General features: G+C 42.3%; 1 protein-coding gene across 1 annotated transcript; it reads left to right on the forward strand.

Annotated features, from left to right (window-relative positions):
• Positions 1-23,500: 23,500 nt before the first annotated feature.
• On the forward strand, positions 23,501-99,914 carry PALMD (palmdelphin). The gene is made up of 8 exons (XM_075540269.1): positions 23,501-23,737; positions 46,107-46,187; positions 62,727-62,851; positions 91,194-91,308; positions 91,980-92,013; positions 92,160-92,273; positions 94,895-95,992; positions 99,652-99,914. Exons 1-8 carry the CDS (start codon positions 23,693-23,695, stop codon positions 99,693-99,695), a joined length of 1,656 nt encoding a protein of 551 aa, XP_075396384.1. The 5' UTR covers positions 23,501-23,692; the 3' UTR covers positions 99,696-99,914.
• The last annotated feature ends 8,006 nt before the right edge of the window (positions 99,915-107,920 follow it).

The following is a 107,920-nucleotide window of genomic DNA, read 5'->3' on the forward strand; positions in this document are numbered from 1 at the left end:
ACAATTTATGGGAGTCGAGAGCCCACTCTTTCTCCCTCGGAGCAGCTGGTGATTTTGACCTGCTGACCTTTCAGTTAGCAGCCCCATGCGAAACCACTATGCAACCTGGGCTCAAGTGGGAAAAAAATTGTAATTAAATATAAACAAAATATTTTAGCTGCTAGGATTTTTAAAGTGGGAAGAGAATAAAGAAAAATGGGAGGATAGACCACTGGTGTGGATTAGTACCACTGGTTGGACCGTGCTCTCGACCTTGGGATCTCACAGGAAATGAGGGCTGATTAACCTCCATTTCTGAGGGAGTTTCTACAGGCTTGTTTGTGACAACGATGAGCATATTACTTGGAACTTGTTGTTCCCCTACATTCTCACTCCACCCACCACTGCATGTCTGCATAATATAATTCTTTCCGTCTCTGCCTTGGGCACATACGCATTAAACAGTCTAGCTCCTCCGACGCTTAGAATCACACCAAAAAGAGGGGAAAGCTGGGGTGAAGGGCTAGGGAAGGAGAGAGGACACGGAAAGTGAACAGTGAAGGGTAAGATTACGAAAGAATGTCTGCTTGCAAGACAGATCTAAGGACCGAACAATGGCGTTCCCACGCTTGACTTGAATAGGGTGAAACTTCTGATCAGAAAGTTTGAGCGATTTATAGAATCACTTTTACAGGCTTAACCAAGACATTTAGTCAACACTGGCCTTTAGGCATTGGCCCTTATTTTTAAAAAGCATGTGCCTCTCCAAAAAGAGACCCATTAAATATTTTGGAATTAAACTTTCAGATGGCATCTTTCAAAACACTTACTTCCAAAAATTTCAGGCTAGAAATACAATTGTCTGGAGCACAATCTGTCAGTCAGTAAAATATCCCTCTTAAAGTTGAAGTGGACTGAAGGGCAGACAAACTGACAGCTGGCTCTCTTCTTGCTTCGCCATATAAATCCGTTCTGACATAACCGGCGCCCACCCTGGCTTACAGACGGAGGGCACTGCTTAGAAAGTGCTCTAATTAGATAAGTCTATAGAATGTTTCCATAATGACAAAATCAGGCTAAGCCTTGCAGACGGGGAAGGTTACCACTTTATTAATTGGCTCCTTGCCTGAATCAGTCAGTTCTTCTATGCCACAGTTTCACTACACTGTAAATGAATGTGCATCTGATCTCTTCCAGGTTCATCAGAGAGGATGACACTAGCCATTCTCTGGAAAAGGCACGGTTATAGGAGAAGAAAAGCGGATTCAACACATGGGAAAGCCTTGAAATAAATACTAATTCGGTATACATTCCTAAGAACTTGACTTATAAATAAACAAATCATGCTTTTTGTTGTTAGGTGCCAATGGAGACCTAGTTGCCCTGACTGGGCTGTCCTCACAGTCCTGTCATGTCTGCACCCGTTTCTGTAGCCATTGTGTCCCCTATCTCTTGGAGGGTCCTCCTCTTTTTTTAATCATTTTACTGGGGGCTCTTACAGCTCTTATCACAGTCCATACATCAATTGCATCAAGCACGTTTATACACATGTTGCCTCCTCATTTGACCCTCCTCTTTTTTAATGCACCCTCTTATTCAACAACCACAATATTAATCGCCAGGAACTGGTCCTTCCTGGTAGCATGCCCAAAGCACATGAGACAAAGCCTTGCCGTCATCGCTTCTAAAAAACATCGCAGCTATTCCTCTTCCAGACAGATTCGTTCCTTCTTGAAATCCTGATATATTCAGTCTTCTTCCCTCAACACTATATTTGAAGCATAACCATTCTGCTTTGGTCTTCCTCATGGTCAGCTCTCGCATGCATGGGAAGTGATTAAACAGACTGTAGCTTGGTCATCTTCGCTTTCTAGTACTTTCAAGTGCTTGGCAGCAGATTTGCCCAAGGTTGACTGCCGCTGGCCATAGGCTTTGATGGTCAATCAAGTGAAATTAGGTCCTTGACAACTTCAAGTTTTCTTCCATGTGTCATGGCATTGGTATTGGTCCAGATGGGAGTGCTGTTGTTTTCTTAATGTTGAGGCATAATCAAGTGGGATAGACTCAAGGTCATACTTTGGTGCGTATGGATTGGTTTTCATTTTCTTGTTTAAAGTTGAACTTGTATATGAGGATACGTTCCACCTCTTTCCACAGACACAATTCATTTCATTCCTGTGTATTCTATCCAGTGATGTCCATATCATCACCACTTGTGTTGGAAAAGGGGGTTTGCAATGAATAAGTTGTCTTGTAAAATAATAAGCAGAACCCACCCATCCACCGCCATCAAATTGGTTATGAGGCATAGCAGCCCCGTATGGGGTTCTGAGGCTGTAAATCTTTACAAGAACATGTAGACATATTTTTCCAGTAGGTTTGAACTGCTGATCTTGCTGTAACGATCTAACACTTAACTGCCAGCACCATCTGGTCTCCTTAATAATATTAGTTACCAATTATTAAACGTATTTTATGTTCCACAGCCACTACTACATGAGGATTTCATTTAATCTTAATAAAAAATTTTATTGCCATGAGTGTTTTTATATGAAGAAATTAACTCCTGAAGATATTGTTTTTCTTCAATTTACCCATGTAGTAAGTGGAAGAACTAGGAATGAGACTCATCTCTCTGGTTTAAAAACACCTACCTTTACCAACTTTCTAACGGAGGAGAAATAAATATTTTACTTTTGTGAATTTGTTAAGATTCATGAATAAATATATAGAGGGAAATATGCTTAGTGTGTGTATATGTCAAAGAGCACTGGTATTTCAGTAGTTAAACATGCATTTGCTAATTGAAAGGCCAATGGTTCAAACCCACCAGCTGCTTCATAGGAAAGAAATGTGGCAGTCTGCTTCTGTAAAGACTCACAGTCTTGTCAACTCTGTGGGTGAGTTACACTCTGTCCTATAGGCCCATTATTTGTTCATATCAACAGCACAGCAGCAGATCTGGTTTGGGTTTATATATGTGCCCCTATGTGTTTGTGGGTGTGTGTATGTGTGTATGGTAGACACACAGAGTGTTTGAACATTTCATATCTTACATAATAAACTGGAGAGTTATAATCGCATATGCGTAGAATACAAAAAAGGATAGATACTAGGTCCACAGACTGCATGACTAATGTTTTCTGCTCCTGGCTTATAGTAACCTACCAACATCCTTAATGGATCCCTGTAACTGTAAGTCGTGTACGTGACTTCTGTGGTCGCTACAATGGAATATCAAGCCCAGCGGATAAGTAGAGTGCCATGGGAGGACTAGTTGGTGTCAAAGTAAGGTAAAGAAAGACAGAAGGGGGAAGCATGTCTGATGCCGGTGGGCCTTGGGCTGGTGTGGAGATGAATTCTCCTCCCTTGTGCACCCAGAGGAGGTCAGAGATAGCCCCTGTACAATTTACTCTTACCACATCCCCTACAGCCCTAATCTTGCCCCTTCACTCTTCTTTGTGTTCCTAAAACTCAAAGACCTTTTCAAAGGAACAAGACTTGAGTCCCCCTGGGATACCCAAGTTGCCATTTTTCCATGGTTTAAGTATAGGAGTAAAGCATTTATAAAGGCTTAGCGAGCTGGAAACATCATTGTATAAACCTAGGTGGAGATCTGAGTCCACTTAAAAGAGTCTCAAAGGAAAAAGAAGTCTGGTTGTCTACTTTCATAAGCAGATAAAGGATATGTTGAGAAACACTAGCTTTATGCTGTGATAATTTTGCTAAATAGAGGTCCTATGATTTTATACAGAATTATTTTTTTACTTATCCTTGTACATGAACCGTTTGGCAATTGTATCCTTTCATCATCTGCAAAGGAATCTACATCCGAACCGATTATTAAGTTTGCTTCTGCATTCCATGATGCTCATCTTCCAGACACGATCACTGAAGACAAATATGCACATAAGCAAATATGGGGAAGAATGCTGATGGTGCCCGACTATCAAAAGATATAGAATCTGGGATCTTAAAGGTTTGAAGATAAACAAATGGCCATCTAGCTCAGAAGGAACAAAGCCCACATGGAAGAAGCTCACCAGCCTGAGGGATCACGAGGTATCAAAGGAATCAGGTATCCGGCATCAAAGAACAAAAAAATCATAATCACTGTGAATGAGGAGGAGTGAAGATTGGGGACCCAAAGCCCATTTTAAGGGAATTTGACACCCCCTTACAGAAGGGTTGTGGGGAAGAGACAAGCCAGTCAGGGTGTAATGTAATGCAGCAATGATGAAACATGCAACTTTTCTCTAGTTCTTCAATGCTTCCTTCCCCCCACTAGCATGATCCCAATTCTACCTTACAAATCTGGCTAGACATGAGGATATACACTGGTACAGATAGGAAATGGAAATGCAGGGAAACCAGGACAGATTATCCCTTCAGGGACAGTGGTGAGAGAGGCGATAATGGGAGGGTGGAGGGAAAGTGGGGTTAGAAAAGGGGAACTGATCACAAGGATCTACATACAACCTCATCCCTGGGGGATGGACAACAGAAAAGTGGGTGAAGGGAGACATTGGACAGTGTAAGACATGACAAAATAATAATAATTTATAAATTATCAAGGGTTCATGAAGGAGGGGGGAGCAGGGAGGGAGGGGGAAAATGAGGACCTGATACCAAGGGCTCAAGTAGAAACCAAATGTTTTCAGACTGATGAGGGCAACAAATGTATAAATATGCTTGACACAATGGATGAATGTATGGATTGTGATGAGTTGTATGAGCCCTCCAAAAAATGATTTTTAAAAAAGTTTCCTCTGAAGAGCTAGAAAATCTGGAATTGCTTCCCCATCCCGATCTCCAGCAGTCACTTGCTGTTGAATCTGCGTCCACTCCCGGGAACCCATGCATATCAGAGTAGAACCGTGCTCCTTGGGGTTCTCGATGGCTGATTTCATGAAGGTAGACCCCCAGGTCTGTCTTTTGAAACTCATGTAAGTGGATTCAAACCTCCAATCTTTAAGTCAGCAGATTAACTCTAACTACTTGCAACACGCAGGGAGTCCCTCCTACCCCCAGTTTCTCTTGGTTAATTAGCTCCTTTTTGTCTTCATCAAAAGTGATCAAACATTCAGACCTGCTATCCTATCTGTTAGTAATTACTTGGCTTTCCTCTGGCCTTCCCTTTGCTTCAGTCTGACTTTGTGACCCAACACTTCACAGAGTGTTTGTTTGCCTTCTGTTTACTTTCTGTCTTCTCCACTGAATCGAGTTCATTGTCTTATTTACCCCTGTCTCTATTACACAGCAGGATGATTAGTAGATGTTTAACCACTGTATGATGTGTGGAAAAATAAATGGATGTTATCAAAATTCTGTTTGCGGTGGGTAGGGGGCTTACATTTAGTAAAGACATCTCTTTACAATATAATCAATTCCAAAACTGCATTCCTGAATGATGAAACTGGTCTTGAAATCATCAGTGGTAACATAGATATTTGAGATCTGAACATTAGGAATTAGAATCTCCAAGTTTAAGTTTGGACTCTAAAATCCCTATAGAATCAATGACTTCCATCCGAGGAACATAAAGTTCAGTACGGTCAACTTTAAATTCTCCAGTGGAATTTCTGGGCCCAATACAGGTGTGACAGTTTAATGTTTCTGTACCAACAAAAACCAAGGCGCCCATGTAAGAAGCAATTGAAAAGGGAATGCAGCTATTGTTTCTATATATAAAAAGCCTCACTTGATATATCTCTTTGGAAATCTGAGATAAAACTTCCAACTACTCAAAGCCAAATTTGTAATCATTTACTCATTTAAGTAGAATCACAAACTATAGGAGAAAAAGAGAAATAACTTTGCAAAGCAAATGGCAAAAGAAGCCCAAATTTTTCAAATTCAAACAGCAGCTGAGTACACACAGAAGGTATCTGGATTATTTAAACACTCAGTTCAGTGTGTGCTATGCACATATGGTAGAGGTTATTCAAAATACCTTGAATTTCGAAAACATGTATTTGGCCAAAGTATTTAAACTTTTCTGTTGAATTGACTGACTGAAAAATGAAAGTATCGGGTGAAGGCGTTAGACTGGGACAGGGTTTTGGAAAACACTGAGAAACAATGCTGAGGAAGGGTGGGTTCCTTACACTGTTGACAAAGGAAGGAAAATGAGTAAGGTAAAATGGCCCTCGCCAAATGCTTTTACTCAAATATATTTGAAGTTTAACCTGGCTCATCCTTCTCATGCTCCTTTATGGTGTATCCTAAGATTTGAATGTATTAAAAGTAAATTGATGGAGGAAATTAATTATACTGAGTCACCTATTACAGTACTTGTTCTTTGTGAAAAATGATCATCAGAAATTGTTGGTCGCTTGGTTTTTCCTGGTGTAGAGCTATACTAACACTTTTACTGGCGCTATTATCTTCATGCCCAAATACAAAGTGAAGCTAAGGAACTTAACATGTAAGGTCCAAATAGTTGCACAGTAATCTCTTCTGCTTTGTAGCCATTAAGAGGAAAATAAATTCTAGGATGTTTTCAACTTGTTTTATGGGTGGTTTTTAGAGGGTGGCATGTTCTGTCTGGATTTGGTTCTTTTTCGGGGGTGGGCAGGGTATTAGATATCTTAGGCTGCATTCAAAAAACAGCTGCTTCCTTTATCTTCAAAAAAATCAAGCAATTGGTTTGGTTAAATCTCCTTTCCACTAATGGAGCAGTTGCTTGACCTTCAGGAAACTCAGTTTGGGAAAGAATAAAAGGATGCTAAAAGAGTAATTAGTATTCTATTATATGGGTTATATGTTTTGTTTTTGGATCGGTAAAAATGAGGAGCTGATACCAAGGGCTCAAGTAGAAAGAAAATGTTTTGAGAATGATGATGGCAACAAATGTACAAATGTGCTTGACACAATGGATGGGTGTATGGGTTGTGATAAGATTTGTACAAGCCCCAATAAAATGATTTTATAATAAAAATATATAGTTATTGACTGTGTCTACTCTTATAATTCAATTCCACAAATATTCAAAATTATCAAATTTTGCTTTCCATGCACACTGTATTGTATGTAATGACATACTTTGTTGTCTAAGGAAAACTGAAGGAAAATAAAATAGTGAAGTGAGATAGAGCTTTGGACTGGATAGTCCTAGATTTAAACCCTGACCTCACTACCTATTGAATGTATAGTATTTGATATTTTTGTGTATCAGTTTTCCAACTAATTAAGTAGGTCTATTAAGCACCTGATGCATATTGGACAATCAGACAAAGTAACATAATAATCATCATTCAACAATTATTTCTTGAGTGTCCAGACTATAGTCTAATCGCCTGGAATAAAATGGAAAACAATCAAAACTCTTTGCAGTCATAATGATGTCTCTAATGTAGACCAGAGGCATATGTAAATCATAGATATATGAATCGATTTTGAGCTCAGTTAACCATAGTTAAAATATTTTTAATTGCTCTTGTGACATGGCCCTACTCAGTATGCACCCTCAGGAGGAGAACACTGAAAATATGGGTGCTGTAGTAAAGTCTGGTAAAGAAATCACTTAGTGCTGGGTAATCAGAAAGAATAAGGTCTGGGGTCTTAAAGGCATATCTCAAACCAAGCAGAATCTAAAAGAGGAGTCAGTTAAATCCACATTAAAGAAGTACACCAGCTGTGTGCTCCAAGGAGAAAAATGGTTTGCAGAACATGATGGATGGTAGTGGAAGCCAATGTCCACCTGCAGGTCCCTATGTGGATTGGATGGAGCCCTCTGGCATGGGAGTTAAGCGTTGGGCTGCTAACCACAAGACCAGCAGTTCAAAACCAGCAGCCCTTCATGGGAGAAAGATGAGGCTTTCTACTCCTGTAAAGAACCACCTGGAAGCTCACAAGGGCAATTTTGCACTGTCCTGTAATGCTTCAGAGTCTGAATCAATGTGATGGCAGTGTGTTTGGGTTTGGGTTTAAGGGAATTGAGTCTCCAGTGAATTCCCACTACTCATAGTCTAGGAATATGAATACACATAATAGCAAACAAAGAGCAGTTAGGTTAAAAGATAACACTTTGTAATAGATCTCCCTTTGCCTTATTTTGAACTTATTCTGGTTTTGTAATATTTTCTGCTTTCTTTTTGGTTTTTCTGTTTTATTTGGTCAATGTTGTTGACACCTTTTTTGTTTTCATATGTTTTTCTGTATAAGGAAGTCAGGATTGGTGCATCGATGGAGACCACAACCAGATTAATAATTAGCTGGAGCGTGGAAGGAGAAGTGTGGAAGATGGGGAGCCAACAACAACGGGCACAGGAAGGATGAAATACTCCAAAGCTGATTGCGGCAATGACTGCACAGCCCTTCTTGATGTGAATGAACTCCCAGATTGGAGAGTAGGTCGACTAGATCTCAATAACAGTGTTTTAAAATGTCTTGCATTCTAGTGAAAGAAGACAGACAATAAACAGGGGGGGGGGAAATTAAGTGATATAAAATGTGATTTAATACTGTGACAAAAATAGAGCAGAGTGAGGGGATTAATAGAAGTACAGAGAGGGTTTTGTGGTTTTGTATGGGGCAATTTAGGTGGGCCATATTGAAAAGGTGACATGTGGGTAAAGACCTGAAAAAGTGGAGTAAGATGCACACAAGTACACACACACACACACACACACAAGCATGAAGTGCATTCCAGTCAGAGGGAATAGTCTAAAACCTCTAGGACAGAAGAAAAATCTAGTCGTCTTGGTGCACAAATGGCATTAGGAGACTAAACGAGATCCTTCAGCAATAAGTAGAAGCACAGAATAAAAGAACACCAGCACCCCCAGAAGAATTCACTTCAGAGGACAGCATTGAAGCTACAGTTCATGGAGAGGGACATGTCTGATCAGAGCACATGGGAGCAAGTGAAGGGGGAGAAAGAGCAAATGGAACACCCTGGCTCACCAATCCTTGAGGACAGTATCCCTGCTCAGAGCAGCCAATGCACAGATAGGACCATATGGCCAGCCCCACCGCGAGACACAACATCCCTAACTGACCCATAGCCCTATAGGAGACAACACTGGAGACACAGTGTGGAAATTGGGCCTGATCTGACCCCACCACACCGATGCAAAACACTGAGGGCGTGCAACAGAACAGCAAGGGGAACAGAGCAACAAAGTCCCGAGGGAATACCAAAAATAGACTTTGGGGCCAGGGTACCCCATCAGACTCAACTGGAAAATATTTCTAAAGGTCAACAAAGAGACCTTGAATTATTTAAAGGCTTTTCTATTTTTTGGTCTTTTTTGTTGTTGTTTTGTTTTGTTGCTTTGTTTTGCTCTGCCTTGTTTTTTGTGCATATTATTATCTCTGGTGGTCTATCTAGATAAGCTAGGCGAGAATAACAATCTGGAGGAGAAAACAATGGGACCAAAGATTCCAGGGTGGGGGACATAGGAGAGAAGAAGGTGGAGTAAAGGAAGTGGTGCTAACAAATCCAGGGACAAGGAAGTAACAAATGATCCAAAATCAATGGCAAGGAGGTTGGAGGAGGTCTGGTAGGGCTTGATCAAGGGCAATGTAACCAAGAGGAATACTGAAACCCAAATGAAGGCTGCGCATGATAGTAGGACAAGAGGAAAGTAAAAGGAAATAGAGGGAAGAACTAGGAGGCAAAGGGCTTTATAGAGGTCTAAATACAGGCATGTACATATGTAAATATATTTATATATGAGGATGGGGAAATAGATCTATGTGCATATATTTACAGGCTTAGTATTAAGGTAGCAGATGGACATTGGGCCTCTACTCAAGTACTCCCTCAATGCAAGAATACTTTGTTCTATTAATCTGGCATTCCATGATGCTCACCTTCCCGACACAACCACTGAAGACAAAGCGGGTACATAAGCAAATATAGTGAAGAAAGGTGAAGGTGTCCAGCTATCAAAGATATAGCATCTGGGGTCTTAAATACTTGAAGGTAAATAAGCGGCCATCTGGCTCAGAAGCAACGAAGCCCACATGGAAGAAGCACACCAGCTTGTGTGATCATGAGTTGTCAAAGGGATCAGGTATCAGGCATCAAAGAACAAAAAATCATATCATTGTGAATGAGGGGGAGTGTGGAATGGAGACCCAAAGTTCATTTGTAGGCAACTGGACATCCCTTTATAGAAGGGTGGTGGGGAGGAGACAAGCCAGTCAGAGTGCAGTTTAGCAACGATGAAACATAAAACTATCCTCTAGTTCCTAAATGCTTCCTCCCCCCCCCACTATCATGATTCCAATTCTACCTTACAAATCTGACTAGACCAGTAGATGTACATTGGTACAGATAGGAACTGGAAACACAGGGAATCCCGGATAGATAAACCCCTCTGGAACAATAATGAGAGTAGCGATACCAGGAAGATAAGGGGAAAGTAGGGAGAGAAAGGGGGAACCGATCACAAGGATCTACATACAACCTCCTCCCTGGGGGACGGACAAAAGAAAAGTGGGTGAAGGGAGATGTCAGACAGCGCAAGACATGACAAAATAATAATAATTTATAAATTATCAAGGGTTTGTTGGGGAGGGGGCAGGGAGGGAGGGAGAAAATGAGGAGCTGATACCAAGGGCTCAAATAGAAAGCAAATATTTTGAGAATGATGAGGACAACAAATGTACAAATGTGGTTGACACAATGGATGTATGCATGGATTGTGATGAGTTGTACGAGCCCCCAATAAAATGTTTTTTTTTTAAATGAAGCACACCAACCACTAAGCCCTAGTGCATGCCAGTTTTAAGAGACTCACAAGAAGAGGCGCCAACAACAGCTACAATGGAGAGACCACTGAGATAGCAGCAAGTGGAGCATTTCAAAAAGTAGCATATGATCAAGAACTGAAGGTTATTGAAGAAGGAAGTCCAAAGAAGACATCATGCTTGGTAAAATAGAAAGAGATTCTAAAGGAGGACAATGGTCCAGGAAATTGTACTGACATCGCAGCTCTGACAGTGGCTCAAAAATAAGGTGACCAGATTTTAACACTGGTAAAGCGGGACACCATTAACCGGGGGTTGGGTGGCAGGGGAGGGCTCTTGATTAAAAAAATTGGTCTATATGTAGCAACAAAAATTTTCATAGAACACAAAATAGTATTGCAATATTTTTTAATTTCAAAATAAGTACAATTTATAAATATAATACATTAAACATGATGTATAGTATTATTTTATTCTTTGGCTTATTTCTCATTTGAGTGAATTTTTTTTTTTTGTAGAGTGCTGCCGTTGTTCAAAAGGTCATGAAATTTTTCACAAGAATTTGTTACATTATATTTCACACATAAAATGGCTTTCAAAGTCTCAACACTTAATTGTGATTTTTCTGATGTTCACACTTTATTTACTGTAGGAAAAAACGCGTTCAGTCGCAGCCTTAGTTCCTGGTAAGGACAGCGCGTATTCCACAATTTTTAGTGCATTATTGTATGGACCATGGTTTGTTTCAAAATGATTAAATATTTCTAACCATTTGTTCTCTATTGTGATTTTTGCTGATGCCCAAGATTTAACCTTTTCCTTATCAATATATTTTTAAATAATGATACCTCATTAAAAGATCATTTTTGGAAATATTACTATATGAGAATTTTTGAGTAATATGATCGAATTATTTTTGCACATCATTCCAATTAAGTTCTTGTTTTAATGTAACCCATTGAAAATGTGCAATATCGTTGTGATGTACTGTCCACTCTTGTAAATGATCTATGCAGTTACTATGGAACTTTTTAACGTGATTCATGGCATCTGCACGATTTATTGCACCTTATTCTTCTAGCTGGCTTGTACTATTACGGATAGTTAACAGAAGACAATTATTTTCTGATTGCTCTTGACACTGAAATTTTAAATTATTAACTTCATTTGCTACTTTGATTACCAAAATTTTGTCACCTTCAGTAAGTTTTACAGCATTTTGAAAAAGAGCTGCTTGATTGTGTACACACGCTAGGCAAATGTTTGAAGATTCTTCTTCAAAAACTCTTCTAAAATTCTAGGACATTTATCCTGTGATAGAAAGTAGGATTTCAAAGGATCGTATATTTTCAAAATTCTTTCAACAGCTGGCAAAAGAGGTAACCAGCGCGTTTTACTGTATCCAAGTATTTTCTGATATTCGACTTCCACAGTTTCACAAAATTCTTTAAGCATTTCAACACGTACAGTGTATATATAGAAATAAGAATATATTTTAATAACAATATTTTCCACATCTACGGGCAACAAATCAGCAGCTGTTTGAGTGGCGTTATGTATTATGTATATTCCCTTCCCGTTCTCCCGCCGTTCGTGCATTCTTGTCGTGCATTCTTTCCAAAAATCGGGACTTTTTTAAAACGCCGCGGGACACGGGAAAAATTGCTAAAAATCGGGACTGTCCCGGCAAAAGCGGGACCTTTGGTCACCTTACAACAGAACAAGTGAGAGGACAGTGCAGGGCAGGCGGTGCTCCTGTCTGCATGCGGTCGCTAACAGTCAGAACTGACTGCCACCTCCTAGCAACACAGCACTCTGCTGAGGAAGAAAAGGACATGGCCCGGTGAGGGGAGGCAGGGAGAGTCAAGGGGCTGAACATTAGAGACTGGTTAGCACCCGAAAATCTGGAAGTCAACAGCTTTTTAGTACCTTTTTCAGTAATATAATGTCATAGTATTTGTTGCCTTCATAAATCTGAGAAGCCATTAAAAAAGAAAACATTAAAACAAAGAAAACATCAGCATCAAAGGGAGCGTAGTTTTTAAATGGGATGTAGAGTTCCTAGAAAAATCTTTTCATGTAGTCGTTATTATTAGTTGTCAGCAAGTCGCTGTTGCTTCATGACACGGGATTCAGAGAACTGGCCTTCCACAGGTTTCTGCAGAAACCCTTCCACAGGAATTTCTTCAGCCATCTGATCAGAAACGCCCCACAGGCCGTTTCTTTCACAGGGTAACTCAGTGCGTTTGAACCCCTCATCTCAAGCTTAATTACTCACTTATTCACTGCTGCAACCCTGCCACCCATTTAGCTATCTCTAGAAATATTAACTTCCTGCCTTTGGCTTTCTTCAATTTTCTTGCCATTATTTCATTTTGATCTTTAGCTCCCTCATCTACCCTTCTTGTCCTTCATTTGGGACTTATCAAATTTTTATCATTCTTTCTGATTATCTACTTCTCACAAAACCTAGGAGTGCTTGTGCCTCAATCTTCTCCCCTATTAGTCTCTCCCTTGCCACTACCTTCTGGTTTGGAAAAGTTTGCAGTGGTTCTTGAAATCCTCTTGGGCCACGTATTGTATGCAGCATGGGCTCCCACTTCTCGGCTTCTGAGTTCAACCCTTCTGAAAGTTAGATCGTAGCCTGAGGGCTTTAGCTACGGAACATCAGCAATATTTTTATGCTCCTCCTACAGTCTTGTACATTATAGCTCCTGTCATTCTCCAAGAATTTCCTACCTCATCATTTTCCCTTCCAATTCATCCTGAACGGTTTTATCTTCCTGAAATATGCATTTGCCTACTTCTACTACCCTCATCTGCTTTGCCTGCATGTCAAGCTCTACGGGTACTTCTATCAGTCTAGCTAACTTCTTCACCCCTTGTCTGTCATTTTGCCATACTGTGTGGCTGTGTGTTGCTCTGATGCTGGAAGCTATGTCACTAGTATTTCAAAGGCAGCAGGGTCACCCAAGGTGAACACGTTTCAGCAGAGCTTCTAGACTAACACAGACAATGGAGAGGGAAGTGGCTCCCCACTTTGGAGGAAGGAGCCTCTGAAAATTATGAATAGCTCCTAAACACTGTCAGACCCTGGAGGCCTAATAAATGAAAGAAGAGCATTGTCAGAGGATGGGCCCCTGGGGTCTGAGGGCCCTTGAAATGTGACTGAGGAGGGAGGGGCTGATTTCCTGGTGTTAACCTTAGGGATGTGAGTGAGTTCCATAAAGTCTGTGGGAGTGGAGCCTTCAGGTTCATCTTTTGCTGATGGGAGACGACTCAAGGTAAGGAACAATGGCTGTAACGTATACTAACGATCAGACTTGGAATGTGAAAAGTATGAATCTATAAAAATTTGAAGTCATCAAACATAAAGTGGAACACAAAAAGACTGATACCCTAGGCATTAATAAGCTGAAGTAGACTAGTATTGGCCATTTTGAATCTAAAAATTATATGATATACCATGCAGGTGTGGTGCTTACATAATCTGTCAACTTGAGAAGGGGGAGAGTCTAGCCTGTCAATCAGTCATAGCCAAAGAGGCCTCTGTGTAGGTGGCCTTCTCCTGAGGATTCTGGGAACTCCTGTTTTCCTCTCTGGAGGAGGGATAGAGTCTCTCTGCTTGACTCCCTGCAACACATTCCTATTGACAAGCCACATGGAGACAAGCTGATAGAGCTAGAGCCCTGGAGCTGAGGAGCCACATGGAAGGAGACCCATGCCAGTGCTGAGATGTTTCCACTGACACGGGATCAACGAGACTTTCCACCCACTGGCCTGTGATCTTCCTGCATTCAGCCTCATTGCATGTGTTGTATGAGTCTGAAGAGAAATAAATGTATAGACTGATATTGGATATATGGGCTAATAATGGACTTATGGACTTGATCTGGACTGGGCTGGATATTTCTCAGTACACAATTGCTCTTTTTTATAAAGCTCTCTCTTATACACATAGGAGTGTCCATGAATTTGTTTCTCTAGTCTACCTGGACTAACACAGCGGGGAATAACACAATCAAGGGGAATGGCATGGCATTTATTGTCAAAAAGTATACTGCCAAATCAATAAAGTAAAATGCTGTCTATAATAGGATTATATCTATCTGCATTCAATGAAACCCAATCAATGCAACTATTATTCAGATTTGTGCACCAGCCACAAATGCTAGTGATAATTAAATTGAAAAAGTCTAGCAAAGATTTCAGTTAGAAATTGATCAAACATGCAATCAAGATGCATTGGAAATTATTGTTTATTGGAATGCAAATTTTAGAAATGAAGAAGAAGGAAGAGTAGTTGGAAAACATGGTCCATGGTGGTAGAAATGAAGCTGGAGACTGCATGATAGAATTTGGTGAACCCAATGACTTGTTCATAGCAAATACTATGTTTGAACAACAACAAAAATGACTATCTCTAGATGAAACAGACAAAAATCAAAGTGATTCTATCTGTGGGAAGAGACACTCCATATCAGTAGCTAAAACCAGGCCAGGGGCTGCCTGTAGAACAGATCATCATTTGCTCATATGTAAGTTATATAATTTCATGTCAACTTGAAGATATGTAAATGTGTAGGGGTGGCATTCAACCTGACAATCAGATCACAGCCTGATGGTGCCTCTTTGTGGGTGTGGCCTTCTCATAAAGAGCATTCTGTAAACTTCCCCTTCTTTCTCTCTCTGCCTTCTTCTTCCTGCTGGCTGACCCTGATGGCAGCCAGAACCCTGAAGATGTGTCCATCTCCACTGGATCCACAAGACTTTGTACCCACTGATCTGTGATTTTACTGCCTTCTGCATCATTGCTTGTGACTACAGGCATCTGCAGAGGGACTTATGAACTAATATTGGACTTAAGAACTTGAGCTGGTCTGGGGTGGGATGTTTTCCTGGTATATAAGTTTCTTGAGACAAAGCTCTTTCATATACATATATGAGTGTCACTGGCTTGGTTTCTCCAGTCAACCTGGCCTAATACAGTAAGTTCAAGATAATGCTGAAGAAAACTAGACGCAGTTCACAAGAGTGAAATACGACCTGGGTCTATACCACTGAATTTCAAGCGCATCTCAAAAACAGATTTCAGGCATTGAACACAAATGACAGAGACCTGATGAGCTGTGGAAGGACATCATGATCATCAATCATGAAGAGAGCAAAAGTTTATTAAAAATATAGGAAAAAATTAAATTTTAAAATGGATGTGAGGAGAGACCGCGAAATTTGCTCTAATGGTAGACTAGCTAAAGCAAGTGGAAGAAGGGATGAAGTCAAAGACCTGATTAGAACATTTCAAAGATCAGCTTGAGAATACAGTGTCAAATATTATAATGAAATGTGCAAAGACCTAGAATTAGACAAACAAAAGGGAAGAACACACTCAACATAGTTTAAACTGAAAGAACTCAAGAAAAAAAGATCAAGCCTTGAGCTACTATGTTAAAGGTTATATGGGCAAAATATTGAATGGTGCAGGAAACATTCAAAGAAGATGAAAAAATACACAGAATCACTGTGCCAAAAAGAACAGTCAACATTGTGATAAGAGCTCTAAGAGCCCCTAACAAAATGATTTTTTTTTTAAAAGAACTAGCCAACATTGCACCATTTCAGGAGCTAGCAAATGAACAAGAACCAATGGTGCTAGAACAAAAAGTTCACGCTGCACTGAAAGCATTAACCAAAAGTAAAGCTCCAGAAGTTGATGGAACACCCACAGAAATGTTTCAAGAAAATGATGAAGCACTGGAAGCGCTCACTCATCAATGCCAGGACATACGGAAGAGAGCCACTTGGCCAACTGACTGGAAGAGATCCCTATGTGTGTCTATTCCAAAGAAAGATGACCCAACATAATGCTCAAACTATAGAACAATATCATTGATATAGCATGCAAGCAAGACATTGCTGAAGATCATCCAAAAATGGTTGCAGCAGTACATTGACAGGGAGCTGCCAGAGTTCAGGCTGCATTCAGAAGAGGATGTGGAACAAGGGATATCATTGCTGATGTCAGATGGATCTTGGCTTTAAGCAGAGAATACCAGAGAGATATTTATTTGTGTTTAATTGACTATGCAAAGTTCATTTAGCACTTCTACATGGATAAAGAGGATTGAATGGAACAAAGAAATATGACATGGTTTAAAATCAGGAAAAGTGTGCAGCAGAGCTGTGTTCTCTCACCATACCTATTCGAACTGTATGCTGAGCAAATCACCATAGAAGCTGATTTATATGAAGAGGGATGTGGCACCAGGATTGGAGGAAGACTTATTAACAGCCTTTGATGTGCACATGGCACAACGTTGCTTGCTGAAAGTGAGGAGAACTTGCTGATGAAGATCAAGCATGGTAGTCTTCAACATGGATTATGGCTCAATGTCAAGAAGACCAAAATCATCACAACTGGACCAATAGGGAATATTCTGACAAATGGAGGAAACCTTGCAATTGCCCAGGATTTGTCTTGTTTGAATCCACAATCAATGCTCATGGAAGCAGCAGTTGAGAGATTAAAGAAGAGTTGCATTAGGTCAATCCACAGCACAAGATTTCCTTACAGTACTGAAAAGCAAGGAGATTACTTTGAGGCATAAGGGCACCTGAGCTAAACCATGGTATTTTCAATTGTCTCATATGAATGTGAAAGTTGAATAAGGAATTTTGAAGAAGAATAGATGCAATGGAATTGTGGTGTTGGAGAAGACTATTGAAACTACCATGCAATGCTAGAAAGACAAGCCCATCTGTCTTGGAAGAAGTAAGACCAGGTGACCCTTCAAGGCATTGATGGTAAGTCTTTATCTAACATACTTTGGACATGTCATCAGGAGAGACAAGTCCTGGGAGAAGGGCATCATGTTGAGTAAAGCAGAGGGGCAGCAAAAAAGGGGAGGCCCACAAGGAGATGGACTGACACAATGGCTGTACCAATGGGCTCAAGCACAAGAACAGTTGTGAGGATGTTCTGTTATACATAAGATTGTTGTGTCTCAGAGCCAACTCAATGGCCTCTAACAACAACAATCTGATTTCTCTCCACCTGAAGCAAGTCTGTCCCTCTCACACTTGAATATGTTTTGAGGTTTTTTTATGATTTTAAGTTTCTTTTTCCTTTTACTAGCTTTCCTGGAGACTAAAGAAATCCCTTCAACTCATTTTGAACTTCCTGCTTGTGCTACCACAATTGTTCACTATACTCTACCACTGCGGTGGTTAATGTGTGTGATTCTTTGGTTTGGCAGAGAAGCACCCCCCCATGATTGACAGCTGACATAATGCAATCATCCTCATGACGAGATTTGCTCTGAGTAGCCAATCAATGGAAAGGGAGTTTACTTAGGGAGCATGGTCTGCATCGAATATATATTGACATTCTGGCAAAACTCCGGAGCTTTTTGCTTCTCTGTATTTGGCTCTTATCATCTGACTTCTGGTAAATTGGACTCAAGCTATTGGCCTGCCAATTTTGGGGTATCTATTAGCTTCATCATCCTGTGCCAGAAATATGCAGTCTTACTATAGATCTTTGGATTTCTCAGTCTTTATAGCCCATAAACCGGAACTTGTGTGTTGCGTTAGTTAGTTTATTGTGCTAGCCTGGCCAATAAGCACATGTGGGATTCATTGAAGGGTGGAGAGATAAATGGCTCGGTGAGCCTTGCCTTTCTTGTCTCTCTCTCTCTTTGATCATCAGACCAGTGTGTGACTGCTTTGTTTGTTCTGTGCCTCAATTTGCAAGCTACACTATCAATGGGACACCTAACCCGTGGACTGTGTCACTGTAATTTGACGTTCCTTCAAGACCTGCTTCACCACACAATTGGAATTTACATCTCTTGAGCTGGGGACTGACTATTGGTAATCTGACTGTTGGTGACCTGGCTTGCTGTTTGCTGCCTGTGCCCAGAGAGCCTGATTCTCTCTAGAGAGGACTACCTGGCAGCCCTCAAGACTTGAAGGACTGCCAGTGTCTCACAACTCTCTCACGGGAGTGAGTAGCACTGAGCCATTTGTACTGTTTTATAAATTAACTGTTCATTTCTTGTATTATATATATCTATTTGTATATAATTTAACTGTTCATTTCTTGTGTTATATATCTATCTATCTGTATATGTGTATATATATATATACCCCAATGGTGGTTCATAGGATTTTCTTAACAGAAATCTTGCCAGAAACACATAAATAGGCCTTTAATGTAATAGCGTCCAACCTGGCATCTGACCCATGAGTTTAGGATTTGTCAGTCTCTAGAATAGTGTGAGCCACTTTCTGAGAAAAATTTCCCTACATAACTATATACAAGTATATAAGCTTCACTGGTTTTGCTTCTCTGAAGAACCTACCCTAAGACACCCATCCTAGTCTCAAGTATTTTAGTGGTTAGCACTTTACTTATTCAGAATATAATGATGGCTTGTCTACTGTTCTTGACCACCAATTGTTTCTAGAATATGTCTAATGTCTACAAACAGACAGTGGATTCATTGTAAGCTGAACACTCTTCGGGAACCTCTTACATCCCTTAACACCTAATATAAGGTCAGAGAATTGACTGTAACTTTTAAGTCTTACTCAACATTTATACTGGCTGGGAAACCACAAAATATTTAGTAAAACTAGTTTAGCAGGGTAATTAAAAGCAAATAATGCTCTATTGTTTCTCTATGTTACAAGAGCTGAATCTGGTAATATATGCTTAACATTTGCTGAACTCTGCTAGTTCACTAGCCTCTATTGCTTTTTGGAGACTAATTCTAAATATTTTGCAATGCTATTTCATTCTAGAGTGATAATAAAATTTACAAATAATACTTCTTTCCTGAACACCAAACTTATATGACCAATTATCTCCTCAACATCTTCACTTGGTGTACTTATTGGTTCATTGAAAATTGGGCTTGTAATAGCCATTGTTACACCTCAAACACACATACACAAATTATCCCACCAACTTTTCCTTTCTCAATTGATGGGCAACTTTCCGTTGCTCAAGCTAAAACGCTTATGGTCATCCTTAAATCATCTCTTTCGCTCAAACCTAATATTCAATCTCAGGAAATTCTACTGGTCCTACCCTCAGAATATGGAGTTTAACTCATCCCCACTCCCCTCCTGGCTACCACTTCAGACCAAACCATCTCTATCTCTCCCCTGGATTAATGCAACAGCAAGCTCCCAAGCTCCCTAATTCCATTCTTGAAAAACATAGCAGTAGGTCTCTTTATTACTCTACTCAAAATTTCTCAATGGCTTCCCACCCTTTCAGGGTAAAATCCAAAATACTTATCATTCCTGTAAGACCATATATGAACTTGGACTAGTAACATGTTCAACCACAGCTCCTGCTACCCTTCCCTTCAGTCGCCCCTCGCTGTCCACACGATTCTTGTTTCTGAAGAATAATGCTCTACAAGGGGGTTTCTTGGGAAGCTCTCCTCCCCATTATCCGAAGGCTATCGCTCACCTCTCCCTCAACGCCTTGTTCAAGTGTTCCTTTACCATTGAGAATTCTAAATTTTAATCTCTTATTACTTAGAAATCCTTGTCCTTCTCTAATGATTCAGTTTCCTTTCATAGCAGTTATCGTGAAAATTCGCCTTAAATTCACCCAACTACAAGAGCATGATTGGCCAAGGGACCCAGCTGCTGTACTCTGAATTCCATCCCTGTGTTTCCGGAAGCTTCTCACAGCCAGGGATGGAATGTGGTCAGAATGTTAAAACAAGCTCATTTCTGGAAGTACAGTTCTCTGGTATCCGACTCTGACACGAGGACCCTCCCTAACGGCCTCTCCATTACTTCGGCAGTACTTCAAACTAGCCCATTTCAACTCAACTTTCACTACATCTCTCCTGCACTTGATTCAGACTTGCACTGGAGTCTGACAACTCTTTCAGACTTTCCCAGCTCCTGTTTCTCTGATGCCCTCCTCATTTTGTCTCATCTAGGCATTTCCCCTAATAAAGTGCTGTACAATTAAATCATAAGGCACCTATTTCTAGAATACCTGATCTAACACAATTGCCTTATACCCACTGTATTTCCCTTATTTATGTTTATCTTTAGCTGTTCACTAAAATATAAGGTTTTTTAATTTAAAGATCATTTTATTGGTGGCTTTTACAGCTTTTATAACTATCCATACTGTCAAGCATATTTGTACATATGTTGCCATCATTATTGTCTAGACACTTACTTTCTAATGAGCCCTTGGTATCAGCTCCTCTTTTTTCCCCTCCCTCCACACCCCTACCCTTGTGACCCTTTGATAAATTATTATTATTTTTATTTCTTACACCAATCACTGTTTTCATTCCCCATTGGTTTCTGTTGTTTTTCCCCTGGAGGGGGAGTATGTGATTATGTGTCGGTCATCATGATTGGCTCCCCCTTCCTCTCCTATTACCCCCACCTTTCCCCTACCCTCCTGGTATCATTACTCCCATTCCTGTTCCTAGAATCCGTGTGTTGTGAGTTCTTACATCTTAGCTGTACCTGTCCACATCTCCAGGCGAGCCTGCAGTGAAAGACACTGCTGGGGTCATAATATAGGGAAATATGTTTTTGGTCATCCATGTATCACAGACATTTAGTACAGTGCCTGACACATCATAGATGTTAAAAAAAATATGTAAAATGAATGAATAAATACTAAATTATTAAAATTGTTAGCAAAGAGACATGTGGAACTTCTGAGACCATAGCCCTTAGTCATCCAGTAGGCCTAGAAACTCAACCCACCCCTATAGTAAATTAATCAACCATTTAACATTCATGCCAGTGTGCAGAGGGTTGGAAAGAAGGAAATGAGACAAGAAATACGGGGAGAAAGTGGAATCAATGATGGTTCGTTGCAATGGATGAATTGAAACTAGATGTGTATGAACTGCTGAGTGTATACTGATGATCTACTCCACAGGCCTTCACCTAATTCACCAAAAAAGTTCTTTCAAATGTTAGCAAATATTACTGCTATCATCTCAACAACTGAATAAATAAATACAAGATGATACCAAATCAACTGACACAATTCTGCTGTCTTATAAATCCCCTAATCATCTTATTTCATCTAATCCTCCCTTACACTAGAAAAACTTGGATTTTCCTACAGCAGAAATGAGCTTTGAGATGCAAATTGTTTTTAGGAAAAGATCCAGACTAATAACTGGATGACTGCCCGTCTGTTCTGGGCAGCAAATATGCAATTCTGACTGAGATATTTATCATTTACTGCTCTCTCGTCTTTCATTTCAGCCAAGATTTGCAAATACACAAAATTAAAGTATTGAAGGTTTGAATTTTTTTAAGATTAAGTGTTTATTCCATTGTAATCAAACTGAGCCAATTCTTCAATTTTCTAGTCTGCCTAAAATTCTACAGTGAGGACAGATGAGCAAAAAGAAATTACTGTCAAGTATGATTTCAGACTTGCACTTCCGATGGCTTTCACTTCAGGCTAATGTGGGGGTGGGGTTATTTGGTTGGCTAACACTGGAAGACAATATATCTGTAAGCTATTTTTGGCCAGGACCACTCAGCTCCTCCAGAGGAGATTTTCACAGGTTTCTGCCTAAGGTCCTAAAACCTGGGTGGAGAAGACAATAGGTCTCACAATAGGTCTCCCCATGCCCGGAGTACTTGGGTAGGCCTTGATAAGTAGCCATTGCTTCCCTAGCCTCAGTTTCCTTACTTTTAAAAGAGGCCCAATAACATCTACCTCTCAGCATCTTTTAAGGTAAATAGGATGTAAAAAAACATCTGCTGATAGAGAGGCCTGAACCAAAAGTTAGCTATTATTATTAGTGATAGTAGAAACACAAAGGCAATTAAACCATATGCTCAATGTGTGTGTTGCCTCTCTAACCTCTTCAACTGAAGGCTGATAGGAAGATGCCTCCTAGCATCCAGACACATAACGATCAGATAGATAGTAGCTAGGGCTTACTAGACCTAAATTTAAATAAAGAAATGATTGAGGGAAGAAAATAAAATACATTGCAAAGTGTCTCCGCCTCTAACTTGACCTAAGAGGTTCTTGCCTTTTTCTGAAGTGAGACAATGCCCACCGTAAGCCCGGGGGCTGCTGTACTTTCAGAGGCCCTCCCCTCTCTTGCATAACCAGTGAGGTCAAAGTGGCCACCTTCCTGAAAGCGGAGAGTGTCATTTCTTGAACAAGGTCCAACACAGAACTCCATTCCATAGAAATCCGTGTAATGGTACTGGGCACTTAGTCCAGTGGCACCAAAACCTGGTAGTGGTCCAAATTCTTAACTTGGTCACGTTAGTCCCTTCGAGTTCCCCATGACCGGAAGATTCCAGAATTTGAAACAAAACTGCTATGGCGTGGGAGAGCAGCCTGGGGTAAATCTATCACTATGTGAAGCTCTAAATTAGCTACAGGATTTTTCATTGTGCTTGAAAGCCAATCAGAGAAAGAAAGGGAAATAAATGACTTGACACTGTGTGAGCACTGGAGCGAGGGTGCAGGTAAGCTAGCTCTGTAGGAACACACACACACACACACACACACACACATACAGGCAGAGCAGCGGGTTGCTACCTAAGAGGCTGATTAAGCACCCAGCCTGCTGACTCCCTGTGCCATGCCACTCCCAGAAAATAATGAATTGGGTAAGGAACGGTTAATAAGAAATGTGCCTTGCTAACTGTGCACATTACAACAAAGAGCTGGCAGCTCCTGAAGGAAAAGGGCTTGTGCTGCTGCTGTTCAAACTTGTCAGTCAACTCGTGCCAACCGCCTAGCGTCTCCTCCCCAGCACACCCTCATTACACGGGTCTGTCTGACCTCATCTGGGCATCTGCTCGCAGACGCTCCTGACAAGCCGGGAGCTGCTCCTTTTTCTCCCCGGTGAAAAGAAGAGCGGATCCCGGCCGCTTCTGCTCGGGTCGCCCCCCTCCGCTCCCCAAGGAGGCTCCTGGCTTGTGGTAGTTTGGGACTTCCTTCCCAGGCTGACTGACCCTGATTTCCAGAATGGAAGAAGCTGAGCTGGTGAAAGAAAGACTGCAGGCCATCACAGTAAGTCTGCCTACACTTACAGCTCCTGAGGGTGCTTGCTGAGAGGCACCACAGGCACGTTGTGAGTTTGTCCCTGTCGCCGAGCCCCTGTAAGTGGGAGAACAGAACTGTCAGCCTTCACCAAGGGACACTTCTCCCCTTCTCCTTTAACCCTTTGTGGCCCACTGGGCTTCAGAAAGGGAAGGCTTTGATGCTGGCAGTCTGAGCCTGTGGTGCGACAGCCATCAAAGCTCTGAATGCAGTTTGAGGAGCTCGTTCACCACTGAAGCACCTTAGAAATACAGGTTTCTCCTTAAATGTACGTGTTGGGACTGTCGTGTCAAGGTCCCCAACTTTAAACCAATGAATGTATTTTAAAAGTTGGGTTCAGTTTGTTTGTTTGTTTGCTTGCTTGTTCTTAAGAGTAGGAGAAGGAGATTTCCCTTAATATATTAAGTTTTTAATATAAGCAAAACACCACCTGAAACTTTTTATGACACAGTGTAGTACCAGGAGTTTCTGGTAGTGCGTCCCAGAAATCCTGAGAGCTAAAATGAGCGCTGGTCCACCAAGGCTTGGCACTGAACAAGGGCGAAGTAGGTAAGCGCACGAATCAGCTTAACTCTATCCCTTTCTATCAGAGTCCCAAACCCAGTCCGATCCTGCTAAAGGAATGCCGTGCCTGGGCCGGATTTGGATTTGGGAAGCAGTTTGTTCATATCAGGAAGGAAAGTAGTTGTTTGGGGGGTTTTGATGTTTGTTCTGAGAAAGGATCAAAGCAAGAGATGAATTATTTTCCTTAAATGATCCAACTTCTTTAACGTTTTATAAAACCGTAACCTGGAAATTTATGGTACCATCAGTTATCCTTAGCAACAACGTATGATGTAACTTTCTTAAGAAAGAGCCTATGGAAATTGACATCCCCATTTCTCTGAGTGTTCTGCCACTGCCAGGCCTGGGAAAGTTCATACTTTAAAAATCATTATTGCTAACTCAGGATGGGTAGTGGTTTTTTCTTTTCTTTTCCTTTTTTGTTTTTTGCCTCTCTTCTCTTCAAATCTACACCAGACAAAAACAATAAGGCATATCCCAATTTAGGATTCTTAATAAATGGATACAATGTTTCAGTTCTACTCAGAAAGCAGTGAAGGATTTGAAATGGTTTCCTAGCCAATGAGGAGGAACCAGGAGCCCACTGCTAAGATTGGTATCTTTCCATAAGACAATAGTTTTTAACTGATTTTTGTTGTTTAACTTCTAATGAATACATTTTCCTTTCTTCAGAAAGCCCGGGTTTGTCGTTGATTCTGTTTGTTCTGTTTAGTTGACAAAGGCCGCCACAGTTTCAGCTATCCTCTTTGAAGGGACAGGAACTCAGCTCTGCTCTGTTGTTTTTGGCACCGGCCTTGGACATTACAACTGTTGTGTAAAGGTTACTTTATCAGTCTATGTGAGCTGCGTGGGTACAAGCTCCGAGTCTTCTAAAGCTTCTACTCTTAACTCACTAAATGAAATCACATGCCTAATGAGATACAAAAGTAGCCCTTATGTGGTCCAGGTTTTCATTTTCTTGTTTAAGCCTTATTGCTTCTAAAATACCTTATAATGCTTACTGAGGTAGGATGCATGGCTAGAGCGATCGCCGTACTCAGTTCTTCAGAAAGACAAAGAATTGCCACTCACACTTACACATACAGAAAGGGCTGGTACAAGATCCATAATGCCTTCAACGCAGACAGGAGTTTAATAAGTAAGTTCCTGAAGCCACAGGTGTGTGATGTTTTGATCATAGAACTAATTATGTTTGGTTCTACTAGAAACAGATGTATACCACCAGAAAGAAGGGGTGAGATCACAAGATAATTCTGTCTTGGAAGTATTACAATAGTATAATAGTTGTAAGGGTGGGAAATTTTGAAAAAGGTGAAAAGGACAAATTGTCAACTAACCTAACCTCTTCCCAGTCACGTTTGTCACCACCTGGAGGGAAACCTGAACAATAATCAAGTGCATGGAAACAACACACCCACTCACCTCCTGGGCACTCTGGAAAATGCCACCATCCTCCACCCTTGCTTACCAGGAAGGCACCTCAGCTCCCCACAGCCTGCCTGGGAAAAGGCGAACGCACAGAATCCTGAGAGTGGGCAGAGGAGAGTTCCGTTTTGGATGCCTTCAAACCCTTCAGGAACTCGGACCTAGACCAGAATCAAGTGGAAGCTGGGAGTCCAAGAGGGAGAAGGAAATCAGGGAGTGGAGCGGGTGGAGAGTCAAGAGCAGGGGGTGGTGGATGTGCCCTTCAAACTGGTGAATGCAAAGTGGATGATCTGAAATGTAAAGCCCCACCCAATTTATATATTTTAATTATAATAAGTAAAACTCAGACACAATTCTCTCATTTTAACTGGCTTATTCTTACTCCTCTGCATGAAGATCATTTTTAATCTACTTGGAGAACCACACAGAAACTAGTAGATTTTGTTTTGGAAGACAAAAGATAGCCTGTTATAATCCAAGGCCTATTTAAAATTTGTTTTTGTTTTTTTTCCGGATTCCTGGCTGTGAAATGAGATAACCTTCACTGTTTGCATTTATTCCACCTGACTGTGAGTGTCTAAAATGTCATTATTTCCGCTGCAAGGAAGTTAGTAAACAAGTGCATATGTCTATAATTTCACAGAATTAGCTTCCAATCTTCCTATTTCTCTTTCAAAAAAATTCAATACAGTAAGTAGACGGCTGTAGCACTTAGACGCCCTACTTGAAAACTAAATTGCAATGATGGTGCCATTCATTTCTCCTCTCGGTCAATTGAATTTCAACTTGTCAGACGCCTTCCCAAGGACACAAAGAGAGTAAAGACAAAATTATGAAAGAGTATAAGAACTACTGTTTAAAAGAAGCACTTCAGTGTGGGGTACCAAATATGTATTCCATTTGACAAAGGTACTTCATCTCATGCCCCTCCTTTATTACCTATCTCTGCACCAACTCACCCCTGACTACGCTGATAATCGAGGAACCCTGGAACCAGAAGTCAGATTTTAACTACAACTCAAACCCAGGGGCTGTACAAACTTCTCGAACACTATCTTTCCTCTTTTAAAAGTCTCTTGAGGGTCTTTTCACGGTAATAGATGCACGTTTGTTTGTTTGTTTGTGTTTAATAGGTGGTTTTGACAAATAGTTTATTTCTATGCAAAAGGAAAGCTGCTGAAATAAGTTATACACAATTGAATTTTTCCCCACAATTGACATAATATTCAGCCCGGTGATACAATACTCACCTATGCAGGTGGCCCCGTTTAAGTCCCAGCTAGTAAAACTCATGCATCGCTTCCACCTGTCTCCAGTGGGCTGTGTGTTGCTATAAAGCTCAGCGGGTTTCAATAAGGCTTCCTGACTGCAGATTCAGAAGAAAGCCACGGAGAACTACTTGGAAAAGAATCAGTCAGTATAGACCCCGTAGTCACAATGGCTTGGTCTCAGGAGTCACCATGAGTCGAGGGCCAACTTAGCAGCTAACAACAGAGGCACTTGCCAGGCCCATCAGTGTCTTCAGCATGCCCTGACACAATTACGCCTACGGAGTCCCTTTCTTGGCAAAAGCATGGCCTACGCTGAAGAACAAGTACAAACACCCAGGAGAAATCCCCTCAGGGTTAGTGACACCCATACACTCTTGAAATCCTCCTCCACAAAGAACGCATTGTTTGATTATCTCCGGAGGAGTTAGAAAATACTGTGGCTAACTAATAGGGTGATACACCGACTGGGAAATCCTAGATCTTCAATAGACTCTCACCTCCCCCCACTCTACACCCCCAAAAAAGTGCTGAGATGTGTCCATTTAAACTCATAGCCCTCTAAGACAAAGTAGAATTTAGAGACCCTGTAAGACCCTATAAGACAAGGTAAAACTGGGTTCTTCCTTTGGGTTTCCAAGACTAAATCTTCAAGGGAGCAGAAAACCTCATCTTTCTCCAGGAGAGTCACTGGTGGAGTCAGACTGCTGACCTTGCAGTTAGCAGTCCCAGAGTAACCCAAAAGGTCATATCATAAAACCCCAAAGACCAACTACCCTCAAGTTAATTCTTAATCATAATGACCCTATACAAAGATTCTGAGACAGTAACTATTTTTAGGGAGCAGAGAACACCATCTTTCTTCTGAGGCAGCTAGTGGATTCGAACCACATACTTTGCGATTAACAGCCCAATACTTACATTACCACCAGAGATCATGTATTCACAAAAAATGTACTGGTTGAGACGTGAGCACAGAAGAACTCTGAGAAGCAGAATCAATTTGCTGAGGACTGACCTTGCGGAGGTGAAAGAAAAGAGAAGAAAGCTGACGTTTTGCTTAGCTTTAATCTCCACCATGTGTGTTGGCAACTGATTTCCTCATTCACTTATTTCATGAGTGTCTCTTAAGCCCCACCTCTGTGCCAAGTCTATGGGTTGAAATGAAAAGAAAGAAAAGCAGAGTGGGCTTGGGAGTGGGTTGAAACTTTAAGTAGCGTGGACAGGGTGGGCCTCAGTGGGACAGTGACATTGGAACATCTATTTGAAGGAGAAGAAGCCTCTCTCGAAGTTAGGCCGTAGTAAATATCACAAGTACGAGCACCTGCCTGGGGCTGAGTCCATTCTGGAAAAGAGCCGTCTAGAGTCCTGACCCTGGAATTTGAGCAACTGAGCCACATTTGCCGGCCAAAGCTGCTCAAAACTAAGGGCCTCTCACTTTCCTCAGGTCCACTCTCTAGTTCTTTCCCCTCGCAAGGAGTTTCTTCTTGACTTGTAAAGGTGGGAACTGAGGATGTGAAAATCTCTTTGCTTGATGCAGAACCCCACCCAATACGGAGTTACATATTGAAACACACACCCGGGCTCTAGTTATTTCTTTGGGATTTGTTCCCTGCTCCTGGATAACTCCACCACACTCATTCCCATTTTGTCAAGATCTGAGGTGCTCTAGCAACTAATAAGACATTTTATGACCCTAAAAAAAGGCTGCAAAATTAGTGGGGCCCAGTGTTAACTGGGAATACAGGGCCTCTTGTACAGGAGGGAGTGCAGTGAGTCACGTTGGCTTGCTAACCCCCAGATAGGCGGTTCAAACCCATAGTCACTATACAAGAGAAAAAGGAGGCTGTCTTCTCCCATGAACTTTCACAGTCATAGAAATCCTGCGGAGAAGTTCTACTCCGTTGTATAGGATCGCTGAATCATAACCAACCTGACAATGGATATATTATTCAAAGTTTATTCAAATGTCTAGAGAGTAACAGCAGAATATTAAGCCAAGCGCAGGGACTTCTGGACAGAGTGGCCGTTTGTCTGCACAGACCACACGGCGCTAACAAAGCCAGCCTCGACACGTGTATCCTTTTCCTCTTCATTCGACCTGGGCAAGGGAGACTGACCAAGCTTAGACCTTAAACGTGTCTTTGGGTCCTTGGTTATTTAGAGTTCTAATGTGTCTCAAAGTAAGAATGGCTAAGAACGTGATTGCCTTTCCATTGTTAACCAACATACACAGTAACAGGAGCAAGTTCCAATTCATCGTGAGCACCCAGAAATATTCACGTAAAGGTGGTATGTGAAGATGGAGGAACCTTCTAAATTAGAAGGCCCGTGCCAGATTATTCAAACAATAAGGCCTCCACACAATTTTCCACAGTGCTGTGCTGAGATGACACATTTCTTCCAGAGAGGGAGCGGTCTCTTCAAACAAATGTGCTAGGCCACATGTCTTTGCCAAACATAATAGCCCACCCCAAAAGGAGCCCACGTGATGAGGTATAATAATTTTGTTAGCTCATTAAGGAAACTGATTTTTGATAACAGGGGAAGGTTTTTCCAGTGTGTTACAGAATGATAATGCTATTTTGCAAGGGAGTCTCTACAGACAAGGACCCCCAAGAACTGGGTGGTCGGGGAAGAGCCGGTTCTGGAGAGAACTGTACCTGAAATGAGTGAGAGTTTAAATATCTGAGACGTGGACGACTGCATCTCAGTTCAGTGCTAAGAGCAGCTCTTCCACTTCCTAATCTCTAGTTGCACACTACCCAACCTTGCGTAACATCCAATAGAACTATTGTCATTTATGTTAATGACTGTGGTATTCATAGGGGGAAAGATCCCCTGAAAATCGATTGCCCAGGAAATCCCTCTCCAGGGTAACCTGTGGGATGTCCTTTTCCTTAAAATACCTTAGGAGCAGTAGTTAGAGTGAAATCTCTACTTTAGGGTTTTCACATAAAACTCTAGTGACAGGGAGGATTCAGTCACGTCCCTTACGACCTTGAACTTGGTTCTCCTCTGAAGCTCTGGATGGAAATCAGGACAGGCTCCTGGATAGCTGGATGAGTGATTCAAATAGGGTGAGGTAACCCATTAAAATGAGATATGACCACTATACCAAGTCAATGAATGCTCGTCGTTTCTATTGTTGTTGTTGCTAGATGCTGTGCAGGTGGTTCATCCTCACAATTGTTCTTAAGTCTGAGCCCCTTGTTGCAGCCACTGCGTCCGTCCATCTTGTCAAAGGCCTTCCTCTCTGTCACTGTCCTCTCCTTTACCAAGAATGGAATCCCTCACCAGGGACTGGTCTCTCCTGGTAACGTCTCCAAAGTGCATGAAACAAAGCATCGCCAACTTTGCCTCTCAGGTGCATTCTGGCTGTACTGCTTCCAAAACCGATTGGCCTGTTCTTTCAGCAGTCCACTGTCCATTCAAACTGTCTTCTCAGCTACAGTGCTCTTGTACAGCATGCAGGGTATTATGCTGACAGCCCACCTAAGTGAACCTCCCTAGCCAGGAGGAGGTTAGCAAAAAGTGGGCCTCCACCGTGCCCCTCAGCCACGATGCCAGATGCAGGGCAGGCTTGTAAGAATCTGTGCCCACGTGGATAGCTTCAGAAGCCTGAAAGGTCAGCGTGTCATGCAACTTTTCCATTTAATCCCCTCCCCGTCACACAAAGCGGGGTGTGTGTCGTCTTCCTCTCTGCCAGGACAGCTTGCAACCCAGAGGGAACTGCTCAGCCCTTGTGTACTGTCCGCTTCTCATTGTAAATGATAAAAGCTGCTTTCTTTGGGCTAAGAGTTGTTCCAGTTCTGATCAGAAAGGCAATAGAATTGATTTGATCTTCTTAGCTATCGGTGCTCTGTTCCCAATAGTCTCCTGGTTGTCTGGACGGCCAGACTTGCCATGTGGTTCCTCAGAATTGATGAACAAAGCAGACTCCAACATTGGCTATTAGCACTTATGCTTTCGCAAGAATTTTAAACTTGTATATCCAGCATCTTATTTGTGAAAAGTATGCTCCAGGTATTATTTTTAATCATTTGATCAGGGGTTTGTATAGCTCTTATTACAATCCAACCATCCATCCATTGTGTCAAGCACATTTGTACATATGTTGCCATCATCATTTTCAAAACATTTTCTTTCTACTTGAGCCCTTGGCATCAGCTAATTTTCCCCTCCCTCATGAATTTTCCCTCCTTCATAATTTATCACTTTTTCCATGTCTTACACTGCTCTAGGTACTTTTCTGAGCAGGTCTTTCCATCCCGTTTTGTAGCTAGAAAACCTGATGCAAGGAAAAATTAAGGAATTAATTAAATGACAGGCTTGAATCTATATTTCTGTTCATCAGAGTCCCTGATCATAACATCACAATAAATTGCAAACACGTCACATTTATAAGCCTCACTCTTATTCAGAACTTGCTCAGATTTCTGCTGGTCACGTCTTATGAACAGAGTTTGAAGTAGAGCAAGGAAAAGAACCTATACAGGTTCTGCTTCATTGCACTACTTTCCACCCTACATCCATCCTTCAGCCTCCACAGTCTCTTTGCATGTTCTCCAATCTGCCAGGAGCCGAAACGGGAAAGGAAACGGATGGGGCTGTGTTAGAGGGGTTCTCGGTGCTTTTAAATGGGTGAAACACAGAGTAGCTTTTCAGAACACTCAATATTCTGACCTTCAGGACTTCGTCCTTCTCACTCCACAGCCTCCTCTCCTAAGAGCGAAGCATCATCTTCACTTCGGCAGTTGCGTACTTTAAACTTCTTGGATGAATAGAGACACCATCAAGCTAAAATATAGTGGATGCTAATGATGGTCGAGCTGGCTAATAGATTTTTTTGTTGTTGTTCTATTAAGGATCATGTTGATCCTCTAGTTATTTAATGCTTCCTCCCCCCACTATCATGACCCCAATTCTACCTTAAGAATCCAACTAGACCAGAGTATGGACACTGGTACAGATAAGAGCTCACAACACAGGGAATCCAGGACAGATAAACCCCTCAGGACCAATAGTGAGAATAGAGATACCAGGAGGGGGAATCAATCATAGTGATCAACATATAACACCCCCACCCCACCCCCGCAGGGGAATGAACAACAGAAAAGTAGATGAAGAGAGACAGAGGTCAGTGTAAGACATGAAAAAAAAACATTGTAAATTATCAAGGGTTCATGAGGGAAGGAGGGTGGGGGTGAGAGGGAAAAAATGAGAAGCTGATGCCAAGGGCTCGAGTAAAAAGAAAATGTTTTGAAAATGATGATGGCAACATATGTACAAATGTGCTTGACACAATGGATGGATGGATGCATGGATGGATGGATGGATGGATGGATGGATGGATGGATGGATGGATGGATGGATGGATGGATTGTGATAAGAGCTATATGAGCCCCCAATAAAATGGTTAAAAAATAAATAAAAGGATCATGTTGAGTTCACTTGATTGACACTCTGTCCTGTGTCGATGTTACCATGGGTTGCATTGTGTCGCCCCTGAAAATAAGTTAAAGTCCTGACCCCTGGTAACTATAGCTGGCAAAAAGACTTTGGCGATAAAAGGTTGGCTGGTATAAGCAGTTGAATTAACAAGAGGTCATGCTGGACTGAGATAAACCCTCATCCAATACGACTGATATCCTTATAAAAAGAGCCACGGAAAGGAGAAGACCATGTAAAGGTGGCAGCTGAACCTGGGGTTCTGCTGGCACAAGGAAGGAACACTGGGGGCTACCAGAGGCTTCCTGTGGTGAGGAGGGGTCAGCATTTAGAGCTCGAAGGGTACACGTGGCCCTGAAAACTATGCCAGAATGGCTTTCTGTTGTGAAAGCCACGCATTTGTGGTGCTTTTTGTTAGAGCACCCCTAGAAAATCTGTCTGGAAAGAAATCCAGCCAGAAGGCTCCTTAGAAGTGAGGATAGAAAGACTTCATCTCGGGTACTTTGGACACATTGTCAGGAAGAATCAGTCTCGGGAGGACTTATGAAAGCAAAGAGTAAGGGGGTGGGGGGGTGGGGGAGAGACAGGAAGACGCTCGGTGAGTGGATTCAGACAGTGGCGACAGCACCGGGTGCCAGATGGAGGAGGGCCCGAGAGCTCCAGGTGTTCGTTCTGCGACACGCGGCGTTCTGATGGCTGGGGATGAAGTTGATGGCACCCAACACCACGCCTTTCTCCTTTTTCTTTTGTCTCTAATCATTAAAACAAGCAAACAAGCACAGACAAAGTACTAAAAGAGCAACACACACACGAAACAAAACATAAAGAGCAACCCACAAACTTTGCTCTTTAGATACGATAGCCTTTGTTATAAATAAGGTGGGAAAGAAGAACAGGACAGGAAATAAAATGATGTTTGGAACAATATCAGTCGCAGTAAAACCCCGTCCAGTTTTCATGGGTAATGTAAAGAGTAAGGCTCTTTCAAAGATAGTTGTAAAATTGGTCAAAAATAGGTGTAGAAAGACTTAAAAGACTGAGGAGAAATAGAGATGTCTTGGCATGCCCCTACCAAGGCAAAAATCCTCCTTATACCACACGCAGATGTTCTCCAAGTTTCCCCTGGAACAACTTCAACAGCGGGTAGAACAGCTTCCCCGTTCCATGTTTTAAACTACTGATTATAATGGGCCAGATCCTGGTTCCCTGTAACATCCACCCGACTGTCCTAGAAACGAACCCAATCAACCTAGAAATAAGTAGCATGGTGCTCCGGAAACTTCTTTTTCTGGAATTGAATCTGGATTTGAACCATTCTGGAAATCGGGGGTTCAGCTGACCCTCTGCCACATGTCAGTGTTGCTCTCCACCATTGGTGGCAGGACTTGAACCGGACACTCTGGCCAGGACAGACCCCTTTGCTTGGAGATTGGTATTTCTGTTGACAGATTTGGGAAGCAGTGGAAAAGACGTCAAATAAAATTGCCTTTTAGTTGTAGATCAGTTTCTTAAGGGCCAACTTAGTAAATTCTGTCACCATAGCCTTAGTTTCATGATCTCTAAAAATAAGAGTAAAAAGAATTAATTTGAGACTTCAGTGGCCAGATAAAAAATGAATAAGCAGAAATCAAGAGCTTTCCATATAAAAGTAATAGTAAGGAAATAGGATATTAAACTATCTTATTTCCAACAACTACAAAAATTTTAAACATCTATCAAAGTCTAGAAACAATACTTGTAATTTGCTTGATAATTCCACCTTATAAAGTGAACAAGGGTCAACAGGAAAATAGGTACACACACAAACAGGAAATTCATAAAATGATTAACACAAGTAGACAAAAATTTCTGGTGGTGAAGTGGTTAAGCGGCTGAGAACCACAGAGTGGGCAATTCAAATTCACCAGCAGTTCCACACGAGAAGGACTTACTTCTGTAAACAGTTACAGTCTCAGAAACCACAGGGAGTCAGTACTGACTTGATGGCAGTGAGTGTTTGAGAACCAAGAATAATGTTTGACCTCACAAACAACTTAAGAAATGCTCATGAACATCAATGAGATGCTCTTTTCTCCAGATAAATGACTGAAGGATTGATTCCTTGTAATATTTATAATGAGGGTGAAGTGATGCTCACTGCTTTGTGGAAATATGCTTTAAAACTATTTCCATTAAAGTGTTTTACCCATCTGCATCAGAATTTTTAAAGCGTTCGTATTCCTTTACTTGATACCAACTTCTATAAATCTATACCAAGGAAATAATCAGATGAATGTGGTCAACTATTGACATTCAATGAATTTTGCCACAAAATTACTTATCGTAGCAAAGATTCAAAATAACCTGAAATTCAGAAGTAAAGAAAAAGGAGTGGGTGGAATGATCAAGCGAATTATGATATCCCAAAGAGCCAAAAAGTTTAATTAAATGGAAAGTACTCATGATGCTACGTGAACATGGGGAGCACACACTCTGTGTTCTAATGGGCCTCCTGGCCTGATGCACATGTGTGGATTTGTCTAGGCAGGTGCTAGTGTTTCTGTGCTTTGAATGTGCTGTAAAACGATGGGAATAAAATGCCCTAAAGTGTTGATGGCTATTTCTAAAGTAGTAGGAACCCAGGTCATTTTTATATTTTCTAAATCTCAAATGTGAACTCACTGCCATCTAGTCTTCTCTGACTCACAGTGAAGGACTCCGGGCCGGGTGGCACAGCTGCGAGGTTACGGGTCTAGCCCACCAGCTGCTCGCAGGGAAAAGCATGAGGCTGTCTACTCCCCTAAAGTGCTAAAGTCTCACACACCCAAGGGATGGTTCTGCTCTGGCCTGTGGGTCACTGTAAGACTTGTCTATAAGGTTGTCCGGATTTTCCAAATTTGATACAATGAACATAGCCTGTAAAATGCCTGGGGAGAAAGATGAGCCTATCTGCTCCCATAGAGATTTGTAGTCTTGGAAACTCGGTGTCAGATTACTTTACATCAGAATCATCTCCATACCGGTAGGTTTGGACTTTGTTTTACTTTATTTTCTTTTGGGGAGAGAACATGTTGTTGTTGTTGTTGTTATCAAATGTCCTCAAGGTGGTTCAGACTCTCAATGATCCTATGTGCAAGAGAACAAAGCACTGCCCAGGCCAGCACTGCCCTCACAATGATAGCTAAATTTAAGCTCTTTGTTGTCACTATGCCAATCCAGTATCATAACCTCAATTTTGTAACAATAAAATTAATCATGATTTGGAGTCTATCATTCCTATCAGCCCAGGTGTTTTGAAATCTTTGTTTGGTCCTTTTTTTGGGCAGGGGGGGAGGGGCCTAGTGGAGCTATGGGTGAGGCATTGGGCTGCTAAACACAAGGTAGGCAGTTCAAGTCTGCCAGCTGCTCCACAGGATGAAGGTGAGGTTGTCAGCTCCCATGGCAATGTGCAATCTTGAAAACCCTGTATCGATTACTATGAGTCAGAATCAGCGCGGTGGCAATGGGCTGACGCATTCCAGTGCTTGGAATCGGTCCTGATAAGTACAATGTTCTCAATGGCGTTTGTTAATGTAACAATCATCATAATGATCCCATGTAAATCTTGCTAAGAAACAGGTTTAAATGGTTTGTTTTTCACAATCCAATGGTACTGTAGATCAGCCTTGTCTAAATACAGCACTATTTTTTTTACTATTTAATAATTTACTCTGCAATTTTGCCATGCAGGAATTTACCAGTAAACTCATCAACCTTTGAATATCCACCATTCTGTCTCTTCAAAAAATGGAAACACCTGCCAGTTTCCATCTTCTGAAATCCCTTCACTTTACCCAACAGTCCAAGGGGATTATTTGACAATATTTCTCTGGCTGGTGTATAAATTTTTCTGCTTCCTGAAATGAAGCCCATCAGATTCTGAAGACTGGCGCTGTCTTCTGCGCTCTGTACTCTGTCTTCTGCACGCTGCTTCCTCTTGGGCTTTCATTTTCCTTGGAGCCTATTGTTCTGCCCTTTCCCAGATTGGGATTATTCTCCTTAATCAAAAATAAGGAAGCGAAAAAGAGAGGATTCATTCTACTTAATGTCTCCCATGTTAATGTTGCACTGTGTGTCTCAGAAATGATCTCATCATTCCCTTACCTTTCTATTCTTGACCTAATTTAGAAATATCTATACACAAATATCATCTGTGTGTGTTTGCTCTCGGTGTGTTTCCCATACTTCACTCTTGACATCATCCTGGATTTTACCTTGTTTACATGAATTCAGGTAGACACCACCCTCTTTTCTTCATTCTTGGTTGTTTAAGCTCATTGGGTAGCTTCCTGTGATATTAAATTGTTTGGGTTTATTCTATTTATAGTGATCTTCTTTCCTTCTTACCTATGATCATTTTTAACTGTGTATCCAGTTTTCCTTTTGTAAATTGCCTGTGCCCCTGATTTATCTTTTGACTTTAAAATCAGTTGCTCTTGAGTCGATTCAGATTCACGATAACTCAGCCACACGAATAGACCCACACTTCATATTTAGTTTTCATAAGCTCACCAGACCTTTTTTGTGGGGCATCTCTGGTGAACCTGAACTGGTCATCTTTCTGTCAGCAGCCAAACATATTAGCCATTATCCCTGCCTGGGGATGCAAGAATTAAAATATTATTCTTATTTTATAATTTTGTAATGATATTTATTTTTCTCCACTATTTTTAATCTGCTTTGATTGAATTCTCTTACTGTGCCCAGCATTTCTTTTCTAAGAATATTGTAGCATCTCCCTTTTTTTTAAGTTAATCTTACTTACACCAGATTTGTCTTATTTGTACAAAGGGCTTCAAAACACTCATGGGAAAATTACATTATCATTTAATTCCATTTTCTCACCAACTTTGTGAAGCCAGCCCCATGGTATTATTTAAATCCAGATGGGCAGCTTCTAATAAAGTTCCTTTGAAGTCTGGAGCAAGAAGAAACATTGGCAGTCTGTTGTGATCAGGATCACAGAAGTTCCTGAACAGAGAGGGTGAAAAAATGCAGAATAAAATTCAAAGTCATAAAAAAGATTTAACTTACTGGACTGATAGACAACCTAAGACTGTGACCCTTAGGAGTGAACATCTCTCTCTCTCTCTCTCTCTCTCTCTCTCTCTCTCTCTCACACACACACACACACACACACACACACACACACCTTACACACCCCCAGAGACCAGAGATCAATTTACATCCAAACAATAGATAGGCTTATAAAGAGAATAACAAACAACCCCAGGGAGGAACATACTCTTCAGTACAATGAACCATAGGAAAGGACGCATGAACCCAGAGAGACCGGAGGAAGAGGTCAGTTGCTTTGAGGGCGTGGCACACAAAGTGCCAATATCAACTAGGTATAAATTGTCGAATGGAAAACTAATTCATTCTATAAAGTTTCACCAGCTACAATTAAAGAAAAGAAGAAAATCCCAACAAAACTAGCTGTAAACATGTGGGATACTTTACATTTAGCAGAATGAACCTGAAAGCAATCATTTGACGGATTGAATTTTCTCGGCTATAATTCACCTCCACTAATGTTGTCAACTGATTTTGGACGGCATTATCTCTAGTCTGGCTCTGGCCAGGTGATCCTGAGTATAGTCGTATAAGATCGCTTCTGGGTTTCCGAGCTTTTACCCCTGCCTGCAGGGGCACTACCGCAAAGTTCCGTTTTATTTGCAGAAATCAGACTTCTGAACTAGCTGTCCAGCCTTTAGCGAGTCCCACAAGCTCCCAGAGCAATTTCACACCATGACATATAAATGTCAAGGGCTCAAAACATTGCATGTAAAACGAAACACTTGAGACTCTATGATTATTAAACTCCTTACAACTCAGAGATTGTGTGACGCAGTGACTTCACAGCATCTGGCCTTTCGCTCCTTACGAACAATGTGTTTATATGAAATCACATGTGCCCTTCATTACTTCTTTCCATTGTGTACCCAAATTCACCAGGCTCTGTCACCTGGTAATAGCTGATGGACCCAAAGTAATGCTTCCATGCAGCTGCCGTTCTTTCTCACCTCTTATGAGTAGGTGCTTCCTGAAGCATCTATCTTAGCCCTGCTTTTCCTTTCCCTAACACGTCTCCTATGGTGCTTTCCAATAGCCTTTTGGCCTCAGCTATCCTTTTCCCGAATTTCTAAAACTTTGCCTGTAACTCTGACCTTTTCTGATCTCTGTCCATCTGATAGGCCAGCCACCTGCCAAAGACATCTCAAAGCTTTTATGACTCCACCATCATCTCTCCCAAACTATTTCTTTCCTTCTCCTGAATTTCTTGTTCCTGGTAGTGACTCTATTCTCCTTTCACTTCCCTAGTCTAGTTGGTCTTTTTCTCTCTTGACAGCCATCTGCCATTGTCTGTTCAGTCCCGCCAATCGGCTCTTCAGGAGGTCTCAGGCGCCCATGTCTCAGGTGCGGAGGCCCAGCTTCTCATGGGTCCTGAACAGCTCACACGTGTGAGTTGTTGCAATCACCTACCTGAATTTCCCCTACAATTTCTTCCCCTTTACCATCTACTATAAAATAAGATGACGTTATTAAAATGCTTAAAGATGCTTTTGACTATATCGTTCCCAGCTCTCCCACAACACATCATTGCTCCCTATTTCAATGCAGAAACACTTCCCAAAGCTCTTGTCCTGGCAGTCAATACTTACTAGGACATGTCTTTATCCTGTTTGCTTTATTTCTCTTCCTGCCACTGCTGCATGACAACATCATGTCCTGACTTTGCTTTCAGAGATACCGTGGGTTCAGTCCCGGACCACCATAATAAAGTGGCCGTCGCAATAAAGCGAGTCACACAAATGCTTGGTTTCCCAGGGTGTGTGAGTAATGTTTACATTACCCTGTTGTTCGTTGAGTGTGTGACAGCATAATGCAAGCATGTGCAATATTGTGGGAACGATCAAAATGCGACACAGAGACACAAAGTGAACACCTGCTGTTGGACAAGCTGGCACCGACTTTGCTCAGTGCACGGTTGTCATGAACCTTCCATTTGTAAAACACACGGCATCTTTGAAGTGCAATAAAGCACATCACAATTAGATGAGGTATGCCTGTAATGTGCCAATTTTCTACTTCCATTGAGCCCTTGACTTGAATGACGTTTTTCCCCCAATAGTTACCCAATTACTCCGCCACCTACTACCCAACATGCACTACTCCATGATACATCAAAGCCTTTCTGAATCATATCTGCTAGCAGCAGCCTCTCCCTTCCTCTCCCCAACACCCACAGAATGTTTCCTGTGCCTCCAACATGGTGTTTATCTCTGTGTTTCTTGGACTACAGTGACTTGCATGTGCGAATGTAAGCTCTTTATAGGAAGCATCTATTTCAAAATAATGTTTTTAACATCTCCTAAAATCATCTTGAATTTAATGATTGTATGTACATGACTAACTATTGGATAAATTAATAATCCCTCCTGCCTTTTCACGGAATTCCATACACTAGAATATTAACTAATTGTTCATCAGTAATATCTCTCAAGGACTCACACTCCTAAGCACCGTGCTTACTTTTACGAAGTGCATGGTTGTGGTGATATCTTTGGTCGTGGGTGATCTAAAAACTTCACAATTGTACTCACTGCCATCCACTCGATACTGACACCCATAGCGACCCTATCAAGCAGGATAGACCTGGCCCTGCAAGTTCCCTAGATTGTCACTCTTTATGGGAGTAGAAATCCTATCGTCCTCCCACCGAGTGGCTGGTGGTTTCGAACCACTGACCTTATGATTAGCAACCCCGCTCATAACCACTGTGCCTCCAGAGCTCCCCATAGTTGCACAGGAAGAATAAAAAGATTTGAGAAAAATAAAGACACCCCCCGGGGGCCAACACCAGAAACATGGGTGAAGGGAGACAGCAAATGGTGTAAGATATGAAAATAATAACAATTTATCAGGAGTTCACGAGGGTGGAGGGTGAGAAAGGAACATAAAAAAAGAGGAGCTGAAAAAAAATTTTTTAAAGAGGAGCTGATACCAAGGGCTCAAGCAGGAAGAAAATGTTTTGAAAATGCTGATGGCAAGATATGTATAAATGTGTTTGACACAATGGATGTATGGATTGTTATAAGAGCTGTAAGAGCCCCAGATAAAATGATTTATTAAAAATATATAATAATAAAGAGACAGTCTGCCGACCTGGAACTTGTGACAGTGCCAGCCGCTAAAATAGGCTGAGTCATGGAGCTGAAGCTCAGTTTCTGTGTCTCTGAAGATGCCGACAGCAGTATGGGTGATTCCTCACGGTTAACATCAATGAATGCCCAATGTACCATGCTGTCTCCGCCATCTGTAGGAGTGCTCAAGCTCCTGGGGAAATTTTGGAAAACAGATAGCATTTCTCATCTATTTGTCCCATAAAATTTTGGGGGAAAATTAGGTGATTATGGTAACCTTGGTTACCCTGAAAATGGAACTGGATATGTGACCTAGGTAGACTTGGGTTTACTATGTTATACTAAACCTTAAAGTATTAACATATTACTTTTTTGTAAATCATTTTATTGGGGGCTCGTACAACTCTTATCAAAATCCATACATACATCCATTGTGTCAAGCACATTTGGACATTCCTTGCCACTCTTTTGGATCCCCATGAAATTTGGCACACCAGTAATAATTTGCCGTTGATGACTCTCTGATGAAGGAAAAGAGCTCCTGTCATAAAATGAGGTCACATCCATCACAGCATAAACTTGCCATCTTTCCTACCTCCACTGGTGTGAGGCAGGCATGGCATGACCGCCACTGAGTGACAACCCACTGGGATTCCTCAGCAGCCCTCGTAGAGGACTGGGGTTGCCAAGACACTTCGAGTGCCCTGCCCCCCCCACCCCCATCTTTCATTACCTAATTACTAACCCCAAGATGAAATCAGCGCAAACTGGCCATCAGCGGGTTAGGGAGGCTAACACTGTCACACATACATGAAGTGCCCTTTACTGTGGGCCACCCAATGTATCCAAATGTGCCCCGGGTACTGAGAGGTCCACGGCTATCATACTGAGTCTAGAGTAGTAGATGTTTCATGAAGAGAGAGCAGTGGGGAAATGGTGACTGGCTTGACTAAGCTCCTAACAGCACAGTGAATTCCCTAAGAACATGGAAGCTGAACCCAAACTTCCTGAGTTCAAAACCTGGTTCTGCCACTTATTATCTATGAGAACCTGGATGAGTTAAATATGCCTCACCTGTTTCGTTCTTGTAAAATGAAAATAACTGTAGTTTTACTTTGTTATTAAGATCGTCAAGTGAAGTGATACATGCAAACCCATACCAAAATGTTGACATAATAAATTTAGATTGTTATGAGTTTTAGCTCAACATCAGCTTCAGATACTTTGGGGGAGAATTGGCTCACCAAGGTTTTCATAGTCATTTTTCTGAATGTCCAGATTGCATCCAGAGGAAAAATGTGATTCTAAAGCCCCACAATTGGCTGGTTGCTTATTTTTCGGGGTTTTCTGGTTGGTTGGTTGGTTGGTTGGTTGGTTGGTTGGTTGGTTGGTTGGTTGGTTGGTACTGATTAAGTCATATGGTCTTCTTATACACAAAAAAAGAAATAATAATATGTACAGTTGAAGGGTAGCATATTTAGCACTTAGTAAATGTACCTGAACTAACACACACACACATACTTTCAAAACAGCCACATCAGGAAGTTATGAATTTATTTCAATAATACTGCCAAGTCATTTTGAAAACTCTTTCTTTTAAATTCCCTTCGAGCCTGCTTCAAATTCTTTTGGGTATCTTCACTGGCAACAAATTTTTATCTCTTGAGAGTTTCAGCTTTGTTGACAAATTGAAAGCCAACTCTTATGAAACAAGATGGAGAGTTGTAATAAATAATCTCACTTCTAGTCAAAAATAAATAAGGGTGGTTTTGTTGTTGTTGTTGTTGTTGTTTTGCATGACATACAATTCCAGACAAGGAATCTCTGCATTTCAGACCCATGGGAGCACTATCAGAATCATTGAGTTTCTTTCTTTTTTTTATTTTCTTTTTTTACATTTTATTAGGGGCTCATACAACTCTTATCACAATCCACACATATACATACATCAGTTGTATAAAGCACATCTGCACATTCCATGCCCCAATCATTCTCAAAGCATTTGCTCTCCACCTAAGCCCTTTGCATCAGGTCCTCTTTTTTTTTCCCCTCCCTCCCTGCTCCCCCCTCCTTCATGTGCCCCTGGTAATTTATACATTGTTATTTTGTCATATCTTGCCCTTCCCCCCCTTCTCTGACGTCCATCTCCCAGGGAGGAGGTCACATGTGGATCCTGGTAATCAGTTCCCCATTTCCAACCCACTCACCCGCCACTCTCCCAACATCGCCCCCTCACACCCTTGGTCCTGAAGGTATCATCCACCCTGGATTCCCTGTGCCTCCAGCCCCCATATGCACCAGTGTACAACCTCAGCCCTATCCAGTCCTGCAAGGTAGAATTCGGATCATGGTAGTTGGGGGGAGGAAGCATCCAGGATCTGGGGGAAAGCTGTGCTCTTCATCGGTACTACCTCGCACCCTGACTGACCCATCTCCTCTCCTAAACCCCTCTATGAGGGGATCTCCAGTGGCTGACACTTGAGCCTTGGGTCTCCACTCTGCTCTTCCCCCTTCATTCAATATGGTATATATACATATACATATACGTATACGTATACATATACATATACATATACATACAAACACACACATATATATACACACACATATATATATCTTTTTTTTTTTTTGCATTATGCCTTATACCTGGTCCCTTTGGCACCTCATGATCGCACAGGCTGGTGTGCTTCTTCCATGTGGGCTTTTTTGCTTCTGAGCTAGATGACTGCTTGTTCACCTTCAAACCTTTAAGACCCCAGACACTATCTCTTTTGATAGCCGGGCACCATCAGCTTTCTTCACCACATTTGCTTATGCACCCATTTGTCTTCAGCGATCCTATCATGGAGGTGTGCAGCCAATGATATGATTTTTTTGTTCTTTGATGCCTGATAACTGATCCCTTCAGGACCACTCGGTCACACAGGCTGGTGTGTTCTTCCATGTGGGCTTTGTTGCTTCTGAGCTAGATGGCCGCTTGTTTATCTTCAAGCCTTTAAGACCCCAGTCACTATCTCTTTTGATAGCTGGGCACCATCAGCTTTCTTCACCACATTTACTTGTTCACCCGCTTTGGCTTCAGCAGTTGTGTCGGGAGAGTGCGTATCATAGAGTGCCAATTTAATAAAAGAAAGTATTCATGCATTGAGGGAGCGCTTGAGTAGAGGCCCAAGGTCCTTCCACCACCTTAATACTAAACCTATAAATGTAGACACTTAGATCTATTTCCCCATCCTCGTATATATGTTTGCATGTACATGTCTTTGTCTAGACCTCCATAAATGCCCCTTGACTCCCAGCTCCTTCCTCCATCTCCCTTGACTTCCCTCCTGCCCCACTACAATGCTCCGTCCCCACCTGGGCTACAGCTATACCTCTTCTCTACGCAACCTTACCCTTGATCATTCCCCACCAGGCCTGCCACTCCCCCCCTCACTACCATTTTGGGTCCCATGTTGTTCCCTTGTCCCTGTGATTGTTAACACCACTTCCTTACCCCACTACTCCTCCCCCACCCCAAGTCCCCCCCGAAACTGTCGGTCCCCTTGTTTTTCCTCCAGATAGTTCATCCAGCCTGTCCTATTCAGACAGACCCGTGGAGACACTAACATGCACGAAAACAAGACAGAGGCAAACAAAGCAACAGTATACAACCAGACAACAAAACAACAAAAACAAACCACTGACAAAGAACAAAACAAAACACGTCACAAAAGAAAAGCTTGTAGTTCGTTCGAGGATCGTTTGCTGGCCCTTAGGAGCATTTTCCAGTCCAGTCTGTTGGGGCAACACGCCCTGGCCCAAAGTCCACTTTCAGCATTCCCTGGGGACCTTGCCACTCCATTCCCTTGCTGTTCCGCTGCACTCCCCCAGTGATTTGCCTCAGTGTGGTGGGCTCAGGCCAGGTACAATTCCCACACTGTGTCTCCGGTGCTGTCCCCTGTATCACCCTTAGTCACTGAGGAGCATCATTTCTCATAGTGGGGCCAGCCATGTTGTTCTCTCTGTGGACTGACTGCTCTACTCAGGAACATCATCATCACGGCCTGGTGGGCCAGGCTGTGTTCCACTCTCTCCTCCTGCCCCTTCATCTGCTGCTGTGTGCTCTGATCAGATATGTCCATCTCCCGGAGCTGCAGAGTCAATGCCGTCCTTTGAAACAAATTCTTTTCGGGGGAGGGGTGAGCTTCTTTCTGTATGATTAATAGGTTGTGTCTATTTTTATTTAACCAATACTTAGCGAACACAGTGTCAAGAATTGTTCTAGGCACCTTGACATACAATTGCTCATTTATGGGTATATCTTAATAGATATATGCAATCCTTGTACCAAGTAGGAGGAAAATGAGCCTACCCCTCCCCTAAGGTTAGACTGCCTCAGAGCCCCTCAGGAATAGTTCTACTCAGTCCTGTAGGGTCGCTGTGGGCAGAACAGACTTGATGGCAGTTGGTGGTTGGTGGACTAGTGCTGAGGAGCATGGGGATACAGTGCTGGAAGCACTCAACTCATAAAATAAAGTCAGCAGTTCGAACCCACTAGCAGCACCTTGGACAAAGAATGTGGCAGTTTGGCTTCTGCAAAGATGTTTACCTTGGAAATGTCTGGAGGCAGTTCTGTGACTGCAAGGTCATGGAGTCAGAATCGAGTCCCAGGCAGTGGGCAGTGCCAGGTGACCCCGCTTCATGAGGTCATTGAGGCACAGAGAAGTATTGTGTCCGTAGTCACCCAGCTAGTCAATGGCAGAGCTAGAAAGTTGGAAGCTTTACTAGAAAGTAAAACCCTGGTACATTCAGTTATGCCTCTTGCTTTTTGAGACAATGCAACTGAAACAGTGACAGCTAGATTTCTCTATGTTGTTGTTGTTGTTGTTTATTTGTTTTTGCCTCTGCTGAAAGTCTTCTTAATGTTAACACTCATGGTTTCTCTACGTTTCTTATCATACCATGTAATTCAAGGAGGAAATAGCCCCATCCTCTCCCTCCCTGGATTTCCAATGAGGCCTAAGCCAGCCTGTTTTTCCACATGCATGGGCCTTTCATGCAGCCGTTTCTTCAGCCTTGTGCCAAAAGTTTCGCTCCTCATGCCTCTTTCAAAACTCCCTCCTGAAATTCACTTTTGCCATTGCATTACTCAGTAGCTTAATCTTACTTGATTAATGGGCCAGGCCGGGGGGAGGGGGGGGCAGGGGGGAGTCAAGTAGGTTAAATAAAGACAAGAAAATATTTTTAATCTCTTTGAAAACCACTATATATATATATATATATATATATTTGCATATGCAAAATGCTTTGAATATCTTACTTTGCTCCCCTTTGCTGTGAAACTTAAGTTTCCAAAGCAACTTCATACCAAGGCCAACAGTATATTGCTGGCCAACCATTCAGATAATAACAACCCCAGAAAAAAAATACTTAAGCAAATTGAAAAAGGGAATTATTCTGGGACTTTTTTTTTTTTCATTTCAGGATAAACGAAAAATACAGGAAGAAATCTCACAGAAGCGCCTGAGAGTAGAGGAAGAAAAACTGAAGCACCAGCATTTGAAGGTAACTTATGACTCATTTCATTTCAATTATCCTAAATGACACCTAAATTTCAGTAGTACATATGCTTTACAAAGGTAAAACTTTCAACATAGTTCCACTAAGACCTTAACAACCAGTGTCCAACAACCTAGTAATATCTGCATATGGGATTAATATCTTCTAGTAAATGGGTAGAAACTTAAAAATCACAAGTCTCCCTCATTACAGAACTTCCTTGCTTTCTTGGGTAACCTTGAGAATTTGGCCCTTTACATGGCTTTACTTCACATCCCAAGGGAGTGGATCCAGCTAGGAAGTCCCTTTTGAAATCTATGAAAGGCCAGCCATCCCCCAGGGGACACAAGACAGACAAGTGTCTGGCCTGGTTAAGTATGCTGGCATTTAAAATCTCAATGAAAGGAGTCCAACGTTGTTCCAGTGTGGGGGGGTTCTTGTTTGGCTTTGTTTGGACTGAACATGAGCTCATCGCCAGAAATAAACTTCCATTTTTAAAATCAGACTTCACATCTTTTGCTGGGTGTGGTCATTTTGTAATTAGAGTCTATTGGGTTTCAACGAAACCTCCCAACCACTTCATTCCCATTCTGCCCCCTGCTGAGAATTCGCATATCCACCTAAGATGTATACTAAATGTAGATACACACACATACACACACACACATACACGAACTGAATACATAAGAATCCACGTGAGGAGTTGTAAGAATCACCAGATTTTGTTAAATTATACGTTCTGATTGAGTTTATCTAGGGTGGAAATGCAAATTCTCAGCACAGTGTCCCTAAAGAGGGTCTGCAGTGGGGGAAGTAGTGGGCACACCACATTGGGTGACACCAGTAGAGGGGAGACACCAAAATGTTTGTGAATTCTTTCAGCTGAAATGTATTGGTTTTTATAAAACTATTCTGTCGGTAGTTATAACAACCAAAAGAAAAACAGCTTATGTGTATCAATACACCCACAAAGCTAAAATCATGCTGATTTACTTTCTGAACCTTCTAATTCCCTCCGGTCAGACCTTTCATTATCAGTCAATTGACATGACACCGGAAAAACTAAGGTTTTGTCTGCACAAGCTACAGTCACGTGCTGTTGTGCAGCCACTGGTTCTGTCAAATGTTCTGGTGTTTTGGCTACAGTGTTGTGGTCCTTAGCATTTCTGAGGCTTTAGCAATTTTTTCAGTATAATATAGTAACTAGAGGAAGGGGGGAGTGTTTCAAACACTGCCGTCCAACAGATTCCAACTGTACATAGCAACCCAAACTGAACTTCGTTACTGAGGCAGACAGCCTCCTTTTGCTCCCTTGGAGCAGCTAGTGGGTTTGAACCGCTGACCTAGCATTTGACAGTCCAATGTTTACACCACAATACCACCAAGGAGCCTTGGGAAAGGGAAAAGGAGAAAAAACAATGTAAAGGCTTCTGCTTAGTACTAATAATGTTATAATGAGTAATGTAACTCGTTGTCAGAGGGTTTTATGAAACACATTTGTTGGCCCACTGCCCTTCCATCCATTTGAATCCTAGTGACCCTACCCACATGGGAGAACAGCCCCTTTGTCTTTCCAAGGCTATAAACCTTGACGGGAACAAAAAGGCTCGTGTTCCTCCCTCAGAGCCACTGGTGGCGTCTGCTGGCTGACTGCGGGGTGAGCAGCCCCATGGCAACCCACGGCACCGCCAGCACTGCTTCTTCTGTGGTTAGGATTGCTATCATCTAAGAACTACCGCATACCAGTCTGTGATTTCCAATGATAGTTAACATTACTAAGGGCTCCGCACGATCCTGTATAAGCAGAGATCCATGGCAGTAAGCATGACATCGTGACTGACCACACTGGGTGACACCAGCCCTATCGACCCCACTGCCTCAGCGTAGGACTGGGCCAGTACGAACGAGTCCAAAGGCCTGATTGCAACCCTGGACCATGCAGCTGACAAACAGAAGTTGCATGTGAGCAAACGCCAAGCAGGAAACTGTACTGCATCTGACAGGGCTTCCAGCCATGGTTAAATAAGTACCCTTCATAAAACAATAAAGCAGCACGCACCAAACTGCTGGCCTAGGGACTGAAGGTCAACGTGCTCAATTCAACAAAATCCAGACCTCTGATGGATCAAATAACAACCCCAAAAAAACAGAGTTGAAGATTCCAGTTACCATCCGTACTTAGCCTCCGTGTTCAGGGCTCTGCATCTCTTCTCTGCTCTGACAGCAGTAGACCTTTCAGATAGATGCTGCCAATGCACAGTTACCTGCTACTCTTACACTGTAAGTCACGATGGATTTACTTAAGCAGTAAACGTGGTCAAGAAATACACACATAGTCGGCGTGTATTCCCAGAAGATCAATGATTCGAAAACAAATTTACCAAGTGATCTTAGTGCACTTCAAACTACATAAAATCTCTGTCAATTTTGAAAGAGCTTATTTCTAGCCCCCAAAGCCACTCTGGTGTGTTTTTTTCTCTCTCATTCTCTGCCTATGTCCTTCTTCTTTCTCACACACACTGAGAGAGAGAGAGAAAGAGAGAGAGAGAGAGAGAGAGATGGAACTCATAAGCACTTAGTAGTTAAGCAATAACACCCTAGTCTTCAGCAATTGCTGTCCTTGCACTCTGGGTTTTCAAATAAGAGAATTGCTCGAGGTAGAAGACAAAGATGAAGTACTCTCTCCATTCATTCTAGGAAATAAATTTCACCCAGGAAATAGCTGACTTACTGCAATGTTCATTTCTAAAGTGGAATCTCAGCTCAATACATCCACACAACAAAATTCAGAACGTAGTATATGATCATCCCTATAGATTTGTATTCTGAAACCCTGGAGACTCTTCTAATGTAACCCAGGGAACACATATCTCATGCCCGGGGCTGCTGTATCTGGTTGTACAGATAGCAATTATCTCTTTCATTGAAACAAAGTCTCTATTAAAGGCATGGGGTTTGATCTGAGTCTTCAATGATAAGAAAAACTTATAGAAGTATTCATAGGCCTTGCATCTAATAAATATTCATTTAACACCATGAATCTGGGAGGTGTGGCCATCTGCTTCAGTAAAGATTGCAGCCTAGGAACCCTATGGAGTAGATCTTTTCAAAGGTTGCTGTATGTCAGAATCAACTTGATGGCAATATGTTCGGTTTGTTGGTTTTGTGTACAGAGAACTAGACATTATACAAAATAATAAAATTTAGCCTTTGTCCTTAAAAATAACGGATGCATATACTGAGTGGCATTTATGTGGTAGTGAATCCTATGCATAAGGCATAAGCAGGAGTGTAGAGGAAAGAGTGTTGGGAGCCGAGGAAAGTGAGAGAGGGGTGGGGTTGTTGGGGCTGGAAAGACGAACCGGAAGGAAAGATATTCTACAGGGTGAGTATAGCATGGGTGGAAAGAATACTGGGTGCATTTGGAGAGAAGTGGGGATGTGTGAGGCTTGGCTGTAGGGAAGAAACTGCAGGCATGGAACAGCAGTCAGATGTCAAGTGGGAGTCCATCTGAAAGGGCAGATTCCAGGTTAGCTCAGTCTTGAGATTCAAGATGGAGACTCCAATCAGATAGGCCTAAGACCCAGCCTCCTCTGGGAAATGGGACTGGGCACTCATTAACGTGGGTTTGTAGGTCAAGTAACACAAATCCAAACCCTGACAGTATGAACGAGGGCATGTACAAGCAGTCCTATGCCTTGGCTGTTTTGGAGTCCTTAGGCGAAGCTCAACTACTAGGCGAAAGGTTATCAGTTCAAACCCACCACTCAGGGTTCCAAAGACAGAGCTGGAGATCTTCTCAGGAGGCCGTGGCCTTGAAAACCCTGCGGAGCACACAGGGAGTCTCCAGGAGGTGGGATCAACTTCCCAGCAACTTTATAAAAAAAAAAAAGAAAGAAAGAAATGAAGACATGAATGGCTTCATATATTTCCACTTAAATGCTACAAAAAGTTCCTGAGACACATTGAAAATTACTGTAAATGTTAATGTAGATCGTTCAGTCCTGAACCCCACATCACATTGACGTCATGCTGCAAGGGAGTTTCCAAAGACTTTGCTGGCACTGTTAGCACTGTGCAGCAGCCCTGGTGGTGTAGTGGGTAATGCATTGGACTATGAGCCTCAAGGTTGGGGGTTCAGACCACCAATACCAGTGGCCAATACCAGTCACTCACAGAAAGATATACGGTCCCAGAGACCTAAATTAGTATCATCATGAGTTGAAGATGACTACATGACACTGAGTCTTGGTTTTGGTTTTAGTGTTTTGTTTTGGTTTTTTGGTTTTGTTGGCATTCTGACATTCATACAATTCTGATATTTGTGCTCTAGGAATCTTCCTCCACCCCTTGTCTGTCAGTTTTCCATACTGTGGTGGATCATGTGTTGCTTCGATGCTAGAAACTATGTCACTGGTATTTCAAATGCCAGCAGAGTCACTCAAAGGGAACAGGTTTCAGCAGAGCTTCCAGACTAAGAAAAAGCAAAGGATTTAGCTTTCCACTTTGGAGGAAGAATCCACTGAAAACCTTTTGCTTAGATTTGAAGCACTGTCAAGTACTGAACACCGACACAAAGGAAGCTGAACATTGTCGGAGTCTGCTGGCAGATGGGCCCCTCAGGCCCCAGGGCGCACGAAAGGTGATTGAAGAGGAGCTAACTTCTTGGATGGGAAGTGGCCATGGTGATGAGTCCAGTAAAGCCAGTGGGAGTGGAGCCTTCAGGGTCTTCATTTGTTGAGGGAGCATGGCTCGAGGCAAAGAGGAACAGCTGCAAAAATATGCTAATGATAGGAACCTGGAATGTGCAAAGTATGGATTTAGGAAAATTGGAAGTCATCAAAACTGAAATGGAATGCATGAAAATCAATATCCTAGGCATGAGTGAGCTGAAATGCACTGGTATTGGCCATTCTGAATCAGAAAATCATATGATTTACTATGCCAGGAATAACACAATGAAGAGGAATGGAGTGACATAACAGACAGGATCTTGCTAAATTTGTCATAAAGTACAATTCCCCTCAAGGGAATCCAAGCAAAAACAACTATTATTCAAATTTATGCACCAACCACAAAAGCTAGTGATGAAGAAATAGAAGAATCCACCCAAGACTTCAGTCAGAAATTGACCAAACTTGTGATCAAGATGCATTCACAGTTATTCTTGATTGGAATCAAAAGTTGGAAACAAAAAGGAAGGAACAGCAATTGGAAAATATGCACATGGTGATAGAAATAAAGCTGGAGATCGCATGACAGAACTTTGAAAAACCAAATACTTATTCATAGCAAATACCTTTTCCACTACACAAAAGGAAACCATACGCATGGGCTTCTCCCGATGGAATACACTGAAACCGAATTGACTACATCTGTGGGCAGGCAAGATGAGAAAGCTAAATATTAGCAGCTAAAACCAGATCAGGGGCCGACTGTGGAACAGATGATCAATTCCTTATATGTAAGTTCAGGATAAAGCTTAAGAAAATTAAACCAAGACAACAAGAGTCAAAATGCAACCTTTAGACTATCCCACCTAAATTGTGAGAACACGTCAAGAACAGATTTCAGTCATTGGACACAAATGACAGGAAATATGATGACTTGTGGGAGGGCATCAAGACCATCATTCATGAAGAAAGCAAAAGGTCATTAAAAAGACAACAAAGAAAGAAAATATTAAGATGGATGTCAGAAGAGATGCTGAAAGTTGTTCTTCATCATAGGGTAGCTAAAGCAAATGAAAAGAATGAAGTCAATCAGCTGAACAAACATTTCTAAAGGAAGCTTGAGAAGACAAAACAATATACTATAATAAAATGTACAAAAACCTAGATTTAGAAAACCAAAAGGGAACAACACACTCAATGTCGTGAATTGAACGAACGCAAGAAAAAGTCAAGCCTTGAATTGCAATTTGAAAGATTCTTTGGGCACAATATCGAATGGCATAGGAAGCATCAAGAAGATGAAAAGAACACAGAGTCACTGCACCAAAAAGAATGGCCTACATTCACCATTTTAGAAGGTAGCATGTGAGCAAGAACTAATGCTGCTGGAGGAAGAAGGTCAAACTACAAAGAATGCTTTAGTCAAAAACAAGGCTCCAGGAATTAATGGAATACACCTGGAATCTGTCAGCAAGATGGCGCTCTAGAACAGTGGTTCCAACCTTCCTAATGCCGTGACCCTTTAATACAGTTCCTCATGTTGTGGTGATCCCCCCAACCATAAAATTATTTTTGTTACTACTTCATAACTGTTATTTTGATACTGTTATGAATCATGCTGTAAATATCTAAGATGCAGGATGTAGTTTCATTGTTACAAATTGAACATAAAGCATAATGATTAATCACAAAATAATATGTAATTATATATTGTGAAGTATTTATTTCTAATTACAAATAAATGGAATTTTGTCTTGAAGCATGGTGTAGTATGGGTAACAGTCTTCATGTCAGGTACTCGTACGTGAGCATATCTGCATGTGGGTGGACCCACCTGAAGACAGAAAGAAGAGCGGTGTCTCAGTTTCTAAGACCATCGGAAATATGTGTTTTCTGATGGTCTTAAGTGACCCCTGTGAAAGAGTCTTTCGACCCAAAAGGGTCACAATCCCCATGTTGAGGACTGCTGCTCTAGAAGAACTCACTCCTCTATGCCAGGAAATGTGGAAGACTGCTATCCTGTGTTAGTCTGGGCGGACTAAAGAAGCAAACTCATAGACACTCAAATGTGTACAAGAAAGAGCTTTATATAAAAGAGCAATTGTATATTTAGAAAGCATCCCAGCCCAGTCCAGTTCAAGTCCATAAGTCCAATATTAGCCCATATGTCTGATACAAGTCTATGAATTCCTCTTTACACTCATGCAACACATGCAATGACACTGAGTGCAGGAAGATTACAAGCCAGTGGGTGGAAAGTCTTATGGATCCAGTGGTGGCGGAAGCATCTCAACACTGGCGTGGGTCTCCACATGGCTCCTCTAACTCCAAGGCTCTGGCTCCATCCCATGTAGCTCCATGGGGCTTGTCAACAGGAATGTCTCACAGGGAAAGAGTGTGGGTCCTGCCTCCAGCGAGCTATTGATCTCCTTAGCACCTCCAAATGAGGTTATCAAGCTGTTACCTGATTGACAGGCTAAACTCCACCCCTTTACTTTTAGTCATCTCAAGTTCACAACAGATTATGTAACTACCACAGATCCAAAGAATGGTGGCCCAACATGATGTTCAAACTATAGAACGCTATCATTGATGTCACACAAGTGGAATTTTGCTTAGGATCATCCAATAACAGTTGCAGCAGTTACATTGACAGGGAGCTGCCAGAAGTTCAGGTCCAATTCAGAAGAGGACATGGAACAAGGGATCTCAATGCTGATGTCAGATGGATCTTGGCTGAAATCTGAGAATATCAGAAAGATATTTACATGTTTTTCGTTGACTATACAAAGGCTTTCAACTCTATGGACCATAATACACTGTGGATAACCTTGAGAAGGGAATTCCAGAACTCTTTATTGTGCTCATTCGGAACTTGAACATGGATCAAGGCAGTTGTGCAAATAGGATGGATGGTTTAAAATCAGGAAAAGTGTGCATCAGGGTTGTATGCTCTCACCATACTTGTTCAATATGGATACTGGATTACATCAAGAAGCTGGATTACATGAAGAAGGATGCGGCAGCAGGATTGGAGGAAGGCTTATTAACAACCTGTGATATGCAGATGGCACAACCTGGCTTGCTGAAAGTGAGGAGGACTTGAAACACTTGCTGATGAAGATCAAGGATGTGAATTACAGCTCAATGAAAGGAAGACCAAAATCTTCACAACTGGACCAACAGGTTACATCAAAATAAATGGAGAAAAGTTTGAAGTCAAGAATTTGTCATTTGGTCAAACATGAATTCAAGACGTATTCACAGTAATTGTTAATTGGAATGTAAAAGCTGGAAACAATTGGATCCACAATCAATGTTTATGAAAGCAGCAGTCAAGTGATCAAAAGACACATTGTCAGGAGAGACCAGTCCCTGGAGAAGGACATACAATTTGGTAAAGTGGAGGGGTGGTGAAAAAGAGGAAGGGCCTCCACACGATACATTAGCCTCGTGGCTGCATCGATGAGCTCAGGCAGTGGAACAATTGTGAGGATGGTGCAGGACTATACTGTGTTTCATTCTGTTGTGAACAGGATCGCTATAGTTACAGCTGACTCAATAGCACTTAACAACAACAAAATTAGTCCATGGGACTGTTTCCACGGGTCTTTCTATTTTCATGATTCTTCTTTCCTCTGGGTAGGGAGAGATCAATAATTATATCTTAGATGGCTGCTCACAATATGGTAATATTTTAATTACAAATCCAAATTGTGTGTTTGATATTTCTCTGAGAACAGTTCTCAAGAAGAGGAGCCATTTGTGAACTAGTGATATTTGTGTGCTGTGTAGTGGATTTTAACTCAGATTGACCCTATATGACAGAGCATGGAGTTGTGGGCTTGTAGGCTGGAAACTTTACAGCAATACATTATCAGGTTTTCTCTCCAGGAACTACTAAATGGGTTATACTACCTACATTTCGTTTAACAGCTGGGCTCCTTCATGAACTATGAGCAGAGTTTTATAAGACTAAAATTAAAGTTATTCCTAACCAGATAGAAAAACAGTAATATAGACTTACATTAGGCTATTCTGGTCACGAGAATCATTCTCTGCCCTCTGTAACTCAGCATCATAGATCATCCATCTGAATATTTCTTGTAGTGATAGGGGTGTAATCAGCTGAAACTGCCCTCATAGGTGGTTTGTAAAGATTGTAATTTGGTTAGATAATTGTAACCAGTTCTCTTGGCTATTCATTAAAAACAAAAAAAAAGAAAAGAAAAAACCTCACTGCCATCAAGTTGATTTCGACTCACAGTGACTGGAGAAGACAGCGTAGAGCTGCAACTAAGAGTTTCCGAGATAGTAATTTTTTTTTATTATTATTGTTTTATTAGGGCTCATACAACTCTTATCACAATCCATACATACATCAATTGTGTAAATCACATTTGTACATTCATTGCCCTCATCCTTCTCAAAATATTTGCTCTCCACTTAAGCCCCTGGCATCAGGTCCTCTTTTTCCCCTCCCTCCCTACACCCCCCTCCCTCATTATTATTTTGTCATACTTACCCTGTCTGATGCCTCCCTTCACCCACTTTTCTGTTGTCCATCCCCCCCCAGGGAAGAGGTCACATGTAGATCCTTGAAATTGGTTCCCCCTTTCCAACCCACCCTCCCAGTATCGCCACTCATACTACTGGTCCTGAGGGAATCATTCGCCCTGGATTTCCTGTGTTTCCAGTTCCTATCTGTACCAGTGTACATCCTCTTGTCTAGCCAGATTTGCAAGGTAGACTTGGAATCATGATAGTTGCAGGGAGGGACGTGGAGGCCCAATGTCCTTCTGCTGCCTTAATACTAAACCTATAAATATATGCACATAGATCTATTTCTCCATCCTCATATATAAATATCTTTGCATATATACATGTCTTTATCTAGACCTCTATAAATGCACTTTGCCTTCCAAGTCTTTCCTCTATTTCCTTTGACTTTCCTCCTGTCCCACTATCATGCACATTCCCCACCAGGGTTTCAGCAATTCCTCTTGGTTACATTACCCTTTATGATGCCCTACCAGGCCTCCCACACCCTCCTCACCACCAATTTGGATCACTTGTTGTTCCTTTGTCCCAGGGTTTGTTAACACCACTACATTTCTCCCCACCTCCCACTATCCCATGTCCACCCGGAGCTGTCGGTCCTGTTGTTTTCTCCTCCAGATTTTTCATCCAGCCTATCTTATCTAGACAGACCTGCAGAGATAATAACATGCACAAAAACAAGACAGATCAAAACCAAGCAACAATGTACAACAAAAATAAACCAATGACAAAAAAATACAACAAGAAAGAAAAGCTTGTAGTTAGTTCAAGGATTGTTTGTTGACCTTTAGGAGTGTTTTCCGGTCAAGTCTGTTGGGGCACCGAGCCTTGGTCCCAAAGTCCACCTTCAGCATTCCCTGGGGACCTTGCCACTCCATTCCCTTGCTCTTCTCTTGCACCCCCTTAATGTTTTGCCGCAGTGTGGCGGGATCAGATCAGGTGCAATTCCCACACTGTCTCTAGTGTTCCAATAGGGCTATGGGTCAGTGAGGGGTGTCGTGTCTCATAGTGGGGTCAGCCATGTGGTTCTCTCTGTGGACTGGCTGCTCTAATTGGGAACATCGTCTTCACGGCCTGGTGGGCCAGGATGTGCTCCACTCTCTCCTCCTCCCCCTTCATCTGCTCCCATGTGCTCTGATCAGATATGTCCCTCTCCCGGAGCTGCAAATTCAATGCCGTCCTTTGAAATAAATTCTTCTGGGGGGTGGGGCAGGTGTCCACTCAGTAGTTGGGGTTGGGGTCTGCCCCTCAGATCTCTCCACTGGTTCCCTACTCCACGCCAGCATGTTGCATTCTCATCTTGGAGCCCTGGTTTGAAGTCTGATCCCTCTTTCCCTGTGGAGATATAAGCAATACCCTCCCCTTGGATGGGTTAGTCCCCTGTGCCCCTGCTACCATTTCTTTATTATTATTTATGTCCTTTCCCCACCAGCCTTTTAGTTGTATACCATGTGTATCCCTGTATTTGGTCTGGTCCCTGCCATATTACCTGGTCCTCACCCCAGGAATATTTGTATACAGTAGCTTTTTCCCTATGCCCTTTTTTGCATTTTTTAAGCATACCTCAGTGGACTTTGACTTCTTTCCATTCTTAAGCCAATGCTATCTTAGGGGTCTGTTTTCTCTTTGTTGCCCTCTGGGTGAGGTTGTTCTATGTAGTGGTCTCTTATTTATGCTTGATGAGTGTTGTTCTTCTGCCCATCCTGGGTTGGCAAGGATCTTTTGTAGGGCTGGGTTTCTTCTATTGTATTCCTTGAATTTTTCCTTGTCTGGGAAGATTCTTACTTCTCCATCTATCTTGATCGATAATTTGGCTGGGTAGAGTATTCTCGGGTTTGCATTGTTTTCCTTCAGTTTTTAGAATATGTTACTCTACTCTCTCCTCTTCTTCATAGGTTCTGCTAATTGGTCTGAGCATATTCTTATTTGAGAACCTTTATATGTGATTGCTTGTTTTTCCCTAGCTGCTCTCATGATTTTCTCCTTTTCCTCAAAGTTGGATAGTTTAACTATTATGTACCTTGGTGACTTCTTCTTGGGATTCAATATAGCTGGTGTTCTTTCAGCATCCTGAATGGTTGCCTGGTTTTCATTCATTAAGCTAGGGAAGTTTTCCTCCAAGAATTCTCTTACTATTGTTCCTGATGACTTCTTTGTTGTGCTTTCCTCCAGTAAGCCAATGATTCTAATGTCGTTCCACTTCATAGCATCAGACATAGCTCTTAAGGTTTCTTTAGCGTCTCTGATGATATTATTAGATTTTTGTTCACGTTTGTTAAAGTCTGCTTGGTTGTCCTCCTAGTCACTGATGTGGTTCTCTGATTCCTCCAGTCGATTCTCGAGGTCCGTGTTTCTGCTACTGGTTTTTGTTATCTCCTCTCTAAGTATTTCCCTTTGGTGTATGGCCTTTTCATCCTTTTTCTGTATTGTTTCCTTCATATTTTGTATGACTCCAAGTAGCGAATTTCTTTCTGTGGCAGCTCCAATGTCTGCTTCTTCTATGCATGTCATTATGTTCAGGACACCTTCTGCCATTGCCTTTTGTTTCTCCTGTTTTTTCGTTGAGGTCCTTGGGGCTGTTTGCTTTGTGTTGTTTTAGAGGAGCCAGGTGCCATTTTCCAAGGAGTCAAAGAGCACTGGCTTTCTCTGGGAGACTTATATGAATGCTTCTTCAAACTGCCTACAGCTAAATTCACTATGGAATTAACATACCACTTTATCCTCGTGTGGCTTCCCTCTCAAGGGAGTGACCCAGAAGACTGGTGGGTTGCCTGCTTTGGTATTGCGGAGTTGGGCAGAGGTTCCTGCAGCAACCTGGAACATTCATGAGTGTTGGCTGAGCTACCTTAGGAACCCCAGGCACACAGGCAGGAATTCCTGGGTAAGAAGTTGAGCAGAGTATTCCCTGGTGGAGGTCAGCAGGGCTTTCTCACCCTCAGGCTAGCTGCACTGAGTGGAGCTCACCTAGCTGGGTGTGGTGCAGGTGTAAATGCCCTAGGATAATGGGAGTAGTCTGGGGGTCAGCAGTGGAGTGTGAGAAAAAAAGAGACAAAGAGGAGAAAAAAATTAAAAAGTAAGCCCATTGAGCCTGGGCAGGGGATATAGTGAAGAGATGGAAACAAATGCAGCAATGTAGCTGAGTCTTGATCCCCACTGGTGGAGTTGCAAAGATTTAGTCCGTGCCCCACGGCGGTTGCAGCAAGCTGTGGCTGTGTTAAGACCTAGCCCCACTACAGGCTCCAAAAGGTCCAGCTCCGGCAGAGACAGTGGCTGGGCCAAAGTCAAGCCCCAGCTGCCAAGGTCAAGCCCCAGCTGGCCTCCACTGAGGTAAGCCAAAAGCCTCTAGCCCCTCAAAACCCCGTGGGTCTATGCCTACTTATCTTTATGATACTCCTGCATTCCAGCTGAGTAGAATTTTCCTCCAACCAACTCTCCTGGGCTGAATTCTGTGGAGTCCCTCTGGTATGTGTTACTCCATCACCATCATCCTGGAAGTCCAATAGTACCTCTTTATGGGAGTAGAAAGCCCCATCGTTCTCCCTCAGACCAGCTGGTTTCAAACTGCCAACCTTTCAATTAATAACCCAATTTGTAACCAATCACTTCAAGCAATATTGTACAATTGCTACCAAAATCAGTTTCATTTTTTTTACTTTTTTATTATTAAATACTTTTATTGGGGACTCTTACCTCTCTTATCACAATCCATATATTCACCCAGTGTGTCAAGCACATTTGAACATATGCTGCCATCATAATTTTCAAAGCATTCTCTTCCCACTTGAGCCCCTGATATCAGCTCCCCATTTCTTCTCCCTCCCTTTCCCACCTCCCCTCCCTCATGAACCTTTGATAAGTTAGAGATTATTATTTTTCATGTCTTACATCATCCTCAATTGTCCCTCACCCACGTTTCCATTGTTCGTTCCCCTGAGAGAGGGTTATAGGTTGATCCTTGATTGATTCCCTCCTCTTTCCCCCCACCCTCCCCTAATCCTCCTGGTATCTCTACTCTCATAGTTGGCCCTGGGGGTGGTGATTGAGTTATCTATCCTAGATTCTCTGTGTTGTGGGCTCTTATCTGTAGCAGTATGCATATTCTGGTCTAATCTGATTTGTAAAATAGAATTAAGGTCATGATAGTGGGGGAAAGGAAGCACCAAAGAACTAGAGGAAAGTTGTGTGTTTCATACGTGCTATAGTACACCCTGACTGACTCATTTCTTCCCTGTGACCCCTCTGTGAGGGGATGTCCAATTGTCTACAAATAGGCATTGGGTTTCCACTCCATGACCCCGTCCCATTCATCTTGCCTATGATTTTGTTGTGGGTCTTAGATGCTTGGTACCTGATTCCATTGACACCCCATGATCATACAGGCTGGTGTGCTTTTTCCATGTGGACTTTGTTGTTTCTCAGCTAGATGGCACTTGTTTATCTTCAAGCCTTTAAGACCCAAGAGGTTATACCTTTGATAGCCGGATACCATAAGCTTTCTTCACCACATTTACTTATGCACCCATTTTGTCTTCAGCAATCATGTCAGGAAGGTGAGCCTCACAAAATACCGATTGTTAGAACAAAGTGTTCTTGTGTTGAGGGAGTACTTGAGTTGAGGCCTAATGTCCATCTACCATCTTAATTCTTAACATATATATATGATTACTTAGTTCTATTCTCAAAGTATTTTCTTCCTTCTTGAACTCCTTGATATGAGTTCCCCCTTATCCCTCCCCCAAACACACACCTTCCCTACCATACCTCCATGAACTTTTATTATAGTTGTTATCTATATAGGTTCATCAATCCTGGGTTTCCTACTGAAAAAACATAGAAAAATACATAGCAAAGATTCAAAAGGCTACCTATAATGACAAAATATAACAGAGATAAACCCCAATATGAAAGGGGAAAAACAGAAAATAATTAAAAACCATATAAAGCCCAAAGTATATCAGAGGAGAGATCAATTGACAAAGGTTTAACCGTTCAAGTCAGATTCATCATTTTAATCTACTATAGTCAACTCTCCAATACTCTGTCTGGTAACCAGTTTATTCCCATCCCTCAATTATGGTTAGAGGAAATCACCAGAGACTTTTTGTAGATCCTTCAAACGTATTTTGGGGTTCCAATGCCATCCATAGCCTTCTGTACACCAGAATCTCACAATTTAAGCTCTGATACTCCTTTGGATGTCAATTATATGATTTACAATCCTTGGATCATGGATGTTGGTGGGTTTCTTCCAAGAGGGCTTAGTTGACGTCTCATTTTGATGCCTGCTTGTTTGGAAACAAGCCTTTAAGACACCAGAGTCTATTCTGACAGCTAGACACCATCTAATTTGTTCACCACGCTTTGATATAGTATCCATATCTTCCTTCATGAGGGCAAATATCAAGCAGGGCTATGTTGTAAGAACTAATTGTTCTTAGATTGAAGCTAGGATTTGTTATGAACCCCAAATTCATTCCTAAATCTATGTTTTCTGTCTGCCTCTGACTCACCTTAAAGACATCCTTGTTAATTTATGGTAGAGAATCTTATTGATCATATCCTTAGAGCATAAGGACCTTCTGTTAATAGTGTCATTAGTGTCATTGATTAGCCATAGCACTAATTTTAGAACACTATTGAAAGGAAGATTGAACATGTGTAGGCTAACTACATAACACAGTACCTGAATCACTCATGTGTACACAGGATGCTAGTTACACAAATGATGGGAGTTGCTTGTTGGGCAAAATTTACAATAATATTCACTGGCAATGTCAATCACAGGTCTGCCAGAATAATACATGTTGTAATACAGCAAGTAGGGCATTGAAGTAGTAAGTCAATGTTGGTCTGTACCGACAGTTTAATACTCTTGATATAGCTGTCTTCTCTTCAAACACCAAGTAATTTCAGTCTTAAATCCTCAGGTTACAGATACATTTGAGGTAGAGTCTACTTCACGTAGTTGGGTTTCTACATCAGATCCCTCTGGGATGGCCTTTGGAGTGTGTTGTGCACCTTTAAGATCCAGGATTCAATGCCTCAGTGTTCTATGGCACTTAGCCTGGATTCCCAGGGGGTGTACAGTAACTCAGGGCAATGTGGCTTATTAAGTGCATATTACCAGGCATGCTCCCCTCTTAGGATGCTTAAAAGTGCTGTTAGTCATTCTTTTCCCCTACTAGGAAGTTGGTCGTCCCCCTTTTTCTATTAAGAGACATTAGTATATTGTGTCTCTTCCTTGGTTTCATTTGCTTTAAGTCTCCTTAGGAATTCGAGGAATTTCTTTTTTGTTTTCAAGCACTCACAATAGGCGTTTTTGTCTACACGATAACACCTATGTTTTTTGTATTGTTCACCTTAACAAAAAATTCAACAATTAACACTGATCTGTGTTTGTTTATACAGATCAGTGGATTTTGCAGATCATGTTATTGGAATGGGTAGATACCTGAGCTTAAAATATGTTGAAATCCAGAAAAAAAGATTCCCAGAAGAAAAGCTAACTTTAAAGTTTAGTATATATATATATATATATATATATATATACTTCTTGTTTTATCTAAATACATATACTAAGTATATGGTTGTAAAATACACAAACTAAGCCAAACAATCAATTGCAGGAATATTTTTCTGAGCAGCCACTGCATGCTATCACTGGTGTGTATCTCAATATAGCTTCAAGGAGCTTGTATTACATTGATGACACAAAATATGTACACTTGTTAGTGTTGTTGTTAGGTGCCATCGAGTCAGTTTCAACTCACAGCGCCCCACAGCACAACGTACTGTCTCAGACCCGGGCCAACCTTACAATTGTTTCTAGGTTTGAGCCCATTATTGCAATCACTGTATCAACTCATCTCCTTTGGGGCCTTCCTCTTTTTCACTGTCCCTCCACTTTACCAAGCATGATGTCCTTCTCCAGACCTGGTCTCTCCTGACAACATATCCAAAGTATGTAAGACCAGCCTAACCTTTCTTGCCATTAAGAAGCACTCTGGGCAAATACCAATAGAGACATCCTATGATCTTGTCTCAGTATAACCACTCCAAACACATAAAGCTGCATGATTCTGAAATAAGAGGGTTATTTAAGGGTGATGATAAGTGGGTGGGGGTCTTCTGTAGAGTTTAAATTATTCTATTGCAAGCAAGTCTAAAACTGAACATGTAAAGCAGAAGTGGTTTTAAAGGAGGTTCAAGAAGAGTGGAGAGAAGCAGGCAAATCAGCTAGGACTTGAAAGCAGGAACAGATTTTGGGAACCCTTGGCTCCATCAGAACACATTTTTATGTTTCCTCCATCAGAAAAAAGCCTTGAGGGAGAAATGGCTTCTGGATGGAATCAGCAGCGGAAGAGAACAGGAAGAGATGAAGAAGCAAAACCAGCAGGACCAGCATCAGATCCAAGTTCTAGAACAAAGTATCCTCAGGTATGGCCCTCGCTGAGCTAGTCCAGCGAGCAACCCTTCCCCTGGGTCTTGTGCAGTGTCGTATACATGGGATCTATTCTCATTATCGCGGGCATAATCAGGCCTTCCATTTGCATGTTTCATCAAAAACAACTAACTAAGAAAACCCACCCATCAGCAATGCAGAATTTTTCCTAGAAATTACACCTGAGCACAGCAACATAAGACTTAGTAAGTGTTCAGTAGTGATTTGCCCATACCTCTTTAAACCCATTTCTTCCTCCACAAAATGGTAGCAACAATCCCAGTCTTGAAGCATCATTGTACAGCTTGTAAAATACATAGACAAAATACATAAGCCACACATGGCAGGTCATCACAAATGGCATTCCTGCTTCGCCGCCCTGGCCCCAATCTCCCCTCAGGACAAGGGACCATTCGAAGGGTGGGTTTACACTGCACCTTCATCACATCTCTGCCAGGCTCTCCCCAGTCACCACCATTATACACTGAAGAGAGAATAATACAGACTTACTTCACTCCCAGTTCCTCCCCACCTGCCCTTCGTGCACAATCAAGACACATCAGGCCACTACTGGCATAACTTAGGAAGTGGCCTAACTGCCTCAGCTTCAAATGGGATGTGCAAGAACTTCAAAAAGCTAACATATAAAGTCAGGTTACTAGTTTTACCACAAAACATAACATAGAAGAAACATAGGAGAAAGGACAAAATCATTTTCTTCACAGCCCCTATGAAGAAAATGGGATTTCTGGGAGTAGACTCACTCACTGCCATGGTAATAATTTAGAGTATATCCAGTTTTGAAATAAGGGTTCCTTTCAAAACTGCCCCACCACACACTAATTTTTTATTTTTAGTGAAGATTGTAGGAAAGACCAGAAGACAAAAAAACATTCAGTAACTTAGGCCACTTTGTCCATATATTATTATAAACACAAAAAAGTAGACTTAAAATTAGCAAAAAATGTGGGGAGGAGGGCTTTTATATCAACAATTTCCACCTTACTTTCTTAATTGCATGCGCTTCCAGACTTAATTTTACAAAATCATGGACCAGTCCCCTTTCCTTAGAGTTTTGTAATTTAATAACCTTTAGAGGATAATGTCTTATCATTTAAATGTTTGCACATAAGACCCCTGCATTATTCACTCAAAAGTATAAAGTACTTGTGAAAAGTAGGTAATTTTAATTAAAAATCAGTAAATCAACTCTAAGCTTACAGGTTGGAAAACGTGTTGATTTTAGTAAGGCATCCGTTCTTGAAAACTTCTTACGGACCCTGCGGCTTAGCCAATGATGCCTTACCTCTCTGCTCAGGACAGAGCGCTTGTCTCTGAAGGAGTTCTGAAGTTAACCCCTGTAAGCCCTTCCCCCTGCTCCCACCCCGCCTTGCTTTCCCCTGGAGCCTGCTTCGTAAAGTCACTCCACAGACTGAACACCCTCAACTTCCTGGCCATCTAACAATAACCGAAGCGGCTCCCCACAATCAAACTCCATGAACAAGTTGGGGCAAACTTCTGAATACTCCCAGAGCTTCTACGAGGACGCGCCTGGTGGTTTTCCCTTCTTGCGTGCATGCTCTGAGGAGCGATGAGCGTTTAGTACTGTGCACAGCGGCGTGCTGAATGAAGACCTGTGTGACTGTAAACAGAAAGAGGAGAGGGACAAAAATAAGCCAGAAGCGAGAGTGTGGAAGGAAAAAATGAAGAGACCGAGGGAGAGGAGGAACCGATGCTTGTCACATTATATTAGGCACTAGACACTTTACATAGATTGTTCCATGTAGTCCTCATAATGAGTAGGTATTATTATCTTGACTTTTTCAAGGATGCTTAAGGAAGCTGCACTGTTAGGAAGTGGGAGACCGGACTCTTGACCACCCATGCCGGCACTGTGCGACAAACGCTGGACTGAAGCCATTAGGAGGAAGAGGGAGAGGCTGTGTGTGCGCCCATCGAGGTTTGCAGCCTTTGATTTACGGCCTCCGAAACCTGGGAGCACGAATGGCCTTCATGCATTCATACATGGGTTTGCTGGTACATTCCCTACCGAGGCAGGGGTCGTTCCGGGATAACGCCTCACCTGGCTCGCGCTGTGTACCCTCGCACCCGCCGTCCATTGTGCATGGGGGTCACCTAGGGCCGACTTCACAGCTGCCAAGAGCAACAACATGTTACCTATGACATTCGGGAACACAAAGCAAACTCTCTGAGCCAAGAAAGGCTGATCTCTTCCAGGAAGCCTTGGAAGCATATTGTGTCACTTGGCTTTCCTTCCTCAACAGCCCTACCATCTTCGGGGTCTTCTCCCACAGCCCCTTGTCTCTTTGGGCCGTTGCCAGTTACACACTGCATGGATGGCCCAGTTCCTGACCCCCCGCCCCATTGGAGGTCTCCCGGAGGCAGGCGACTGACTCAACACTCCTTTGCTAGCGACAGTTTGTAGCCATCGCGTCTGTTCGGAAGCCTTGGCAAGCCCGCGTGTGTGCAGTGGGACTGCCCCCAGAGGGGGTTCCAGGCTGGTGGTTCAACGGAGAGCGTTGGGCTGCGATTCGGAGGTCGGCAGTTGGAAACCACCTACAGCCCCAAAGGGAGGAAGACGGGGGCTTTCTAGTCCCTTCGACCATTACAGTCTCAGAATCCGCTCGGAGTCAGCCTGGACTCCGTGACAGGGAGTTTGGTTGGCACCTCTTAGAAGCCCTCTTCCAAAATGCCTTGACCATTAGTGCCGCCCCCGGGGACCCCCAGGTCCCTTTCATCTCTGGAGAGAAACTATAATGGCCTCATGGTTTGTTTGTAAGTGGCCCTGTACAATTTGCAAAGCGCTTGCCTTTACATTAATTCAGTTGATCAATACCAGCAAGCCCAGCTGGAAAGCGCTGTCACCTCCGTTTGGTAGGAAATGGGCCCAAAGAGGCTGAAAGATTCCAAGGAAAAGGCGACACAAATCTCAAAGGCAGTGGGAGCCCGCGCTCTGCCGCGCTCAAGGCGACAAAGAGCTGTAGATGAAGCCGGCAGCAGGCCTAGCCCCGACAGTGTGGTCAGCAAACTGTTGTGTGCAAGGCGAAGTCCTCCAAAGATGCACTGGGCCCGCATTCGGGAACCGTTGGCGTCGCTGGGGCCCACAGAGGCTGTCCGCGGGATTAAAAACAAGCAGTCCGGGTGCAGAATGTTCTGAAAGCCGCACGCGGAGACGAAATAATACCTGTCCCTCCTCTGCACTGAGCATCCTCCGCGGTGCAGAAGCCACGCTGCCAAAGGAGCTGAACATTTTCTCCTCCGATATTGCAATAAATAATCGGATGCGTGTTTGGTGGTTTAATTCAATCTTTCGCCCAAACTACTACCCGTAGTGCTTCATAAGACACTTTTTTCTTTTCCTTTTAGCCAACTAAGTACAATTTCCTGTTGGCCGTGGATGGCCATAGAGCCGACTGGTCTGGTTGAACCAACACTATCTTCCTCCACAAAGCAAGCAAAGCCACCCAATCCCTGGCTGTCATTTAGCACTTGACTCCCGTGCCTGCTCCAGGGTGACATTCACCATGCTGCCAGGCCTCTGGGCTAGGGGATATGATTTTAATGGGTGTATCAAAACAGAAACGTTGCTATTACCTCCGACTCTGTAGCGGCCAAACATGGCCCAGGGAACTTCCATTTCTTTGACGCTCACGGTTTGACTTTGGAGCTCAAATCCCTGTTTGCTGACCACTCATGCTGAAGCTTGGCCCTGCTCTCTTCTCTGGTCGAGCCTCGGTTTCCTCGCTGAAACAGTGACCATGATCGCTACTTTCCAGGATGGCTGTGAAGAAAAACACCCCGATGTGCCCGATGTGTGACCGGTGTTGAAATGGATTAAGTGGTCTTCCTTATTAAAAGTCAAAAATAAATTTTTAACAAGACACTGCCTGGAGCCCAGTTTTTGGCTTTTTATTATGTAATTCACGAAGACCTTGCACTTACTTGTGCTAGTACAGGGAAGCTTTTTCTTTGAATAAACAGATTAATATCCAACTGGGCTCCTTTCCATCTGGAAATAATCGCTGGATGGTCTGTGAGGCTTGGTGAGAGTGCTCCTACCAGTTGCTGTCACGGACTCCTAGCAACCTCCGTATGTGTCGATGGAGACCTTTGCTCCGCAGGCTTTTTGATGACTGACATTTTGAAGCAGAGCGCACAGGCCTTTCTTCTGAGACGTCACTGTGATGATTCCAGATTCTAACCTTCTGGTCAGGAGCGGAACACAACCACCATTTGTACCCAGGATCTCCAAGATGCTAATTAGAAGGGCTAACTTTTGTTTGCTTAGTTCTTTCTTTATTAAAAGATCATTTTATCGGGGACTCTTACAGCTCTTATAGCAATCCATACATCAATTACATTAAGCATTTCTGTACATTTGTTGCCACCATTATTTTCTAAACATTGACTTTCTATTGAGCCCTTAGTATCAGCTTCTCTTTTTCTGCCTCCCTCCCCCTCAACCCTCATGACCCCTTGATAAATTTTAAATTATTATTATTTTCATATGCACACTGACCACTGTCTCCCTTCCCCCATGGTTTCTGGTGTTCTTCCCCCTGGGGGGTGGAGGGGGGGAGGCAGGTTGTATGTCGATCGTTGCACTGGGTTCCCTCTTCCTCCCCTCCTCTCCCTGTCTTCCCCTATCCTCCTGGTATCATTACTCCCATTCCTGTTCCTGGATTCTGCGTCCTGAGCTCTTATCTCTTATCTGCACCTACGCACATGCTCCAGTCTAGCCCGCAGTAAAAGGCAGGACTGGGGTTATGATAGTGGGGGGTGAGGAGGCCTCAAGGAACCAGAGGAATATTGTGCATTTCATCGGTGCTCTACTGCACCCTGGTTGACTCATCCCTTCCTTGTGACCCTTTTGTAAGAGCATGTCCCATTGTCTTCAGATGGGTTTAAGGTTTCTGCTCACCCTCTTGTTCTCAACAATATGGTTTGTTTTGCTTTGTTTTCATTTGTTTGCTTATTTTGGGGTCTTCTGATTCCTGTTACCTGATCCCATTGACACCTCATGATCACACAGGCTGGTGTACTTCATCCATACGAGCTTGTTGCTTCTCTGCTATATGGCTGCTTGTTTAACTTCAAGCCTTTAAGACCTAATAACCAGGGGCACCATCAGCTTTCTTCACCACATTTGCTTATGCACCCATTTTGTCTTCAGCAATTGTGCTGGGAGGGTGAGTATCTCAGACTGCCAGGTTGTTAGAACAAAGTGTTCTTGTATCGCCATATAAATATATGTACATAGGCCAATGCCTTTATTTTTATGAATCAATGTATTTACATATGTACACACCTATGCTTATACCTCTATCCATAGCTTTGCTTCCTAGATCTTTTCTCTGTTTCCTTTACCTTCCTCCTGCCCCACCATCATGCTTGCCCTTCTTCCACCTTAAGTAATTCTTCCTATCAAGATTGCTGTTGCTCCAACACCCCCAGGATCTCTACGTCCTCCTTGTTGTTGATTTTAATTCCCTAGTTGTTCCCTTGTCTATGGCGTTGTTTGATCACGGCTCCCTTCCCCTTCCTCCTTCTCCCCCCAAGTCCCTCTGGTCAGCTGCTTTCTCCTTGGACTTGCTTCCTGTGCCTATCTTATATAGGTAGGCAAAACAATAATAACGGAGACCAAACAAAAGGAACCAAAAAAGAGAAAAGGAAATATATATATATATATATATATATATATATATAAATGACTAGCAAAACAAACAAACAAAAGTGCATACATAATTCCCGGTCCAACTGCTGACCTTATGACTGTCTCCCTACTAGTCCTGGAGAAATTCCAGGAGCTGCCCCTCATACCCTGAAGTCTATTCTGGGGGCTCCGCAGGGGCTTTGTGGCGTTCCTTTGTTCCCGTTGCTGATCGGTTATGTTCCTTCCTTCGTTCACCCTGCTATGGGGTGTTCAGACTGGACTCACTCCCCACCATGTGTCCCCAGTGTTGTCCTCTGTCACGTATGTTCCAGTGAGGGGACAACATGCCTAGAGCTGTGGTCAACCCTGCAGTCCTCTCTGTGCCTTAGCAGCTCGGTGCAGGGACGTTGTCCCCCCAGGCTTGGTGTGCTGATATGAGGTCTAGACCATCCCTTTTCTTTTTCCTTCTTGGTTTCCTTCCATGTGAGTGTGGCATGCTGGCCCCTCTCCCCAACCTGTAAGATTAGTCTTGTTCCCTGTCACACATACTTCTAGGGTGGGGGTCAGTTTGGCTCTGATTGGGGCCAGCCCTGTGACCCACTCTTTTCATGCATTGCCCCACGTGGTTACATTGCCCTCCAGGTTTGGTGCACCGTGGTAGTGTCTGTATGCACACTCCCTATTCTGTGGAGACATAACCGGTACTCTCCAGAGGGGCTAACTTTTATCTCTCTTGAAAGAAGTACAATCAGAATGTGCTCCTTGGAGGCAAGGATGACAGGACTTGTCTTACATACTTTGGACGTGTTGTCAGGAGAGGCCAGTCCCTGGAGAAGGACTCATGCTTGCTAACGTGGAGCAGAAGGCCCTTAACTAGATTAATTGACACAGTGGTTGCAACATTGGGCTCAGGCGTGGGAGTGATTGTGAGGATGGGGAGGACCTGGCGGTGTTTCATTCAGTTGTGCAAACGGTCGCTATGTGTCAGAACCAACTCAATGGCACTTAACAAAAGCAACAGTTTTTACAGAGCATTTGCTATGGACCCCCACCCCCCAACTGTGCTCGGCATTGTATATGTTTTCCTTTCCCTGAATCTCACAACCACCCTGTTAGGTAAGTAGGATTTAACAGATGAGAACTTTGAAGGCTTACAAAGGTTCTCTTGCCTCAGGTCATACAGCAAAATTACCAAAGCCAGGATTTAAGATCTAATTAAAAATCTTAATCATAAAACTAAAATTGTGCCTGAGATTCTGCAGGGAAAAATGATGAAAATTAAATCTTGCAAACTCTACCCTTTTATAGAACTTTTAATTGCCAACTCACACTATGATTTAACCCTTGGTGCATCACTTTGTGCAGACATCCAGGGGACTCCGTGACATATTAAAACACTCAGCGAGTCCCTTGCTCACGAATAACCCTCAAGTGGAGCCTGTGTGCTTATTCATCCTCTAGCTTTTCTTCCAAAGAGAGGCAGCATTTTAGAAGATATGGGAGTTTCCATGGCTTCTTTCCCTGAGTCACATTCATAGCTCCAAGTCACAAATGAGTATTTCACTGGGTGCCCTGATTAATACCTGAGGCGGGGAAGTGTTCCCAGGAGTAAAGCTATATTGAAAAGCTGCTTGTGAATCACTTTGCTTAAATAGCATTTCAATTTGCCTCCCAAATGAATCCTTCTCTTCCTATGACCTCTGAACCATTGGCTCCTTTGATTGAAGACACAGGTGCAACTCTAGCACTGCCTTCTCAGCCCAAACACCCACATGCACAAATGCATAGGTTGGCTTCGAAATTCTGTCCTGACACTTCCAATCTTTTCCTCCACCTCCAAATCAATTCCCCAAGCACCCCAATAAGCATATCAAGGACCTGTGCTTCCAGGGTCTTGCTCCTCACGACTGCCCTGCAGTTCTCCATGACCTCCCTCTGCCAAATTGCCTGGCATCAAACTCCCCTCCAGACTCCTCCTGCTTCTTGACGTGTGTCCAAAGACCTCAGACTGCAATTGGAGCACACACCGCAGCTGACAGAAATGTCACAAGCATAAAATGTAATGGGTTCACTGCCAAGGAGAATGGTGCAAATCACCAGGAAGGCAGTAATCTACTTATGATTAAGTGTTCTCTCGTAAGAACTTTGTTTTTGAAGGTTCCAAAGTAGCCAGTGGCTGTGCGCTTTCAATGCACTTTCATTTGCCCCCAGACAGAAACTGTCTCCTGGGGATGGTAGCAATGGCAAAGGGGCATGGAAAGCCTTGGGTTTCTATCCAACTGCAGGGCGTGAGGACAACAGAGGAGTGAGAGGTTTCAGAAGCTACAACCACGGCCCACAGGTTGCTGACTGTTGTCCACTTGTCCCCGCTCATGGTGACCCCACGACTGGTGGCAGGATTGTATTGGTCCCACGATCAGCTCAGACTGGATCATGGTGCCCCATAGGGTCTTCCTCGGCTGGGTTTGGAAGTAGACACTAGGCCTCTCCTTAGTCTGTGTCCGTTTGGAAGTTCTGCGTCAGAGCAACACGCAAGCCTTTGCTGAAGGACGGCTGGTGGCTCCACATGAGGTGCCTCGACTGGAACATTCTACCACTGAATCACCACTGTTCCCAGCATCCCACTGAGCCTTCCGCAAATGTAAATGGAATGCTCCGTGTCCTTGAGAACACACTCTGCCCAGTAGCACATAAAGCAACAATCTACTCAGTTACCTCAGAATATAGAAGGCAGAACTCAAAGCTTTCATGTAGAAATATAAAGGCTACATTTTTTGTTGCTGGTTATGGCTTATCAACGTTTAGCTCATTTTTATTTCTTTTTAGTTTAATGCTTGGGTAATACCTTGATTTTCCTATGTCGGTCAGCAGTCCTGTGTCCCATCAAACACAGAGGAGCACTGCTGAATGACAAATGTCACTCTCAGTGTCCCTGTCTTCTTGCTCGGTCCTAAGCAGCAATACCTAACATCGTGTACAAGAAGATAAGCAATCGGCTCTCCTGAGACAACAGCAGAGGGGAGAAAATAAAATAGGAAGGAGAAAAACACCAGTTGTTTCTTCTTATTAAATTAACTGTTGCTTAGAAACACTCAATAAATTATTCTGAGGCAATTATGTGAGTCAAAGTCATTCCTAGCAGGTTTTTCACTCTCCGTATTCAACTAATTCGTTTCCCAGATTTGTAATAGTTCATCTGTTGTTTTTAATTTCCCAGATATTCTGATATTTTTTAATTCAGGCACTTCTTTTTTAACTTAACAAAACAAGTAGATCGAGCTTCCAACAAAAAAAGGGGGGGAGAGAGAAGATATCACACAACACACAAACACACACACCTACAAAAGGCACCTGGTGCATTGTAGAAGCTCAGTGAATACTTTCAAATGCATAGCTTAATAAATGAATGGATAAAAACATGGCGAATGGGTGGATGGATGATCATTAATTTTAAAAGAAGGAAAAACACCAAGTTATTCTTGAGCCAAGGATGACATCATACGGCCAGGGTAGCCCTAGTGCCAGGGGATTGTCTAATTATTGAGGCAATTGATGGCATCTTTTAACATTACACCCTCATTTTGTTTTCTTTCTCTCCTTTTCCCTTTTCTCCCGATTTCCTTTCTTTTTCTGAATCCCTACCCATCAGCATTCTTTCTTGCTTACAGCTGCTAACCTAGGATCAATGAGGATTAAATAGTTTCTAACCCGGAGTAACCTCCCCTCCCCACCATGGTAAGCGGAATATTACAATAACTCTTAGGATAGGAGTTGTTATTAGATTGAACCAGGGACCCTATTCTGAGAGTAACAATTCTCTGAGAGAAATCTAATCACCCTCATTTTGTACATAAATGCTTTACAACACGGAAGGCCTTCAAATCTAATAACAATGAAACCATGAGTCATGCACCGGTCTTCCTGACTCCAGACCCTTTCCATATGCCTCCCTCTGATTCTTCTTGATTCGTTTAAATGAACGTCTATGGGGAACATTGTTGCGTGTAAGCCTTTGGGCCTCCTGGAGGGGATTCCAGATTCAGTAGCTCTCCAAACAAAATGCTGTTTGTGCATGCCCCTCTTGATAACCTTTAGCATTTCAAAGTGATGCTTCCAAAACAATATCAAAGATCAGGAAAACAAATGTAGGAGTATCAGCAGGGGCGTCTCAGGACTTTGGCTGGGTGGACTCGAGTCAAGAAGGAACAGAGAAGCAGCTGAACAATGCAGGAGGTGAGAGGACACGTGCAGTGATCTGCTATGTCTCGGGTCCTGATCTCCAGGAAAGAGAGCTAAAGGGCAGAGACTCAGAGAATAGACTAAATATCTACATTGCTGAAGGGCCTAGGAGTCCCCATTTCCCAGGGGAGTCCCTGTGACAGACTTCACCACCCCTTTGCCATACAGCAATGTCACTTAGTTCATTGAGACCATCCAAGAGGAAAATGGCTTCGTTGTTCTTCTATGTTATGTTAGGGATGGAATTTATATTTCCTCATCTTCAAACAGTCACGTCCTGTCCTTAATATCAAATAGGAACGATTAACCCTAGAAGCAAAGCAAACCTGAAGCAACTGTTCTACTCGCTGCCGTGACTGTCCTAAAACCGGGATAAAGGTTAAGGATCACAGGCAAAAAACCAGGCATTCCTTAATGGAAAAATCAGCGCCTGGATACATCATGAAATATGTTTTACAAGTTCATTCCATAGTTATTAGTGACTTATTCATTAAAATGTTTTCCTCTATTTTTCTAACCATATTTTTTAAGCAAGAAATTTCCCAAACAGAAACACATATTTAAGTAACTGGTCATGTCTTTGTTACAATATTGGAAGATCACTTGAGAAACTCTTACCACCTTGGTTAAGGTTAAATTATTATTATTACTATTATTTAAGGTTTTTTAACTGTTTGGTATGAACATTAAGATTCCCTGTTGGCCTTAATTGAAAATCACACCATTTTCTTTTCAAAGGCCCTGTCCTGCTGCAACATTGAGAAGCTCATAACTGACCAGTTTCCTAAACTCAGACCGACTTGCAGGGTACATATTCATTTTAATTCATTTGAAAAATAACACTGGTATCTTGCACATGGAAGTGAGACACCACTGGAAACTAGTATGTTTTCTTATTTTTCATGTCAAATGAAACTTTTAGTTTACAAAAAATTACTCTGATTTTAAAAATTGGCTTTTCTATATCTTCCTCTTCTAACGTGGCCTGCCAATATGGTGACTTCAGACATGGCAGTATCACCTGCCCAACAGGTAATTATTAATATTTACAATGTTACAATAAGATGTGCAAATCGTCTGTGCAGAAGTTATCCCCATGTAGTGATGAATTATTCAGCTTTTGTAAACATCTGCTCTGTCGCAATTGTCAGCACGGATCGACACTGGTTTCCGGGCCTCTCTCTGTTGGGCTGGCTCTCTGTTTTTAGCTGTCGTGAAGCGACTTTGTTGGATTGCCTGCCCTGTTCTTAAATGCTCAGGAGTAGAGGCTACAGATCTGGCTCAGGCCAAACATGGTGTCTGTTGTCTGCCAAATGCCCTTTAAGTCTCTGCCATGCTTACTCACAGCACGTGGTTGGTTTGCCTTTGTCAGTCAGCTCTTTCCCGTTATCCACATGCCCCTTGGTAAGGCAAATCTCGCTCTTATCTATAGTCTGGGACTAGACTTTGCATCTTTTTGATATACTTTATTTCAATTTGGTGAACAAAATGTGCCTCGCATATACTTACTGCCATCAAATCAGTGACCCTATAGGACAGGGTAAAACTGCCCCTGTGGGTTTCTGAGACTGTAACTCTTTATGGGAGTAGGAAATCTCGTGTTTCTGGTGGTTTTGAACTGCTGACCTAGTGGATCACAGCCCAACAAATAACCCCTATGCCACCAGAGCTGCTGACATGTAGTAGGTGTTTAATTGGTTTGGTTAAATATTTGATGAAAGTTATCAGGGCACCACTTTAAAAAAGATAAAAGAGCTTGCCCTCACTAGACTTTATACTCTCAAAGTTTACATTGGAAATATGGCTTCGTATTAACATTGACCAAATTATCTATATTAAAAAAATTATCTTTAACCTCTGACCTGTTAATAATAATGGATCTGCTAATTACATATTACTAACAAAGCATAGTCAAGATTACCTGCCTGACATTATCGATTATGTCTACTCATTAATAGTATCTCTTGTGGTTCCACAAAAATTAGTTTGTATGAATTATAGTTAAGAAACCTGGTGGTGCAGTGGTTAGGCATTCAAGTACTAACCAAAAGTTCAGCAGTTGGAGCCTCCTAACTACTTCACATAAAGCAGTCTGCTTCCATAAAAATACATAGCCTTAGAACCCTGGAAGACAGTTCTACTCTGTCCTGTAGGGTGGCTCTAAGTCAGAATCAAGAGAAAAAAACTTTTATTTTTCTTTTCAAAACCTACCCATGCATTAGACAATGTCAGCACAAACTGTATCCAATTTCATGAATAATTTGGAAACATATAAATTATTTAACCACTAAGGGCAAAGAGCACTGGTGGTACAGAGGTTATACACTGGGCTGCTAACTAACCTCAAGGTCAACAGTTCAAAATCACTAGCCTCATGGGAGAAAAATGAGACTTTCTACTCCTGTAAAGAGTCTTAGAAACTTATGAGGGCAGTTCTACTATGCCCTATAGAGTCACTATAAGTCGGAATACACCCAAAGGCAGTGAGTTTTGAGATTTTTTGAAGGGTAAAGATGTCTTTTGTTTGTTTTTCTTAGTCAACTGCCTGGAAGACAAGGAGTCTTGAAGGTGTAGTGATTATGTGATGGATTACTAACCACAAGGTTAGCAATTCGAAACCGTGAACCACTCCATGGGAGAAAGATGAGGCTTTCTACTCCTATAAAGAGTTACAGTCTTGGATACTCACAGGGGCAGTTCTACCCCGTCCTACTAGGTCACAAGGAGTTGGCAGTGATCTTGGTTTGGGATTTTTTGGTTGGGCCTGGAATGCAAACTAAAAAAAACTAAATAAAAACAAAATCCTATTGTTGCCAGTCAATTCCAACTCATTTCCTATGAAGAACAGACCAGACTGTTGCTACAGAAACAGATTAGACTTGTCCTGTACAAGTAGCACTGCGCTGCTAACAAGAGGGTCGGCAATTCAAACCCACCAGCGGCTCCACAGAAAGATAAGGCTGTCTGCTCCCCTAAAAATTTAGGGTCTCAGAATCTGGGTCGATGAGTCAGAATCAACCCAATGGCAGTGGATTTGGATGTTCTTTTGTACAGGGTTTTCAAATCTGTACAGAAGGAGACTGCACACCTTTCTTCTAAGGAGTAGATGGAGGGCTCAAATCACCAAACTTTTGGTTAACAACCAAAGACTTAGTCAATCATTCCGTAAATCATTTCTTTTGAATTATTCTGTTGTCTCATAAATTCTTGTTTAACGTTTCAAAAAATTGTGATTTTTTTTTGTATTCAACAGATTATCAAACTTCCCGATAGTTTGCACTTCCTCTCCTTTCTTTTTTTTAAAATCATTTTATTGGGGCTCATACAACTCTTATCACAATCCATACATACATCAATTGAGTAAAGCACCCTTATACATTCGTTGCCATCATCATTCTCAAAATTTGCCTTCTGCTTGGGTTCCTGGAATCAGCTCATTTTCCTTTTTTCCCTCCCTCTCCCTCCCCACTCCCCCATCCCTCATGAACCCTTAATAATTTATAAATTATTATTTTAGTTTATCTTACAATGCCCGGCATCTCCCTTCACCCACTTTCCTGTTACCCATCCCCCAGAGAGGAGGTTATATGTAGATCCCCGAGATCGGTTCCATGTGTCATGAGTCTTATCCCTTGACTATTCCTATGTACATGCTCTCGTCTAGTCCAGAGTGGGAAGCAGCACTGGGGTCATGATAGTGGGGGGTGAGGAGGCCTCAAGGGATCAGAGGTATATTGTGTGATCTATTGGTGCTCTAGGGCACTCTGATTGGCTCATCCCCTCCCCGCGATCCCTCTGTGGGGGGATGTTCCGTTGGCCACAGATTGACTTTGGGTCTCTGTTCCAATCCCTCCCATTCTCACCAATGCATTTTTGTTTGTTTGTTTACTGTTTGTTGTGAATTTTCTGGTGTCCATTGCCCAGTCTCAATGATACCTCACTATCACACCAGTTGGTACGCTTCTTCCATGTGGGCTTGTTGTTTTCGCTGTTGGATGGCCGCTTGTTTAACTTCAAGCCTTTAAGACCCCAGACACTATACCATTTAAGAGCTGGGCACCATCCTCTGTCTTCACCACATCTGCTCATACACTTATTTTGTCTTCAGCGATCATGGGGTTGGCGGGGGGGGGTGGGGAGTGGCACCATGAGCATCACAGAATGCCAATTTGTTGGAACAAAGGGTTCTTGTATTGAGGAAAGGTATGAACCAAGGCCCAAGGCCCGTCTGCAGCCTCAGTGCATTGCCTTATAAATATATGTACGTAGGTAAATACCTCTATTTTATGGATTAATATATTTACATAAGTGCACACCTCTGTTAATATTCCTATCTATACCTTTGCTTCCTAGAGCTTGCCTCTGTTTCCTTTTGCCTCCTCTTGCCCCATATCACTTTCCCCCTTCTTCCACCTCTTAGTGCTTCTTCTCCACTAGCTTAGTGTTGCTTTTGTACTCACAGGATGTTGACCTCTCCTAGATGTTGGTTTCAATTCCCTAGTTGTTCCCTTGTCTGTGACCAATCTGCTTTATTTTAAGAGTAGGGCCTGATGGGTGCAGCCATCTCTGTCCTACTGCTTAGATTTTCTCTATATGGTACCATCCAAAGACAATGGAGACTGGCAAATGTTATCTATAGAAGAATATTCAGGGAGACACTTCAAACTAAGGTAGCCAAGTGCTAAAAAGTAGAGAAGTGATAAATTTGAGTAGAAATTAGCAGGCTGTCACAACAAGCTTGTATTATTTCCACCAATACTTATTTTAAAAAACACCATCCCAATACAGATTATGACAATTCTTCTGAAAATGCAAGAACAATATTGTGGATATCAAGGGTCTGAAATTATGTTAGCAACATGATTGCCCTAACATCGTTTCCATTAAGTTGAAGATCAAATCCCTAAATGAATGTGGTAGATTTTTTTCTCCTACTACGGTTTTTACAAATGGCCTTCCTAGTAGGTGCATCAAGAAAATTCTCCACATCTGGCCCTCTGTTAAGTAAGTGCTCAGAAACATTATCTCATTTATGTCTTTAAGACAAACAGCTCTTTGTGGATATTATTATAATTTCTAAATGAAAAAACTCAAGTTTGGAGAGTTTAAATCAGGGGTCCTCAAACTACGGCCCACAGGCCACATGTGGCCTGCTGAGGACATTTATCTGGCCCGCTGGGTGTTTTTGCCCCATTTTGGTTTTTTACTTCAAAATAAGATATGTGCAATGTGCATAGGAATTTGTTCATAGTTTTTTTTTTTAACTATAGTCCAGCCCTCCAACGGTCTGAAGGACAGTGAACTGGCCCCCTGTTTGAAAAGTTTGAGGACCCCTGGTTTAAATGATTCAGCCAAACAGATTTGCTTGGATATGAGCTCACGTTATTATTCCACGGGAAGGGCTGGGAGAAAAACCTCTCCTTCCCCTAAACAAATGGGTCCTGGCTTAGCTTTGAGAAGAGTTACCACCTACTAGGAGTAGATGGCTTTAAAGAATAGAAATTAAGGACGGTACCGGAACTCTGATAGTGTAGCGGCAGCGCACTGGGCTTCTAACCTGAAGGTCTTCAGTTTGAAACCACTGGTCCCTCCTCAGGAGAAAGATGGGCTTTCTACTCCTGGGAAGGGTTTCTATCTCAGAAACACACAGGGGCAGTTCTACCCTGACCTATAAGGGTCACTGTGAGTTGGCATCTACTAGGTGGCAGTGAGTGAGTGAATGCAAAAACAATGGAAGAAATTACCAGGTTAAAGAGTCAACAGAAGGTTTCAAAGGGTCAACTTGGAAGATAAAGTAAGGTATTATGATGGAATGTGAAAACACCTGGGTTAGAAAAACAAAGAGGACAAACAGGCTCAGCATTTCTCAAGCTGAAACAACTGAAAATCCAAGATTCAAATTGCAATATTAAAGGAGGAGCCGATGGGCAAAATATGGAATAGCAGGAACCATTATAAGAAGATGGAAGGGGAGGGGGGAGGAGAGAGGTGCAGAGGGGTGGGGGGAAATGAGGAACTGATACCAAGGGCTCAAGCAGAAAGAAAATGTATTAAAAATGAATATGGCAGAGGATGTACACTGGTGCATATGGGAGCTGGAGGCACAGGGAATCCAGGGTGGATGATACTTTCAGGACCAAGGGTGTGAGGGGCGATGCTGGGAGAGTGGAAGGTGAGTGGGTTGGAAAGGGGGAACTGATTACAGGGAGCCACATGTGACCTCCTCCCTGGGAGAGGGACGGCAGAGAAGAGGGGGAAGGGAGACTCCGGATAGGGCAAGATATGACAAAATAACGATGTATAAATTACCAAGGGTACATGAGGGAGGGGGCAGCGGGGAGGGAGGGGAAAAAAAAGAGGACCTGATGCAAAGGGCTTAAGTGGAGAGCAAATGCTTTGAGAATGATTGGGGCAGGGAATGTATGGATGTGCTTTATACAATTGATGTATGCATATGTATGAATTGTGATAAGAGTTGTATGAGTCCCTAATAAAATGTAAAAAAAAAGAGGAGAAAATGATTAGGGCAAAGAATGTACAGATGTGCTTTATACAATTGATGTATGTATATGTATAAGAGTTGTATAAGCCCCTAATAAAATGTTTTTTAAAAAGAAAAAAAATGAATATGGCGACAAATGTACAAAAGTGCTTGACACAATGGATGAATGGATGGATGGATGGATGGATGGATGGATTGTGATAAGAGCTGTACAAGCCCCCAATAAAAAAGAAGATGGAAAGAAAGCAGTCATAATAGCAAAAAAACATTGGACGATGTTCAGCCAGGTCAAGAGGGGGCATGTGACAATAGCTGATGGTCCTGAAGGGAGATGTGCAGGGACACTGCAGGCACTGGTAAGTGAAGCAGCGTCTCTGGGGATTGACAGAATGTCATTCAAGGAACAGATGTAATGTTGGAAGTGCTCATTCGTCTGTGCAAGAAATTTGAATGACAGCCACCTTGCCAAGCAACTGGAAGAGGTCCATATTTGTGCTCATTCCAAAGAAAGATGATCCAACAGAACGTAGAAATTACCCAATGATATCATTAATACCACCTGCAAGTAAAATAATGCTGACTTCAAAGGGATGGCAGCACTATTATAACAGGGAACTGCCAGAAATCCAAGCTGGGTGGAGAAAAGAATATGAATCGAGGTATCTCTTCACTGGTATCAGATGGATCTTGGCTAAAAATAGAAAATACCAGAAAGGTATTTACCTGTGCTCCAATGATTATGTAAAGGATTTCAATTGTGTGGCACATAACAAAGTATCAACAGCACTGCAAAGAATACAAATCCAAGAACATTTAACTGCGTTAAGGGGAAACTGTATGAAGTTAAATTACAAAATATTACTATAAAATCATAGAAAGCTTGATTAAACAAAAATAGCGCAATGTGAAGTTGTTGGGGTTTTTTACATATCCCTGATCTAGGTCTATAACCTTTGGTAGTGGTGGTGGTTCCATCTCTCTATCCCTTCCAAAATGGAGTTTGCACTCTTTAATTCACACCACATCAAAATGGGGGATTTAGCTTTCTTGAAGAACTCAAATCATGCTGCTTTGAAACAGTGGTTCTCAACCTTCCTAATGCCGCGACCCTTTCATACAGTCCCTCATGTCGTGGGGACCCCCAACCATAAAGTTATTTTCATTGCTACTTCATAACTGTAATTTTGCTACTGTTATGAATCATAATGTAAATTGCTGATATACAGGATGTATTTTCATTGTTACAAATCGAACATAATTAAAGCATAATGAGTGATTGATCACAAAAGCAACATGTAATTATATATTGGGAAATATTTATTTCTAATTATATGTAAATGAAATGTCTTGAAGCATGGTGCAGCATGGGTAACAGTCTTCACATAACAACAGTAAACTACATTGCTACATTTTGCAGCAGCATGCGCTAAAAGCCAATGTCAGTGCAAAGGTTGAGATAGCAGAAATTCTCTGGCAGTCTTTGCAAGAGCACAGCGAAGATCATCTTCCACAAGTCTACTTCTGTATTTAGACTTGATAACCAACATGCTGGAAAATGCTGTTTCACGAAGATATGTTGTTGGAAATGGAAGAAGAAGGTGCAACAGAGTCTCAGACAGAACAGGATGCTACTGCAAACACCTGATCCAGAATTTTGTAACTGCCATTTAGAGAAATCAGTTCTCACTGTTACTAAGTTCAATAAACTCGACTTGTGCTGTCTCAGGAACAACTTCAAATTTGTAAATGGGCTTCTGGCAAGTGCAAATGGGGGTGTCAGGTAGATTGGGAAAGTACTATGAAGTTTTGTCTGCAAGCATGTGCAAGTGTTCCTTCACAGAAATTATCATCCTAATCCTTTTATCTGGTTCAATGTCATGCTCCTCGAAGAAAGCAGATAAGGTAGGAAACATGTAAATTTTATTTTCATCCAATTTTGGGGGGGCCAAAACTGAAGTTTCATTTTAAATGATAGGATCTTTTCAGACAAATCAAGGCATGTTGCATTTGGTCCTTGCAGTGATAAATTTAACTCGTTCAAGAAGGAAAAGATGTCAACCAAGTAAGCTATTTTCTGCAGCTCACGTTTATTGCTGAAAAGTGCTTCGAACTGCAGCCTTGATTTCTGATTTAAAAGCATTTTGAGTTCATCATGAAGCCAATTTTCCTCTCGACATTGTAAAATTTTCCTCTCGACAACCATCTGACTTCAGTGTGAAATAGCAGAGCATTATTTGACACATCCAACTCATTGCACAGTTGTGAAAAACTGTTTAAGTGCTCGCCTCTACAAAATTGACAAAACTTATGATGCTTTTAATTACTTCTTGTAACTCTTGTGGCAGCATTTTCATTGCTAATATTTGCTGATGAGTCATACAGTGAGTTCCAATGACTTTTGGTAACTCATTCAGTGCCAAACGTTGAAATACAGATCAACATCCTAGCATAGCAGGAGCACCATTTGTGCAAATACCACAAACCTTTTCCCAAGAGATATTATGCTCATTCAGAAATGAACCAACTGTGTCAAATACATCACATGCAGTAGATGTCGTTTTAAGAGGTTTGCAAAAAAGAAACTCATCTTTAAAGTTGCCATCATTAATATACCTCACGTAAACCAGTGACTGTGAACAGTTTGCAATGTCTGTAGATTCATCAAGCTGGGTACTAAATATTGGAAGTGGAGCAGGTTTAATTTCCTGGATGACCTGATCAAGAATATCAGCAGTGATGTCATCTATTCTTCTGCTGACAGGGTCACTAGATAAGGAAATTGCACTCAATTTCATAACAAATTTGTCTCTGATCATAACTGGAGCAATATCTTTGGCCACTGGCAACAGTAAATCCTCAGCAGCGGTGTGAGGTTTCATAGCTCTGGCGATCCTGAGTGCCACAAATATGAAGCTTCCACAGCTGCTACGTTCTGTTTGTGGTACTTGCCACCAGTGTCAAGCATGGCTTTCTTGAGTCCATCAGCTTTGCTTCTGAAATAGTATCCTTGTTGGCAAAGCTCAGATTCTTGCTTTCAAAATGGTGTTTTAGTTTGTTCAGCTTCATACATTCGGCTGATAGAACGTCACAGCAAATAACACACTGCAGTTTCTCAATTCCTGCTGTAATTATGGAGGCAAAACCATACTGTAAAAAATCCTCACTATATTTTCTTTTCTTAACGTTCTTCTCTATATGATCCATTGTCATCAGATGGTTTGCTAATGAAAATAATATATAACAATAGCTTTAATAATACAAAAGATGATACATGGCATAGTTCAGTCAATACAGTTCATTAAAGTTTCCTATGATTTACCATTCTCTGTGTTTGTTTTTTTTACATACCTGTTACTATCACATGGAGGTAGTATTAACATCAACCACAGGGAAATATAAAAGGACCGATCAGCATCCAGATTAACTTCCCATGGTCCAGATTTTTTTTTCACAGCAGTTGATTATTTTACATTAACCCAGTAATTATAATTCATGAAGTGTCATTTTACCTCCAATACTGCTGCTTTCAGCACAGCAGCTGCTCTCTATACAGTAGCTGCTCTCTACACAGTAGCTGCTCTCTACACGTGTGACTGCTCCACAAAAGTACATTACAGAGCCAACACTGTCACATACACCTGAGTTTTTACAGGGTGTATGTGATGGGGTTGGCATGATGATATCATCATGCTGGGTACTCATATGTGGGCCTATCTGCTTGTGAGCGGACCCACCTAGAGACAGATAGAGAAACAATGCCTCAGTTCCCAGTACCTTTGAAAATATGTGTTTTCTGATGGTCTCTGGCAACGCCTGTGAAATGGTCATTTGGTCCCCCCCAAAGGGGTCACGACCCACGGGTTGAAAACCGCTGCTTTGAAATGTCTTTCAGTTTAAGGAACAAACAAAGAAGGCAGCACCAGGATTGCAGGAAGATGCATTAACAGCCTCTGATACGCACATGACACAACCCTGCTAGCTGAACCTGAAGATGATTTTAAGCACTCTCATAAATATCAGAGCCTTCAGTATGGATTGCACTTCAACATTAAAAAAAATCCTCACACATGGACCATAGATAACGTCATGATAAATGGAGGAAAAGTTGAAGTTGTCAAGCATTTCATTTTGCTTGGATCCATGCTCGTGGAAGCAGCAGTCACGAAATCAAATGGCATATTGCACTGGGCAAATCTGCTGCACGAGACTTCTTAGTTACAACGAGCAAGGATGTCCTTTTGAGGGAGAGGTGCACCAGTCACATGGTATGGTCATTTTTAATTGCTTTATATTCATGGGAATAGAGAAGCCTGAAAAGGAATTACTGCATTTGAATTGTGGCGTTGGTGAGAAATATTGAAAATACCACTGACTACCAGAAGCACAAGCAAGCCTGTCTTGGAAGAGAGGTCGCCAGAACGCTCCTTAGAAGCAAAGATGGTGAGACTTCATCTCAAGCACTCTGGACATGTTATCAAGGGATGCCAGTCCCTAAAGAAGGTCATCGTGCTTGGTAGAAGGTCACTTGAAAGGAGGACCCTCAGTGCGCTGGGTTAGCACCCGGAAGGCAACAGTGAGTTTAAACTTAAAACAATTGTGAGGCTGGCACAGGACCAAACAGTGTTTCTGTAGTACTCTGGATACAGGACACACTCAGTGACAACCAATGGCAAGAGGAAATCTAAATTCAGTGTTCAGACCAGGTGAAGCCTCTCTGCTAGCTCTGGGGAAATCCTTGTCTCAGCGTCTGTCATCCTGAATTCCTCGGCTCTGTGGTGGTTGCTGTGTGGCATCTCTCTTTCCCCCATTACAGCTTGCTGGCTTCTCTGTGTCTAGGCTGCAAACAGAAGGACACAATTCTACTCTGACACACAGGGGGTCACTATGGCAGCAATGGTCACTTGTTTTTAATGACAATTTAAAAGAAATATTACCCATATGAGGAGGGGCTTCAAAAAGTTTGTCAAAAACCCCTGCCCAGATTCTGCAGTCCACAGCCTCTCAGACGCACATCTTTCTATCAGACTTCTCCCTCCAGCATGACAAAGTTGTCTCTCTCCTGCTTCTGCCCAGGTCATTCTTCCTCGCCCTTTTCTCTAGCGGCTCTCTGCCTCCCTGGCAGCCCTCTTGCCTCTCCTGCCATGGTGAGTCAGCTGTATAAGTTGCTGCCAGGGCTGAGCTGATGATGACTTTTCCCTTGCCCTGACCTTCCTCGGCTCCTTTCCCTCCTCCCCTTCCCTGTCTCCCTTCATCTCTTCTGCCACAGAGAGAGAGAGAAGGGGAGGGGAGGGAAGGGGCCAGTACTCATACCTCTGTGGACCCCAACTAGGATTTTCATCTTCACTCTCTTATCACAGGGGAAAAAAGGAAGTCATTTTGTAATACTGAGCAACATTCGTGTTGTTGCAATGTTTGCAAGTATCCATTTGGAAAAGCTGCGTTCCCACAAGGGCAAGTCGGAGGGCAGTCGGGCATTCGGGCTTTGTCGGCAGAGACCTGGGTTCAAAGCCTATCCTGCCACAGGCGGCCTGCACCAGCCAACCACTTGCCCTCCCAGGAGCCCAGTTTCCTCATTTGTCAAATGCCAGGGAATTCAGCAGGAGGGTTGATGGGAGCTCTCACTGGGGCAGGCCCCCTGAACATGCTCAATACCTGTTAGAGGCTTTATCACAATTGTCACCAAGGCCGTCGCTGAAAGGTATGATGTAAATGTCAGACCGTTTGGGCTGTTTTTCTTCCCCCCGTTTTCCAGTGGGGTTGCCTCCCCATGCATGGCAAACCTCATCCGTTCCGAGTCTTTTTAAGGCCACCAGAAAGTAAAAGAGATAAATAGACCGTCAGGAGCAGAAAAAATTGCCTTCTGAAATAACCTCTTCTGGGTACATGGAGCATTTTTGTGCTGTCTTTTTTCTAAGACAAAAAAAATTGCATGTTGGAATTGGATTGGGGGCATTAACTTGTGATGATTAAGGGAGGTTATTACTAGAACAGTGCAGGAAATGAAAACTACCTACTTCTACCTGGGGAGTTTTTGAGACTAGCCCTCTTTTCCCCCCGCAAATGGGCAAGGAGAAGAAAGATTCCAATAATGGGTAGCATTGCAAATCCTTTTTCGTGTACTCTGCTTATCTAAATTGGCACATCATGCCTGGCTCACCGGCTCTCAAAAATTGTGCGTGGCACTAACTCACCCATCAGGGAGGCACCAAGAAGAATATTCCTCTCTCTCTCTGACCCCTGCTTCTCGACAAACTGAATCAGCATTGCGAGGAGCTCAATTCCCACTCGGAAAGGCAATCCCTTCTAAAGATGGGGATGGCAGCACTTAGAGAAATTCTAGCTCCTCGGCGGAGAGATAAGCAGGTGAAGGTTAAAGAGTTCTCCCCAAGTGGCCTCCCCAAAGCTTTCAGTATTAAAGAAAAACTAATTACAAACACACACGCACAGTCTATGTGCAATAAACACATACACACACACATATACATGTGTGTGGGGGGGTATTACATGCATTCATATGTGGAGTTTTATGTGTACAACCACGTGTGTGTGTGTGTGCCATATATAGATACAAGGAGACTTCCAAGAGGGGTGGAAAAGACCCATTAGCTTTGATTTCCATTTTTCATGAGTTTTTTTGAAACCCTCTCTCCTGCGGGTGCACATACCCATGAACTTAACTAAGGCGAGTCTTCAGCAAACATAAGTTTATTCTCCTGTGGTGCAGGAAGCTAAAAATCCGAACTCAGGGGGCCAGCCCTGGATGAAGGCTTTCTCTCTGTCGACTCGGGAGGAAAATCCTTGCTCACTGAGCTGTTACTCTGGGGAGACCTTCATGGGGCTCGATATCACTCTTCCTCTCCTGGTGTTTAACTTCTTTTACAATCAGAAAGAGAAAGATTCAATATGTACCCTACACTCCCCCTTGTCTCATGAGCATAACCAAGCCGACACATCCCGGTGGGATCATAGCCATCGGGCACAGAGCTTAAAATATTCAGCATATATTTTTGAGGGACAGAGTTCATAATAGATGGGTAGAAACAATGAAGGAAAAGTAAACATATGCGAGAGATTCATATAAGCAATTCCTCAGAAAGCATTTATCAGGAGCGACAACTCTAGGAGCCTTTGTTTGTGGCTTGCTCGGGGTTCAGGGCTGCTCGCCCTCTTCATGACCAACATTTGGGGCAAGTAACTCTTTCGTAGACGTTGTTCTGCGTGCTGTGGCATGCTTATGAGCATGCCAGGCTTCTACCCAGTGGCATCTCTTAAGTTGTGGAACTGAAAATGTCTCCAGCAAAATTCCTCCCAGGTGACCCCCGGTGCTGGATATGCAAAGATCGTTCCTGCCCACCAATGGCAATTTTTCTCATGTGCCTTAGAAAGAGTCAGCCACCAAAACTTCGCTGGCAGTTGTCAGTCCCCCTTTCCTCCGATAGCTGGGCTACCTAATGCCTTCTCTGAGTTCTAACCAAGCAGATGGGCAGGGAGGTTGGAGAGAGAGTGTGGAGTATGGGCTCTGCTTTCATCACTCTCTGACTCTCTGCTCATGTGCATCGGCATTTTAATTATTTTAAGCATTTCTAAGGGTTATCTCTGAATGATATTGAACTGTCCATAAATGATCAACAGAAGTACTGAATCAATGTATAAAAACAAGAAATTGAACTTGGCAATGGAAATTTGATGGGAAAGTGTTCTACGTTGATAAGCACCTCCTGTCAGAGGTTTGTGATTGTAAACAATTAGCACCAAGACATGCCCTTAGCCTCCTGTTTAACTGAGAGCTGACAATAGCTAAGTGGTAAAGAACAGCAGGGAGTGTTTGTTTGTGTTTGGCTTTCACCAACATGTCATGATGGGACATTTAACTGCAGCCTCAAATTAATGTGGCTTTCCCTCAGTGACTCGAAAGCATTCATTAGCAGACACTTTGGCGAGGTTCGCAGCTTTCCGCCTCATATACGTACCATGTTAGTCTGAAGACATTCCTGAGCATTGTTAGAGCATTGCCGTACCCACAGAGGAAAACAACTACACACGCCAATGCGTTTCCTAAGGCTTTGCACTGTCGTATCCAGTGCCGCCAAGAGCTCTATGCCTGAGCCCCCGGAGCAGAAAACGGAGCTTCAGGAGGAAACTGGCGACTGCGGAGGCTCCCGCGTTCTTCCATTCCTCCTAACACCCTGGAAGCACGCATCAATGACCGGACCTCTAAATGTGGAGGTGCCCCAGAAGTTCAGTCCTTGAGATCTTTGTCTTCCTCCCTCACACTCTGGATCATCTGATCCACTCCCATGCCTGTAAGTTGATTCTCGGTGGCCTTATGTGTACCAGAATGACACGCCGCCCAATCCTATGCCCAGTTCATGATCATGCATGGGTGTGTTTAAGTACACTTTTGAGGCCATTGTGTCCATCCATCTCATTAAGGGTTTCCCTTGATTTGTGTGTGTGTGTGTGTGTGTGTGTGTGTGTGTGTGTGTGTGTGTGTGTGTGTGTAAGAAAGAGGTTTATATACAAGAGCAATTGAATATTAAGAAAACATCCCAGCCGAGGCCAGACCAAGTCCATAAGTCCGATATTAGCCTATATGTCTCCTACCAGTCTCTAAAGTCCTCTTCAGACTCCTGACCCTGGTGTTACAGTGGTTACGAGTTGGGCTGCGGTCTGCGTGATCAGTGGTTCAAAACCACCAACAGCTTCTTGGGGAAAAGGCTGGGCTTTCTATACCTGTAAGCAGTTACAGTCTCGGAATCCAATAGGGAGTAGCTATGAGTTAACATTGACTAGTAGCAGTGAGTGAGTTTTTTCTACTTCACCAAACAAAATGTCTTATCTTCACATTGGATTTTCCTGGTGGTGCTTTCAAGGGCATTGAGTGGAAGTCTCCCCGTCCTGATTTTAAGGAACATTCTTGCTGAATTTCTTCTAAGACTCGTTTAATTTCTTCGAAGACTGATTTGGCCATTCATTTGGCAGCTCAGAGTCTAGTCAATGTTCTTTCCTGACACCATAGTTTAACTGGAGTAGTTCGCCCTTCTTCCTTGAGGCGACAAGTACCAACTTCCAAATATTTCCACATGCAGACTTCTCTGAGTTTCACACTCTGATATCCAACTTCCTTTTCTAGATCACCGTTTGACTGAATCAAGTTTAATACATCCCCTTCCCTCTCCCAGTCCATTAGACTTCAATTTTTTCACTTATCTAGGCCATAAACTTTGGAATAATTCTTGACATATCACTTTCTCTGACAGCCCATTTATCAACAACTTCTGGCTGGTCATCCTTTGAAATATTTCCAGAACCCAGCCCCTTTTTACTCTTCCACTGGCAGCCACTCACTCTGAAGCCATCTTCATCTCTTACATGAACTACTACAACTATCTTCTGTATCTCCACACACCCACTAGTATACTATATGTATTCCCAACACAGCAGCCAATGCAATTCAAATTTCAAGTCATAGCATTTCATTCCACCGTTAAAAGCTCACAATGACTTCCCAAGGACCTTTCCAATATACAAGTCCTATGGGAGCTGGCTTTCTTCCCCTGATATGACTTCATTCCTCAACACTCAACTCCTTACTATCTTTGGCTAATGACAGGGGTCTCCCCTGCTCCCGCATACAGCCTCTTACAATGACAGGGGATGTATCCCCTGCTCCTGAGAACATCCTCTTATTTCAAGCTTTATAGTTACTATTTCTTCTCTTTAAAACACACACCATCAAAACCCCATGTTGGTTATTTCACTTCCTTCATATCTCTCTTCAAATGACATTTGAGTGGAGAGGCCTGTCCTGGCCGTGCTTTATAAAATAGCACCCTCTCCCCCAAGCAGTCTATCTCATTTATCCCACATTCATATGCCTTATATCACTTTTTACCATAGAAAATCATTTTCTTCATAAATAAATATGTAAATGCATGTATACATAGATATGCATGTATGTGAGTATGAATGTAGAGCTCTATTTCCATACCAATGCAGGGCTTGACACACTATGGCCCATCGTAGGTATTCTATAGGACAGAGTACAACTGTTCTTTATTATTTCCAACACTATAAATCTTTATTCTTTATGGAAGTAGACAGCCTCATCTTTCTCCCACAGAGCAGCTTCTGGGTTTGAGCAGTCAACTTCGCAATTCACAGTCCAATACTTAGCCTGTTATGACTGGTGCCTTACGGCAAGTACTATTATTTTCACTGTATGTTCCACAAAACTCAATTTCAGAGAAGTAATAGGAATTGATCTTCACAGATAGAAAGTAGCAGAAACAGAATAGAATCCATATTTGTTCCATGAACTTTCACTCAAATCATAATAAAAGGGGTTTTTTAAATCCAAATGTATGACTTTTAGTCCAGAAATTTCTACCCTACCAAATTGAACCAATATAGATCTTCAAATTTTCTGATGGAAAAATGTGCTGCCAGGGCCATGAAAGAATTTTCATAGAACAGCAGTAACTTGTAAGAAACCACGGCTACTGTATTTTATGTGAAGATCTGTGATATGCAAGAGAACCTCTTCCACTCAAGCAACCACCTACTGATGGCCATAGAGGCAGCAAAGTCGGAGCTCTGAAGCAGTAGCCAAAACCAAGAAAACAATCAAGGATACCACAAGTTCAAGTTTCATTGGTACGAAGTGTGATGCCGCCACAGAATTCTTGAGCTGCCAGGCTCATGGCCATCTTCAAGGCCATGGAAGCCAAGGAACTGACAATTATCTTAGCCTGATGCTAATATCTACAGCTGTCATCTCCTGGACCAGCTGCTGTTCCTAAATCAGCCATCCTCTGTGGCAGCTGGTTGTAGAGCTTAGCGGAGCTGACTGAGAAAAAACGTGTATCTCGTGGCTGCCAAAGGCCAGCCTTACAAACTGTGTGAAAGCCGGTGTTGTCTCTGTGCAGAGCGGAGCTGCTGATGCTGCCCCTAACCTGGCAGGCATCTCGACACTGGTGGACACACCAGTCCAGAAGGTTGGCAACAAGCCCATTTGAGATGTTTGTCTTTCTTCCCCTTAGAGTCCCGTGGCACTTTGTCAGGCCCTGGGTATCTTCTGCCAGGACATCTCGTCTAACAGCAGCAGTTGGAGTTTCTGTGCTACAGTGTGCAGTTCCCTCTCCATCCCTTCGCCACTCAAAATAATACGGCACAAGTGCCAGGAACCTTCAAAATTAAAACAAATCCAAGTCTCATTGCCCTCTTGGGATCGGCAGGGCTTTGAATGCTAAAGAGCTACCATTTATAAATCTAGTTTAATAATTATAATATTTTCTTCAAATCATTTGAATGGAGACTTGGGTTTTAAAAATTGTGAATTACAATCATGCCATGATCTTTCGATGAACATGACAATTCAGACTATTTATCAAAGAAATTGCTCACGTCACTTGGAAGTAACATGATGAATGACCATGAAGAAAGTGGCGGAAGGGTCCAATCCTTTACCTAAACATTGTCTTTGTCAAAACCAGCAACAACACAACTCAAAACCAAACTCACAGCTATCGAGTCGACTCTGGTTCACAGCAACCCTGTGAGGCAGAGCAGAACTGTGCCCGTGGGTTTCTGAGGCTGTCAGTCATTATGAGAGGAGACAGCCTCCACTTGCCCCCTGCAAACAACAGGGGGTTGAACTGCTGCCCACGTGTGCCACCAGGACTCCTGGCGGCAAAACTAGGAAGTGTTAAAACCATATCCAGGATGTCTTCCACCTACTAAGTACATCGTTTGCACTGCATCACAGGTACATCATTTGCACTGCATCACAGGTGCTCAGAAGTTCTCTGACTCCTTCCATGCAATATGTCAAGTAAACTTTATATGTAGGGAAGATATATGCGAGATCCTTTATTCTTACTGTTTTAAGCCATAAACATGTCTTTTTTTTTTTTTTGCTCAGGCTTGAGAAAGAGATCCAAGGTCTTGAGAAGGCTGAACTGCAAATCTCAACCAATGAGGAGACAATTTTAAAGAGATTAAAATCAGTTGAGAGGACAACAGAAGACATCATAAGGGTAAGCACTGATTAATATTAAAATTATGATTTCCTTCCAAAATATGTCCACAGTTTGGGATTATGTGGGGTTAAAAGATAACAGACATGTTCCATAAACTTTTGGAGTCCCTTTGTATGAAGTCATGACTGATTAGTGTCCTTGACATACTCTGTAAAACATGACACTATGTGAGTTGAATGTTGTGCAAACAGCACCTTACATACAGTTTGTAGACAATAAGCAAGTTCCATTGTTAAACCTGTTTTAAGTCCAATCCATATGTAAGCCAGAACAACTAGTCTTGGTTCCTATTGAAGGTCAAGTTAGTCAAATGTTTGTCTTTGTAGATAGTATGTAGTATCTTTTTCTATGCATAAAAAAAATTTCATAAAAAAATTCTTCCAGAAATACTAAAGCATTTTAGCATAATAACACACTGGTGATAACAATGTTTTGATGTTTTCACAGAATAGCACCCTTTTGTTATTGTAAGCAATTGTATGTACCTCAAAATTTAATATAATAAGCTTTATAAGGGTTGAGACATGGAGATGGCTGGGATTTATATGTGGTCAAATATTACCTAAACAGATATTCTACAGTGAATGACTAAAATCCAGTGAAGTACATCCATAGTTATCATTTATGTTTTAATTTACTAATCATACAGAATTCTTTTTTTTTCATAGTCTGTGAAGCTGGAAAAGGAAGAAACACCAGAAGGTTTGTTTTGGAAACTCCTATTTTATATATATTCAACTTATTTTTTATAAACCACTCGCATATGTACATAAAACATATTTACAATAATGTTCCCTCTGATTATATAAATATTCTAAATATGTTTTGAACTAACATTCATTTTACAGAATCAATTGAAGACATCTATGCCAATATCCCTGACCTTCCAGAATCCTACGTCCCTTCCAGGTTAAGGAAGGAACTGAATGAAGGAGCAGAAGATGATGAACAAAACAGAAAAGGTATGAGGGAACCGTGTCCAAGGGCAGGTTCTCAATTTCAGATAGTTTAAAACTTTCTGTAAAATCCTATAAAGAGCCCTGATGGTGTAGGGATATGTGTTGTGCTGCTATCTGCCAGGCCAGCAGTTCAAAACCACCAGCCACTCCACAGGAGAAAGAGGAAGCTTTCTACTCCCTTAAACAGTTACGGGCTTGGAAACACATGGGGAGTGTGTGGGTGGCGGGGTGCAGTCCTCCCTATCCTGTAGGTCACTATGAGCTAGAGAGTTTGATTTGGGGGTTGGAAGCAATGATTTCCACTTTACAAAGTTCCATGAGGCATGCGAGTCACTTGTATGGTTAGGAATCACGGGGCAACCTTACTTATCCCTGCATTTTATTTCCTAGCTGACTAGGTGGGAAGAAGAAGATAAAAACCTGCGGGAAAGAGAGTACTCTTTAAAAGTTCCTCTGGTCAAAACATTTTTCACCAAACACATTCCATCTAGTAGACCATTTCTTGGTTGACTGAGATCCTTTTAGAAAACGAAACTATTCAGTGAGCAATAGTTAAACTCATGTAGGGTTAATCTTCATTAAGCCTAGACTTGAATACATCTGAGAGCATGAAGGATTCTATTGGGTCAGAGAAGGGATCTCTGAATTTTGAATGGAAAGAGAAGTCACCCTCCACCTAGAGGAAGCAGACATTTGTCCACTCAGCAAAGACTTCCTGAGCATCCACTGAGCACACCGAGTGGAGTTCAGACGTCAGAATACAACAATGAATAAAGCAGTAAAAACCCTTGCCTTATGCAACTGACATTCCAGGTGACAGTCAAATAAATGTGTTAGAAAGTTAAAAGTGCTGACAAGAAGGAAACAGGGACGCAGTCCACAGAGCCGTCCAGAGAGACTAAGATCACCCACTTCTGTCACCAACTGTGTGATGGATACCAGATCTCAATCCACACTCAGACTGCATCCTGTGGGACTTCAGCTTCGCTTCCCTACACAGGTCAGCTCTCAGCTGCCACCGCGCCTCCCCTCTCTCATCCCTCGTTACTCAGGGCTCGGCTGTCGAGGTCCATCCATGAGCTCACGTCCACAGTATGCGCTCCACTTCACACGAGACAGTTCCTTCTGCTCAGTTTGTCTAATAATGTACTGGAATACGTCACAGTGTTCCAGAGATTACACCATATTACTACAACAGCATTAAGACCTAAAAGGATACTTTATTATAAATATTGAGGTGCAAACGGGTCTGTGAAGGGTCAAAGCCTGGAGCTTCCATGTCCCGACGGGTTATATTACCCTCTCCCATGCCTGGTCACCGACCAAAGGCTCTCTCTGAGTCGTCGTGCAGGGTTCTTAGCGGCATCACCACATGACCTTGATAGATTATATAATACTTCCTGGGACTTAGTCGCCAACAGGCCCCCAGGAGGTCCCTTTGGTGCTTGTCAGCCCACCACACAGTAGTCTCAGGTGTTGAACCACCACACCGGCACCAAGGCCAAAAACCAAAGGGCTTTCAGCACGATGATTCCAGCTCTCAAAAGCGACAGAGGAGGCGAGTGAGTATGTGGTCTTGCGATTTGATTTGGTTTTCCCAGGAAGATAAGGGCCATGGATCAAGCTGGGGGAGTTAGTGCCGAGCCTGTGGGCTAGAGAGGAAGTATAAAATCAGCAGAGGTTCCGAAAGGAAGTGGGAGGGCACAACAAAAGTATTGCCCACATTCTAATTTTCACCGGCGTCCTGTTAATTTACTATGCCAGTAAAAATTCTAGTCGGTGGGCTAATGCATGGGTCTTAAAGCAGATCAAAACCAAAACCTGGTGCCATCGAGTTGATTCAGACTCATAATGACCCTGTAGGACAGAGGAGAACTGTCCTCAAAGAGTTACCTAGGTTGTCACCTGACACATCTTTCTCCCTCAAAGTGCCTGGTGGGTTTGAACCACCAACCTTCCTGTTAGGTGCTGAGCATTCAACCACTGCAACACCAGGGCTCCCGAATAGCTCACAGTCTCTCCCAAATCAGCGAGCTCTCTCGAGTACAATTGATTTAGCACCACTGATATTGATCTATTTTTAGCACTTCCGCTCCTGGAAGACGGGAGCAAAACTGTACAGAAACAAAAGGCAAAATGAAATGCCTATGATTCTAACCTTCTCTCTCGTTGACACCAGTTCCACCCTTACACTGCGGCGCAACAAAATAGACCTTGCAGCGCATTGTGCCTTCTGCGGTGCATAGTTGGGCAAGCATCGTCTTCCTGATGAAAAAAGAGATCTGACTCCTCCCACTGACAATGCAAAGGAGTGTAGATCTCTTTTGTCGGGTTTGTTATTTGGAAAGATCTATTTTGATCTATCCAATGACAATACTTACTCTTGGAAGGATCGTTTCTCTTCTCTAATTGTTTCCACTTCTCAATAGTTCTGTACATAAAAACCCATGTCATATATAATATTTGTCATGAGATAATTCATGAATAAGATCAGGCTTTTAAAAAAGTGTTTCACATTCATTTAAAAAACACCAAAGGATTTACATTTAATACAAAAGTAAATGCTATGAAAACGGGCTCGTTGATAAGCATCAAAGTCAAAGATCCACATTTTGTCTCAACAGCTTTGTATGCAATGGAGATTAAAGTGGAAAAAGACCTGAAGACTGGAGAAAGCACGGTGTTGTCTTCCATCCCTGTCCCATCGGAGGCCTTCAGAGGCGCGGGAATCAAAGTGTACGACGACGGGCAGAAGTCGGTGTACGCAGTGAGCTCTAATCGCCGTGCGACCTGCAACGGTAACGATGACCTGGCCCCCGTAGAGGTCGAGGAACTGTTAAGACAAGCCTCGGAGAGAAACTCCAAGTCCCCAACAGAGTATCACGAGCCTGTGTATGCCAACCCATTTTGCAGGCCTGCCGCCCCCCAGAGAGAAGGGGCGAATGCTGGGCCAAGTTTCCAAGAAAGAATGAAGATTAAGCTTAATGGACTGGGCAGTCATGTCAACGAATCCACCCACAATCTGGACAACGGGATTGCAGAGGGAAAGGGCAATGGCTTCCGTCATAGCAGCCCTATCGCTCCAACCCCTACCCCTCGATCGAAAAGCCAGCCAGAGGGGAAGCGAACCCACAGCCCGCAGACGAGGCTGCCGACCGCGCGAGAAGAAGCAAACATAAGCCAGGACAAGCCCGCATGCTCTCCAAAGGCAAGAGTGAGCCCCAGTGAACCGAGACTTGGGAAGGCAGTGCCCCAGGCTTCTTCACCCACTTGCCGGGAGGATGAGGAGGAAGACGTGAGATATAGCATTGTTCATTCCCTGCCCCCTGACATGGGCGATGCGGAACCAGTCACGATGCTTTTCATGGGCTATCAACAGGCAGAAGACAATGAAGAGGGAAAGAAGCTTCTGGCAGGGTACGATGGGATCATCCATGCTGAGCTGGTGGTGATCGATGAGGAGGAGGGGGGCGAGGGAGAAGCTGAGAAACCATCCTACCATCCCATTGGTCCCAACAGTCAGGTCTACCAGCCTGCCAAACCAAAACCACTTCCCAGAAAGAAGCCTGAAGTTATTCCCCCTGAAAACACAAACCATAAATCTCCCCACAAAAACTCCATCTCCCTGGAGGAACAAGAAGAAAACTTAGGCAACCCTGCCCATCGTTCTCAGCTTGACGTTCAGATGGCTGGAGATGGGACGGAAGATCCATCCTTAACAGGTAATAAAAATAAGAATGGCAGGGCATGCCACTGCTGTGAAGTCATGTGATAATCTCTGACTAACATACACTGAGCTGTTAGTACTAGTGCTGATGTGAATTATTATCGCCATACTTGATCGTCACTTCTCAGGATAAAGAAGCTAAAAACTATTGCCTTACTTGGACATGACATTAATTTACCATAGAAACTTGAAACTCTTCTTCTGTCACAGTATGGTATACAGTATGTGAATGTGTTTGGTGCAGTAAAATTATATCATCAATATCATATCTTTTTCCCACTTGTATGTAGTACCAACTACTTGTAACTCCTCGTGAGTTTAACTTTCTATACAAATTAGCAAATTGCCTTAATTCACAAGAAAAAAACTAATTTTATTTTTGAGTGATAGTTTATCTACTTTGCTATACTTTCTCTCATTTTATATTTTATTAACTTTATTTCCTTAATTTTTCTACATTTTAAAATAGAATGTAAGTATACTTCGCTTTATCTACAGCCCTTAACCTTTCAGTCTTATCCATTTTAGCAAATTTATTTCTTTCAATTTTCTATGTACTTGCATTCTCGTTCTTTATAGTTTTCTAACTAGAACTCTCAAAGGAAAACAACTTGAACACTTTTTTTCAAATGTGGTAGTTCATCAATTTTAGATTCCATATTATCATTTGAATATGTTATTTAAAAAGTATAAATAAATCCCTGACAGACTCGATTATAAAAGCTGTACTTATCTTGACTAAAGATGTAAATTAAATTACCCAGACATACATATTCTGGATGTTTGAAAGGATGGTAATTTTAAATGTCTCCAAAGAAGACTGCTCATTAGAAAGCAGTAAGTATTAAATCCTAATCGCTCCAGCAAACAGCGCTGATTAGTCTCTAGAAGTATGCTAATACCCACACAATTCAGGAAGGTCCCTTCCTCTCCTACCCTTAGAGCGACTGTTGGGATGCCAATAACACCATAAAATAGACAGTTACATTTTTGATTAAACATACTCAATTGCACAATTAACTATCTGCATAGCTAGCTAGCATCTTGGGGAGTGTGCATTTCAGTGACCCTCTGAAATCAGAATTGAATGAGATGTGCCCACAGTGTAAACCGGCACAGACCACAGGCCCTTTCTATTTCAAGAAGGAGCTTCAGCTGCTGGTCAATTTGCATCTTAAATTCATTTTGAGAACAACACAGGGACATAGTGCTGTTGATCAAAAGCCACCACTGAACAGTTCCATTAGCCCTGTCAAACCTCCTTCCTTTGGAGATTCGCCATCTCTTTCTGAATACCCTTCTTCCTTCTCCCCCAGCCCTGTGCACACATTCACCCCTGGAAAAAGACAGGACGGGACTAATGTGGCCAGACAACACTCAACCTGCCTCTGAACTAAAAGAAGGAAAACCTGCTCCAGACAAAGTAACAATACCGCGTTCTGTGCTAGTGATCAATGCATCTTGCAAACAGCGGGCTCCAAATTCCTTGCCTTCCATCATGATATTATTTTACATTCCTGTTTCCTAATCTGGCACAAAGCTGAGATTTGAAAAAAAAATGGGTTTTTAAAATAAGTAAAGATTGTTGGCATATCCTCACAGGAGCCTTAGAACTACCTATGCACCTCAGTTTCACAAGCACCAAGCAGACCAAGCTTTCTATGTCTCCAAATTATGTCTATGACATTTTAAAATATACCCTTTCAGTTCTTTTGTCTATGGTAGAAGTCTCCTATTCAATTTAAAAATTACAGTAGGCATGTTGTTGTAAGTTGTCATCGGCGAGTTTTTGCTGTGCACTATCAGCCCCGTCAACCGCACACCTGGCTTGGTTTGGCGGTCCTCACCAATTTATGCTGGCATGTCCCTCGTGCAGCCCTGCTCTCCACCTTCGGAGAGGTCAGTGGTGTTTCAGGATGAAGAGGTGGAGGACTTCATCTCTGGGGGATTCACAAGCTTTGGACGCCAAAATTGCCAGCCCGAAAAGCTGTTAGGAGCCAAGGGTTACTAGGAGCAAGTAGGAAAGTTCTCTTTCTTCCAAGTTCAAAAGTAGGTGTCTGACTTGCTATGAAGAGAGATCACAGTCGAGATGGGGAGAAGTAGAAAAGGGACAGATGCCCGTCATTTTGTATTGGCTACACCCAGAAGTCCTACCATTGCCAACATTCTGGCCCAAACTTGTATACAGTAGGCCTGAGGAGAAGAATAATAGACCCTCACAGTCCAGAAAACTTTCTTTCCCTGAAGAGATGGAATTATGATTTACTATATGACCCATTCGTGATTCATTCAAATGCAAAATGCCTTCAAAGGACTTTTCTGAATCTCCAAGTGTGGAGTCATTATAGAAAAAAAATGACTTAAAAGTAATTGTCTTTTCCTTAAAAGTTGACTTTAAAGAGGCCCTTGAACTTTTTCCTGCTCCTTTTTTGGCATAGGCAAGGTTGAGGCCCCTCAAATCCAGGAGCAGAAACTGAATAACGCCTTCCTTATCTCCTCCGTTTACCTCAAGCTACGGAACCAGAGCCCTCTCCTTAAGTTTCCATCCGCCACCTCCCATGAATAGAAACTTTCTTCTGAGAGAGCAAAGGAAATTCTTCTAGTCAATCCTAATTCAAAGGAATGTTCTTGGCCGTCCATTAAAAATCATTGTTCCTCTACAGTACCGAGGGAAACGATGCTTTTAAATTCAAGTCAGTGAAAACAAAAATTAAAATAAAATAAATTCACATCAGTGAGCATATTTCATATAAAAGGGCCATAAATATGATCACTGTGTTACTCAGTCTTGGATCCTGTTCCTTCTCATATTTGTTCGGTGGGGCGGGGAGGGGGAGAGCTTCTTAGCCATGGGTAGCTATAGGTAAGTTTGTTGTTTGGCTAATAGACAATAAAATAAACATATGGCTGAGAGATGAGGGACCATGCCTTCCTTGGGGTTTGGTTTGGTTTAGTTTGGTTTGGTTTGGTCATTAAACCAAATGGTGTAATCAGTGTAATGGCTGGTTCTTGGGCCACATTGCACATGAATGTAGGAGCAGTCCATCAGTGCTATGAATTAGAAAATATGCGTTTTTAAAAACATTGTCTATATTCAAAATGTCATTAGCAACGAAATGTGCTTTTAAAAAAGATATACATCACTTGAGATCATGCCTGTGAATTTCATTCATAAATTTGTTTTGGTCATTTGACATCCAAGGATGGATTCTCCTGGAATGACCAAGTTTGAAGAGCGAAAAGCTTAGCCAGTCATCAGAACACGTTAGGTGCCAGGGCCCTACTCGCGTCCCGGTTTTAGTAACACAGAACTCAGACAGGGAAAGATACCATCGTTCACCTGTAGGAATGGATCGGTACATAATAGTGAAAAACTGCTGCACTCATTCTTTCATTACCCAACTAATGTTGTGTTTGCTCTACTAATTTTTCCAATCTTATTCTAGAAATAGGTTCCTCTGGTTCTGAACCTTCCTCTACTTTCAGTTAACCATAGCTTATTCTTTCTACTATCTCTCTGTGCTACTAAAACAATGCTCACATTGTTGGATAAAATCACCTGAGGTATGTTCCAAAATTTCCTGCATTCTATGACATGGTCATTGACAGTGACAATTAAGGCTTTTCTAATACGTTTTCCCCTTTAATTTGCAGCCTTAAGGATGAGAATGGCAAAGCTGGGGAAAAAGGTGATCTGAGAAGAATGCCATCTAAGTGAACATCTTTTGGAGAATTTGCAAATTTCTCTTCTGGATATTTTGTTTCTTTTTCCTGCAATCCAAAAACTTGTGGCATATATTTAGTCATGTGAATAAGCAGTAGTCACTCTCTGTGAGAAATTCTGAAGATGCTGGGGATAGCAAATGCTTTACATTTTCCAGTTACTTGATACGATTCAGTTGGAGGTGTGGGGGGAAGAGGGGGGGGACCAGCATATTTTTATTGTATTGATACCAAAGCATTTTCTAATAAGAGCATGTTAAAAATAAGAATAAAGTCATTTAAAATACCCTGACTCTATTGTACGAAGTGGTACTGTAACTTGACTAATGCAGATGTGGAAAGGTGAGAGGAGGCCACCGCACCTCTCTGCAGACACACTTGTCTTCAACCAGTAAGCACATCATCCTAAGTCAGTAAAGCAACTACACTCTCCTGCTGACGACCGATTGACTCGGCTTCGCAGAAACTACAGCTCTTGGCATTTATCCCATAGGTGCATGCAGGAGTGATCCTTCAACTCAGGGACTGAATTTGGGTAACCCTGAAAATGACGACTTGCCAGATGATAACCACCATAGCCAGTCCTCCTGAATTGTCATCTTTTTTGTTGCTGACTTCAATGTGTTCCCCATGGCGCAACAACTGATTTTGACCTACATCAACTTCCCATATTCTGCAAGAGCATGAACCTGTTTATCTCATGTCTCACCAATACATGTGAACAACTTAGAAAGTACAACCATCCTAATACGAAAGCAAATGTCGATATCCTTCCCATGTGCCAGTATAACAAACTTCGTAATTTAACAGCTCTTTGCAGGACTTCTCAAGAGCTGTTCGATCAATTCCATCTACTTCAATTAATATTTGTGGAGAATCTCCTGTATTCTCTGCACTGCACTAACCGTTAGACACACAAACGTGAAGGAGTTTCGGGTTTGGGTCTTGTGGAGTTTACTTTTTATCCGGGGAAACAGATACATAAACCACAGATAATACCACAATATTTCAAGTGTTCAAGCGCTGGGTCGCTCCATCTTGTCAAAGGCCTTCCTCTTTCTTGCTGCCCCTCGACTTGACCAAGCATGATGTCCTTCTCCAGGCACTGGTCTCTGCTGGCATGTCCAAAGTATGTGAGACAAAGTCGAGCCATCTATGGTAGGCCAGGTTGACTAGAGAAACAAATGCAGTGACATTCATATATGTAGAAGAAAGAGGGTCTGATCAACAAGTAATTCAGAAAATGTTGCGGCTCCGTCTAACTCAGGGCTCTCTGAGTCCAGTACTAGTCCAGAAGTCCCTCTTTCGATTCATGCAGCCACACGCAGGGATGTGGAAGGCAGGAAGACCACGCGTGGGTGCAGAATCTAGTGGTTCCTAGGGCAGTGGAAACATGGCAGGGATCAACAACTCACAGTCAGTGGCCCAGTGCAAGCAGGCAGGAAGGCAAAAAGGGGCTGGAGGGTGGGGAGGCTCCCAGGGTTCTCCTTCATAAGAAGGCCGCACTCCTAAGGAGACAGCATCAGACTGTGACCTGATTGACAGGTTGGAGTCCACCCCTACACTTTTATATATCTCCAGGTTGACATAAAATTATCTACACACTATCCTTGCCTCTAATGGGCATTTATGCTGTGCTTCATCCAAGACAGATTAGTTGTTCTTTTGGCAGTTTCTGCGAGCTGAAATCCTTGACAACTTCAATCTTTTCTCTGCGTTGTCATGCTGTTACATGCTCTTGGTCAAGTCGTGAGGATTGAGGTTTTCTTCACCCTGAGTTATAACCCAAGCTGCCATCCCTAACCTTCATCAGCGAGTGCTTCAAGTCCTCCTCACTTTCAGCAAGCAAAGTTGGGTCATCAGCAGCATTTTCCCAAAAACAAAGCTCCGAAGGAAGGGCCAAGAATTTGGGTAGAAACAGGAACTCAAAGAGGAAATGGGAAGAGTGTGTCGCATTGAAGGTACTGAAACCAATGTCGTGAAATAAAATGAGTAGAAAATTTATTTGTTCTGTAAACTTTCACCCGAATGACAAGTCAAAGAAAAACTTCACGACTGATGCTCTAGGCAGCAGAGTTTAATTTTTCCAGACTCTCTAAATTAAAGCCAACATGCCTCCTAAAACTGTCTGTCTGGAGGGAAGCATTATTGTTGTTCATTCGTTACTATCAAGTTGGTTTCAATTCATGGTAAACCTATGCATAACAGAACCAAACGCTGCCCACTTGGGTGTGGTCTCCAGAGTCACTGGCACCTTTGTGGATTTTGAGTGACTTCCAACTGGGAGCGTCATTTTTCTGCACTCTATCAGGCAATATTCTGTGATGATCCATAGCTTTTCATTTGGCTAACGTTGGAATGTAGGTTGCTAGGTCTTTCTTCCTCCTGTTTTTTTCTTACCCTAGAAGCTCCGCTGAAACCTGTCCACCATAAGTACTCCTGCTGGTGTTTGAAATACTGCTAGTATAATTGCCAGGATTACTTTGTTGTTGGTAGGTGCTGTTGCATCTGTTTAGACACATGGTGGCCCTTGGTGCCCCAGAACGAAGCACTGACTGGTCTCATGCAATCCTCACAATTGTTACGTTTGAGCCCATTGTTGCAGCCACTGTGTCGATCCATCTTGTCAAGTTTCTTCCTCTTTTTCTCTGCTCTTCTAATTTACCAAGCATGATGTCCTTTTCCGGGAACTGGTGGAGTCTCCTAATAACATGGACAAAATATAAGAGATGAAATCCCACCATCCTTGCCTCTAAGTAGCATTCTAGCTGTACTTCTTCCAAGACAAATCTGTTCTTTTGGAAGTCCATGATGTTCAATATTCTTTCAAATGCATCCCTTCTTCTTCAGTCATCTTATTCAAGGTCCAGCTTTCACGTGCATATGAGGAAACTGAAAATACCATGGTTTGGGGCAGGTCCAACTTAGTCCTCAAATAACATCCTTGCTCTTCAACACTTTAAAGGGATCTTGTGCAGATTTACCCAATACAATGTATTGTTTTTAATTTCCAGACAGCTGCTTCCATGAGCATTGATTGAGGATCCAAGCAAGATTAAATCCTTGACACTGTCTATATTTTCTCCATTTATCATGATGTTGTTACCTATTGGTCCAGTTGTGAGGATTTTAGTTTTCTTTGAGTTGCAATCAATATTGTTAATAAGCTTTCCTCCAATCATGGGGCCATATTTGTCTTCATGCAATCCAGTTTCTCTGATTATTTGTGCAGCACACGTATTGACTAAGTGAAGGAGCCATGAAAGGAGAGCTGTGTCTCATGTCACGTATCTGTCTAGGACAGTGCACAAACGTCTGTCCTAGCTGGTCCTCATAAACGGCTTCCTTACTGCAAACGGTAAGGAATTTGGGGGAGCAGCTCCAAACAGTGTACCCAACGTAGAATGTAAACAAAAGCGGTATGGGCCGAGATATGAAACTCACTCTCAAGGTTATGAGAAATTCAAGTGTGGGAACAGCAAACTTGTCTGGGAACACTGCCAGTGTATAGTACATAAAAATAAAGCACTGCGGTTCGTCAAGGCTGCAGTCTGTACTGTCTCTGTCTGTGTCTACTTTGTGCTGCAGTCCTGTATTGTGTGTGTGTGTATGTGTGTGTGTGTGTGTGTGTGTGTGTGTGTGTGGTTCCATGTCCATTATCCCTGCTCAAGAAACCGCTCACTAAGTATGGTTGTAACTATGAAATCTTGACACACATCTTTCCTAATTTCAAACCATGAAGTATTCCCTGTTCTGTTCACACAATCACCTCTTGATCCATGTACAGGTTCCACATGAGCACCACGAAGTGTTCTGGATTCTTACTCTTCTCAATGTTATCCATCGTTGGTTATGAACCACACAGTTGAATATGGATCTCTTCCAATCAGTTGACCAGGTAACGTCTTTCAAATTTCTCATCATACACTAGTGAGTGTTTCCAGTGCTTCACCAGCATGTTAAAATATTTCAATTGCTATTATGTCAATTACTCGTGCCTTTTGGGGGCTGATAACTTTCATGCAACTTGGACTTCTTTTAGTGCTATTGGTTCTTGATTAAATGTTGAATATCAACCAGTTCTTTTTATGTAATGGCTCTACCGATTCCTTCCATTTCTTTAGATGCTTCTTCCAGCATTCAATATGTCGCCCATAGAATCTTTTAATATTGCAACTTGAGGCTTAATTTTTTTCTTCAGTTCTTTCAGCTTGAGATCTGCTGAGCACGTTCCTTTCCAGTTGCATGTTTGATCAATTTCAGAATGGAGAATTTGGTAGAATTCTTCAATCTGGACATCAATAGCTTTAGTGCTCGGTGCACAAATTTAAATAATGGTCGCCTTGACTGGATTTCCTTGTATGTATACCTAACACAGAAGCACTGTACTTCAAGACAGATAATTCAAGAAAGGTCACTCCTGGGGCATTAAATCTCCCATACTTCCAAATGGCACTTGGACTGAGGGGCACACCGCTTCATTCAGCTCTGAGAAAAGGTCTGAAGTGGAAAGAAAATGCTTCTGGGGGAACAAAGTCAGAACGTACTCAAAACTGTCCTCTGAAGCTTACAGCTCTGCAGAGTGGAACGGGGAGACGGGAAAAGGCACCGGTAGTGTCTGTCACACCAGCGGTGCCACTTGGACCGAAACAAAAACAAAACACCAACTTGCCTGAGCCTGTTTCCTTATCTATAATATGAGGTAATGTACATGTTTCACATCACTGAGGACTAAATTTAATAAAAAGTTCCTAGTGTTCTTACAACACATCATCAAGTTTGCCTAGGACGTCAGGCCTTGAGGTGGACATTACCACACTGTTTATCATCTCATATCTTGCTGTTTGGTACTTCTTACTCTTAAAAGACATATTTTGAGTTAAGTGTTGGACTGTTCACCCCAAGTTCAGTGGTTCAAACCTGCCAGCTGATCATCAAAAGATGAGGCTGTCTTCTCCCAAAAAAAGCTTACAGGCTCAGAAATCTGAGTTACTATGAGTCAGAATGAATTTGGTATCAGTGGGTTTGGATTTAGGTATAAAAGTAAGAGGTAAGGGCATTTTTTAATAGACCTTCAGTTTTCAAACTCTATGAAGTGTCAATTATCTTGACACTTCTGTTGAAAACTCATTGTCCTTAAACTATGTGTATTTCTGGCTACTATATTCTGTTCCATTCATCACATGTCTCTCTTTATCTAGTATCATACTTTTTTACATTATTTATTACTGTAATTTTAATGCTTTTCCTTTTTAAAAAAATACTTATTTTTAAGAACCATTTTAGATCTACATAGAAATGTAGAAGGTGGCAGAACGTTCTCCTGCACTGTTTCTAGTTTCCCCTATTATTAGCATGGCATGTGGTATGGTATATTTGTTACAGTGAACACACTGGTCAGTTGAATCCATGTTGTCAAGTCCATCTCATAATGACCTGATCTGACAGAGCCTCATTGTCTCACAATAAGATTATAATTATTATAGATGCCACATCTTTCACCCCTGGGTAGCTGGTAAGTTTGAAATCCTAACCTTTGAGTGCTTAAACACTGTGCCACTAGGGCACCTTAATGATACATTATTAACTCAAGTCCACAGTGTATTTCAATTTCCTTAGTTTTTAATTTCTTTTTCCTATTTTAGATCTCATCCAGAAAACATTACATTTAGTGATCATGTCTTCTTAAGACTCCTTTTGGCTGTGACAGTTCCCTGTGCTTTATTTTTGGCCACCTTGACAATTTTGAGGATTGGTCATGTATTTTATGCGATGTCCCTCTATGAGGATCTATCTAATGTTTGCTCTCATAGTTAGGCTGGGATTACAGGTTTGGCTGAGGAAAGATGACAGGACTGTATTTACATAATATTATCATGGTGCCTATCAAGGGAATAGTATCAACACGATTTTACTGTTGATGTTGACCGTAATCAACTGGATGAGGTATGGTTTTTCAGGTCTCTCCACTGTAAAGTTACTTTTCCCCCTCCCTCTTCCCATGTTGCACTATTTGTAAGCAACTATAGCATCCCACATCTAAGAAGTAGGGAATTGTGCTGCCCCTCTTTGAGGGCAGTGCTTTAGCTACATACATTACATTGAATTCTTCTGCACAGGACACTGAATGAGTGATTGATTATGAAAACCAAAGATGGACTCATGGATCACAGAACTTGGTACTGCTTCAAGACACTTGTAATGTGGAAGCAGTTTCAGAATTTGGTGATGAGTAGAGACTGGAATAATTTTTAAGTGATTAATAATAAAAGCTAGCTAAGAGTCCTGGTGGCACTGTGGGTTACACATTGAGCTTCTGACCACAAAAACCACTAGCTAATCCATGGAAGAAAGATGAGGTTTTCTACTCCCTTAAAGAGTTACAGTCTCAGAAACACACAAAGACAGTTCTGCTCTGTCCTATTGGGTCACTGTGGGTCAGAATCAACTCCATGAAATTGAGTTTAGTTTGCAATAACAAAAGCCACCAATCATCTGTTCATTCATCATACTGTGATGGCTGGTGTGATGCTGTGATGCTAGAAGCGATCCCACTGGTACTTCAAATACCAGTAGGTTACCAATGGTGAACAAGTTTCCGTGGAGCTTCCAGACTGCGTTAGTCCAGGTAGACTGGAGAAACAAATTTATGGACATGCATATGTGTATGAGAAAGAGCTTTATATGTAAGAACAATTGAATATTGAGAAAACATTCCAGCCCAGTCCATATCAAGTTCATAAGTCCGATGTTAGCCCATATGTCCGATACCAATTGATAAAGACCTCTTCGGACTCACGAAACATATCAATGATACTGAATGCAGGAAGATCACAGGCCAGTGGGTATAAACTCTTATGGATCCAGTGGCTGTAGAGGCAGCTCTGAGGTTCTGACTGCCATCAGCCTGTCTTCATGTGGCTTGTCAACAAAAAATGTCTCTCTGGAGCAGAGAGTCTCCCACCTCCAGGGAAGAATACTGGAGTTCCCAGAATTCCCAGGAGAAGGCCATGCCCACACAGAGGCCTCATTGGCTATCACCTGATTCACAGGTTAGATTCCACCCCTTCACTCAAATTGACAAATGATTATATAACTACCACAGACCACCCCTTGTCACTTTGACACTTTCACAGAACTCTTTAGCCATAATTTTCAAACAAACAATAACAAACGCATATCTGTACCTAATAGGATAAAACTAAAATGTATGCAATTCAAAAATAAATATAACATTCTATCAGTGAACAAAACAAAAATATCCTATGCATATATTTCCTCAGCTATGAAAGTTTGTAAACCAGCCACTTCATGCCTTTATCCTCCCAATTTTGTGTAACCAATTTCTACACTTCCCATTTACATCAACCCAGTTCTCTCAGGAGACAATCATGTTCTATGATATGCAGAATGTTCATTCCAGTTGGAATCTGGATGTGAAATTTGCATCCAGAAGCAAAGTCAAATCAGGACAGGCTTTCCACAAAGACTGCAGCAATATGCACCAATTCACAGGCTCAAATATCTTCTTTTCATCTGGTCGGGTTCTTGTCAACTCAATGTGGGCTGCCTCTCTTAGCCTCACTAGGGTATGCGTTGGTCACCTCAACTTTAGATCATGGGCTCGTCAAAAATTCTCAACAAGCCTAGATCCCTTTACTAGGTCCTAATCTTCAGACCAGTCAACCCACTCTCATCTTCTCTAATTCCTGTAAACCAGGTCCATGGGTGTCAGTGGCCAGATTCAACCTGTCTCTTTATTGCTGCATTTCTCCAACTTTCACTCTACAAGTGGATCCAGGTGGTCACCTAGCAAGCATTTCAGCTTGCCCACAGGCTCCCTTTAATATTCAGTCCTAGAGAGGAGTTTTCTTCATGGTTCCAGATTTTTTCCAGCTTCTGACAGAAGCTACAAGTTCAAAATGCAAATATCCAAATAGTTCCTTTTTTTTCCTTCAATCTGTCAACAACAGTCCCTTAGGCAAGTATTCCAAAGCACTGGGTGGGGCTTATCTTGTCAGAGCCTTCTTTGCAGGCGGGTCCTAAACCCATTTAAGGATCCAATTTTAATGGCTGAAGACAAGTGGGCTTATAAGCTCTCTATCTTCATACTTCTCAATAAACATTTATATCAATCATTATATCAATAATAAGCAGAAGAAATCATTATAAACAAAATAGAATCTGATACTAAATTCTT

The sequence above is a fragment of the Tenrec ecaudatus genome, chromosome 1 (genome assembly GCF_050624435.1).
Source record: "Tenrec ecaudatus isolate mTenEca1 chromosome 1, mTenEca1.hap1, whole genome shotgun sequence".
Classification (NCBI taxonomy): domain Eukaryota; kingdom Metazoa; phylum Chordata; class Mammalia; order Afrosoricida; family Tenrecidae; genus Tenrec; species Tenrec ecaudatus.

Coding starts and splice junctions, on each gene's coding strand:
- PALMD (XM_075540269.1), top strand. CDS start 23,693: ATGGAAGAAGCTGAGCTGGTGAAAGAAAGACTGCAGGCCATCACA. Junction 62,852..91,193: donor CTAGAACAAAGTATCCTCAG/GTATGGCCCTCG, acceptor TTTTTTGCTCAG/GCTTGAGAAAGAGATCCAAG. Junction 95,993..99,651: donor GGAAGATCCATCCTTAACAG/GTAATAAAAATA, acceptor TTTAATTTGCAG/CCTTAAGGATGAGAATGGCA.